The 144,179-nt window shown below is 40.3% G+C and overlaps 1 protein-coding gene and 1 long non-coding RNA gene across 4 annotated transcripts; one reads left to right on the top strand and one right to left on the bottom strand.

Annotated features, from left to right (window-relative positions):
• Positions 1 to 1,379: 1,379 nt before the first annotated feature.
• On the bottom strand, positions 1,380 to 65,372 carry RMDN2 (regulator of microtubule dynamics 2). 3 transcript variants are annotated; one of them, XM_037009360.2, is made up of 11 exons: positions 64,528 to 65,358; positions 58,986 to 59,447; positions 35,016 to 35,190; positions 33,842 to 33,944; positions 30,301 to 30,361; positions 20,750 to 20,825; positions 19,787 to 19,864; positions 12,737 to 12,835; positions 8,725 to 8,778; positions 8,557 to 8,637; positions 1,380 to 1,754 (listed from the first exon to the last, which is right to left on the bottom strand). In XM_037009360.2, exons 2-11 carry the CDS (start codon positions 59,429 to 59,431, stop codon positions 1,701 to 1,703), a joined length of 1,227 nt encoding a protein of 408 aa, XP_036865255.1. In that variant the 5' UTR covers positions 59,432 to 59,447; positions 64,528 to 65,358; the 3' UTR covers positions 1,380 to 1,700. The 3 variants fall into 3 exon arrangements, with proteins under 3 accessions (XP_036865255.1, XP_036865259.1, XP_073070343.1); XM_037009364.2 differs by lacking the exon at positions 8,725 to 8,778 and having other exon boundaries at positions 64,528 to 65,372; XM_073214242.1 differs by lacking the exons at positions 58,986 to 59,447; positions 64,528 to 65,358 and adding an exon at positions 51,911 to 52,010.
• Positions 63,563 to 66,751, top strand: LOC140843831 (uncharacterized). The gene is made up of 3 exons (XR_012121795.1): positions 63,563 to 64,586; positions 65,727 to 65,912; positions 66,376 to 66,751. It is a non-coding gene; the product is annotated as an uncharacterized lncRNA (long non-coding RNA).
• Positions 66,752 to 144,179: the final 77,428 nt, after the last annotated feature.

The following is a 144,179-nucleotide window of genomic DNA, read 5'->3' on the forward strand; positions in this document are numbered from 1 at the left end:
CTGGAAAAATTGTCAAGTGTGTCAGAAATTCCTAATAATTAAAAGATTCAAGTAACTTTAAGGAATGTTACACTTTTATTGGGTCAAGCCCTTATCCAGAAACTGATCACTCAGTCAAGGGACATCAACTTGTCCACTGAACACATATTGACTATAGGGATGAAAGGGAATTTTGTTAAAACAAAGATTGATTAGATCCAATGCTGTGTTTCAATTATGAGTTCCAAGTCCTACAAAGAGCATTTTTTGATGTTCCTCATAATTCTTAGTGGAAGTCTTTGTACTCTTCAGGAACGAGCTGATCCCACAAAGCCTATGTGGTTGATTCTTTGTCATTTGCTGCTAGAATGACCTTTTCTCAACTTGCACATTCTTTCAGTTATTTAGAGATAGAAAGAGGTGGACAAAGCCTTGTGAACACTGTGTATCTGTGAGGGTACCTGCAAGACTTGTATCCTTTTTAGTTAGTAGTTTCAACATTAGACCATTTGTCAGATTTCTGGGCAAGAATCAGTTGGATTGATTCAGGTTTCTTGATGGGCCATTTTATAAAAGATGAGAGGAAGAAACTAGCTCAGTTTGATTAACTGGTATCACTAGGTCAGGGCTTGAAATTTTGAATGTATAAGTGTGTGTGTGCATGTGTACCACATTTGAGGCAATGGAAATAGCAAACAGGAAATTCAAGTTTTGATCTGATTTCCAGGATGATGAGGGTTAAAGGGTAGTGGGGAATCTTTACAGATGACTGTTAGCTAGTGCAATTTTAAAAATTGTTAATTATTAAGAATTGAGAAATGTAAGAAATAAAACACAGCTCTACAGAAATATGAATTACTACCAGTTTAGTGTATTTTCAGTAAGTGCTTTTCTGTCACAATATCATATAGTTGAGATCATATGTATATACTATTTTGTCTTATACTTGCACTTAACATTCTTTGTGCATTCCCGTACATTTTTTGTAATTTTCTTAATATTGAAATAATATTCTATCATAGTTATATTCTAATATTGTTAACTGCATTCTTATTGTTGGGCATAGTGTTTTGTTACAATAAATAATGCTGTTAGGAACATTTGTATATCAATAGGGGACTTTTTCTCTTTAGGATTATTTCTGTGAAATAAATTACAAGATTGAAGAATTAATACATTTTTAAGGCTCTGGATACATTTCACCAACAGTATCTTAATTATAATTTTATTCACATCCCTCTCATTACTAGTTACAATATATATCCTCTTGTTTTTCTTCTTCTATCAACAACTTGTTCATGATCTTTGCCTGTTTTTTCCACTTTTCATCCGCATTAATGAAATTATTTTGTTTTGTAAAGTTTCCACTGAAGCAACAATAAAACATTCACTAGAGTTCATTTATTGGATTGATTTAAATATTTTATTTGAAGAAATATTCTGAGGACTATAGTTTATTGATAGGAAAAATATAAAGCATACATGTTTAAAGATCATTTTGTACTGACATTATAGGGAATAGATTTCTCCAAGTAACAAAGTTAGTTCTCTAGTGCTACAAGTGGAATGCATTCTGCAGAAACATGGTTTTACCTTCAAATCTGAGCACATTACCCTTACATCAAAAAGAAAACAAAATAAAAAGCACAGCTTTGATTAGTTTAAGTTTAAATCTTAGTAGATAGACCACATCTGATTTGTTGAAGAGTAAGTTCTTTTATTTATCTTTTCAAGGAAGTACTTATTTTTTTCGCTTCTTTCTGTGCATCTTTGTCCTACAAAGAAAATACAAATACACAATGAAATTTCACACATTCATCTTGATACTCTAGGTACTTTGAAATAGACTTTTGTTGAGTAAGATATTTTTTGAAAGACTATTACAAAGAAACTAGATTTCCTAGGGCCATGCATGATTTAGATCTCCGAGAATGTGTATAAAGTACAGAGCTATTTCCAGGTTCTTCCTCCATTAGGTCTGGAGTGGTGGGATACAGGAAGGGGTGAGCCTTCCATGGAGGCTGACACATTGGAACCCACCAGCATATTAATGATAACACTGTTTCTTTCCTCAACTGTAAGATGTGGAAGAAGTTCTAGCCCTGGCAGCAGGTTTTGAAGATATCTGAGATTCCATCCCAAGATCCAGACAAACAAAAACACGTTTTAGTATTGACTTTATCAGTTAGTTTATATTTAAGAGTAAAAATCATGTAATGTGTTTTACAGGACTCCACCTGTATTGTTATTTCTTTAAAATAAGTGGGGAAGTTAGAAAGAGTGGTAATAAATGCCCCCAAATATTCAGCATAAGGTTTCATAATTTTTAGAAGACAAATACCAATGTATTAGATTTTTCATCAACAACTTGCATTAGTCTGCTGAAGAAGGGTGATCTTATTACATCTTACATCTTACTAAATTCTGCATTCAGTGTTTCCAAGAATGCATCATAGTTTGACATCTTTATATTTTATTATTTTCAGTAATATGTCATATGGCAAAAGCCTAAATTATGTTGAATTGTAATTTTGTTCTAAAGGGTTCTTGATAAGGTTCCCCCTCACTCCCCAGTATAAGTTTTCTTATATAAATTCCTGGTAGAGGTATTTCTACATTGACTTGAGGATGGAGGAACTACCCAGGATGAGAACGTGAAGGTTGACTAAGGTATGTGTCTTTCTTTCATTTATTCATGATACCTGGAGTTTTTTATACAGTGAGAATTCTCACATGTCCTGGAATGTTGCTCTATGAATAAAGGGTTTCCCATGTTTATTTCACTGAATTGCTTCTCCAATGTGAATTATCTGGTATTTTCCAAATGGCTTCCTCTTAGTAAAGACTTGCTGCTTTCCTTCCTGTTATACTCAGTGTTCTGTGCACACCAAGGCTTTGAGCGTGAACTCTCTGCTGCCCATGAAGGTTAGAGCTGAGGTTGAAGACTTGCCAATGTATATTGTCTCACAACAGCTAAGGTTAGAACACTGACTAAAGGCTTTATCACACAGATGACTTTTATATGATTTCTCTGCAGTGTGAATTCACTCATGTTTAAAGGATGAATTGTTACTGGAGCATTTACACACTGATTATAGACAAAGGGTTTTTCCTGTGTGAATTCTCTGGTATGAACAAAAGTTAGCTCTCAGGTTAAGATGCTTCCCATATTTGTTACAATTGTTGGGTTTCTCTCTAGTTAATGTTGAGCTGTGAGTGAGTATTTCCCCATTTTCATTTATAGAGCTCCTTTCCAGCATGAAATCTCTGCTCCTGAGATGAGAGGCTGTTAAAGGTTTTCTCACACCCACTCACTCATCTGTTCATTTTTCTACATACGAATTCTATGCTGATCATTCGGGGATGATGTCCAGCTAACATCATTGCCTCATTCTTTACATTCGTTGGACTGCTGTTTTCTTGCATGCACGGACGTCTCTTTCTTTGCAGCATGTCAATAGCATAGTATTTGATTAATTTTGAGATTTTCATTATGTTTTAAAGACTTGTTATACTGATCATATTTGTAAATTTCCTTGTATAAGAACTCAGATTATGGTTTTGAGCTCAGGTGAGTCCTTTTTGTCCCCAGATTCAAGACATCCAAACCTGCTGAGACAACACACTTTCTCTCGCCTCAGACTGAAGTCACGTGATTGTGCTGAACTCCGAACTTCTCCCACTCCCGGGCCAAGTCTAATGGGGAGCAGCAGGGCTCACACTCCAGAACCTTACTAAGACACTGGATGGCTCTCCCTGTAGATATTCTGCATGGAAGTTACCTCTTGGTTTTTAAGAATTTCCTGCCTGGCCTCTGGCCTTGGAGAAATCCTCTTCCTTCCTCGGACAGCTTTTCCCCTATACCAACTGGGAAGTCAGGTATGATTTTTTAGAGCTCACATTCCTTCTTCTGAGATGGATCCAGCAGGTCCACTCTTCCTGAGTGAAGTCCACAGCCCTGGCCTCAAGGCTCATCATTTCCTGGCTTGCATCACCAAGAGCTCAGCCACCAGCTGTCTTCTTCTGTCCTCTCACCCAGGGACTGTCTGAGCCCGATGCTCGGAGAGCAGAACCCCAGTAGGTGGACACCTGAGTGAGATCACATTGATCATGAGGTGTCATCCCCTCTGCAGCTCAGAGCTTCTTTCTCTCTCCATAGAAGGGCCAGGAATCTGTATTTTTAACAAGACCCCCACAACCAAGCAAGTCTTAAAAGATTTAAACCACCAGGTTTAAATTCTAATTTCCTTAGAATTTCATGTTAAATATTAAAGCCTCAGGAATGACTTGCTTAACTTCTGGTGCAGGTTGCAGACCCAGTTACATTTTCTCATGAATTTCATTTCTGTAACATTCATCACACTTGACTGCTATTAGTAAAAAATATATTAACTGTGTAAAAGTATATTAACTTTAGGCCTTATTAATTTTTTGAATTGTGCAAAGAGTGACTTATTCAGTGCCTGCCTTTTCTGCTAGAACACAGAATTCATAGCAGCAAAAATAGGATTTTTTTCTCATTGTATTCCAAGCCTCTAACAGAGGACCCCATATTTGTAATATAAATGAATAAATATTTTTCACTCACTCAGACACACGCATCCAAAAACAAAAATTTGTTTTGACCTGAAAATGTTAGAATATATATTTGGGAAAATACACTATCTGCTAAAGACTTTGTATACATAAGAGAGAGACTTGTTTATATTAAATTGTTATGCTTCTAGCATTTGAGTAATGATCATCAAACACCAACTTTATTTAAGATAGAACACTTAAAGTGGGATTAGGATTATATAACTAAGAGTGATTACTAATGGAAGAGATGATTCTCAATCTATACAGGTTGGAAATGCAGTCCAGGATTTTAAACAATAGGCAACTTCAAAGACAACTATACCCCTGTAATTATGAAGAAGTATTCCTTCCTCCCAGCACTCCCAAAGTCCTCTTCTCCCTCAGGTTGTTTCTGCTACACTGTTTTTACTATCCTCTAAGAGTTTTGGCTCAGAAGAGCAATTAATGTCACTTCAAAATATTACAACAATTTTAAAACAGTTTCTTCTTTTACCCAGATTAGCACATCCCTCATCATACGACAAAAATACCTTGTAATGCTTTTTGCATTTGAGCTTTCTCAGTACACTCTGTCAAAAATGTGAATACTTCCTCCAGGCGAACAACTTTGTGGCTGCCTGGGGAGTCATCATTTCATCAGCAATCATTCTCATGTTGCCTTAGACACAGGAATCCTTTTTATTAAAAAAAAAGGAATGTTTTCCAGGACCTGAGATTACCCTCTTAAGATCAAGAAACGTCCACATGAATAATAAAGTCTGTAGTTTCAAATTCTGGGAATGTAAAGCTGCTTCTATGCAAGAATCTAGACTCCAGAGCCCAAGGACTAACGTTCCTAATATCAAGTGCAGTGTAGCAAGCTTACGATTCCCTGAAAGAGACAGAAGACATGTCACAAATAACACAAACATGATGCAAGGAAGCAGTTATGGGTGCTACAAGAAAGAGGCAAAGGTATCATGCGAGTTCACATGCGGGAGAGAAAAGTGATGGCTGGGTTGTGATTAGTGTGTGATTTCTTGTAATTAGTGGCACTGCCAGACATTTTGGAAATGAATAAGCTGGTCAGAAAAATCACTAACTGGGCATATTTCAATCTGGAAAAACTTGATAGAGATAGGGGGTACTAGAGATAACTTGCCTGACTCTACTTTCTAATTGAAAAAGAAATTGAGATATTTTTGATAGTATGTTCACTATTAACAAAAAAAGATAAAAGGAAACTTCCTAGAAATACAAATGGAAACATCCCTGAAAAAAGAAAAGGAATGTGGGAAATATTTTCTGATGCCATTTAGTACATTATTACATAACTATTTCCACAGTATCCAGCTTCCTTAGTTACAATTATTTCCGGTCCTGTTTATTAGTACTATTAGAACTATTATTTTTATTTGTATGGTATTAGTTTTCTGATTCTTCCTACCAATACTGACTGAGTGCTTATTGTAAGGCAGGCACTCTACCTGGCACTGGGCAGGGCAAAGAGTGCCGAATGAGACACACCTCGTTGCCCCGTTTTCATTGTGTGGTGGACCAGTTACACAAATGAGACAATCACAGCTGTGCTAAGTGACCTGAAGGAACAGTATGAGGTATTTTCTTGCTTGAGGGTGTCGAGGAAGTCTTTCCCAAAGAAATGACACTTACAGTGAGGCTTGAAGGGTGAGAAGAAATAAAACTGGTGGAGGGAGCGGCAGGTTTGGTGGGAGTGTTTCAAAAAGAGGGAACAAATGAAGCTTGAGAGATTGGTCGGAGCTAGATCAGACTCATGAAGGATATGCTAAAAATGTTGAACTTTATCCTAAAAGCAAGGGGTTTTAAAACAGGGAGTGACATGTTAGGGTTTATGTTTAACTGTTGCTTTGGCTGCTACTGAGAGCCATGAATGACAGGGAGGGAGGCAAGAAGCTGTGAGGAGACCATTTGGGACGCCGGCACAGTCCTGGTTCAGGTGGAACCGTGGTGCCCTGCTCAGAGAGGTGGCAACAGGGAGAGAGAGAGCAGTTGGGCTCAAGGCATGTTTCAGAAGAGGAATTCCAAAAAGTTGGTGACTGGGTGGTTGTCCAGGTTGGAAGGCTGAGGAGAAGCAAGTGTCAGAGATGATTCCAAGATTTCCTAATTAGGTGGATGGAAAAGTCATTTACTAAGAGGGGAAGATGGCAAAGAGCAAATCCAAAGGCCTGATGACGCGTTAAGTTTGAGGTGTCTGCATGGAATCTCAATGGAGAGGTCAAGCCGGAAGCTGGATAATCAAGTCTAGAGCTCAGAAGAACGGTCTAGAGAGGTAACTTTGAGGACCCCTGGCAGGCAGATAGCACTTGAAGCCATGGACAATAGGTTTGTACAGGCAGGGAGGAGGAAAGGGGAAAGGAGACAAGAGATTAGGGACCAAGGACCAAACCTTGAGGATCTCCCATGTTTAGCCCTCCCGTGAGAGCTCTAAATTCACACATAAACATTTGCATTCACCCCAGGTAGCACACCTCATCATCATACTGTATTGGAGTCTCACATTCTAGTAAGAACGCACAGATGTTCAGTTTAAAATGACTGCACATAACCCAAACTGACATTATTCAGGAGAGTCATAAAAGACAGGAGAGTCCCAATGACCAACACAGAGCTAGCAACCAGGGATGACAAAATCAGTTTCCTGCTGAAAAAAGTTACAAGTTTCTGAAGAAGGAATGCCGCTACTGAGACTCTGTTGTTTTGCACCATTAACCATTAGAACCAATTGAGGGATTGACTAACAAGGACAATAAACCGTGTGGAAAATCCCAGCCTTCCAGAAGACGCAGATGAGCAGGCTGGGAAGTGCGCAGGAAGAGGCCTGGTGGAGCCTGGAGGGCCTGTTCAAAGACCCAGCACCCTTGCTCCCTGACTGTCCCGTAGGTTTTATCTCCCTTTCTCCTTTCAGCCTTACTTCCCATGACTGCCCTCAATATTTCTTCCCCTTCAGGTAAACAAATCTTTGCTTTTCCACCCCCGTGCCTCTGTTCCTGACCTGTGATGTGCTTTGCCTACATCTCTAGATTAGATGCATCTTTCAAAGTCCACCTCTGATGCTACATGATCTCCTCCAGATGAAAATAATCTCTCCCTTTACAATATTTCCACAACCAATTATTTGTATCTCTCTTAGTGCTTCAGGCTTTCTACCTGAACTATAGTTATCTGGCTTTAAACCTTATGCCCCCTTCCAGGCTATAAGCTCCTGGAAAGAGCATGTTTATATTCCAGATCACAACAAACGTCTGAGCCTGTCCTGGTCCAACAGGAAAGAGAGTTTATTTGTGAGGCATTTCTTTTCAGTTGTGATTCAGAGGATGGTATGCTTGGTGGAATGAGAGGGCAGCAGGAAATCATTCACCTATTTCCTTTTGTTCCCACAATACCAGTAAATGGCTCACAGGAACACAGACTGAGCTGTCAACTGTGAAATTCCTAAAACTTAGAGCTCATCCAGAATCCTGAATTAGTGAATAAATTAGATTCTTTTCCATTAATGGCATGTGTTCAAAGACCAAGAAAATGTTGATAAAAATTTTAAATCTTCTTCCTGGCCTCAAACGGCCACAGCCTGCTGTAGCTGGGGACTGCTGGTAGTCAGTCATCCCATGGACACTCGTTTTGCTCCGAGGTGGGCAGCCTGTCCAGCTTGTTTGCAAGCCTATCATAGTTTCATCACCAGTTCCCCAAAATTATGCTGTCCTCCGTCCTTCCTAGGGGGGCTTATCCCTGTCCCTGCTGTCTGATACCTAAGAAGCATCAGAATGTTTTAATTGCAAGCCCATGATTTCCTTGCCCCTTAAAGATACAGGGGTCTTCTGGTGAAGGGTTACCTACAGCAGTGTTAAACATTCATAGCACATATGAAATCCAAAATGTTTTAGCATAAAAGGAAACTCCCGTGTATCTAAGCCAGTTGTTCACACCTGAAGCTGGAACAGTGCTGACAAAATGACAGCACTCATGGTCACTGTTTGGACTTACCTCTTTGGTTACACATGGAAGCAACACTGCCAGATTACAGAACTTCTCAGCATCATTGATTTGCTCAAGATTGACATAACACTAGAAATAAAAAATAATCAATATCAAAGGGAAGCACATTTTTATGTAATGGATTCAAAGTGGTCATAAAACAGTGGTCCTTGTTACCTTGGCCAAAAACATGTAATTGGATATAGAAAAACCAGGGTGTAGTTCTTCAACCTGATTATAAGAGAAAACAGAACAGAGAATAACAGGGCAATAGTAAAACAACAGTAACAATCAGTGAAGAGGATATATTGCAATAAATCAAATATTAACCAAAATGGCTTAATAATTTACATTGGTTGGGTCACTTCTGAATCATTTTATCAGTTCAAGTATCCTTTGGGTGGAAATATAGCTTTCGAGTTTATTCGTTAAAATGAAACAATTATTATGGCCATAAAACTTACAAAGCAATGAGATATGATTTTGAGATTCCTTTGTGTAACCATTTTCTTCACTCCCCCTTTTTCTCCTTTCAAGAACAAAAATAACTGGTGACCCACTCACCCCAGGACAAGTCCTAAACATTTCACAATCTATTCAGGGAACAAGAGTTGAGCATGACTGGTTTCCCATGGCAAACCTCTTCCACTATATTAATATTTGATTTCTTAAGATTTCAACACATTCCATATGAGTTAAATAGTACCTGAAGCATTTTTAAAGAAAAGACAGCTTCTTGAAATAATTACTCTAAAGTATTGACCTACTTACAGACTTTAGTAAGCTTTGTTATGATAGTACTTTATTCCTCATCTGCTAATCGCCTATGCACCAGTTCCTTTTCTCTATCTTTGGCCAGTAAGAATTCTTTCAGGCATATGGTATTGCTCCTGGGGAGCTCGTCTTAGAACTAGTCTTAGAGCCTCCATCAAAGCCAGCTTTTACTGCTGTAAAGGCCTAGCAAGCAAGCTCCCAATCTGACCCTGGACCCCAACCCGGATGGGTGAAGGACCCAGGAGAAAAAGGATATTTTAAAAATTTTGTAATAATATGCTTGTATTAAAAGCTATAAAAAAAATAGAGGCATTTTGAAAATTAAAAAGTGAAAGTTTCTCTAATTTTGTTCTCAATTTCAAGTCATTCCTTGGGGGGATCACCACTATCAAGTTTGACATGCATCCTACCAGACTTTTTACCAAGCATGGGCAAAACAAGCAAAATTGGTTTAAAAAAAATTTTTTTTTAAATGGGGCCATTTTCTACATGTTGGTCCAAAAGCTTTTCCCCACAACATATCACAGACACATTTTCACAGTAGCATACACAGGTCTATATCATTGTTCCTAAGAGTGTATTTCTAATACACATACACTGTAATTAAATTAGCATTCCTCACTAGACATTGAGACTTATTTTTCACTACTTCTACTAACCATCAGTGAGCATACCTGCTCCTATATGCTCTTACACGTGTGACTGTGTCTGCAGGAGGAATTCCTAGAGCTGAATTGCTGACTCAAAGGATACAGACATCTTAAGGATGGATACTAATAGACGGGAATCCAAGACTTAGGGTGCTGAGGAGTGCCCCAACACCTAAAGAGAGCATGTCCTTTGCAAAGGACATTCACTTTCTACAGAATCCAAAAGGGAAGGGTTCTGGGAGGAGGAGGAGAAGTCTCTTGGGTTGGGGAGCCAGACCGGGTGTAACTCTTTAAGACCGAGTGGTTGAGCAGTGTATGGATCTGGCCTAGAACCTGCTAGTGAGGCAGCACGGCTGCTGACAGATTGAAATGTTACTAAGTTCAGTCCTAGCCAGAGCCCGGAACATCCTGCAGAGCCAGCCGTGGTGCTGAGGGACTCTGGCTCTCCTGCTTCTTCTCTCTTGTCCAGTTATTTCCTTTTCAACTCTTTGAGTTTACTAAGTGCATTTCCTCAGCCATTCTAATAAGATGGACCTAGACTGAACTTGGTTCAATTGTACCTTTTTCTATGTCCAAGTAGTTGTTTCAACTCTGTCCAAATCTTATTTGGATCATTTGCCCCAACATATGTACATATGAGCAGCTTTTATTTCTTTAATGTTGGCATTTTAATTTTACATATACACCTTGACACTGTTTAACCAGAGTGATTATAAATAAGGACATATCTTTTTCTCTTATGGTTCAAAAAAAAGAAAACAAAAAGCAGCAGCCCAAAGGACCAAAAGAACACAGCCTACTAACAACATTGAATTCCTAAAATGGAGCAGATTCTGAGCCTGGCCTTGGCTGAATAACAAGGAAGGTAGTGTTACTCAGTAGAATGTTCTAATGAAGGGGAATTTTCTAGCTAAGCTCTCAGAACGCTCTTTGTCATAACATCTGGCAAAGAGTAGTGTACTTGTTTACTTGGTCTTGGCTGTCCCTGGATGCAGGAGCTATGTTGGTCATTTCTGTATTCCCTATATTTGATTTACTAGGCAGGTACATAATAAATATTGCTGAATAAATAAACTTTGTTTTAAAATATTTTGTGCTTTCAAGCAGCAGCCCTCCATCACATAAGGACACAGAAGAAAGCTGTATAGCTGGTGAAACCACTAAGGGAGATCCAGGAATCACATGATTGTAAACAGTGGGTTAGCTCAGGGTAGCCTGTCCCCCAACATGGCCCCTACCTGTCATCTACCACCCAGTCCATCCACTGGCCCCATGGTTCTCAACCATGCCATAGATAGAAAGGAACTAGTGAAGTCAGTAAACTGAATGAATCTCAAAACATTATATTGAGCAAAAGAAGCCATATAGGCACAAAAGCACAAGCACCAAGACTCCATTTTTATAAAATTTTAAAATTGGAGAAACTAACCTATAGTGATAGAAAGCAGATCAGTGGTTGCCTGGGGCAGAGGGTATGGGAAATTGACAGTAAAGGGGCAAAGATACTCTCTAGGGTGATGGAAATGTTTTATATCTTGAAATGTGGTGGTTACATGAGTACATAAATTTGTCAAACTTGATTGAATTGTACACTTAAAATGGGTGCATTATATTGCATATAAACTACACTATAATATATTCAGAGATTCTGGCATAATTTGTCTGGGTCATGGGCTGCGATGGCCTTTTTGAAAGCTTGCCAAGTGATTTCAATGGGTAGCCAACGTTGAGAACCACTGCCCGAGGAAATCATGCCAGAATTTTGGAGGAGGTGGGAAGCATGCTATATTTTGAAAGAATTCCCACAGGGAATTCACAGATAATTACTGGTCTAAAACCACCTCTCTAGATGCTTTGAGACTGTGGAGGAGAGGACCAGATTTCACCTGCTATAAGAGCAAAATAATACTAGCTAACATTTATTTTTAGTTAAAGTCTTTAATGTATTAGACTACAGGCCAAGAAAATTACACGTATTTTATGCAATCTTCACAAAATTCATAGGAAATAGGTATTATTATGCTTACTTTACAGATAAGGAATTTACAATGAGGAGAAATAAAGAAATGCACCCAGGTCATCAGACAGGACAAGGCTCAGGTCTTATACTATCTGATTCTAAAGCCAGCGCTCTTGATCTTTACAGGATCATACTGGATAGCTCTGGAGACACAGTCCTAGCCCCCTCTTTGGAGGGACGGAGTAAGGTACACGAGTCCTACAGGCTGGGTCCAACGACATGACCTCCTGTTGGGAGCAGAGGGCTGCAGACTCTCCTAGGGGTGGGATCCAAGGTATGTGCTGCTTCCTTCTCCTCCTCCCCTCCACCTGCCAGACTTCTTATTTGTTCCACAGCCACAGCCCTCCGCACTCTAGGCTCCTCGGTGCCCGTGGCTATTGCACTGATATGGAGAAAAGCTCTCCTGACTCCTTGTCTTCTTTAAGATGAAACTGGTTCTATATTGGGCTGATCAGGAGTATCTGAGCCCAAGTCTAATAATCAGGGCATAAACACTTTTGCACATTCTCATAGACCTCAAGAGCTGTGCTGGGATTTGGTAGTAAGGGCTGCCGCACCTAGGGCCTAGGGTCTAACTAGCAGCTCTAAGAAGTAGTTTGGTTATGTCGAAGCTAGAATTTGAACTGGAGTTTCAGTTAGAGATCTGTACATGGAGGAAAGAAAAATTCTCTTGACAACAGGGTGGGAGGGAGTGGTGCAGGTAATAGCCAGTTTGACTCTAAAATAATGGATAAACAAAATATACCTTAAGGAAATTTTGTAAAGCTTCTTGTATAGTTGAGGATGGTATTTTTCCAAACAGAGTAGCAGCCATTTTTTTTTCAATCCAGCTCAGTTTTGAGACCTACAAATATAGAGCAACATCACTCTTGGAAACCTGTTTACCTTTTGAAGGAACAATCTCTCCCCGGCTAGATGTGTATGTGTGTGGGCATATATATATATGTGTGTGTGTGTGTGTGTGTGTGTGTGTGTGTGTATACATATATATACTCATAAATAATATATATATATGAGAGATACCACCTTTGTGGTATTATATCCAGCCTTCCTTTTTCATAATTCTTCATACTGATAGATGCTTAATGTTCTGCATTCCATGTTCCCAAAATCTGAAGTACTTTTAGATCTATTTCTGTTCCTTTTTTGTTTCTGTTGACTGTCATTTCTGATAGCTTATTCTTTGTGTATTCTATTATTTTTGACTGTGGGCTCATCATTTTTGGGCTACTCTCCAAGAGTTTTATAAGGCCTGTGTGAAAGTACATGCTTCCAGGGAGGATTAACGTTAGTTTCTGCCATTTGACTATGGCACTAAGATTAGTTCTTTCTGAAGTTAAAATTTCCTTCTTGGGTTTTTTACTCCTAAACAAATAATGTACACTCAAGTCCCAGACTCATGTACAGTTGGGTCAATGGTTTTCCAATGTGAGGGGTGTCTCCTTACCTTCATGAACACTCAGATTCTTAGTATTTAAAACTGGCATAATAAAAACTGCTTATAGCATTGTTATGAGGATTCAATGAGATAAGAACTATACAGTATAAAATGCACATCTGATATAAAGCAGGTGTTCAATAAAAGCAAGCTTGCTCTGGGCAAGTCACAAAGGGGCACTCTTCTCGCAGGAGAGCACACCCAGTGTGCCTGCCTCTCCCTGCAGGGCTCTGGGCTACCCCGAGGGCTGCCCGACCCACAGCAGCTCAGGGGATTAACCTAGATGTGCCTCCCGATGTGCAGGTAACCAACACAGGCAGCGGAGAAGGGTAAGGCAACCAGCAAGCAGGAAGGGACTTTGTTCTCCCAGCTGATACACCCACCACCTGCCTGCAACTACCTCTATCACCATGAAAAGGCAGAAGAATTTGGTCAAGTCCGGAATTGCCAAGACAACCCCCGAGAGAGGGCCTGGGGAAATAGATGTAGAAAATATTCCTGAAAAAGAATTCAAAATATAGGTCATAACCATGCTGATGGATCTGCAGAGAAATATGCAAGAGCTAAGGGATCAAGTCAAGAGGGAGAATACATAAATAAAACAATCTCTGGAAGGACATAAGAGCAGATTGGATGAGGTGCAATAGATTGTTAATGGAATAGAAATCAGAGAACAGGAATACAGAGAAGCCGAGGCAGAGAGAGAAAAGGATGTCTGGGAATGAAAGAATATTAAGAGAACTGTGTGACCAATCCAAACAGAACAATATTCACATTATAGGGGTACCAGAAGAAGAAGAGACAGACAAATGGATAGAAAGTGTCTTTGAAGAAATAATTGTTGAAAACTTCCCCAAACTGGGGGAGGAAATAGTCTCTCAGACCATGGAGGGCCACAGATTTCCCAACACAAGGGACCCAAAGAGGACAACACCAAGACATATAATAATTAAAATGGCAAAGATCAAATAAAAGGATAGAGTATTAAAGGCAGCCAGAGAGAGAAAAAAGGTCACCTATAAAGGAAAACCCATCAGGCTATCATCAGACTTCTCAACAGAAACCTAACAGGCCAGAAGAGAATGGCATGATATATTTAATGCAATAAAACAGAAAGGCCTTAAACCAAGAATACTGTATCCAGCACGATTATCCTTTAAATATGAAGGAGGGATTAAACAATTCCCAGACAAGCAAAAGTTGAGGGAATTTGCCTCCCACAAACCACCTCTATAGGATATTTCAAAGGGACTTCACTAGATGGAAGCACTCCTAAGGCTAAATAGATGTCACCAGAGAAAATAAAATCAAAGCAAAGAAAGCAGATCAACTAAATGCTAACTAAAGGCAAAAAATAAAATCAACTATTCACAAAATCCATAAAAGGAAACACAAAAGAATACAGAATAAAACACCTAATCTATAAAGAATGGAGGAGGAGGAAAAAGAAGGAAGAGAAATAAAGAATCATCAGATTGTGTTTATAATAGCTTAATAAGACAGTTAAGTTAGATGGTTAGATAGTAAAGAAGCTACCCTTGAACCTTTGGTAACCACAAATCTAAAGCCTGAAATGGAAATAAGTACATATCTATCAATAATCACCCTAAATGTAAATGGACTGAATGTACCATTCAAAAGACACAGAGTAAAATAAAATGGATAAAAAAGCAAGACCCATCTATATGCTGCTTACAAGAGACTCACCTCAAACCCAAAGACATACACAGACTAAAAGTCAAGGGATGAAAAAAGATATTTCATGCAAACAATAGGAAGAAAAAAGCAGGTGTTGCAGTACTTGTACCAGACAAAACAGACTTAAAAACAAAGAAAGTAACAAGAGATAAAGAAGGACATTACAAATTGATAAAGGGGTCAGTCCAACAAGAGGATATAACCATTATAAATATATATGCACCCAATACAGGAGCACCAACATATGTGAAACAAATACTAACAGAATTAAAGGTGGAAATAGAACGCAATGCATTCATTCTAGGAGACTTCAACACAGCACTCACTCCAAAGGACAGATCCACCAGACAGAAAATAAGTAAAGACACAGAGGCACTGAACAACACACTAGAACAGATGACCTAACAGACATCTACAGAACTCTATACCCAAAACCAGCACGATGCACATTCTTTGCAAATTTTCCAGAGTAGACCACATACTAAGCCACAAAAAGGGGCTCAGTAAATTCAAAAATATTGAAATTCTATGAACCAAATTCTCAGACAACAAAGGTATAAAACTAGAAATAAATTATACAAAGAAAGCAAAAAGGCTCACAAACACATGGAGGCTTAACAACACACTCCTAAATAACCAATGGATCAATGAGCAAATTAAAATAGAGATCAAGCAATATATGGACACAAATGACAACAACAGCACAAAACCCCAACATCTGTGGGATGCAGCAAAGGCAGTTCTAAGAGGAAAGTATATAGCAATCCAGGCTTATTTAAAGAAGGAAGAACAATCCCAAATGAATAGTCTAAAGTCACAAGTATTGAAACTGGAACAAAAAGAACAAACGAGGCCCAAAGTCGGCAGAAGGAGGGACATAATAAAGATCAGAGAAAAAATAAATAAAATTGAGAAGAATAAAACAATAGCAAAAATCAATGAAACCAAGAGCTGGTTCTTTGAGAAAATAAACAAAATAGATAAACCCCTAGCCAGACTTATGAAGAAAAAAAGAGAATCTACACACATAAACAGAATCAGAAATGAGAAAGGAAAAATCACGATGGACACCACAGAAATACAAAGAATTATTAGAGAATACTATGAAAATCTATATGCTAACAAACTGGATAACCCAAAAGAAATGGACAAGTTTCTACAAAAATACAACAACCCAAGAAGAAACAGAAAATCTAAACAGACCAATTACCAGCAATGAAATTGAATCAGTAATCAAAAAGCTACCCAAGAACAAAACCTCTGGACCAGATGGATTCACCGCTGAATTTATCAGACATATAGAGAAGACATAATACCCATTCTCCTTAAAGTTTTCCAAAAAATAGGAGGGAATACTTCCAAACTCATTCTTTGTCAGTATCACTCCAACACTCAAACCAGGCAAAGACCCCACAAAAAAAGAAAACTACAGACCAATATCCCTGATGAACATAGATGCAAAAATACTCAACAAAATATTAGCAAACCAAATTCAAAAATACATCAATAGGATCATACATCATGATCAAGTGGAATTCATCCCAGGGATGCAAGGATGGTACAACATTCAAAAATCCATCAACATCATCTACCACATCAACAAAAAGGACAAAAACCACACGATCATCTCCACAGATGCTGAAAAAGCATTCAACAAAATTCAACATCCATTCATGATAAAAACTCTCACCAAGATGAGTATAGAGGGCAAGTACCTCAACATAATAAAGGCCATATATGACAAACCAACAAGCCAACATCATACTTAACAGTGAGAAGCTGAAAGCTTTTCCTCTCAGATCAGGAACAAGACAAGGATGCCCACTCTCCCGTTTTTATTCAACATAGTACTGGAGGTCCTAGCCACAGCAATCAGACAACACAAAGAAACAGAAGGCATCCAGATTGGTAAGGAAGAAGTTAAACTGTCACTGCTTGCAGATGACATGATACTGTACATAATAAAAAAACCCTAAAGAATCCACTCCAAAACTACTAGAACTAATATCTGAATTCAGCAAAGTTGCAGGATACAAAAATAATAAACAGAACTCTTGCATTCCTATACACTAACAATGAACTAGCAGAAAGAGAAACCAGAAAAACAATTCCATTCACAATTGTATCAAAAAGAATAAAATACCTAGGAATAGACCTAACCAAGGAAGTAAAAGACATACACCCTGAAAACTACAAGACACTCTTAAGAGAAATTAAAGAGGACACTAACAAATAGAAACTCATCCCATGCTCTTGGGTAGGAAGAATTAATGTTGTCAAAATGGCTATCCTGCCTAAAGCAATCTACAGATTCCATGCAATCCCTATCAAAATACCAACAGCATTCTTCAACGAACTGGAACAAATAGTTCAAAAATTCATATGGAACCACAAACGACTCCGAATAGCCAAAGCAATCCTGAGAAGGAAGAATAAAATAGGGGGGATCTTGCTTCCCAACTCGAGCTCTACTACAAAGCCACAGTAATCAAGACAGTTTGGTACTGGCACAAGAACAGACCCACAGACCAGTGGAACAGAATAGAGTCCAGATATTAACCCAAACATATATGGTCAACTAATATATGATAAAGGAGCCATGGACATACAATGGGGAAATGACAGCCTCTTCAACAGCTGGTGTTGGCAAAACTGGACAGCTACATGTACGAGAATGAAACTGGATTATTGTCTAACCCCATACACAAAAGTAAACTCTAAATGGATCAAACACCTGAATGTAAGTCATGAAAACATAAAACTCTTAGAAAAAGACATAGGAAAAAAATCCCTTGGACAAAAACATGAGCAACTTCTTCATGAACATACCTTCCTGGGCAAGGGAAACAAAAGCAAAAATGAACAAGTGGGACTATATCAAGCTGAAAAGCTTCTGTACAGCAAAGGATACCATCAATAGAACAAAAAGGCACCCTACAGTATGGGAGAATATATTCATAAACGACAGATCTGATAAAGGGTTGACATCCAAAATATATAAAGAGCTCACACACCTCAACAAACAAAAAGCAAACAATCCTATTAAAAAATGCTCAGAGGAGCTCAATAGACAGTTCTCCAAAGAAGAAATTCAGATAGCCAACAGACACATGAAAAGATGCTCCACATCGCTAGTCATTGGAGAAATGCAAATTAAAACCACAATGAGATATCACCTCATACCAGTAAGGATCGCCACCATCCAAAAGACAAACAACAACAAATGTTGGCGAGGTTGTGGAGAAAGGGGAACCCTCCCACACTGCTGGCAGGGATGTAAACTAGTTCAACCATTGTGGAAAGCAGTATGGAGGTTCCTCAAAAAACTCAAACTGGAAATACCATTTTACCCAGGAATTGCACTCCTAGGAATTTACCCTAAGAATGCAGCAGCCCAGTTTGAAAAGGGCATATGCATCCCTATGTTTATCACAGCACTGTTTACAATAGCCAAGAAATGGAAGCAACCTAAGTGTCCATCAGTAGATGAATGGATAAAGAAGATGTGGTACATATACACAATGGAATATTATTCAGCCATAAGAAGAAAACAAATCCTACCATTTGCAACAACATGGATGGAGCTAGAGGGTACTATGCTCAGTATAATAAGCGAGGCAGAGAAAGACAAGTATCAAATGATTTCACTCTTCTGTAGAGTATAAGAACAAAGCAAAAACTGAAGGAACGAAACAGTAGCAGGCTCACAGAACCCAAGAATGGACTAACAGTTACCAAAGGGAAAGGGACTGGGGAGGATGGGTGTGAAGGGAGGGATAAGGGGGCATTACGAATAGCAGACATAATGTAGTGGGGGGCATGGGGAGGGCTGTACAACACAGAGAAGACAAGTAGTGATTCTACAGCATCTTACTATGTTGATGGACAGTGACTGTAATGGGGTATGTGAGGGGAACTTGGTGATGGGGGGAGTCTAGTAAACATAATGTGCCTCATGTAATTGTAGATTAATGATACCAAAAAAAAAAAAAAGCAAGCTTCCTTCTTCATCCATATTCCTCTTCAAGCCTCAACTGAAAAGCTTCTTCTATTGCCTATCCTAATTTTCTCATTCATAAATAACATTTCTCTTCATGACAATTTTTCATGCATCTTTAAAAAATATATTTTCAAATTCTGTTAATTTTCCATAAACTAATGTCATTTAAGACCCTGGGTCTTAGATTAGCCAGCTATCTTTATTTCTATATGCCTCATATTCCCTTCTAAATTAAGTTTCTTGAAGACAAGGACAGTGCTTTACTTATTTTTTGGCCAGTGAGCACATAACTTATGCTCATTATACTCCGATAAATGAAAAAGTCCTCCAACGAAACAGAGGGTTATGCACTGATAGAGGGCACCTGTCTGTAGGCAGCTGGGCATAAAGGGAGACAGTGTGACTGCTGGGAGGGGAAATGGAAAGGCAGAGAAGGGAAAAAATATACATACATCTGTAAAATCATACACTGCATATAATGTAAATATATATACATATTACTTATAAAATGTGTAAGTCATGAACTCATAAGTGTATAATGATTTTGTCATTTTCCCTACAGTAGGTATGGGGTAAAACAAAATAATAAGTCACTGCAAATATATCATATAATCACAGTATATTTAAATAAGACTTATAGATAAAAGCATTCAACTTACAGTATAACAGTATCTTCCCCTCAGGTAATACAAAAAGGGTTCTTCAGGTAAAAATTCAATTGCTTTATCTAGATGTTCCTGAAAGAAAATCCAAAAGAAGTATCATCTCCCAAGTTTCAGGTAGTGTTGAATGGAACTGTGCTTAGTAAATTCAAAGGGCTTTATAATTTTGTGTCATCCCCCTCCTCAATCCCTATCATTACTACAGTTAAGCCTTATCAGTAATCCAATTATTAAAAATTATTATTCTTATCTGGAATGAGAACTGTAACTATGATTAAATAAGGCTACAGATAATGTACAGCCCAATGTCTCTATAAAAATAGCAAATATCCGGGTCACATTTTGGTCTATCCATGACTTGCTTAGCTAACATTTATCAGTTTAGAGGCAAGATTACAAATATGAAATGATTAGGGTATAATGGGGGAAAGGAAGAAGTGGTAGAGGAAAAATTACTCCCTGATATTGTCAGAATGGTTACAGGGAGCTGAAAGCAAAGAACTCTTCACCCGTCCCTATTGACCCTGAGGGCTTATTTATTGAGTTATTATAACTAGAGGCACACTGCAAATGATGTATATGTGCATTAGTTATTTTATTCATCTATCATGGTAAATTTAAGTCCTAGATTGGATTCTGCTCCTCCCACCAAATCTACATGCAGAAAATGTTAACTAATCAGCCCTGGCCATGTTTATGGTATTGGCAAACTCATGACTGAAAGCCTAATTCTCTGTCTTTGAAAGAATGATACTCATTTACAATGAATTCTTACACGACCTAGAATAACATTAATCTTTAATCACCCAAATAGTTTATTATTTTCAGCACAGTACTATTTAAAAACTGTAATTTAAGTAAAAAAGATAAGTTCCTAGAGAATAACATGCTGAGTAATCTGATTTACACCTGTTAGTGAACATATAACTACATGAAGGTATTTTTAATGTCAAAAAATACCTTGAAGCGATGTCCATAGTTGATTTTGTTTTGTAAGCCTTCAAACTCAGACATATAGCCACACAAAACAGCATACCTACAAAGGATAAAAATAGTGGATATGGTGTGAACTTTTAATCAAATACCACAAATATAACACTCAAAAAATATCTCTAAAGCATTCATTAATATTTAACAGAAGTATTCATATAGCTGCCAGTAAATACTTGATATTAACATCAGGCCAGTTTCCTTATCTACAACTGGGGATGCTAATTTCATGTACTTCATATGTATGCTGGGAGGGGAAAATACCTAAAACATGTAATAGCTCAGAATAGTGCTTGGTGCATAGTGAGTTTCAAGAAATGTTATCTGGTGTTATTACTGTCATCAACCTCAAAGTCACAAAGAGGTTCTCAGAAAAAGTCTAGTGACATATGTATTAAAATTGAAAAACATATAGGTCAACAGATCCCTGCTCTTCCTTAATAAAAATATAAATAATAAAAATTTTGTGGCTTCCCTTGACATTTGAAAATAAAAATAAGTATCATGACTAAAAAGAAAGTCAAAGATAACTTGAGAATATGCTTTTCTCAAAAAATTCCCCATATCCTTTAATCTTTCCTTGGAAACACTGCATTACTAGGCTTGGGTTTGCCATGGATTATTTGCCTTTTTTCCCATTGGTAATACAAAATTTATATGTGATTATTTAACTATACATTGTTTGGCAATTTGCTTACTCTAAAAATTGGGAATATATTACTTTTCACATTCAGAGTGTTCCTGTTTGTACAATCTTCAGAGTATTTCAGAGTGTTTCTGCCTGAGGCAAAATATCCATATACTGAAAATATTCATTTCAAGAATAGGTGTTAGTTTTTACTTGAATTGACATAAGTGAAATGAAAAATGTAATTTTTGGTGTTATTTATCTTGGGCATTACTGTGGACAAGCATAACTTTCAAGTACAAAAACGAAGTGAACAATTTTCTTAGTTTGGAACAGTAAGCCCATTCCTGGAAACAAAAGATCACATAATTCATATGACTTATCAGTAAAATGTCCACTGCTCAGTTATGACCTCTTTGACCTCTTAATTTTCAGGTTCTATATGATCAAGGAAATCTGCTACAACAGGAGGAGGAGAGAGGACTAAGTCAACCCATTAAAAGTGATTGATCACAAAGGTATAAAACTAGAAATAAATTGTACAAAGAAAACAAAAAGGCTCACAAACACATGGAGGCTTAACAACACACTCCTAAATAACCAGTGGATCAATGAGCAAATTAAAATAGAGATCAAGCAATATATGGACACAAATGACAACAACAGCACAAAACCTCAACTTCTGTGGGATGCAGCAAAGGCAGTTCTAAGAGGAAAGTATATAGCAATCCAGGCCTATTTAAAGAAGGAATAACAATCCCAAATGAATAGTCTAAAGTCACAAGTATTGAAACTGGAACAAGAAGAACAAACGAGGCCCAAAGTCGGCAGAAGGAGGGACATAATAAAGATCAGAGAAAAAATAAATAAAATTGAGAAGAATAAAACAATAGCAAAAATCAATGAAACCAAGAGCTGGTTCTTTGAGAAAATAAACAAAATAGATAAGCCTCTAGCCCAACTTATTAAGAGAAAAAGAGAGTCAACACAAATCAACATAATCAGAAATGAGAATGGAAAAATCACGACAGACTCCACAGAAATACAAAGAATTATTAGAGAATACTATGAAAATCTATATGCTAACAAACTGGATAACCCAAAAGAAATGGACAAGTTTCTACAAAAATACAACCTCCCAACACTGACCCAAGAAGAAACAGAAAATCTAAACAGACCAATTACCAGCAATGAAATTGAATCAGTAATCAAAAAACTACCCAAGAACAAAACCTCTGGACCAGATGGATTCACCGCTGAATTTTATCAGACATATAGAGAAGACATAATACCCATTCTCCTTAAAGTTTTCTTCCAAACTCATTCTATGAAGTCAGCATCACTCTAATACCCAAACCAGGCAAAGACCCCACAAAAAAAGAAAACTACAGACCAATATCCCTGATGAACAAAGATGCAAAAATACTCAACAAAATATTAGCAAACCAAATTCAAAAATACATCAAGAGGATCATACATCATGATCAAGTGGAATTCATCCCAGGGATGCAAGGATGGTACAACATTCAAAAATCCATCAACATCATCCACCACATCAACAAAGAGGACAAAAACCACACGATCATCTCCACAGATGCTGAAAGAGTATTCAACAAAATTCAATATCCATCCATGATAAAAACTCTCACCAAGATGAGTATAGAGGGCAAGTACCTCAACATAATAAAGGCCATATATGACAAACCAACAAGCCAACATCATACTTAACAGTGAGAAGCTGAAAGCTTTTCCTCTCAGATCAGGAACAAGACAAGGATGCCCACTCTTCCGTTTTTATTCAACATAGTACTGGAGGTCCTAGCCACAGCAATCAGACAACACAAAGAAACAGAAGGCATCCAGATTGGTAAGGAAGAAGTTAAACTGTCACTGCTTGCAGATGACATGATACTGTACATAATAAAAAACCCTAAAGAATCCACTCCAAAACTACTAGAACTAATATCTGAATTCAGCAAAGTTGCAGGATACAAAAATAATAAACAGAACTCTTGCATTCCTATACACTAACAATGAACTAGCAGAAAGAGAAACCAGAAAAACAATTCCATTCACAATTGTATCAAAAAGAATAAAATACCTAGGAATAGACCTAACCAAGGAAGTAAAAGACATACACCCTGAAAACTACAAGACACTCTTAAGAGAAATTAAAGAGGACACTAACAAATAGAAACTCATCCCATGCTCTTGGGTAGGAAGAATTAATGTTGTCAAAATGGCTATCCTGCCTAAAGCAATCTACAGATTCCATGCAATCCCTATCAAAATACCAACAGCATTCTTCAACGAACTGGAACAAATAGTTCAAAAATTCATATGGAACCACAAACGACTCCGAATAGCCAAAGCAATCCTGAGAAGGAAGAATAAAATAGGGGGGATCTTGCTTCCCAACTCGAGCTCTACTACAAAGCCACAGTAATCAAGACAGTTTGGTACTGGCACAAGAACAGACCCACAGACCAGTGGAACAGAATAGAGTACAGATATTAACCCAAACATATATGGTCAACTAATATATGATAAAGGAGCCATGGACATACAATGGGGAAATGACAGCCTCTTCAACAGCTGGTGTTGGCAAAACTAGACAGCTACATGTAAGAGAATGAAACTGGATTACTGTCTAACCCCATACACAAAAGTAAACTCTAAATGGATCAAAGACCTGAATGTAAGTCATGAAACCATAAAACTCTTAGAAGAAAACATAGGCAAAACTCTCTTGAATATAAACATGAACAACTTCTTCATGAACATATCTCCCTGGGCAAGGGAAAAAAAAGCAAAAATGAACAAGTGGGACTATATCAAACTAAAAAGCTTCTGTACAGCAAAGGACACCATCAGTAGAACAAAAAGACATTCTACAGTATGGGAGAATATATTCATAGATGACATATCCAATAAGGGGCTGACATCCAAAATATACAAAGAGCTCACACACCTCAACAAACAAAAATCAAATAATTCAATTAAAAAATGGGCAGAGGATCTGAACAGACACTTCTCCAAAGAAGAAATTCAGATGGCTAACAGGCACATAAAAAAATGCTCCACATTGCTAATCATCAGAGAAATGCAAATTAAAACCACAATGAGGTATCACCTCACACCAGTAAGGATGGCTGCCATCCAAAAGACAAACAACAACAAATGTTGGTGAGGATGTGGAGAAAGGGAGACCCCCCACACACTGCTGGTGGGAATGTAAACTAGTTCAACCATTGTGGAAAGCAGTATGGAGGTTCCTCAAAAAACTCAAAATAGAAATACCATTTGACCCATAAATTCCCTCCCAGGAATCTACCCTATGAATGCAGCAGCCCAGTTTGAAAAAAGACATATGCATCCCTATGTTTATCACAGCACCATTTACAATAGCCAAGAAATAGAAGCAACCTAAATGTCCATCAGTAGATGAATGGACAAAGAAGAGGTGGTACATATACACAATGGAATATTATTCAGCCATAAGAAGAAAACAAATCCTACCATTTGCAACAACATGGATGGAGCTAGAGGGTACTATGCTCAGTGTAATAAGCCAGGTGGAGAAAGACAAGTATCAAATGATTTCACTCATCTGTAGAGTGTAAGAACAAAGCAAAAACTGAAGGAACGAAGAAACAGCAGCAGGCTCACAGAACCCAAGAATGGACTAACAGTTACCAAAGGGAAAGGGACTGGGGTGGGTGAGTGGGAATGGAGGGATAAGGTGGAAAAAGGGGCATTACGAATAGCAGACATAATGTAGTGGGGGGCATGGGGAAGGCAGTATAGCACAGAGAAGACAAGTAGTGATTCTATAGCATCTTACTATGCTGATGGACAGTGACTGTAATGGGGTATGTGGTGGGGACTTGATAATGGGGGGAATCTAGTAACCACAATATTGCTCATGTAATTGTATATTAATGATACCAAAAAAAAAGTGATGTGAGAATGTAACTGGACGAGGAGATACTACTACTCACAAATTGTAAAATCAGACTGTGTTACCCATCTTTTTCTGCCCATAAAGGAGTTTGCCATATAAGAAAAGATCAGTAGAAAAAGACTGTCCATTACTACACTGATGGACAGTCACTTCAGTGGGGTATGGGAAGGACTTGATAATATGGGTGAATGTAGTAACCACAGTGTTTTTCATGTGAAACGTTCATAAGAGTATACATCAATCAAAGCTTAATAAAAAGAAAAAAAGAAAAAGTAAAAGACCGTCCAGCTCTCTTGTGAAAACTGTACTTGCTTCCAGCCGTACCATATTCTTTTGAAAGGCTCTCTGTCATTCTGTTCTATCATGCCTTCCAAAAAAGTCCAGATTGCGGAGCGGAACTCCACGCTACTACATTCCCTACCTCCCCAGTTCGCTATGGACTTAAAATTTTAGCACTTAAAAAAACAAACAAACTACTATTTTAAAATAGCCTGACTTTTACAGGAAAGTTGCAAGGACAGTACACAGTTCCCACATACACATATACAGTTTTCTCTGTTATTTACAACTCATGTTGCTATAGTACATTTATCACAACTGTTCCAGTATTGACATACAGTGTTCATACTTCTCACAATGAGCCAATACTAATAAATTATTACCTAAACTGCATACTTCATTCAATTTCCATCTGTTTTTCCCTAATGTCCTTACATTTTGATTTTTTTCTCCATTCCTCCTCCCATGTTTTTTCCTGTTCGCACTTCATTCAGTATTTATTCAATATGTGAAAATCTTTTGAATTACTATTATCATCCATCATATATCCTTTTCCTCTTTCTGTTATTTTGCAACTTTTATAAGCATGTCTTCTATATCTTCACCCACTGACAAAATTGTGGAATACACTGATCTCTAAGATACAGACCTGGAACCCTAGAATCATCTCCAGATTGACAATGATATTTCAATAGTTACTCTGTTGAATAACCGAGGCTCAAATCCTTCTGTCAGCATGGGTAACCCAGAAGCTTGCCCACATTTCTACATCTTGTCCACAAGAACCTTATGCCTGAATGCCTTGCTTAAATCCACATATATACCAGCTTGATTTCCCTACTCTATCTACTAGCAGAAAAATATAAAACAGATCATGTCGCATTTTTAGAAAAATCTACATTGGGTCTACTTGAATTTCCTCATCTAGAGACTCACAGAACCACCCAACTATCTGCGAGAAGCAAAGGAACAGATTTTATTTTCACTGATCTACAGGAGTGGAACCAATCTTCTATTTTCTGAAAATCAGAACTACTTATGTGCATCTCTAGGTGTTTATAGTGCTCTCTCAGTACATTCTTTCCAAGATACTCTGAGTGAAGAAAAGAGCCCATGACTTCTGGATACCATTAGATAAAATGTTTAAATTTTCCTTTAAAATAACTTGTCACTACAGTCTTATGTTTTTCATAATCTTTTTTGAAGTCTTCCTTCTTTGAAGTCTAGAACATTATTTATCTTCCTATGTTATCATAAATTTGAAGTTCACCTGACTGCTTTTTCCCAAAGGATTATCACTTCTTTTCTGGTAATCAGTTCAACCTATGTCTGTGACTGTGTTGTTGTTTATATTGCTATTCTTTAAAAAAATAATTTAAAATTGTATTCCTTAAGCTCTCAGGTTGATGGGAACTCTGAAGAAAGTTAACTCACAATATGGTCTATTACCTCCCTCTAGAGGTTGCTTTGACAAAAACCCTGTATTCTCTTTGCACTGATAAAGACTGTATCTTTAGTAACTGACAACATTTCTGTATTTTAACAACTACTAAAACAACTCCATCAGTTTCCCTGCAATGCTTTTGATTCAGCAAAGTGGAGGAAGAATAATGTATGAAGAAATATGACTATGGGAACAGAAGATGTGGTTTTTGTTTTTCCACTTATTGTGTGACCCTTGGTTACTAATCATCACAATGTACCACACACACACCACATGCACTGCCTTGCTTATCATATCTGTAAAAAGAAAGCAGGTTGTTTTGAGAATCACACAGTATATGGCATGTGGTTATAATTTGTGAATGGTAGAACACAATGCACATGTAAAACATTAATTAAAATTAAGGTCAAGCTTATTTGGCTGACAGACTGCAAAGCCATTGGTGTTTTTCTCTCTGCTTCTATAAGTATTTTAGGCTGGCACAAGAAAAATGACAGAATTTTACAGAAATTGTAAAATGTAGCTTTAAAGTTAAAGAAATTTCTTTTTCAAAAATATTAAGATGAAAAATGGTCTTTAAAATGTATTTGTTTTTTAATTATTCCCTCAGAGTTCATTTTTTATGATAATTATTTCCTGAAGATTGCCCCTTTTATTTCAAACTGAAGGCTTATGAACCACTACATACCCCTGTAAGTCATGGGTCTGCAAACTTCTGCTGCAGGGTCAGGTAACAATCAACTTAGACTCTGGGGTCAGAGTCTCTACTGCCGTTACTCAACATCATCACTGCGCTCGAATGCATGGGTATGGCCGTGCTCCAACAAAGCTCTACTGACAAAAGTAGGCAGTTGGATTTGGCCTGTAGGCTACACGCTATACGGGGTGAATGAGAAAAATGTCTTAACATGCTGAAAAAGATTTCAGAAGAGTAAGAACATTTTGCGACGTTTTATTACAATTATGTAATCAGTTAACTGAAATTTCACTTGTTGCTTGTCAAGTCATAGTTTGAATTCTCGTTTTCATCATCCTAAGTCTCTATTAAATGAGAACTCTTGTATTCAGTAGGTACATTACAATACATTCTCGGAATTTAGATAAGATGGACACTGGAATTTATTAACTTTTATAAACTGATTAGATTTTAATATTTTTTAAAATTAAAAACTGATACTAAGAAATTACATGAAACACAATTGGATCATTACTCTGTGTGTATGTGTGTTAGTAAGATTTAACTTTGGGGTTAAATCCCATGGTTATAAATGAGAATTCATGACAAAAAGTGAAAAAACTTGAACAAAGAGGAAGTAGCCAGATAAGTGAAGGACAGACTGGGTAATGCACTAAGGAAGAGTTAAGCATTGTCTGTCCTCACAAGACGGATCGCAAGGTGCTGATAAAGCCCTCAACGATTCAAGACTATTTCTCTAAGAAAATTTGAAGGTCACACTGATAAATGTCCTCAAATCGAGGAATAATAACAAATGCACGTTTAATGTGATTCTTCATGGATGCAGACACATGTATGAGAAAAAGAAGAGGAAGAGGAGGAGGGACAGAGCAGCTCAGAGTGGATGGAGTAGGACGTGGGCGCTCCTGCATCCAAGTCTGCCGGCCGCTCCCAAACACCTTTAGTATCAAAGCAGATGAACAGAGGCTGGATCAGGGTAAGCTTACGACCTACTACTGAAACTGGGCCAACAGAAGCACTTAATGCACACATACGTGATTTTATTAATATTAGTACTCTGCAAGTCAGACAGGCAAGGTAAAGCTGGCTATAGAAGTAATAGCCAAGGATACTGGGGAAGTGATCTTAAGGATATGTATCAGGATATTAACTGTAAAGTTGCCCTTCTCCTAGGGTTTTGGCAGGGGCATCAAGGGCGCAAAACAATACTTTATTAGGTACTCTCTTAGGTACTCCAATTCCTAAAGCAAGACCCTCTAGCACCCATTAAATGGCACGCTCAGGAAATGATTCACAGGCTCTGTCAGGCTTAACCCTTCACCCACCTCCAGGCCATGTAAAAGAAGGCAAAGGACTCGCGTGGCAGGAAGAGACCTGGAGTGAGGTTCTTCTGTGGATGGAATTGTTGGTACTGGGTTCTGCTTCCCACCTTCTCAGGTAAAAGGGCAGGGGGCAGGCTTGCATTTCATCTTAAGCTAAGGGACTTCAAAAGATATATTCTTATTTGGCACGTGTCCCTTGTAATTTGGGGGACATAAAAAAATGTTACCAGACTCCCACCCAGGGAAGTTTTAAGATGAGAGTGTGAGTGGTGCGCCCTCTGCTGGTGGCAGAGCAAAGAAACAGGTCTGTTTCGGGAAAGTGGTTTGCACTTGAGTTGGTGGGGCAAAAAACAATTTGCTGTGGAACAAATGTGAACCTGCAGAAAGGGAGACATTTTGAGAGAGGTTTTGCCTAACAGTGCCCCAGAAGAATGAAATAATCCTGAATAGGGGCAGATTTCTGGAAATGTAGGTCTGCGACAGGGTCATAAATTATCATATCTTCCTAGCACTTAAGTACCTATATTGCTGTAGAGAAAAGAAAAAAAATGTTGTAAAAATGCAACTACAAGTAAAAGAAGGGTTAGATAAAAAAGCATATTTCTCCTTTTACGTTTTTTATAATTTGAAACATACAAAAGACTCCAAACAAAACATATTCAAGAATAAATTTTTTTTTGTCCCAAGGACATTCACCTGTACCCATCCAGCTAATTAAACTCCCTTTGCTTGAGCTTTCTTGTATTATAAATGTCTCTCCTTTGATCTGTGGAATTTGTATACCTTGACTCATCAAGGTATAAAAAATGGCTGATGTGTTTTTATTCTTTAAAGCTTTCTTTCTATATTTTGTTTAGAAACATGTCACCATTTTAGTGTTTGTTTTCAAACAAAATCTTATATTAAATTAGACTTAATTAAAATTTATCATATTCAAAGCCACTGGACTTGGTAGATTTACTTATGAAATCTTCAATGAAAGTTGACCTTAAATATATTTAAAATACACATATTGAAAAAACATGAGAGTAAACACAACAGAAACAGTTACTGTGCTAGCTACTAAATATATTTTTCAGTGAATGTGAAAGGCAGGTTAAATGAGTCAATAATATTTTTGAAATCCATCATAATTTATTAATGGCATATTAGGATTTAAAAAGATTGCTTAAGTTCTATATACTTACCACAGATGACAATATCCGTTCATGGGTGCTCTAGTAATAGCTTTTTCACCTAATGTCTTTCCTGAAAGATAAATGTACTTACACTTAGTACCTTCATGTGAACTGGTGGGAGGTGGATCAATGAATTAACTCAGTGGTTCCCAAAGTACGGTCCCAAGACCAGAGCATCACCTGGAAACTTGTTAGAAGAGCAAATTTTAGCCACATGGGTGACTTACTTGATCACAAACTCTGGGATTCAGCAATCTGTTTTAATAAGCCTCTAGTGATTCTGAAGTTTGAGACTCATTGTCTCAATGAGACAATTCCTCAAGTTTGAGACTCACTGGACTAAGGGATTCAACCAAGAAAAATCATTCAATCATTCTTTAAAAGTGTTAATAAAAATTGTTTTGTAATTAACCAACATTTACTGGTGCCTTCTAAATATCATTATTTGAGCCTCCGAGAATAGAAAGTTAAATAAGATCGACTTTTAGGCTTCCAAGGGGTTCACAGTTCAACAGGAAGCAGGTGTATAAACAAACAAATTACATGCAAAAACTAACAGCAAGATAAAAAAGAGAGCATAGCAGAGGAAACAGTTACTCTACCTAAAGGGGTAAGGGAAGGCTTCCCAGAGAAGTTCTTGCCTCATCATTCTCAATGATGAACAGGCTCAGTTCATAAATAATTCTCCCATATCATTTTACTTAGATTTAGAATGACTTTTAATAATGTAATAATTTGGATATAGCTTTTTCTGTTGGCTTGAAAAATCAAAATGCAACAAAACTGGGCCACATTCTGAAATCTCTCTCAAAAGGGTGCTGCTTTGTTTTATACCCTCATTTTTCCCCAGTCCATTTTTTTTTTACCTTGAAGAGAATATCCAATCATCTGCAAAATGCTGTTCTAAATAAGTAGATGAGATAATCTTTATAAATAAGGATCTTTTATTTCAAAACCATTCTCCTATATGTTAATTTCTTAAGGTGGTACTTTGTAGCTTGCTCTATCTATCTATCTATCTATCTATCTATCTATCTATCTATCTATGAGAACTACCCTGGATAGAAATCTACAAAAACTGGAAAAAATTAAAAAGTTAACTATTTTAATAATAACTGATACTACATTGTAGACATACATTAAAAGAGTAATTTTTTAATCAAAGATTGAAAATCATTAATACTTTTTAATGTACAAACATTAAAAGCTAAGTCAACATTTTAGCTACATTGCCAAATGAACAAAACTAGCTTTTAGTACACTACCATAGCCTAAAAGAGAGAAGATTACATCACTGAGAATATAAAAGGAAGGTGGTTAGTTAGAGACTGGTATTGCAGCCTCATTTATGTAGCCAAAGTTTAAAAGGAAAGCTACTGCCTTTACAAAATTGTATTTATTCTATTTGAGACATTTGTATCAATCATCATCTAATTCTGGAAAATATAATAATGTTCCTTTAGATATAAGACTCATATTTTACTTGGAATACAAATTATGATCAATCATAGTACTTCAAAAGATGTACTGCATGATGGTATGAAAGAATTTTCAGTTTTATGAAAGAATTCGGCCCTCTCCAGTGACCAAATCTTCCCTCAGCAACAATTTCAGAATGCTCTTATGAGGAGTAACACCCAGCATTTCTCCCTCCCTCCCTGACTTCCAATGTCCCTCAGCAGCTGCTCTCGGCGCCAGCGCAGTCTGTCGGCTCCTTTACCAAGCACTCACCGCCTGCACACTGGATCAGAAGTGGCTCCACGTAAGCACTGAGTTCCTTATGTCTTAGTCATATTTATGTCCCTCCTCTGCTTCCTTCCACCCCTCATTTTAACATTGATCTCAGGCACAGTAATTTTGAACACATGTCTTAAATGCACAAAAAAAAGGAGTTCTTTTTATTTCAGTATCTGAATGAACACACCTGGGGCTTCACTCCTTTTCCTTTGACACTATGAACTTTTCTCCTTTTCTGGATATATCCTATTTCCTCTGGGCCCCATTCTTGTGCCCAAATTTCTTCCAGTCCATTTTTTTTCCTCTTTCACCATCTCCTACATTAATTCAGTTAAACTCCCACTCCATTTTAAAGTAGACGTCCTGAGTAATTTTACCTTTGTGCAACTCTTACAGCCACAGGAAAGCCTCCTTAAGCCAGCCCCAGCCCCTGCCGTCATACCCTCCTATGAGACACAATCTTAACAGCCTGCATTTTTCTTTACTCACAACTTATTTTCATTTGTTTCTTGAAATGTATGCTCATTTGAATAACACTGCCTCCTCCACAAAGCTTAAGCTCCTCTACAGTCTGAGAACATGTCTATTTATCTGGTTATTGTTTCTACCTCCTAAAATAGGAGATGTTCTAATGTAGGGCAGGTACTTAAGGAAAAAAAAAGCATGTATGATATTAATGAATGTTGGAATGGTTTATAAGGATAAGCTGCAATTTTCCCAGTAGATATGAAAATAAATTAGTTTGTTCTCTTTGGTTAAATTTTTATTTACCTAAAGAGTAATATAAGTCTGTTCTCTAGAATTCCATTTTGTATATGAAGTGCTACAGAAAAACAGCCCCACCAAGTTAATGGTGAATATGTAAAGAACAAGAGGGGGAATTCCTCATTCTCCTTCCACTGAGGGAGAATTAAAGTGCAGAGGTCATTTGGCAAGGAAATCTGCTGAGGAAGAAATGTAGGTGCAAGGAGTTTGGAGATATTTCCTTCTTGGAAATAAGCATGATGGAACTAGACTGGAAGGACAGTATCTTCTTGCTGCTCTTCCTCGCGCTCTCTTGAGAAGGTAAGCTTGGAAAAGAGAAAGCTTTGACATACAAGAAGTATTAAAGATGTTCTGATGTCAGATTGCTACCAGGAAGCTCAGAGAGATGGCAGTTAAGGGATTTTTTTTTGCAAGAACAAGTTCTGATACTCAGTGAGAGTCAAGGTGAGAAATACATGTATAAATGACTGGATATTCTGGATGGTTTTTACTGTGGAAAATTCTAAAACTATGCAAAAAGAAGTAATAGAGGGCAGTATAATGAACCACCATGTAGTCATCACTCAGCTTAAACAATTACCAACCTAAGGCTAACCCTATTTTATCAAGATAAATTTGGAAAAAACATTAAAGTCTGAGTAGTCTTTTCTTTGTAGTACCTGGTGTTCTATGTTGCAGGAAGTAAGGAAGGTTATTTTAATTGGGGTCAAGTACTATAGCTGAAGACAGATGTCCTCTGCCTACTATTACTTCTCAAACATTATCACTTTAATGTCTCATCTTTCTGTGACTTTATAAATGGTAATAGCTGAAATTTGAGTTTTCACTTACCTATTCTAATATGTTTAAATGCTTTAAAGGACCTATACTTTCCAAAAATCCTTTCTGTCCTTAAGCTAGGTGCATTTCTCAGAATCACAACATATTGAAATAGATATATTGAAACATATTGGTTTTAGCCAATTTAGCTTGTATTAAAATTCATTACTGGTTTATTTATAGATAAAAATTATCACTTGCAGATACTCAATTTTTACAAAATACTTACCAATATTAGCATAATATTTCTTTTCTTGAGTATTTGTAGATAGCTCATACATGTCTCCATAAGCACGAGCAAACCGCCAAATAAACTCTATTTCATCTCTAAACTGAAAAGAAAAGATAGAACTACATCTTAGGTTAAGTAACCTGACCAGACTATCAATGTTTTCCACTGGAAATTTTTAAAAATTAGGCAGGTAAACTGGTATTTATAGATGACTGCATCTATTCATATATGTATAACATTTTGAATTTATTCATGGCTACAAAATGTGATTTAATATAGTATTACATTTGGATCTTAAAACCAATGACTATTACCCAGACCTGAGCTCCACATGCACCCAGAAGCGAAGACTAACAGGCGTTCCCCCTGGGTGCTGGTAGCCTCTTCTTACTTTCCTTCCTAAGTTACCTACTATCAATATGATGCCTCAATGAGCATTTCAGATTATATCTGTTATTCAAGATCACAAGTACTCAAAAAAGCAGCCATATTACCTAAATATAATCCTGTATTACCTAAATATAATCCTGTAGATTAAAAAATTTTAGACAAGTGTGCTTAGGATTGCTGTATCCTCAAAGATATGACTTATATTGTTCATGGGAAAGAAAGATTTATTGCTGCTTGGGATGCTGCAAACTGCCCCCCACCTTTTTTTGGGAGGGGTTGTGGAGAGAGAGGAAGGGATGGGCTTTCCCTGTTCAGCCTGACATTAACACTGAAGAATGACCACTGGTATTAGTAGAAATAGATTGAAACAATGATGGCTGTTATATTAATAACTTAGTAGAAATAGATTGAAACAATGATGGCTGTTATATTAATAACTATAAAATAGAAAACTTAAAATGTAGCTTTTCCTCCTCTAAGATAAACAGTATGTCATGTTATTTATCTGTTGTAAAATATTTATTAAGTACAATGATTTAATAAAAATAAAAAAAATCTGTATAATCCTCTCTCTGGTTCTCATTTTTATTATCTTAGGGCCTAATAATAACCTCTTACATTTACTTCAAAAACATTTTAATCATATTACAGAATAATTTTGCACCAGTCATTAAGCGTGTACAAACTGTGACACAATTGCTATGGTCATCACATGAGTGGGACAATAGATTAAACAAAAAATCAAAACTATACGAGCATCTTATTTTAACATATCTCCTACCTTTTCTTTGTGGTCACAAAGTAGTTCAAAACTCTCCATCTTGCTAGACTCATTCATACGTAAATTGTCTGCTTTCTGAAGAAGGACATCTAAATTTAATTCTTGCACACGTGTGTTAAATGCTTTAGAGACTGGAAAACTCTGTTCTTCTGTGTCAGTATTAGCTGTAATATACCTAAAATCACAGACATAATCATCAACTCTCCTGAAAATTCTATTATAATAGCCAGAGTGACTCTTTTAAAATGCAAGTCAGATCATTCCACTCTTAGGCTGAACCCTTGCAGTAATGGTGCCCATTTTCACTCAGAGAAAAAGCTCAAGTCCTAACAACAGCGTACAAGGCCCTATGAGATTTGTCTTCTAAGCCTTTCATCTCCCTGACCTTGTCTTCACAACTCATTCATCTTAATACTGGCCACCTAGCTGGTCCTTAAACATGCCAGGCATACTCCTGCCTTAGGACCTTTGCTTGCTGTTCCCTCTGATGGGATGTTGTTCCTTCAGAATGGCACATAACTCACGCCCTCACTCTTTCAAGCCTCTGCTCCAATGTCATCTTCTCAGTGTGGGCCATCCAGACCACTTCATTTAATGCTGTAACTTCCATGCCCTGGCCCACCCACCACGTTCTCTTTACCTCCAGTCTCCTTTACTATGCTTTATTTTTTTCCTCCTGTAGTCAGTACTATCTTCTAATATACTATACAACTTACTAATCTACTACATGTGCTATTTTTTGTTAGTATCTCCGCCACTAAAATATATGTTCCCTGACAACAGGATTCTTTATTAACTGTTGTATCAAGTGCCTACAATAGCACCTGACACATGGATACTCACTGAACATTGTTGAATGGACAGTACAAAGTTGTAGGAACTCAGCAGGTACTCAAATACACACACACATACACATACATGTGTATGTGTATGTGTGTGTGTATTAGGAATGTTAAATATATATATATATATGTTTATTTTTATTTCAAGATGTTGTTACTCTTAGCTTAATTAAAAAAAAATTTATGCTACTTCCCACATTTTCGTTTTGGTGGCATTTAAGGCAAACAATTTCCTTTTATTATTCAAACTCTGTCCTGTTCTAAAAAAGATTTTGAAGAGGTATATTAGGATATATAATATATAAGAGAAATTAGAAGTGGTGAGAAAAGATAAAAACAAAGCCAAATGTGAAACCAATAAAAAAATACATCTACTAATGATATCCATTCCCTTGCTACAAGGGACACAAATGTGGCTCTACATCTTCTGACAGTTACTGTAATCAAAACCTCCAGCAGATAGTAACAGAGATTCAAACAAAGCAAGTTCTTGAGAGAAGCACAACTATTTCCAATACAAAGACTTAAGATAAATTTCAAAGTCCTTATAAAGAAGACACTATATGAAATGATACTCAAGTTCTTCAATAGCATTATTAATGGAAACTTCATTCTTCCAGTTGCTCAAACCAAAAAACTTAGAATCATCCTTGATTTACTTTTCTTGCCTAAGCAACATCCAGCCTGTTAGAAGTTCCTGTTTGTTCTAGCTTCAAAATATATCTGGAATCTAGCCAGTTCTCACAACCTCTACTGTGTCCTGGTTTAAACCACCATCACCTCGTCTTGAGTACTGCAATGGCCTCCTATCACATCTCCCTGCTTTAATGCTTGACCCTTATAGTTTATTTTCAACATGGTTAGTCAGAACGGTCCTTTAAAAACCTGTATCAGATCATGTGGCCCTTTGCTTAAAATCTCCCAATGGATGCCCAAATTACAGTGAAAACCAAAGTCCTTACAGGAGTCTATGAGGTCCTATATAATCCAGTCCAACACCTCGTCTCCAACCACCCTCTTGCTTACTCAGAGCACTCCAGGCCCTCTGGCTTCCTTGCTATTCTTTGAACACATCGGTCATGTTTCTGCTTTAATATCTTTGAATTTGCTGTTCCTTCTGTCTGGTACGTTCTTCCCTGGATATGTACATAGTTTACTTCCTGGCCTGTTTCACACCCTTGTTCAAATGTAACATTATTGCAGATAAGTGGAGGAAGTAACAGCAGATGTGATGGAAACAGGAGAGAACTACAATGACTGGTGGAGTTCGAAGATGTGACTGAATTGCTACAATCTCGTAATAAAACTTTAATGGATGAGCTGCTTCTTAATGGATGAGCAAAGAAAATGGTTTCTGGAGAAGGAATCTATTCCTGGTGAAGATGCTATGATGACTACTGAAAGAACAACAAAGGATTTAGAACATTACATAAATTTAGTAGATAGAGTAGCAGCCAGGTTTGAGAGGACTGACTCCAGTTTTGAAAGCAGTCCATTAAGGGTAAAATGCTCTCAAACAGCGTAACAGGCTACAAGGAAATTATCTGTGAAAGGAAGAGTGAACTGATGTGGCAAACTTCACTGTTGTCTTAGTTTAAGAAATTGCCGCAGCCACCCCAGCCTCCAGCAACCACCACCCTGATCAGTCAGCAGTCGTCAGCATCAAGGCGGGACCCTCCGCCAGCTGAAAGATTATGGCTCACGGAAAGCTTAAAGGTCAGCATTTTTTACCAATAAAGTATTTTTAAATTAAAGTATACTCATTGTTTTTTAGACCTAATGCTATTGTAAAGTTAATAGATTACAGTATAATGTTCACATAACAGAGAAACAAAAGAAGTTCTTTGACTCTCTTTATTGTGGTATTTGCTTGATTGTGGTGGTCTGAAACCAAATCCACAATATCTCTGAGGTATGACTGTAGTTTATTTAATCCAATGCTATGCAGGGGAAATATAGAACAATGATAACCAAAAGAAAGTAATTAGGTTGATATCAGACACACTATTCTTTAGAGCAAAAAGCATCAAATTTAAAGAAGAACATAAAACACCACCAAATGGTTCAATTCATGAGGAAGAAAGAGCAGTTTCAGACTTCTCTACATGTAAAAACACAAGCCTGAAAATATATAAAAAACATGAATTAACAGATATACAAAGAAAATTAAATCTATCAGAATGGAAGATTTTTAACATAATATTCTAAATAATTGGTAAGTAAAGTACATGAAAAGTAGTAAGGATAGAATTTAAACAACAATATTAAGAAGTTCAGATCCAACCACCATATATAGAACTAGACATTCAAACATTTAGAGAACACTTTCTTCTCCAGCACATGTGTACATTTATGAAACTGCCATGTGCACAAGGCCACAAGCAATCCATAGCCATAAAAGATGGCAATCTATTATGTAGACCATATTCTCTGTTCAAAATGCAACTGACTTAGAAATCACCATTAAAAACTAGGTGAAATAACCCAATATTTTTAAATACTTTGAAATAATTTGAAAATAAATGCATGCCTGATTATATGCTTACCAGAAGGACTAAAAAGAAAAAGACAAAAATACCAAGGGTTGGTTGAGGGTATGGAGAAAATGGAGCTCTAACACATGACTGATGGGTATGTAAATTGATACCACCACTTTGGAAATATGTTTGGCAATATATCCTAAAGTTGGCACATGTATACTCTATGGATCCAGCAATTTCACTTCTAGGTATATACCCAAAAGAAATGTGTATGTACATTTATCCCATCATAATAGCCCATGACTGGAAACTACCAAATGCCTATTAGGAATAGAAAACTTAAATATTATAGTTTATTTATATAATGGATAACTAGTTAGTGAGAATGAGTGATCCATAACTGCATACAAAATAAGTATCACCAGATAATGTCAACTGAGATAAGCTAGACTCAAGAGTGCATTATATCATTTACATAAAGTAGACAAATAATTTTAACTAATTTCCATATTTACAAATCAAGATGGGTTATCCTGTGGGGTGAGGGCAGGGAGTCACTGGAAGAGGGCATACTGGGAATATCTGAGGTGCTGATAATTTTCTGTCTCTAAATCTGGGTGCTGACTTCATAACTGTATTCAGTTTGTGAAAATCCATTCACCTCTATAGTTGTTATCTGCATGCTTTTTTAGATGTGTATTGTATTTCAAAAAGTTTAAAAATAATTTTAAAAATGCACATCTCATATAGAAGAAAATGTAAGAAAAGAATGCAGAAGTTATAAATAGCATTAGGAATGAACCAAAGAGCCTTTATTACTATAGACAGAGCACAGATTTTAAATAACAGACTACGATAAACAATTTTATACTAATAAATTTCAACTTTGAAGTGAAATAGACAATCACCTAGAAAATATACTTGGCTAGAACTCTTGACAAGAAACCAAACAATTAGCCAAGAAAATGAAAACTCAAACTAAAAAAAAGAAGTTATCTCTGTTGACAAATGACATTATCTTGTTTATAGAAAATCCTAAGGACCCACAAAAAAACTATTAGAACTTATAAATGAATTCAACAGGGTTGTAAGATTTAAGGTCAACATGCAGAAATCAATTGTATTTCTATATGCTAGTAATGAGCAATCCAAAAGTGAAATGATGAAAATATTTTCACTTACAATAGCATTAAAAAGAATAAAATTCTTAGGAATATATGTAACTGAATATATGCAAGGTTTGTACACTGAAATCTACAAACACTGAGATTAAAGATCTAAATACATGAAAATAAATCTCATGCTTATGGGTCAGAAAACTTAGTATTGCTATGATGGTAATATTCCCCGAATTTATCTATAAATTCAAAACAATTCCTATTAAAATCTCAGCTGGCAATTTTTTTCCACATAATCACAAGTTGATCCTAAATGTCATATGGAAACACAAGGGACCAAGAATAGTCAAACTAATCTTCTAAAAGAACAACAAAGTTACAGGATTATCCTTCCATACTTCAAAATTTACTATAAATCTACAGAAATCAAGACAGTGTGGTACTGGCATAAGGATAAATGTATGGAATAGAGATTAAGGGTCTATTAAGAATTAAGGGTCCAGAAATAAACCCTTATATTTATGGTCAATTTCTTTGACAACAGTATCAAGACAATTTGGTGGACAAAACTATTATCTTCAACAAATGGACACCCACATGTGGAAGATGAAACTGAACCCATATCTCACACCAGATTTAAAGATTAACTCAAAATGAACAAATACCTAAATGTAAGATCTAAAACTATAAAACTCTAAGAATAAAACATAGGAGTAAATACTTGTGACTGTGGATTAGCCAATGGTTTCACAGATTTAACACTACAAGCATAAGTGACCAAAGAAATCAGACAAAACAGAATTTATCAAAATTTAAAACTTTCATGTTTCAAAGGACATCATCAAGAATATGAAAATATAATTCACAGATTGGAATATACTGAATGTAAAGAAAATACTTACAAACCATACATTTGATAAGGGACTTGTATATAGAATATATACAGTACTCTTATAACTTAATAATTTAAAAAAACCCTCAGTAACAAATGGCCAATGAACACATGAAAAGACGTTCAATATTATCAGTCATTAGGGAATGATCAATCAAATGCAAATCAAAACCACAGTGAAATATTACTTCACACCTTCTAGGATAGCTAAAATAAATGAGACAATAACAAGTGTTGATAAAGATGTGGATAAAATTGGAACCCTCTTACATTGTTGATGGGATTGTAAAATGGTGCATTAAGTTTGGAAAACAATTTGGTAGTTTCTCAAAATGCTTAACATAATTACCATATGACTCAGCAATTACACTCCTAAATACATATCACGTACAACTAAAAACATATGTCCGCACAAAAATCTACACAGGAATGCTCAGAAAAACATTATTCATAACAGCCCCAAAATGAAAACAACTAAAATGTCCATCAGTGGAGGAATGGGTGAACAAAATGAGTAAACAATGGAATATTATTCAGTAATATAGGGGAATGGAGTACTGTTGCATAATTAAACATGAATGAACCCTGAAATCATTATTCTAAGTGAAAGATTACATGTTATATGATTCCATTTTATGAAATGTACAGATTATGCAAAACCAGGGAAACAGATTGACAGGGATGAGGGGAGAGAAAATGAATGGGTAAGGGTTTCTTTCAGGGTGATGAGATTGCTTGGAAATTGGTTAGTGGTGATGGCTGTATATTAAGTGATGGCTGTGAATAAAGTAAACCCCATCAAAATGTACACTTTAAAAACATGAATTATATGGTATATGAATAATATCTCAATAAAGATGTTACTTTTTTAAGAAAAAAGAACAAAAACTGAATATTCCTATTGTCATTAATTATATCAGATTTTATGTATCTATTCCAATACACACACACATAAGAGGAAACACAGGTAGTCTTATAGTGAATTCTACCAAATATTCAATTTGATTTACCCAAATTCTTCTAAGGAATTACAAAAGAGGGAATACCATTTGCTCATTTTCTGAAGCCAGTAAACTGGTATCAAAACCAAACAAGGAGAATAAAAGTAATGAAAATTACATGCCAATTTCACACATATACATAGATGTGAATCAACCAAAAAAACCTGGCAACAAACATAAAGGAATGAATGCATCATAACCAAACTGAGTTTCTCCAAGGAATGACAACCACATTTGATATTCGACAATTTCTCCAGCACAACAGATAAACCATATGATCATTTTAGTGGTTACCAAAAAAATTTCTTCAATGAATTCAACACAATTTCAGGATAAAAGAAATAACAAACTCATAAACAATAACAGAAGTGGACTTCTGAGCCTGATAAAGATTATGTACAAAAACTATAATACATTTCACATTTGATGATGAAATATTAGAAGCATTCTCCTTAAAATCAGGAATAGAGAAGTATGTCTAATATTACTGTTTCATTCAACATTGTACTGTAGGTGCTGTTAGCACAATATTAAAAGAAAAACAGTTAAAACTTTAAGAATTGGGAAAGAAGAAACAGAACTTATTTTTTTAAGATTATTCAATAGAACAAAAAAACTAACAGAATTTACAGCTAAGTAAATAAAACTAATACTTAATTTTTGACAATCAATTGTGTTCTTACATCATAAAACAAGTTAGACAATGTTATTTTATAAATACATTTGTAATAGCAGGAAAAGTATACAATACCTAGGAAAAAATTCCACAAAAGTGTTTTATGGCTTCTCTATAGAAAATTATAAATACCTCTGAGGACATCAAAGAGTACCTCAATAAATTGAAAAAGATGTCATATCCATGAACAGGAAAATTTAACATTAAACCAATTTCATATGGCTACAAATTTATCTACACTTTTAATATAATTCTAATAAAAAAAACACAATAATGTTTTCCTATGGAACTTACCTGAAAAGTGAAGGCAATTTTAAAGAACAGATATCAGAACTAACTATAGCATAAAGGATAAAGTTATAGTAAGTCAATGTGGTATTGGCATAAAAATAGAAAACTGGCCAAGAAAACAAAAGAGAATATCTAGGCTAGTATCTTCCCCATATTAAAAAACACCTAAGTGCAGGAAAATTGTTTTCCAACTTTGGACAGGAACCTTCTATTTATAACAAGGCATTTATCAAAAAGTATGAGAAAGTTTTGAAAACAAATTTTAAAAATAGAGCAGATCTAAATATAACTGAGAAAATTCAAACATATGTATTAACTTTGAGTTAGAACTTAGATTTGCGTTGGGACAAAAAAAACAAAAATGGTATCTCATTGCCAAATGGTATCTAATGCCAAACAATTTTTCAACACTTTTTTAGCAGGTCTGGGGAAGTTCAACCTAAAATGTCAAATTTACTTAAGAACATTTGTCTCCTCATGAACTTTTCTGGCTGTATTTTCTGCCCCCAATTTGAATAAAAACTATGCCATTTTCTTTATCTTCTCATTTCTGCACAATTACCTGCTTCAACAGCAATAATTGCATTATGTAAAGAGAAAATGAAAGTATAGTTGCATTATTTAAAGAGAAAATGACATTATGTACTTTGAGAATAAAGTAGTGTATTTACAGAAGTATATCAGTAATGAGTTGAAGCAGATTTGGCAAAAACATACCTGGCCATAGTAATATGGCATCTCCCTACATCAGGCCCCTGATTCTATTCTTTTTGTTCAGCCTTACCTAACACCTCACTCCCACCCCTCAACCATTCCTTTTTTTTTCCCAAAAGGTACATGCTAACAGAGACTGACATCAACAAGATGGTGGAGTAGGAAACTCTAGGTCCTTGCTCCTCCATGGATATACTAAATGAACAATAATAGATTGAAACAGCTTTGTGAGAAATCTAGAAACTAGCCAAGGATTTGTAACAACCAAGTGAATGCCCAATCAAGAAAAAGCCATACTCAAAATGGTAGGACACTTCGTGGTGCTTTTGCTCATCCTTGCCTCACCCCTCCCTAGAATGACAACGGATGGGTGGGAAGAAGTTGTCCAATTCCTGACTCCACCCTTGGGACGGACATAAAAGAATGGATCTTGTTTGCAATGTTCTGGCATGTCTAGGGGCTTCCTGAGGCTGGTTTCTTTTCACTTGCCTCAGAGCTCAGAGGGAAATGAAAGCATAGTTTGGATATCATATTAGAGGCTTCTGAAAGCAGTGGCAGGCACTGTGGCATGAGTGAGCTACAGCTGGACTTCAGACTCATGGGTACCTGGGTGCAAGTGGTTATGGGAATAGGAGTACTACAGGACATCTAAGTATTGGTGCTATAAGACACTAAGAAGAATAGGGGTGAGACTCTTACTGAAACTAAGATACTTATAAATATCTTATATGGGGGATATTTTTGTATATAGGGGAATTGGGGGAGGGAGGGAAAGCACATAAACAGGCCCAGGGAAAACTAATGCCTAGAAGACCTGACAAAACCTTAAGCCCTCATAATGGGATAATTAGCGAGGTCTTCCCACTGCATGAGCCAGTCTACAAAAGCTAGGCTAGGTGGCTGTTTTTACAAATTTATAATTTTCAATAAAATATCACAAAGCATACAAAAAAATAGGGAAATGTGGCCCATTTAAATGAAACAAAATAAGTTTTCAGAACCTGACTCTAAAGAAATACAGGCTTTGGACTTATAAGACAACAATTTTAAAACAATGGTCTTATGCATGCTAAAAGAGTTACAGGAAAACATGGAGAAAGAACAAAAGGAAATCAGGGAAACAATATACAAACAAAATAGAATGTCAACAAAGAACTAAAAATTATTAAGATGACCAAACAGAAATTCTGGAGTTGAAAAAATATAACAACTATGTTGAAAAATTTACTAGGGTATCAACAACACATTAGAACAAGCAGAAGAAAGAATCTGCAAACCTGAACACAGCCCATTTAAAACTGTTGAGTCTGAAGAGTCAAAAGAAAAAAGAATTAAGAAAAGTGAAGAGAGCCTAAGAGATTTTATGGAACATCATAAATCAGATCAATATACATATTGTGAGAGTCCCAGAAGGAGAAGAGAGAAAGGAGAAGAGAGTTTATTTTGAGGAAAAATGGCCAAAAACTACCAGTTGAGGAAAGACATGAATATATTAAATATAAGAAGCTCAATGAATTCTAAGTAGGATTAAACTCAAAGAGATCCATACCAAGACACATACTCAAAACAGTGGAAAGTTAAAAACAAATCTTAAAAATCTTGAAAGCAGCAAGAGAAAAACAACTCATCACATATAAGGGATCCTCAATAAGCTTATCAGCAGGTTTCTCAAGGGGAAACCTTTTAGGCCTGAATGCAGTGGAAAAAAAAGAAAAAACTAGTGAGATTATCCTTCAAAAAAAAATAAGACATACTCAGGTGAACAAAATCTTAAGGAGTTTATTACCTCTAGATTTGCTCTACAAGAAATGCTAAAGGAAGTCCTTCAGGTTGAAATGAAATGACATTAGGTAGTAACTTGAAGCCATATGAAATATAAAGTTTTCTGGTAAGGTAAATACATAAATATAAAAACCAGTATTATTGTAATTTTGATTCATACCTTCACTTTTTATTCTTTTACAGTATTTAAAAGAGAAAAGAATAAAAATAACAATAAATCTATGTCAATGATATATAAAGCTGTAACTTGTGATACCAATAACATAAATGGGTGTAGAGCTGTAAAGAAGAGTTTTTGTATGGAATGGAAGTTAAGTTGGTATCAGTTCAAAATAAATTGTTATAACATCAGGATGTTAAGTGCAATGCCCATTGTAAATATAAAAAAAATCTATCTATAGAATATACACAAAAGGAACTGAGAAGGGAATCAAAATGTATCACTATAAAAAATAAACAAAAAGGAAGACAGTAAGAGAGGAAACAAAAGACAAAAAAAGCTGTAAGACAAGAAAAAACAGATAACAAAATAACAATAGTTGAGTCCTTCCTATTAGTAATTGCTTTAAATGTAAGTGGACTAAATTCCCCAATCAAAAGACAGAGGTTGGTAGAATAGATAAAAAATCAGGAACAGCTATATGCTGCTTACAACTGACTCACTTTAGAACTAAGGATACATATGGGTTGAAAGTAAAAGAATAAAAGAGATATTCCAAGTAAAGGATAACCAAAAGAGAACAGGGATGGCTATTACTAGTATCAGACAAAATGGGCTTTTAAGTCAAAAATTTACAAGAGATAAAAAAAGGCATTAAATAATTATAAGTTAATTTGCCAAGAATAATTAATGATAATAAACATATTATCATTATGCTAAACATTAGTGCTCCTAAGTATATGAAGCAAACACTGAGAGAATTGAAGGGAGAAAGAGACAGCAACATAATAATAGTAGGAGATGTTCAATACCTCACTTTCAATAATAGAACAACTAGGCAGAAGATCAGTAAGGAAAAAGAGGACTTGAATGACACTATAGACCAATTTGACCTAAAAGACATACAGAATACTCCATTCAACAATAACAGAATACACATTCTTCTTAAGTACACATGTAACATTCTCCAGGATAGCTCATATGTCAGACCATGAAACTATTTTAATAAAATTTTAAAAGACCAAAATTGTACAAAGGATGTTTTCTGACTGCAATGAAATGAAACTAGAAATCAACTGCATAAGGACAACTGGAAAACCCACAAATATGTGGAAATTAAACAAGATACTCCTAAACAACCAATGGGTCAAAGGAGAAATTACAAAGAAAAGTATAAAAAAGTATCTTGAGTTAAAAGAAAATGAGAACAATATACCAAAATGTATGGCATACAGAGAAAGCAGTGTTAAGAGGGAAACTTACAACAGTAGATGTTTTCATTGAAAAGGAAGGTCTCAAATCAACAACCTAAATTTATACCTTAAGGAACTAGAAAAAAAAAAACCACAAACTCAACCCACAGCTAATGAAGGTAATAATAAAGACTGGAGCAGAAATAGATACAGAGAATAAAAGAAAAATAATGGGGAAAATCAATGAAACAAGAGCTTGTTCTTCAAAAAGATTTACAAAGTTGAAAAACTTTTAGCTTAGATTACTAAGAAAAAAGGAGAGAAGAATCAAATAGCTAAAATTGAAATGAAAGAGGAGCTATCTACCAATTTTGCAAAAAAAAAAGAAGGATTATAAGAGAGTACTATGAAGAATAGTATGCTAACAAATTGGATAACTTAAATGGTATGGGCAAATTCCTAGAAATACAACCTACCAAGAATGAATCAGGAAGAAATAGAAAATTTGAACAGATCCACACTAGTATGGAGACTGAATCAGTAATCAAAAAAACCCCAACAAGGGAAATCCCAGGACTATATGGCTTTACTGGTAAATTACACCAAATATTTCAAGAATTAACACCAGTATTCCTTAAACTCCTTCAAAAAAAGTGAAGAGAAAGGCACACTTTCCATCTCAGTCTATGAGGCCATCATTACCCTGACATCAAAGCCATTTAAATACACTACAAGAATATTAGACCAATATCCTTGATGAATATTAAAGCAAAAATCCTTGACAAAATACTAGCAAACAATGTAAAAGCACATTAAAATGATTATACCATAATCAAGTGAGATTTATTCTGGGAATGCAAGGATGGTTCAACATTTTAAAATCAATCAATGTAATACACCACATTAACAGAATGAAGGGGGGAAAAAACCACATGATCATCTCAACTGGTGCAGAAAGAAAGCATTTGACAAAAATCAATACCCTTTCATGATAAAAATGTGTGACAGACTAGCAATAGTAGCAAACTACCTCAACATAAGAAAAGTCATATATGAAGAGCCCACAGTTAACATCATACTCAGTGGTGAAAGACTGAAAGTTTTCCTCGAAGAACAGGAATAAGACAAGGGTTCCTGCCCTTGCCACTTTTATCCAACACAGTGCTGGAAGTCTAGCCAGAGCAATTGGGCAAGAAAAGAAATAAAATGCACCTAAACTGGAAAGGCAGAAGTGAAATCTCTCTTAGCAGATGATACTACCTTATATGTAGAAAACGCTAAAGGTTTTCACACACCCACAAACACACCCACAAGCACACACACAAACTGTAAGAATAAATAATTCAACAAAGTTGCAGGATTCAAACTCAATTTGCAAAAATAACTTATTTCCATACATTAAATATGAGCAATCTGAAATGCAAATAAAGAAAACAACTCTACTGATAACAGCATCATAAAGAATAAAATATTTAAGAATAAACTTAACCAAGGAAGCTGAAGATCTCTACACTGAAAACTACAAAACACATTGCCAAAGATATTAAAGAAGACACAAATGGAATGTTATGCCATGGATTAGAAGACCTAATAGTGTCAAGATGTGAATACTACCCAAAGTGATTATGGATTCAGTACAATCCCTCTCAAATACCAACAATTTTTTTTCATAAAGAGAAAAATCCATCCTAAAATTCATATGGAGTATCAAGGGACTCTGAATAGCCAAAACAATCTTGAAAAGTACAAAGTTGGAGGTCTCACACTTCCTGATTTTAAAAGTTATTATAAAGCTACAATGTATATCCACATGAAATAGGACAGATACATCAATGGAATAGAAAGAAAGCCCAAAAGTAAATCCTCATATGATCTAACGATGTTTGACAAGGGTGCCAACACCATTCAATGAAGAAAAACAGTCTTTTCAATAAATGGTGCTAGGAAAACTGGATACTCACATGGAAAAATAGATCCATAACTTATACTACATACAGAAATTAACCCAAAATAGATCAAAGACCTAAATGTAAAATCTAAAAGTATAAAACTCTTAGAAAACACAGGGGAAAAGCTTTAAGACATTGTATTTAGCAATGATTTCTTAGCCGTAACACTGATAGCACAGATAACAAAAAAAATTAACTAGATATCAGAATGAAAAACTCTGCACATCAAAGGACACAATCAACAGAGTAAAAGGCAACCCTACAATAGGAGAAAATATTTGTAACTCATATATTTGATAAAGGGTTAATGATCCAGAATATATAGAGAACTCCTACAACTCAACAAAAAAACAAACAATCCGATTAAAAAATGGGTAAAGGACTTGAATAGACATTTCTCCAAGTAAGATACACAAACAGCTATTGGGCACATGAAAAAATTACAGTGTCACTTAATCATTGAAGAAATGCAAATAAAAACCACGATGAGATAATACCTCATATTCATTAGGATGGTTACTACTAAAAAAAAGAAAAACAGAAAAAAGTAGGAATGCAAAATGGTGTAGTCACTATGGAAAAAAAGGATGGCAGTTCCTCAAAAAATAGGATTACTGTATGATCCAGCAATTCCTGGATATATAATCAAAATAATTTAAAAATAGAGTCTTGAAGAAATATTTGTTCACCCATGTTTAGAGCAACATTATTTACAATATTCAAAGGTAAAAGCAACCCAAGTGTCCATCAAAAGATGAATCGATAAGTAAAATGTGGATATATTACATATAATGGAAAAATGCTGACACATACTACAACATGGATTAAACCTTGAGGAACATCATGCTAAATGAAATAAGCCAGTCACAAAAAGACAAATACTATATAATTCCACTCATATAAGGTACCTAGAGGAATCAAATTCACAGAGACAGAAAGTAGAATAGTGGTTGCCAGAGACTGAGGGGGAGAGAGGAATGGGGAGTCATTATTTAATGGGTGCAGAATTTTGCAAGATGAAGAGTTCTGGAAATGGATGGTGATGGTGCTTGCAAGACATATGAATGCATTTAATGCCACTGAACTTAAAAATGATTAAGATGGTAAATTTTATGTCATATGTATTCCACCACACCTAAAAAAACTGAAATAGAAAAAAATTTTCCTACTGATACATGCTAAGAGGAAGAGAAAAACACAAAAGTAAAACTAACATCATATCCCAATGATAAAGATTTAGGGAGCATTTTATTATGATAAATAATAAAAAAGAATGCAAATTCCCTGCCTCTATTAACGACTAATTATATTCTAACTTCAGTAATTTAATTGACTATATGCAATTTCCATTCATTAGTTATTCTGATAAATGTCTTTACAAACTTTAACGGGAAAAAAATAGAAAAATATTCACTCTTAAAAATAAAATTTTGGAGACACTTTTTAAAATGAAAATTTTCTTTAAAATTTTTTAAATAAAAATTCTGGGAGAAATATGAAAAATACTTTTAAAAAACAAAAAGACTAATATATACATTTTTATCTCTAATTTCAGAGTTCTCTAAATTCTGACATATGCATACACAAATGTGTATTAAAATTATTTTAAATACCCAGCTTCAATATATTCTATATTTTCCCTAGATTACAATATGTTTTTACTTATGATTTGATCCTTGTATTAATAAAAACATTCTCAGTGAGATATCTGGCATGAGAAACACAGCAAGGCTGATACAAAAGAAAATTTCTGACTCATTAATATAGCTTTATAGATTAAATGACAACACTCTCTCTAATAATTAGAGTAGGATAAAATCTGATGTTAAATTCCCAAAGAACATAATACATTTAGAAGACCTAAATATCAAAGCTTGATATTATTTCAGACCACAGGAGTATTACAATAGTCACTCAGAAATTTGGGACTAGTCAATCTATAAGCAGTAAATCTGTCAAAAGCCTGAAACCAGGTGAATAATCTTTGACTTCCATATTCCAATAAAGTTAATAAACTAACTTTCAAAAAGTACAGCAATTAAAAAATCTAGATTGCAAGGTGATCTCTCTCAGCAAATGCAGTGAGGCTTAGTATGGGAGATTTCCACGAGATCTGAGCAATGATTTCTACAGACTATTTAGTATTCCTAGTGGGAGAACTGATTTGAGCCGCCTTTCTAAGAGAGGGTAAAGTCTGAGGTGACCTTATTTTAGGAATTGCAATAGGTGAAGACTGGTCTTCATTTTGAGATGACATAGCAGTGTTTTCATCTTCAAAGGGATCCGAAGTAACTTCATTTTGACATAAGGCAAAGCTACCATCTTTACAAAATGAAGAAAATCCAAAATTACGGAGAACAGGGGAGGTTAGACTTTGAGAGGCATGCTGATGAGTTGCAGCTGGTGAATCATTTGCACTGCATTGAGAACCAGGATGAAGGGAATCTTTCCTTGATTGGCCACTTTCCTCAATATCGGTGGCAATTCCGTTTCGTTGACAGGAACGAGAAATAACAGCTGGAAAAGGAAGGAAGGTGGCTGTGCTGTCTTGACAGGCGCTTCTATCAACAGTGTTTCGACGGGATGAGGAATTAGCTTTTGTTTGAAAATTCATAAAATGTTTGTTATATTCAAGAGAACAAGAGTTCATATATTTTTCGGCATTGGCAACACTTAGCTTTTTAGAAATGATTTCAATTTCATTTGGATTAAATATGCTATCGCTACTTGATGGAAGATCAAAGAAATTAGCACTCTCGTAACAGGAAACTACACTTAGCTTAGGGGCTGAGAAGAGTCTGTAGGATCTAAAGCCAAAATGGTCTAAGGAAGATTTTAAATTACTGAAGATTCTTTTTTCTTGAGAATTAAAGTTAGCTCGACTTTGTTGATGAAAAGAAGCACTGCTTTTCTGAAATTTAACAAATACAAAATGTCTTCTTCCAGAAGATGAGCGACGAGATGTATTTGATGAAAAAGATAAAATTTTACTTCCTCCAGATGAACTGATTCGACGTATTGCAGAAGGACGAGTTGTTTTAAGATAAAAATATCCGGCTGACTGTGTAACAGCACAGGCTCCAGGGTGCAGGAGTCCTGGAGTAAGAGGGTCCGCAGGACGCTTGGGTTGGCAGGCCTGGTCCTCTTTGCAGCAGCTAGAGGGAGAAAAGCGTCAAAAGAGGGGGAAAAAAATAGGGGGCAGAAGCGGAAACCTGCCAAGCCTTCTGAAGAATAACATCTACCTTATCATAGAAACAACAGGGAATAAGAAAATTATGGCAGCTGAAGTTGAGGTCACACAGAGGCACCCAAAAGAATATTTAAGTCTAAAAGATTATCCCTTAAGTCTCTAAGATTATCTCCACCTCCATGGCACCTGCCCAATCTATTCAACCTCGGGAAGATACGTTGAAAGACTCAAGGAAGCAGGCAGAAGGGAAGGTCAGGGGAAACCTGACGGGGCACCTGAACTGAAGGATCCCCTGAATGAAAAGGGAGAACTTCCCGTTTTAAAAACAATAGGTCATAATATCTGTTTGAGAGTATTAAACTACTATATTTAAAGGGGCTTAGTAGAATAAATCTATACCCTGCCAACTAATGCTTTTTTAAAATATTAACTGTAGATGAAGCAGAACCTTCTCTGGAGAAAATATTTCAGATAATTATTCAGATATTCCAGATAATTCAGTTGTTGTGGGATGCTACAGGAAGTATTAAAGCTTGGTTTCTGAATAGTTCAATGTTCTTTAGCACATGAAACATATGGAGAAGTGTTTTTCTTTTTAAAGGCTTACCTTAAGCATTTTCCCATATTGATTTAATCAAAGTAAATCTTTCCCTTCCTTTTTAAGCCATAAATGTCCCGTGTAGGTGGAACAGGTCAGAAGACTGAATGCTTAAGCTGCATGTGGAATTAACATGGCAATAATACAGATTGTGATGACAGCAGGCTCTAGAATCTAACGACAGCAGTTTTGCAACAAAATTGTTTTGTGGCTAACTTTTCTGAAATGCTGCAATGAACGCGACTGTGGAACGTGTATTCCTACTTCATTGTGTTCAGTGAGTCAGTCAACAAATCAAGGGATGAGAAAACAGCAAGATGAAGGCAATATCATATAAGATATCCACACAATCCTTTATTTGGGACTGTCTCTTTTACTGGTTACCTTCCACACCCCTGATCCACTAACTCTTTCTTCTCTCACTTGAATGCTTTTTACCCCAGGTTTTTATGACCTCCAGTGATATGTTACAGACTTTGGCTTGAAGATATATTGAGAAAGAAAAAAATGCCTAAGTAGCCAAAGTCAATGCCCTCCCAAATCAAACAAGCTTCATCTACCTCGGTAGTAAAGCATACCATCTGACTGCGCGGGCCACATGCAGATTATGATCTGCTGTATTCCTGCTTATAACCAACATATTCATTTAAAGGAGGTTAACAGTTATTACAAAAGACATATTGTCCTCTTTTCCAAACCCACTTGGAGCACTGTCCATATAACAGATGTAGGTGTATAGCCACTTATGACATAAAATACTCCCTCAAATATATATTACTCCTTAATATTCTCCTACTGGTCATGCAACCTTATACCTTTCATAAACATTAACTCAAATGGATCCCAGACCTAAATAGAAAATCCAAAACTATAAAATTTCTAGACGATAACATAAGAGAAAACTCAGATAAAGTTGACTTTTAGATACAAGACCAAAAGCACAATTTATGAAAGAAGTAAGTGGTTAGCTTTTGTTCTGCAGGAGACAATGCCAAGAGAATGAGAAGCCACAGAATGGGAGAAAAATAAATCCTCTCTGAACCTAATATCCCCTTTTTGCATTATGCACTCTCTTTCTGCTCAAAGTTAAGTTCCTTGAAATAAGGGCCTACCATTCTGGTATCCACAACTACCTCTCATGCCCTTGCCCAGGTCTAGATCAAATTTCTGTACTTATCACTACCCAACAACTGCTTCTGAGAAGCTCATCGGTAAATGATCTCCAAAGACCCAAATCCAAGAAACACAGTTCAGTCTTCATTTTACTTGATCAGAAACATTACAACTGAAAGGCTACTATTAAATATATTTTTCTACCTCAGGGGTGGGCAAACTATACTATACCCTGGGGGTATAATCTGTCTGACACCAATTTTATAAATAAAATTGTATTGGAAGACAGCCATACCCACACTGTCTATGGCTGCTTTCAAGCTACAAGGCAGAGTTGAATAGTTGAGGCAGAGACTGGATGATCCTCAAAACTTAAAACTCTTAAAGAATAAGTTGGCCAACCCATATTCTAGTACACGATACATTTGATCATTTCACATTATTGCTAAAGTAACTAAATTTTTATTTTTAGAACTTAGTATGGCTTAGACACAGTGTAAAGTCTCTTCTTATATCATTTTATTATGACTTAACACAATATGAGGCATGTATTACTAACCATATTTTAAGATGAATAAATTCAGGTTTAGGGAAGTGAAGTGACACAGCTAGTTAGAAGCTCAGACAGGATTCATACTCGGGTCAGTGTGATTCCAAAATCTGTGGCCTTCACCTCTGTTTTTGAAACCTCGTCCTCTTTCAGTTTCTTTGACATCCTCCTCCTGGGGTTCATTTCCCACTTTGATTATGTTCAGTCTTTCTTCTGCAGGCTCATCCACTTCTGCCCACTTCCTCAGTACTGGCTCCAAGAGGCTCTGTTCCCTACCCTCTTCTCTCTTCCCATGCCGCGTGTTCTGCCTGAGCAGCAGCATCTAGACCGACAGCGTTCAGCATCATACATCTACGGGTGGGATGTTCAGCACAGGAACATTGCCCATGGAGGCGTGGCTCAGCCCTTCAGCCACTTGCTTTCATGGGCCACAGGCAGATGGCCACTCATGCTGGCAGTGGCTTCCACCTCCTACCAAGTCCCGCCCAGGAGGGTCGACCGCCTCCTGCGAGGAGGGACGCGAGGGGACTTGGCACTTGCTGCTTTGTTCTTGGTCTTCAGGGCTCTGGTTAAAATTGAGTCTGGGCATCCCTCTTTAACATGCTGTTACATGTTTTTTAAAAACCTGTTTGACTTGTGAGGTGTTGTTTTGTTCCCTGCTGTATCTTGAGAGCCTACACAGCACCTAGCACAGAGCAGACACTCTTGTTGAATGGATAAAGGGGACTGCAACTGTTAGTGCCACCCTTCCTTTTTGTACTCATTTTCAAAGAAATCACAGATAAGAAGACCTGAATGGCAAATAAGCTATGAAAAGATGACCACTCATGTAAGTGTTCAGGGAACTGCAAGTCCAAATAATGATTAGTTACTACTTAATCTCCACCAAATTGGTTAAAATTGAAAAATCGAACAGTATAATAATTTGTATGGAAAAATGAGATTTCTCATACACAGCTTATAGGACTGTGGATGGCTACACTCCACAGAATAACTGAGCAATACACAATAATATTTAGCCTGTAACTCGGCATCCACATCTAAGTATATACTTTCAAATTATTACAAATGTACATAGGGAATTATAAAGAAAGGTATTCAACACAGCATTGTTAATAAGAAAATGGTGACCTAAATATCCATTAATAGGGAAATAAAGTAAGGATACTCATATGATGGAATGCAGCACAGCACCTGAAAAGAATGAAATAAGTTGACACATATCAATATGGAAAAAATCTCAATAAAGCATTTGATGCAGAAGCATGTTACAAAATGGTAGGTACCATATCATGCCATTTATGTGAATTATAAGAACCAAAGACCATTTATTCATTGTTTATGTAAACATGAACATGTAGGAGAAACATTAAAACATTCAAAGGAAGAATCTACACCAACTTCAGGATGATGGTTACCTCTGAGAGAGGGGAGTATAAAGAAGATTTCAATTTTATGTGTCATATTTTATTTTAAAAAATCCAAAAGACAATTTTTTGCCAACTTGTACTTCTACTGATAAGGAAAATATTCAACACAACCATCAAGGTCAGCAAACCACTTTTTTCCTCCAGTTGGCAAAGCCCTCCCAGCTCCCCTCTCCCCTCCTCCAGGCTCCTCTTTTGCCCTGCGTGAGCCGAAATGCCACATATCAAAATAATATAAATTGCTCCCCTCGCCTGTGCTCAGGGCTCAGACCTTGGGAGATCACTCCCCTCTGAGCCCGCTGGTGTAAAATAAACCTCAGCACTCCAAGACCTCCGAGTGCCGCCTGGTTCTTCCTTCAGTGATCCAGTCCAGGTTTTCCAGTATTTTCCATAACACTACAACACGCAAGAATACAGAATCACCACATAATGAATAATCTGAATTTGTCTTTTTCTCAAGGTCTTGAAAAAGTGAAATTCAACACTAAAGTGGATTTGGCTTAAGTAAATAACAACAAGAATAAAAATGTAAATGAACAAAAAGCAAAGTCTGTATTTGGCCTCATGAAAATGAAAGCTTAAGGAGTTTTAAACAAAGCCTCCAAAGCCTATGTCTGTCTGTGACCTTGTTTCGTCATCATCCTGTATTATTCATAAAGCAGTACCTTCTCAGGTATTAGGTATTATGGCTTATTTTATGCTGGTGTTCTTTTTAGGGTAGATTTGTGAGTTTTCTTTCTCTTTTCAGAACATCAATATTGAGTCTCTTGATACTATTTGAAGGTATCATATGGACTTAACACTAAAATGAAAATATTTACATCAAAAAAAGAAAGAAAGAGGGCTCATAGGATCACTATGCAACCCTGCTTTACCTAACCGAATCGTGTATGTGAAACATATGCATTCTTCTTAAAGCTCACATGAAATAGAAGCACAAGGAATTTATTATGGGATATTACTTTAAGCTGGAATAGATGTAACTTCTGAAAGAGAGGTTTCTAAAGCTTTACATAACACTGTGATTTAAATAACCTTTTAAACCCATAGTTTCATAGAGCAATACAGGTAAAGGCTGATAGAGAAAAGAGCAGCGAGCAGCTTCAAAAAGAAAGTGAACTAAAAAGTTTTCAGCAATAAGGAAGTCCTTAAATTTAAATTGCAAACATCAGTGTGCACTAGAGACCTTAAAAATATTTAAAACAATTTTTCCTTATCCAGTCCCTCAGGGGCCAAAACGACTTCTGGTATGATCCTAACTGAAAACAGTACTCCATACACCCTGATTTTGGGGGGTGTCTGGTGCTGTTCCCACTGAAAGGGACCAACGCTGCCAAGGCAGTAGCAGATTCCAAGTCTTGGAGCAGGCACAAAAACAGAATCAATTGAAATATGATTATCACCAAGAAGCAAAGACACTTTCTAAGATGTTCACCCAAGTGCTAAGAAGGAAAAGAAAGGACCTTGAAAGACCCTCTGATGCCACATTATGAGAATTTGAGCCTCAGTCACTGTTACCTCCACAACTATGAAATTAGCCAAGTCCAAAAAAGGCATAAATCCACATGTCCATGATGATACTGTACACTAAAAGAGGCATGCAGAAGATTCTAATAATGTTTACAGAAAATGCATTCTATTCATCTACCCACTCAAGTGTATGACAACTTAGAATTTTTTCTTTCTTGTATAAAACTAATAGTATCAGTAAATTGTGACTGACATCTGTTTTAGTAAAAAGTCAAAATTTTTAGGTGTCTCTTGCAAAAGAGAAATCTGACATATGGAACATGTAATTGTTGTTTGATGTTTTAATTTTGCTATCAAGGACACTGTCTACCGCATCTTAAATGTGATAATGGGGTTGTGGTTGTGGCTGTATCTTACTAAGACTAGTCATTTATGTCTCATGGGAGGTTATAAAAGGACAGGCAATCTAAGATTTACACAAATACACTTTATAAAGACCTTGTTTTAAGAAATTATTTATTTATTTAAAGGTTTGTTTCTAGGTATTTATTTAGAAAGATGTGTTAAACCTTTCTGTATCTTACTCCTCTTTCTCTAAAAAAAAAAATCCACATTAAGTTTGTTTGTTTGCTTGTTTTATTTCTCTGAAGTATGACTAAACAGATAAAGTTTCTTTCCTTCTACTTTATTAAGTGTCACTCACTGTAATCTACTCCAAGTCACTACAGTTGTTTTTGGCAGGGGAGTATAGCAATGTTTTTTTTTTTTTAACTATTATATTTTATTGAAGTATAGTTGATACACAATATTATATTGGTTTCAAGTATACAACATAGTGATTTGGCAGTTAGTTACATTATTAAGTGCTCACCCCAATGTGTAGTTACTACCTGTCAACACAGAATTATACTAAAAAATTATTATGTTCTCTCTGCTGTACATTCATCCTGTGGCTAATTTATATCATGATTGAGATCTTGCTCTTCTTTATGCTCTTCATCTATTTCACCCCCCACCCCCATTGTAACCACCAGTCCCTTCTCTGTGTCTACAAGTCTATTTCTGTTTTATTCATTTATTATATTTTGTTTTTGTTTTGTTTTTAGATTTCGCATGTAAGTGAAGTCATATAATTTTTGTCTTTCTCTGTCTGGCTTATTTTGCTTAGTCCACCTGTGCTGTTGCAAATGGCAAGATTTCTTTCCTTTTTATGGCTGAATAATATTCCATTGTGTATATGTGCCATATCACCTTTACCTATTCACCTATTGGTGAGCACTTTGGTTGCTTCCGTATCTTGGATATTGTAAATAATGTGGAAATGCATAATGAAAGCACTTAAAAAACAGCAACAAGCATAGGGGTGCAGATATCTTTTCAAATCAGACATTTTGTTTTCTTCAGGTATATACCTAGAAGTGGAATTACTGGGTCATATGGTAATTCTATTTCTAGTAATTTTAAGGAACCTCCATTCTGCTTTCCACAGTGGCTGCACCAATTGACATTCCCACCAACACTGCAGGAGGGTTTTCTTTTCTCACATCATTACCAATACTTGTTATTTCTTATCATTTGGAGAGTAGTGATTCTGACTAGTCATTAGGGTCTATTCTAGTATTCTATTGCTAACAAAGATACCCAGGATCAAGCAAGAGGAGGGAATGTCTTGACATCAAAGTTTTGATATGTCTAATTTTTCCTGTTAGTCCTCTGTGACTGTTACTCATAAATTCCACAAACCCTTCTTGAACCCACATAAAAAATTTATGCCAATAACATTACTTGAAGTTAATTAAGTCCTACAATTTATCTTCTTTTTACTTGTCTTCAATTTATCAAAGGTTGCTTCTTTTTCTAGAATTTCTTGAACAAGTCTATTTTGCTCCTCAAAAACACTAGCTAGGCATAATTTCTTCATTAATAAATCATTTGTTTTTCTTCTACAAGAATATTATTTATGTATTTGGTTTTAGAATTCAATGAATTACCCCAGGCAAGGATGATGCTGAATCACTTATACATTCGCAAATCTTTCTATGTCTGCACTGTCCAATCAAGTAGCCACTAGTCTCATGTGGCTATTTAAACTTAAATTAATTACAATTAAATAAAATTAAAATTCAGTTTCTCAGTTGCACTAGTTACATTTCAAGTGCTTAATGTGGTGGCTAATGGCTACCATATTGAGCAACATAGACCACACTTCCATCATTGTGGAAAGGTCTGTTGGACAGCACTTATTGGACAATTCTTATATAATATGTGACATGGGCCACACATAAAAAAATAGGTTACACATTTTGGCAAACAATTACTGGCTTGCTTAATACTCGCATCATGTCACCTAGTACTAATTCTTACATACCACTACTGACTTATAATGTAAGCTAAAATAATCACTCCTTTTATGTCTTGTTAGTAGCAGAATATATGACTAGAAATGCATAATGAAAGCACTTAAAAGACAGCAACAAGGCAATAAATAATCAATTTGACATGGCAAAACCTTAAAGAAACTTACCCTCCTTCACTTTCTGCTTCCTCTGAACTATTACTTGTTGCTGAATTTTGAGCCATGGCAAGTCTTCTTTTTCTAGCTCTGTGCTGAGGACTTATCTTATGGACAGTTACCTTTCCTCCAAGTTCGCCTTGGATATATTCCTCCAGCTTTGGGATGGCCTCTTTAAGAACTCTGATCTCCTTTTTGAGTTCTTCCATATTTGTCAGTAATTCATTTAACTTCTCCAATATCTGAAGTTGCCTTTCTTGAAAGATGGCTGCTGTTCCTTGGCCATGTTCATCTTGCAAAGTCATCGAATCAAATGTATTACCCAGAGAAAGAAACTTAGGTAAATTCATTGCTGTCCTTGGTTTGCGAACCTTGTGGTACCACAGAAGCAGCAAGCTGATTCCAGTAGTTCCCACCATGATGCCAAGGATCAGCTCTTTGTTGGTGGAATGAGGCATTTCTTGTTTTTTGTTACTAAAATTAAAAGCATAGATATCAATGAAAGTTGTTCTTGTCTTTGCCTAAGACAAAAATTTCAGAGCTTTCTCAATCAACAAAACTATGTTTACATTACCAAAACAAACAAAAAAATCCTGATGAATCATAAACTAAAATACGCCCAGAGTAATAACTACCTCTATAACGTATGTGGCCCAATGGAAATTTCTGCTTTAAGGATATCACTGAAGTCCAGTGTAAAGTATCAGCTTTAATTTAAAACTTGTATTCTATACTGATCTGAAATTTATGCTTTACCATATATTTTAAAGGATGTAATAGAGGTAAAAGAATCATCATTAATTTCTGAAAAAAATACTTTTTGCAAATTCAAATTATGCTTGGCTGTGTCTGGAACTTTTATCTGTATAAAACTAAGTAGTGTGCTGATTTATGAATCTTACCTAATCTTTAAGAAAGGCCAAGAAGCTGTTTCTTAGCACCTTGTACTTAAATTTAAAGTGACAACATTTTAAAAGCTCGGGGATTTGGGATATAAAATACATTAGAGAGCTTTGGCAGATTTGTAACCCACCCTATCTCTGTTTTAGTCAACACAGAAAGCAGAGATGCTAACATATGTGCTGGCTTTATCTCCTTTCATCTTCAGACCCAGAACTTCTCTGCTCCTTACATTTCTATTTCTCTCAGAGATCTGAATGTCTTTATTTTCTGTCAAATTTTGCCTTTTCAAAAAATAACGAAAATGTCATTTCTTTGTTTCCTTTAGCTTTCTAAACTTTCACCATTTCGTATCCAAGGCCCAAGCTTTGGCCCACTTAATTCCACATAAACTCAGCAACTTTGATGCAAGATATCATGATCTTTCTTTAGTATATCCTATTTTCACTAACTAGTTTTATTGCTTATTCTGATCTTAAAATCAGAAGACCATTGAAGGAAACCAATAATATAAAGCCCCTTTCCTTCGAGAGTAATATGATAAACTTTTGTAATTAGAGTAAAATATTGTAAGGCTTTTTATAGACTTTGAAGTCCCCAAATTATTTTCCCATTAATTTTCTCCTATTTTGTAAAAAGGAAAACATATGTATTAAATTTGGTTTGAAACTTGGGAGAAATGTTACAAATAATGGTAAACTTTCAGTTACAGGAAATTAAATTTGCTAATTTTTTGGTATTTTTTTCCTTACACTTTCTCAGAAAGCAGATTATTACAGCACTGCCACCTATTATCCCCAAGATAAAGGAAACAAATGAAGTAAGTCTGTGATCTTTCCAGTTGGAGGCAATTTCTGGACTGTGGCACAGGGAGGGGAAGATCAAATAGAGCTGGGAGTCTCACTGAGCGGGACAGAGGTCAGTGTTGAGGGAAACTGAAGCACCTCGGCTGTGCAGCGTAGCACTGAAGATGAGGAAGGTGTGCAGAGAAAGCACTCCACAAATATGCATAGGGATCTCCTTGAATCTTTAATTGAATACCAGTCTTCACATACACGGTATGAAACTCCATCAGGCCAGAAAGAGAATAGTTTCAGGAAAAGAGTAATTACCAGGGAGCTATAAACTGAGCTATGTCTAAAGCTGCACAGAGCTGGGGAATATTCAAGTTCCCACCAGCCATAATGGAGAGCATTTACGAAATACTTGGGGCTTACAGTAGAGATCTCAGAAGGACAACGCCTTGGTAATGGGGCTAAATTAGTCCTAGAGTTAAAGCTATTTAGACTTGCCCTAAAATGAGTCTCCAAAGAATCAGATCGATTCACAATTAATTTAACTGTCTTCAAGAGAAGGTCCAATGCTCTTCAAAGGAGTATAAAAAAAAAATCCAGAACTCAACAACATAAAATAAAAAATTACTAGATATGAAATGAAACAGGAAAATGACAGATTACATAATTAACAGACAAGGATGTTAAAGTACTATCACAAATATGTTCACTATTTAAAAAATTAAAGGAAAATATGACCATGATAAGAGAAATAGAAGGATTAAGCAGATCCAAATGGAACTCCGAGAAATGAAAAATATTTGAAATAAAATTTCACTGAATGAGATCAACAGCAGAAAATAGTGTGTGTGTGTGTGTGTGTGTGTTGGGCGGAAGTCAGCAAACGTGAAGACACAGCAGTAAAAACCATCTGCTACAGACTAAATGCTTGTGGTCCCTCCCTTCAAATTCATATGTTGAAATCCGAATCCCAAGGTGATGGTATTAGGAGGTGGAGCCCTCATAAACGGGATGAGTACCCTTATAAAAGTGACCCCAGAAGGCCTTTCCACCATGTAAGGTTACAGGGAGAAGGTGCTATGACCCAGAAGCAGACCCTCACAAGACACTGATGACTCTGCTGGCACCTTGACCTGAGATTTCTCATCCTCCAGAACTGTGGGAAATAAATTTCTGCTTTTATAAGCTACCCAGTCTATGGCATTTTGTTATAGCAGCACAAATGGACTAAGACACCATACAAAATGAAGCACACAGATGAGGCAAAAAAAAAAAAAAACCCTAAAAAACCCAACCAAAACAAAAAACCAGCAGAGCCTGTGCGGCAAGATCAAACTATCTAAAACATACATAAAGTTATAGGGAAGTGAGGGGTGGGGGAGGGGTGGGGCAAAAAGTACTTGAGGGAAAAATGGCCAAAAAATTTTCCAAATTGGACAAAAACCTATAAACCCAGAGATCCAAGAAGGTAAACATAATCCCAGCCAAATAAGTAAAGAAAAGTAAACCAAGGTACATTATCAAAATGCTAAAAAAAAAAAAAAAGTGATAAAGAAATCTTAAAAGTAGCCATCAGAAAAAAAGACATATTAAGTATAGAGAATAGATCAGATTTCAGCAGATATTAACTATTCAAACAAGATAACAATGGAATGACATCTTTCAAGTGTTGAAAAGAACTGTCAACTTCAATTTTTACAACCAGTGAAATATTTCTCAAAAATGAGCATAAAATAAAGACTTTTTCAGACAAGGAAAAGTTGAGAGAATTCATTGCCAGCAGACATGCACTGCAAGAAGTGCTAACAGAGGTTCATCACGCAGAAGGACAATGATGACAGAGAAACCTGGAATCTACACACAGGAAGAGCACCAAATATGTGGGTAAATATAAAGGTCATTTTTCTCATTTCAAGATTTTTTAAATAAAAGACTTGCTTATTACAGCAAAAATGATAATAACATATCATGGGATTTATAATATACAGAAGTAAAAAATTAGGGCAACAACAGCTGAAAGGATAGGAAGGGACAAATAAAGTGTTGTAGGACTCTTAGATTATAATGCAGCGCTCTTAGATTATAATTTAATAAAATTAAAAATGTATTGTTATAAACCCAAGGGTGACCACTAAAAAAACAAATAACAACAACAATGAAACCTCCACAAAGGCATAAAAATAAGCCAATAGTGGAGATAACAATGGAATATTAAAGATATTCAGTTAGTCCAAAAGAAGTAAGGGAAGAGGAAAAAGAATATATGGGCAAATAGAAAACAGGTAAGGAAGAAAGAAATATCATGGCTATATAGGAAAACGGTGTGAAAAATATCAAAGAAATAACAGTATTTCTGTTTATCAATGGAAAAGATCCAAGTTTTCATAAAAGGAAGATAAATTAATGAAGTTAAAAAACAAAGTTTAGAGAATTGCTGTAGCAATGAGCTTGAGAAGGATTCCTAATTCTTTTGTATGTAATATTCAGCAACCCCTGAGGCAATTTCTGGAAGATTATTATTTTAAAACCATTAATCCTACCCTTTTACACTTAGACCTGTAATGAAACAGGGCATCCAAACAGGATGTTCAATGCATATAGTCTAGTGTATTAATCAGGAATTAAAGACAGACATTCTCTTAGACTTCTTGGAAATAGATTCTTGCTCCTTATTCTTTCTCTTCCATAGAGTATCATTTGAGACATCATATTTAGTTGGGCATTTAGCGTGTGCTCTGCATGTGGGATCACAGGATATAAACCAGGGGAAGGTATAACTGAATTCTCAATTTGTATCTCTCCAATCCTCCCTCCCCCATTCTCACTTCAGCTGTTTTGTTTCTTGTTTCACATAAAACAATGAGGCAATCAAAGAGAACTTTCATAAACTCCCACCATGGCATCTACCCACCTTCCCGAATCTGCTCACATCATCTGCCTTTTCTTTCATTACTGTGAGTGAATGGTTGAGTTGCCATCAAAGGTCAACTGCCATACTTGTGCGCTAAAAATCATCCATCCCCTTTGCCTTCTCAAGTTCATTGCTGCCCCGATTCTCTAGGAATCTCTAGATTCCTAGGGAAAAACATAAAATATTAATTTTGAAAAACTCGAGGAATGTGTGCAAAACTTTGCAAGAAGGGTAAAGAACACATCAGGGCTTACAGACAAGCCTGAGGTTTGCCTGCCTAAGCAATCACTTTGAGACCCTGAATTTGTGATCAGATTGCCTACAGAGACCTGGCTGACACTTTCTAAGTGAATTTTTCTACTCTTATTTAATCAGGTTTTCACTGTTTTTCCTATTTTATAAGTTTTATAATTTAGGTCTCCCTGATGTTTTGCTTATTTGCAAATGTTTGTCGCACTGAAAATCTGTCCTTCGTTTTGGGTAAAATAGGTGGCAATACGAGTTCGTGCAAAACAAAAGAAAAGTGTTTGCTGGAGGCTGAACGGTAGAAAGACCCAGGGAGCCGAGGAAGAGGCGATCGTGTGTGTCCGACAGAAATTCCTCTGCATCTGCAGGGACCGGCCGGGCGGAGGCGGCCCACTGTCAGGTCCCCACGCACACCACGACGGGCTGCCGGCGCGCAAATGCTGGCGACCGCCGGTGGGAGCTTCTGAGGCGCCGGCTCGGAGACGGTGGCACCGGGAGAAGCCGCTGCCTGTCTCTCTGGGCTGGTGTAACGCACAGCAACGCCGGGCGGCGGGAAGGCGCCTGCAGCTATGTGGCCTCCCCGCGGAAGCCCGGGAGACCCGGAAGTGCGGTGGCCGCGGCCGGAAGCACCGCCTCAGCCCCCTCCAGCCCGGCCGCGTTCCACCCTGCGGGCCTCCCGCCCACCGCCCTCCCGGGCCCGCACCTGTGCTCGCAGTGGTTTCCCTGTAGTTCGTGGCTGGGGACCGGGGACCTGCGGGCGAGGCAAGCGCAAGGGAAGCGGCGGGCGGCAGTGGTCCCCGAGCCGGCGGGTCCTGAGGTCCGGCACCGCGGCCGCCTCGTCCTGACCCAGATGGCAGAGCCGCTGGGGGCGGAGCCCGCGGCCGCCCGCTCCGCGGCTCCCTCCGCGGGGCGTTCTGCTCACCCGGGGCGGGCGCCGGCGCACCTTTTACAGGGGAGACCTGCGCTCCGCCGCGCGCCTCGGCCCGCACCGGGCGTGTTTGTCCGCACGTCGCCTCCGCTCGGCCCGGCGCCCCCGCGCCCTGGCTCGGGGCCTTCCTCGCCGACCTTGCCCCGCTCCGCCGCCTTACACCCTTTCGCTCCCTTAGGCGCAGCCTTAAGCCTTGCTTCGTGTAACAGTCTTACTCTAATTAGTAATCACATCCACAGCCACGTTTTCCAAACTTCTCTGTAAATCACTTAATCTTTTAACGAACAAAATCCCCAACCTCTTCGTCCCCGCACCATTATGAGTTTCCTTTTGGTGAAAAGCTGTCTTCTTGGATGCGTAATACTTGAGATTTTACCCATTTTGCTTTCTATGGTTTGTATGGTGAAAAAAAAGATTCCGTCAGATACGCTCTTTAAAACTGTACACTCACTTCTGTTTTGCCCTTACGTTGAACTTAAGGCTTGCAGAGAATTTAGTCTCGATTCCTAAATTCTCTACTACCAATGTACTGAGTGGAATTAAAAACGGGTCACTCCTATTTATCAAAAAACTCCAGCTTTAAAGAGATCAGAAGGCTCATTTACAACCATTACAATACTATTTAGTAATGAGAATTCAACAGGATCCTTAAAACTAGGATGTCTTGAGTTTTAAGCAAAATACATTCAAGAATAAGCCTAGATACGGTCATTTTATTAAAACTCTATTTTGGGAGACAGACTAATATTTAACCTCTAAGATCTGAACCTAATATAGTACTCCTAAGAACCACTTTCATCCCCATTTTCTTATGGTTTGCAAAGATACTTTAATATAATGCTAATATTTGCTTTATTTAACCAGAACACAATATAATGTAAACCTGTCATGCAGGGTGAAAGTAGGTTTCTTTTTTAACAGGATTCTAACAAAGTTGTGTTTATCTTTACTGTCTCGCCAATAATACTTAAAAGAGGCTTAAAGCACCTTTAGATGTAAGCTTTTCCAGAAGGACCACATGAGTCGTCCACTGCTGCTTCCCCAGCACACAGCACAGAAGAGGACCTCAATAAAAAGACGGAATGTGGCCTAAGAACAAGCCTTACCCACCCTGCTCCAAGAGGAAGGTGGCAGCTGGTATTGATTGGTCTTCAATTCAGGTATGATAAAGTAGCTGTACTTTTCCTGTCTGCCTGCTCCTCTGCCTGCCCTCCAGTGCCTTTTACTCTGTTCCTAGATCAGTAAAAGTTACCTGAGAGGTAAAAATTCAGATAATGGTAGCCATTGATCTTTGTTAAAGTTAAAACTAAGCAGTACAGGGAGGAGCTATCTTTGCCAGGCACCGTTGTAGGGATGACATAGAAAAGAAGAAATTACTCCCCTGACCCTTACTAGGAATGTAGTCTGAAAGGAACTTACAAAGGAAAAGAAAAAACCACCACCCACTTGAAATCTCAGAGTTTGTCATGGACTGCCCCTAAAATTCATGTGTTTAAGCCCTAGTCCCCAGTGTGATGCTATTGGAGGTGAAGCATTTGCGAATTAGGTCATGAGATTAGAGACATCAAGAATGGGATTAATGCCCTTATAAGAAGAGTAAGAGACCAGCTCTCTCTTTTTCAGTCATGTGAGGATGCAATGAGAAGCCAGCTGTCTGCAACCAGAAAGAGGATTCTCACCAGAGGCCAACCGTATTTACACCATGATCTTGGATTCCAGCCTCTACAACTGTGGGAAACAAGTATTATTTAGGCTACCCAGTCTATGATAATTTGTTTGAAGTGACTGAGACAGTTTTATTCATCACAACTAGCACGGCATTAAATCATCTGGCCCCAGTGGCGTACAGGCCCTTCAGCTTTTTCTTACTATTTCTACCAGGCATCATCCTCTACTCCCACCTTATCATCTTCCCATAAGCCATACATTTTCCAGCCTTTCTCCTTTCTGGGCTGCTCAATGTGCCTGGAATACCCTGTTTTTTGCCACTTGTTAAAAACCAATTCATCCAGTTCAATCTGCTTCCTTGCATGTTCTCCTCCCACCAAGATGTATTCATCCCTGCTTCAACGGAACTTTTGTGGAAGGTTATGGAGTTTAAATGAATACAAAACCCTCCCTGCTCTTTCTCAGCACCTCTCTCATCTACACTGTATTATTACTGCTGGTCAGTGACTGCTCTGTCCTTGAAACTGTGGACATCTTCAAGGCAAAGATGTGTTTATCTTTGTATACCCAGTGCCTGGCATAGTGCACATGCCAATATTAGATAAGTACCGGAAAAAATTGCTTTGGAAGTAATATGTACACTTAAAAGAAAGACATCAAGAAACTTACCATTTAGTAGTAATATGAGAAGTATATGTTATGGGTTTGTTAGTTTTTTGCTTTATTTTTATTTATTGGGTTTTATATAAGTGGTTATATTTCCAGGTAGCAACTGAATGACAAAGTTGGTTTTAGCCCTGTAACAGTTGCCAGTATACTCTATAGCTAGCTATTCTTATATTTCCTCATTGTATAATTATCTCCAAATCTTTTTATGACCTGTCAGCTTACTCAGTGGATAGACTGTTTAGTTAGAAGGAAATCAGAGGGTTTGCCTCCGTTTCCTTGAGAAGACCTACTCTTTTTGATCTAGAAATTTGATCTTGATTTTACTTTAAGGCTCAGGCATTGATGATGGTCAGATATTATAATTAAAATTCCAAACATTATTGCTTTTCAAATTTTTAAATTTACAACCTGAGTTTCTTCATTTATAAACTGCAGGCTGAACTGTAAGGGGAATTAGTAACACCATGTCATCCCCAAATCCCACCTAAAACAGCAAAATCTACCCTCTTTTCCAGTTTGGGGTTAAAAAAGTATTTTATTGCTAAGTAAAGAAGAACTTATTTAAAAATTAAGAACACACTAACCCTTAGAGAATGAGAGAGGGCAAGCAGAGACTCAAGGCTGGTTGTACAGACAAGAGCAGGGGTGAAGGAAGGAGCCGGCCAGGCATAACTGAAGCCCCAGGTTGCTCAGATCGGATCTGTAACCTGGAAGGAGAGCAGACAAGGACAGACGCAGCAAAAACACTGATTTGAGTCTCATACTCAGTTCTTCCTTTGTTCTTCACATGAATTATTCCATTTTCTCTAATCCAGTAAGGTAAATAAATTACCTGAAACTGAGGCTTAGAGAGGTGAAGAAACTCGTCCCAGTCCACATGGACAGTTTTAGAGGTAATAATCAAACATAGCTTTGTCTGAGAGCCTGTCCTCTTAACCACTCCTCGTGAGCCCAGCCTACACAGCCAGGCTTTGCTGCCTCCACTAGAACATTCGAAGCCCCTTTCATAGGTACATCATAGCTCTTCTCACATGATATTGTTCTGTCTGCATCAGTTATTTGGGGCTCTGCCTTCACTGTTCCTCTCATAGAAGGGTCTGAACCCCAAGTTCAGAGCCATTACCCCATGAAGGGCTTCCTTCTAGGGGTTTACCATTACCTCCAAACCACAGGGAATAACACTATGGTGGGTCTATCACATGCAGGTAAGGCTAGGAATAGTTTGGGGAATAGAGGAAAAATAATACTGTGTCTAATGTTAACAGGTTTTTTTTGTATTATTATTATTATTTTTCATTTTGGGGGATCTCTAGAATGTAAGAAAATTACCCAAAAAAATTTCAGGAAAGATTACTTTGACTAAATTTGATCTTTCAAGGGGAAAATACTTTCTTTGAAAAGGGCATGAGGATAAGTTTATTTACTATTTACACAAGACTAAGTGATTAGTGTAGTAAATAGTTAATTAGTGCACTGAATATTCCTGCACTGAACGAATCTTAAATGGTATTCAGAAAAATATATTTGAAAGAAAAACTAGCAACAATATTTATTCAACTTAATGTTGAAACAGTTTACTAAAAATATGACTACCTCATTGAAATATAGAATTCTTATTAGAAACTTTGGTTAGAAAAATTAAGTTTTTGTTCAATGAAGAAACATTTTCAGAAAGGCATATGCTTTGCGCAATTGATACTAACCTTGCTCAGTGATTATCAGCAGTTTATCTGTGACCCTTCAAGATAGGAATGAAATTTTCAAAAATTGCAGGAGACTTTCTAAGTCACATTCTTATACTACTCTTCTGTATTTAACCTTTTCAAAGCACAGTATTGGATACACTCTAAAATGGAATTCAATAGATCCAGATTAAAGAGTATTTTGCTCCTCTGCATTCTTTCTTCATCGTGAAAGAAAATTTTCAGGGACATCCTTGACAGTAACTATATCAATTTCACAAGCCAAGGTCAGTTTCATTGTGGCAGATTTAAAAGTCAAATGTTCATCAGACATTCCAATATCAAAAAAAGTGTTACGTGAATGCACAAATTAGTTAAAATAACTGGATAATTTTAATTATATGTAAGTAGAATAAAGGATTTCATTTTGGATTTAGGTTGTATGTCAGTTTTGTACCAGGTTCTACTGGGAAAAGTTTAGGTTAGCAGTTTTCCAGATCCACTGTCCTCAGACTATATGAAGAGAAGTCATTTTTTCCCTTAGTAGCAGATCTCTTTCAAAAAGTCATTTAGTAGATAGAGACAGTCTCCTGGTATACAAATAAGTCGATTAAGAGGATCCACCCTTGTGCTGTAACAGAGACACATGGATTAATCAACCATTGCTAAAATGTTTTCCATTTTATAAGAAGTGTAGTGCTGTCATTATAATTAAGACACATCTTTAGACTCTCATTCAGTGTAGTGAATTTAGAAAAAGGTGAAAATTGAAATTCACCACTGTAATGATTTTAGAAGAAAGCTTGCCTCTTTTAAAAGCAAGTGACAGACCCATATGTATTATGATCCAAAATAATTGATTGTTTTGAACTTGGCAAATATCTTATGAGAATCATGCTATAAACTGTGGTTTGTTTCCTAAGTAACTCCATAAAATCCTTCATAATCTATGTGATCACATACTATATAGGATTTCTGCTGAATTCTCACTCAGAACTATTGATCTTAGGAAATCATTAGTCTGTTGCTAGGGCCTTGACTGTTTCCACTTTAAAAAAACAAAAACAAAAAATGGGCTTGTCTGTCAGCACTGCACCTAATCACTGTCCAATAGAAAGAGAGACCCACTGTCCAGCTATGGTGTTTGCTTACCAGCTAATTAAAAACAAAAAATTCTTCCTTCTCCCAGCTACAGCCTGTGCCAGGTTTCTAGCAATAAAAGAGCTACCCATTCGGCCACAGAGCTCTTTGGCTTTCTCTCTTGAGGCAAAACAGCCCTGCCAACTCTCCTTAAAAAAAAAAAAAAAGACAAGTCTGCCAGCAATGACATTTACTCCTTCTCTTAGTAATGGAAAACTCCCATTTCTCAAACAGAAGGGCACCAAGAGAAACTTTTCTTCTGGGCTTAATGACTGGCTACTCACACATGCTACAGGAAGCATAATTTAAGGGATGTGTGTATATATTTACATAGAGAAATGCAATAAGACTTTACAGAGTGACAATAGCTTGAAAGATTTTCATAAAATATTTTATTGTAAGAATCCAACTTTAGATATAAAGGCACCTTTATTATTTTCCTTTGGTAATTATTTGCAATGGTGGAGATATGATCATAAACAAGTACTGTTATTTTTTCTCCCTTTAAAGATGTAGAAACTGTAAAGATCTTTCATCAACAAAATAGATTGCTACCGTAGCTCAGGTTATGGCTTCAAAGGCGTGGAACATCTAAATGCAAAAGGAAAATTTCAGTTGATCTAAATACTTTAAAATACTTTGGTATTACAAATTGTCTTCTCTAAAAAAAAAACTTCCATTAATGCTGTGTCTCCTGTTGTGTCACTACTTTATCTCACACACTTCACACCCCAAAACCCGAAAAGAAACATTTCCACTTGTAGGCTTCACTTCCTGACTTCCTAACCATTTATCTGCCACTGCAGAAAACACTAAAACTGCACTGAAATTGCTCTCACAGAGGAGGGTAAAGGCCTCCTGATTTCCCACATTAGTGGCTTTTTGATCTCTTTAGAAGAGGGTTTATTCAACCTCAGTCCTATTGACCTTTTAGGTGAGATAATTATTTGTTGTAGGGAGAATTCTCCCTTGTAAGATATTCAGCAGCACCCCTGGCCTCTACCCACTAGCTGATGGTAGATCTACAAGTTTACATGTAACTTCATAGAATGTCAGCCCTAAATTAACAGGGAATAGCACAAGGCACCAATGTATTTTCCTAGAGAATTAAAAAATGCTAGGGCAGGCTTGTGAAGCACTTTTCTAATCACAATTATACTTTCCAGTGTTTGGAATCCTTTCTAAATATATGTATACTTTAAAATGTTTTAGTGTCACTGGTTTCTGCTTTGCAAGGCCCACTAAACCTTTTAGGTAGCATTTGTAACTAAGATAGCAAACTGACAGATTTGGGATGTTTGTGTGTCTATAAATTAACTGGTTTGCTTGCTGACTTCGTAGATTTTCTGACCACCAAAACTTCAGATTCTTAGTTCTGAGATGGAGCCCAGAAATTTGCATTTCAAAATATTATCCTGAGTTGATGTTGCATGGACCACCCTCTGAGAAATATTGTAGCTGAATGGATGATGAACTGCTGAATTTCTAAAATTAAAATGAGATTAGGCAGAGGAACCACTGTTGAATCTGTTCTTAATTCACTTTTGGTCTTTCATGCAAAAAGAGGTTCCAAGACCATGTTGAAAGAAACCAAATGAAATCCCGGTTTTGGAAACTGAAGACTTCATTAACAGTTCACCTTAAAATTTATCGTGAAATTGCAGAGAGAGACAGAGACAGAGAAGAAAATAGTCCCTTTCTCTCAGCATGAGAGGAAACTGTCCTGCTTCTCCATCCTCTCCCAATAGGTGCACTCTCAGTGCACGTCCTGTTTGCGAGCTTGCATTGCTCATGTTTTCTAGAAGCCTCCATGGCCTGAAATGAGGCAATGATCATATGAGCAGCACCTGCTCTTTCATACTTGACCAACAGGTTTATTGTTATCACCTAGATTAAACATTTGTGTCACAGTGGTTTTCTGCTTGCCAAATTATTTTACTCCCACAAGTTAATTCTCAGGTTGTATATATCCAGTGGATGTAGTCAAAGACTCAATGCAAGAGGATGAGAACATTTCCTGCCTCCTTTATCAGACACATAACACTTTGCATTCATGGGCTCTTTGGAGTATTAAAGTACTATTAGGTGTTTGTGTTTGATTGTCACCCTAATCTCTGAAATGGGCAGAGCATGGATTTTCATTTCTGTAATATAGATGAGGAAACAGCCTCTCAGAGATTCTGTGACTTACCCAGCTCACTAAGTAAATAGAAGCTCAGAGCTCTTCACTTACAATTCGGGGCTCTTTCATGTCTCCTGCTCAAATCTCATTGCTGGTATATTTTGCTGCTTTATGTTGGCTGAGCAGTGATAGCAAGCTTAGGCTCAGAAAATAAGTGCACAGAACAGTAAGATAGTGCTAACTAATTTTCATTGCACAAAATAAGTTGCTTTAAAATTTTCCTTTTGTGCATTATTTATTTTACTTAGTAGGAAAAGAAAATTTTTAAATATTAAAGAATAAAAATGCTACCCATTATTATTAAGTGCCTAGCAAAATACCAGTTGCCTCCAGAGATGCCAAGTTTTTTATGGTATGTCTTCCAAGTTTTGACCTTAAAGATGATAAAGCATGCTCATTATCTTCACCTGGCATTGATTTCCAGTTACCTTCAGATTATTTCCAGTCTATGGCTATTCTGGAGAGCACAGTTTATTCCTATCTTTACTATAAGGTTCTGTAGTGTGTTTGTAAATTCATATACTTAGAAAGGACTTAGGGAGGTCATGTAGATTTTCAAATATCTTCAGATGATATCTAAAAGAGCCTTTCTAGGGTTTTACAAATAAAGTCAGAGGCCTTGTGGTGGGTGGCTATGCTTATGACCTTTAGTAGCACAGCTTGAAGGAAAGTCTGTTATACTTGTACCAGATAGAGCAAGCATTTAATTTACTTTCAAATGAAAGCTTAGAATCACTGATAAGGAAAATTTTAAGTATGCAGGTTCAAAACACTTAAGCAATCAGAAATTTACTTTTCATAATATTGCCTCAATTTCTAACAACGATTCTCACAAAAAGTAAGAGCCTCTTGAAGTATATTTTAGGAATAAAAGAATGATAAAATTTGGCAGCCCTTGAACTTTTCCCACAACTAACAAAGATAAGGAAGGCCCACATTTATTATATGAATTGCTGAGGAGCCATTTTCAAGATTCCACCTCAAAGGGAATACGCCTCTTAGTACTTTTTGCTTATCCTGTGCACTATGGTTTTAGGCCCTTATTAGACTAACCTACTGAATAATCAGTTAGATCACTGAAGGAAATCGCATAGGGAATAATTGATTAAGAGTTGTGGTAGGAAGAGGAAAAATGTAAAGAATGAAAATCTAGGTGGAGATAGGGTCACAAAAAATAGCACAGAGGTTACTCTGCACATGTATGGTTTCAATATCTAAATATACAGGTTAATAAGTAAGTCTTTTATTTGATCTGCCATGGTACTATGCAAAGCCATCTAAAAGCACTGTAAAAACAGGGTTCCAGAGAAATTCTTATCAGGGAAAACTGAAAGTGGAGGCAGGGCACTGAGAGGTTGATACTGAGAGGACAGAGAAGGAAGGAGGGCTTGTGAACCACCAGAAAGAGAAAAGATGCCAATGGGATCATTCTTGTTTTTCTTGGGATTGCTGATGGGATCCTAAGCTGAAAACAAGAAGTGCTGAGTAACTCACACTGTAAGTGGAAAGAACAATAGCCACCTGCCCACTGAGCTTGTGAAGAGGGGCCATCTCTCCAACTGTGGCAGCCTCTCCTGCCCCGCAGCAGACTCCAGCTTGGTTCTTGAGTCTGTGCAGGGAGAACTAACCTCACGGGAGAAGCAGTGTTCGTAAAGAGAGGCTGGGTGCTCCATGCCCGTTGTATAGCTGTGGAGTTTGTGAAGGGGTGGGGATGTGCCAAGAAAATTGCTTGTGATGCAAGAAAAGGAGTCTGTCCTCTTCATCTCCAGCGGGATATCTTTGAGTCAGGGCTTGCTATCCTGCCCCCAGTGCTAGCAGAGTCTGGGAAGAACCCTGAGCAGGATGGCAAGGCAATGTGGCCAGGTGGAGAGCAGGAAATGTAAAATGTACCCAAGAAACACCGAAGAGAGACCCTATCACAGCCCATTTAGATTGTTTCCATTATTTGCTATTAAACAATGGCTCATTGCATGTATATAACCAGAAAGAAAAATAAAACCAGACCCTGTGGTCTAGGATCAGATCTGACACGGCAGGCCTCAATATCATAAACTGATCTGACACACACAGGTAAATCATATTGTTCTCCTGTTGGACACGAATATCTCACAGATCATCCAATTCAGACAAAGATACTGTGTAACACAAAATGCCAAACACATGTCTCTCTTGCTAAATGAGTGACTGTGAATTCTTTACTAGTTACAATTTGCCCCTATCTCTAGTCTGCCCTCCATATCAGTAATGTTTACTAAGATACCCCTTCACAGAATTGCTCCCTTTTTATGAAAACGCAGTCTAGAGTATTTTTTAGACCTTCCTTAAAATCACAAAGCCAAAACCCAATCCTGTAATAAGTTCATTCTAATATGTGCATACTGAGACACCTCACAACCAACTATAGATGTCTTCCTGGAGGTCTTTGTCTGGACAGTATGGACAGTTAAATTATTAAATTTTTTAAGTATGAAGGTAGCATTCTTTTTAACTGGAATTCTTGGGTCAAAGGGACAAGTGTTTAAAATTGTGATTATACTGCCTAATTGTCCTCCAAATGCTGTACCATTTTAAATGCTCTCCAGCGGTTTTGCTATTGGGTGTGTAAAATTTCCATTTTTATAATAACATTGGTTACAATGAACCAATCACTCTTTTTTTTCCATGTTATAAACAACCTCTTGTTAATCCTCATACAAAACCCATGATGTAAATTATATTATTCCTATTTTAGAGACGAGAAAACTGCAGTGATTAGAGGTTATGCAATTATGTGATTAGAGGTTACATGGCCTGGAACTGTTGGAGCTGGGATTTGAACCAACATCTGGCTCGAGAGCCCCTGCTTATAACCACTGTCCCATGGTGCCACATTACAGTAATGGGAAATGCTCACGGTCTACATTAAGAAAAAGCCCTACTGAATGAGCTAAAAGTGGGCTGGAATAAATGAAAAGCCATACAGTGTTCTTGAATACAAAGATTTACTATTTTAAGGATATTTCTTCATTTTAACCCACAAATTTTCAACCAAAAACTGGCCATTTGAGGACACTTCACAAAATTATTAATGTTCAACTGGAAGAACAAACATATAAGAACAATCAGAAAAAATCTGAATAATAATGAAGTTACACCAGCTGTCCCAATTATGAAAAATTACTCTAAAATGGATAAAACAGCACAGCATCAGGAATGGTGTAATTAATGGACAAGACTAGAGACCAATAATTGGCCCAGATATGGATGGCATGAGAAATTGGTAAGAAACTGAGGGATTACTTAGGAAATGTAGAAGCAGAGAGTCCAGCTGGGAGGCTTTTGGTTCATCCAGTGGTGAGGCAAGGTGGAGTAGACTGGGAGGCAGCAGGGGACATGGAAAGAAAGTGTGCTGGGACTTGGGCATGACTGGTCTTACATTGTGAACTAAAAGGGCAAACCCTGAGAGCTTACTGTATAATAAAATTCTGCTCATACAAAGTAGGAAGGAGAAGGTTAGGGACCTAGAGAAAGATAACAAGATGAAGAGGCTGGCCTGATGTTCCAGTGTGATCTCTCTAGTACTCCTTGGTCTGGGTGGCAAGTGAGGTACAGGGTAATGGGCATGAAGATTCTTTGTCACCAGGAAGACTAATGTGTGCAATGCGAGGTCTGGGGGACCAGGGCCTAGCCCTAGAGGAAACCATGGTGTCCGCTGGGAGACAGCTGATGTTCAGTGCATACGGTCAGACTCAGAGGAGGCCCAGAGTGTTTTCTAAAAGCAGAAGTGTTGTGTTTGTTTGGAAGACATGTAAGACACCTCCTGAGCGCTTCAAGAAATGTTCGGGGATACTAATTTTGAGATATTGAGGTATTATATCAGTAACTGGAACAAGGAACCATCACATGAGTATTAATATTAATGTGAAATTACTTAGACCCCCAGTTTGGGGAGTCTTGGTGAAATCTGGGTTATATATATAGGCTAACATGTTGAGTCAAAAGACCTACTTTATTGTCTGTATGGACTTACTAGTTCTGCCAGTGTCTTGAAATTCAGACACTGTCGTGTTTTCCCTGGCCTGCGGGGCTTACTGTTCTCTATGTCCAGTCATCAGAGTGCTTCTTCTTTCACCGTTGGTGAAACCCGAGAAGCTCCAGTCATTCAGACAATATGTCCTCTTGCTTTATTCCTCAATACAACCTCAAGAGACTAGGCTCTTGGCTCATCTATGACAAGCTTGCTTGATGTCACAACGTAAATCAGTTTCAGAGGCCAGAACAGCAACCCAGGTCTGCCTCCCAGGTTTAGTCCATCAAGACAGCCCAGGATTAGAACAACTCCTCACCACCACCCCCAGAAAAATTCTTGAAAGATTTACATCCACGCAAAACTTCTTAACCTAACTTTAACCTTCAAAACGGCACGTATTTCAAACGTTGATTGTCATAATTCAAACCTCTTCCTTTAATGTGCATGAAACATGAAACCCACATGAAAGAACATTAGGAGAGAGTGGTGAAACTATATTGATCAGCTTTTTCTTTCCATGCTTTTTTTAAAGCAAGAAAGCTCAATTTCAGTGCACAGTGCCCACGCTACCCAGGGTTTGGTGCCACAGAATCCATGTAGGGTTACTTAGCAGTTGGCAGCTCTTCATTTCAGAAGCTGGAGGCTTTATATGTAAAGATTATGGTTCAGCTCTGAGTCTTGAACCCCCAAAGACCAGTCAGCCTCCCAGGAGGAAAACCACTGAAAACAAAGACTTTTTCCCAAGGCAGCATTATCTTATCTCTGACTTTGTTCCCTTATCTAAGAAGAGAGGATCAAGTTCTTCCTGCTTTCCCAGAGCAGTCCCAGAGCAATCCTGGTACTGTTGGAAGCAATGCTGATTTCTTACTTTCCTCTATTGCAACTTTTGAACAACTTCATAAAAGGCAATTAGGGATTTTGCAAAATCTCATGGTCAGGAAGTCTCTTGTTAGATAATTATGCTGAATTGTGTCACCTTTAGTTCGATGAACAGGCCAGTTTGTCGCAGGAAGTTCTGCTACCTAACCTGGGTAGGAAAGCGGGCAAGAGTTTCTAAAACCCCTAGGGATGGAATGGAGTGGGGAAAAGCAGAGGGCTGACAGGGCCAGAGACCAGAGAAGGTTCATCGTTGGTCCACAAAAGAAACAAAATGCTGGACCTTGAAACTGGAAGGCCATGGCAATGACCACAGACACCAGCCACTGGAGCCAAAACATGAACCCCCAAATGGTGTTTTGTGGAGGGGTGGGAGGAGCGGGGTGGGGGTTGGGGCAGGAACACACTCCCGGGGTGCCAGGGTGATCCGTGAGCCTTAGCTCACCCTCAGGGAAAAGGAGAGGAGGTGAACCAGAGGGGCATCTGCTAGGGGCCCTGTACTTAAAATCTGGAAGCACCTGAGTCACTGGATGGCTGATTTTGCTTCCTTCCACTGCATTGCGAGCTGGGCCATGAGTTCCACCACTCAGGTCAGTGACAGGTGAAGAAAGACAGGGACAGCTCTGCATGTTTGGATCTTTCAACTGAAAGGCTTACCTGCTATACTAGCCATATTTTGTTTACTGAAGGATATTATAGTGGAGCCCCACCCATAAGGATCTGCTAACTCCCCAACTCCCACATCGCTTTGTGATGATAAAAGCTGAAATCTTAAGTGCCACTAGGCATGAGCATCCCACAAATTTTTCATGTCCAATTGGAAATTTGTTTCTATGTGTACAGAGAAAAAAACATTAAGTTGTTTTGTGTGAATACAGAATGTAATTTACACACAGGAAACAAAACCTTTCTTGACCTCCTGTAGTTTTTAGGCTTCTGTTAATAATGTTTCTGGCAACAAAATAGGGTGCTGGAACACATTCTCCTTTTTAATACAGACATTACTCCTTAAAGTACAAAAACACATTAGGAGGAGAACTAGCTCAGGCTTGTGATCCACATTCTATTCCCTAAAGTCAGTTAATTGGCTAGAATTACTCTCAGGAGATAGAAAATATCTGAGCCTGAACTATTTTGATAGGAAGCCAGGTTTAGAAATCTAACCAACTTGGATTGAAACACCTAAAGAAAATACCAGATCTGTTCTTTAAGTGATTTTGTTTGATCCCCAGGAAGGTCCCCAGCACAACAGCCGTTCCCCATCCCCCAACCCTCATTCTTGCTGTTTAACAGGGGCTGTCTCTCACAATCAATGTGCAAATGATGGTTACTTGTTTTTCTAGAATAAGCTCCCCTTCATACCTGTCCTTCTGGCATAGGTATGATCACTTACAGCCATTGAGACATAAGGAATGGCTGGGGAAATCTTCCTCACTCCTAAAAAGCAAGAGATGCATAAAGAGAGCCTCCTTCTTCTCCCATGCCTTTGAAACAGTTGTTAGAGGGCATTATTCTTGGAGTTGTGGCAGCATACAAATAAAAATAGTTTGTGTTACGGTTTAATGCAAGGCAAGTATTCTCACAGTTTTCTAGTAATGCTCCAGGCTGTGTGCTCGAGAACAGAGGGAAGCTTTAAGGAAACATCCCGCCTGAGTCGGACAGAGGTTGCCTTGGGTATGAATTCTGACCAATGCTCTCATCCCCAGGAAGGGCCATCTTGGCACGCCTGGGACTGCCGCCTCCAAGGAGGAGGTGACCCACAAGTGCTCCATGGTCCTCACCATGGAGACTTGACTTGGGAGGGCAGGAGAAAGAGGGCCCTGAGTAAGCAAGGGAGGGCCAAGGGTGGGGAGCAGAGGCTGCTAGGAGTGTTGACCATGAGCATGGAGGGCTTCACAACAGAGAAACCAGGCACGGAACCTGTTTGTTGCTTTTTGCTTGCTTGCTTTGTGTTGTTTTCTTGAGAGACTTGGAAGAGTTGCTTTGAGGGATTTACCCATTGCATTTGAAACATGTAGCTATGTGACACCTGACTAGGAAACACAGTGGTCTCTGAACCAGGAAGCCTCAGTCCCCAGACTGAGGGACAGTACATGGATGTGGATAGAACACTCCTGGAAGTGTAGGTGAGAGAATGTGACAGGGAGGAGGGGAGGCGAGCCGCAGGAGGGTAAACAAGAACTGGGGCTCGCTCTCCTGACAGAGCATGGCCCTTGGGCTGACTTGACTGCCTGGAAGGGTGGGGAGATCCCTAGCGGAGGGCGAGATTCTGGCTGCTGGGTCAGTCGTGGCAGAATTTGGAGGGGACAGTAAGAATGGGATCCCACTGGGGTGTTCTCTAGCGAGTCCCCGAGGAGCTGACAGTTCTGAAAGGAGATTGGGCAATGGATGCTGCCCAGGCCTCCAAAGGACTCTGCCCCTAAGATTCAGCTCTTGAGCATTAAAGGTCTAGACTGCATAATAAATAAAAATTATATTTATTATTTCCATGAGTATGATACATGATAAGCATTTCTTCATGCTCTGTCTTATTTAATAACAACAAACATTGAGTTAAATATTATTATCCTCATTTTACAGAGGAGGAAATTGAGGGTTAGAGATGTTACAATAATGTTCCAAGACTACCCAGTATATAAGCAAGCAGAGATATCAAGCCAATTCTTATACTAAATACACATTTTTAATCATTACTCTACACCACCTTCCGTGGGGCAGGTTATGACCTCCTGGGGAGGAAGCAGGGACTCATTCACTCAAGAGAGGTCAGCGGCCATATACAATAACAGGGTCTAAGTCCAGGATTCTCTTGTGGGTCTGAGCTGGGGACAGAGATGGGGCAAAGTGACGGGGGACTCTGTACACTTGGCATCTGCCCCTGGTCTTGTCCTGGCCCCTACTTTGAGTTACGCCAATTCCAGGATTTTTCTGAGTGAACCTGCCCTTTCCAGGCTCAACGTCAGGGATCAGAAACTCTGACTATGAAGGAGGGGGAAGGAGGATGAGGTGGGGAAGCAGCAGCCCCAGAGCATTCATCTGCCTCAGGGATGCCTTTCTCTGCAGCTTTTAACAGCCCTGCTCTGGCAGAAGTCAAAGGGCATGATGAAAAGCGGAATGGCTCCTGCCCCTTGGAGCCCTGTGTGTCCCTCTGGTCTCGTCCCCCTCACTCCTCAGAGGCAACCTTAATCCTAAGGTTGGTAAGGCTCTGTCCCTTCCTTCTCTTTAAAGCTTACCACTTCTGTTTTTATTCCTAAATAACATATTACCTAACTTGGACTGATTTTGAATTTTTAATAAAAGGATTATTTTTTTTCGGTTAACAGTATGTTTGTGACACAAATCCATGTGGATGGATGCATGTGTTTGTAGTTCATTTCTCTGTATGGACATATCTATATGAATTTATCTCCTTTCTTGAAGGACATGTAGGAAAACTTCTAGTTTGGGTTTGTTTTGTTTTGTTTTCTGTTAGAATGATGTTTCTATGAATATTCTTGCACCTGGAGAATTTTGCATTAATTTTCCTAAGGTATATTTCTAGAAGTAGAATTCCTGGGTTTTACTGCATGCATATAAGCACAAATCACACCTCCAAAAAAAGACTGATGAATTTCATCACATCAACATTAGGAACTTTTTAAAGATAGTGAAAAGGCAAGCCATACACTGAAATAAGATATTTGCTATACATAGCATATAAAGAAGCATAAATCAGTAAGAAAAAAGGCAGACAGCCCAGCAGAAGAATGGGCAAAAGTCACATGCACTTCAGAAACAAGGAAATCCAGAAGGCCACTAAAAATATTAAAAGATGCCCACCCTTGTTAGTTATTAGGGAAATGGATATGAAAGCATAAGGAGATGGGGCAGAAGGAGATAGCTTACAGCTGGGGCAAAATTTAAGACTCAGCCAATAGTAGTGTTGTTGAGGTTATGGGTCAATAGAAACTTCCACTCTCAGCAAAGTAAATGGCATAATCACTTTGAAAAACTCCAACATTATCTAACTAATCTCCAGGCTCTGGTATTGGAGTACAGGATGGTGAATGCAATGCAATCTGAGAGGCCAAGTGTCCAGCGCTGAAGTGGAGCTATGAAGGGGAACCCATGGAGGGGGCCTGTGGGAAAGAAAGCTCTTGCCTCAGTGTAGCTATCACCTCTGTGGGTTTACAGCCAGGCTGATGAAGCCTGTGGCTGCTATGGGTCAATAGCACTTGCAGTCTGGAAGAAGAACTAGACAGGGAGCAGAGGAGAGTGAGGCCCACCCAGACCCTACAGGGTACCTATCACAAAGACCCTCAGAAAGGAATGCCTCCTGCCTCATTCACCCCCATTCCCAAATCTTGTCCAAGTTTGAACTTTGGCCAGCCAATTCGAAGCAGTACATATAGGAAAGGGGATTCTAGGAAATATAGTTTCCATTTGTATGAGGTTCCCATTACCAGTGTAACAAATCATCAGAAACACAGTGGCTTAAAACAATGCAAATTTATCAGCTTGCAATTCTGGAGGTCAGACGTCCAAATAGGTTTCACTTAACTAAAACCAAAGTGATGGCAAGGCCTGGCTCCCTCTGGAGACTCAGGCAGACTCCGTTTCCTTACCTTCCGCAGCTTCAAGAGGCCATCCACATTCTTGGCCTGTGGCCCTTTCCTCCACGTCAGCCATACCAGCCTCTGCTTCTGTTTGATTCCGATCCTCCTGCCTCCCTCCTCTGAGAACCCCTTGTGATTATACTGGACCCAGCTGGGTAATCCAGAATAATCTCTCTGTTTTAAGATCCTTAATTACAACTCTGTAAATCCCTTTTGCCAGGCAATGAAATATGTTCACAGGTTCCAGGTGAGACAGGGACAGTGGATATAGTCAGAGTAGGGTGAGGGCCTCCGGAGGGGGCAGGGCGGGATATTTGCAGTCAGAGCAATGTAACTACATGCAAGGAAACCCCCCTGCTAAAACTCTATGTTAACAATTGAGCTCTAGAATCATTCTTCAGTGAAATCAGTTAATGTTCCCCAGATAAAGAAGAGCAGCACATGTTTTATTATGCTAACCATTTATAATCACGTGTAAGGTTCACTTTAGCATGCTAAAAGGCCCAGGCCTACCTGCTGTCTTTCCTCCTTCAGATCTGATGAAGTGATTTTGCAAACTGGGCAACTAATTTAGCAAGTAAGCCCAGGCATAAACAACACAGTAAAAGGCAGGAAGGATTCCACCTTAAAGATAAGACTGCATTTTAATACCCAAGATGTTAAGACGTTAGAAATTCTTAACTCTTTAGCAAACAATACCTCGGCCCACCTTGGGAGCTGAGCAGGTGGCCTTGTTTCATATGCCCCCAGACCAAGATGCTGGTATTTCAGGGAGAAATCATCAGAGGAAGTTGCTTGTGTTAAGTTAATTCTAAATATTCAGAGACCACTTAACAAGTCCACATCCCTAAGTTTTTTTCATGTTCTCGGAAAATCCTCAGCTGCCTATAAAACCCCCTACACAACGCACCACTACGGACTCTCTTGTCCCCTCCTGGCGTGATCCAGGAGCTCTATTCTCTCACTTTATTTCTAAATAAAAGCCTGTACCTTGCTCTCCTACCTTGACTGTTTGTGAAGCTCATTCTGTGGCTCCACAAACAAGAACCCCAGCATCAAGGGCAAATGTGTGGAACAGGAATAGATTGTGTTCACAGAATGGCAGGTAGCCTGGTATGGGTAAGACTGGAGGGACTTTGAATGTCATTCACAGGAGCTTGGATTTAATTGGTGTGGGAACTCTTCATGTTTCTGAACACGATATGAAATGATCAGATCAGAGCTCCATACCTGATCCTCAGCTGCCAGCTCCTCCTAAATCCTCCTTTAGCAAGTCTAGCAAACATGTGTGACCTGAATTTTATGCCTCTCTTTCCCAATGCTACACTCAGAGAAGGTTGTTCTTTCTTTTTTATTCATTTCCAATCCTAGGAAACCCTTCCCCTTTAACTAAACCTGTTATCCTATTCTTTTTGCTTATTTATAGGTACACATCCAAAAAGTCAACTTCCTACTGCTAGTTTTTGTATTTATTTCACTTGCTGTTGAAAAGGCAATGTTGCAAATGACTGTACTCATCTAATATTCCCTATGTAGAGAAATCGTAAATTTTTATGACAAAAATAAGATGGATTCTTACATTTTTCTTTAAGAGTTTCATGAGTATATGTATTGTTTTACTGACAAGGCAGCAAACTCAGGGACCCTGCCTTATATTTCCTTTCAATCTTCACCTAATTTAGCATGCTGCTACCTACTTGCTTTAGAAATGAACATAATCACTAAGCTTCACTGGGCTGCTTTCTACTAAGTCAGACAAAAGAGGGCACTGTCTTTATTCAAAGGACTTTAAGAAGCAACATGATGTAATAGGAAATGTTAGGCTTAAAGTCTGAGGGCCTGACTTCAAAAGGGGTACGGGCAGGTTACTGAACCCCTCAGTTTCTTTGGTGTCCTTATTTGTAAAATGAGTAATAATAATGCCTGCCCAGCACAGGGTTGCTTTGAGAAGTAAATACAGTTTTGCATGTTAAAGTTCTGGGAAACCTGCAAAGCATTTTACCATACTGAGACATCAAGCGAGGGGTTACTAGTCAGTACAAGCACCAAATAGGATGTGAAAGGAAGGAAAAGTGGAACAGTCAACTCTCTCTCTTCAGTACATTTCTGTGGACTTGAGCTTCAAATCCCTTCATCCAAACCAGTTTTTCATACAAACTCTTCCTTTATCTCCAGCTGTAGCCTTGGGTCTGTGATGCACTGGCCCTGGCCTGGGTCAGCTAAATAAATCCTAGCAGTCAGTTTAAACTCATCCCTCATGTGAGCAGGAAGTTCCTACCAAGCCATGAATTGTCCAGGAGTGACCTATTTGCTTCTCCAGGGCTCTGGGCTCCAAGCCTGTCCCTGTGGGTCTTTCTGGGCCTTGCTGAGCAGTGCTCCAGTGCAGAGGTGCAGATGCAGTCTGGAAAGCCAGGCCGGCAATTCATGTCTAAGCACATCTTCATCTCCCAGGTCCAACCAAGCCCTCCAAGGACAGTCTCCCCAGTATGCCTTTTGTGGACTCAAGGCTGCTGGATTGCCAGATTAGGTAGAGGCCTAATGAGGGCGGGCATCGTGGGATGGATCCAGGTGACAGAGCTGGCTTAGGTCTGGAGGTGCCCTGCTGAGTCAGGCATTGGCCCTTTCTCTAGTTGCCAGATTATGGGGAAATGCAGAGGGGATGGGGAGGGGCGGACACAGCCTGGGCAGTTCAGGTAGGGAGGAGAGGAGGTTGGAGGTTATGTGGGAGGTTGAAGTGTGCCAGCAGCTATTTACCAACCAGCAGGAAAGTGTTTTAATATATTAACACCTGGAATGCTTTTAGAGGGACATACAAGCTGAATAACAGCCCAGGGATTGAGACATCATCTGTCTGTTTCCCTGGCGTCACAAATGAGGAAATTGAGTAATTGGGCCAATGTCACTCTTTACCAGCAATGGTCTCTGCTGCATTCTCTCTAGCCAATTGTCCTCAATTATCTGGCCTTCAGAGCATGAGGCCTTCAGAGTGGGCCCGGCGTCTAGGGCACCCATAAAGCAGATGCTATGCGGGGATAACCCTTCATTTAATCAGTCAAAGTCTTTTTACTGGTGCCTTTGATTTGATTTCCTAAGACTTTTCTGTTCTTTTATCAGTAATTCACACCAACACAATTTTATTAAGCAGTGACTGTGTAGAAGGGGCTAGATTCTACAGGAGGCCTGGAGGACCAGAGAGCCTCTGCTTTAAGGAGGCCACAGGCAGAAGTAGGCAAAGGTTTTGCCTGAGAGGCTGCAGGAATTCCTAATGAGCTGAGCTGAGCTGAGAGGGGGAGGGTAGTGCTTGGCCAGGAGCGCGCACAGCAGGGAGCCTGGGGCTGATGTCAGACAAATGCAGCCTGGTGAAGAAATGTTCTTCTGAGAAAAGACATGTTTGTATGTTCACAGGTAAAATAGGTGAAATCAGAAAACTCAGCATTGAGAGCAGGTACAAATGGTGGCAATTGGGTAAGGCAGTAGTTTTCCAACTTGTCTTAGAAGCAAATCTTATGCCAAAGCTGAAAATACAAAATAGATTAAAGCAGAACTGTGAAGGTGGGGTGGGGTAGGGTGGAGACCGCCACAGAAAGGCAGGCTCCAGAAACACAATTAGGAAGCCACAGGTTCAAAAGAAGGCCCTTGGTGGCTGGCAGATCTTCGTTGGGTCACTCCTGCGCCAGTCACCTCACTTCAGGATCCCTACAGGGAAAGCCTCAGACCCCTCAGACCCGGAGAGATTAACTTTGGTTAGACACTAACTTCAGGAGACTGAAAGTAGCACTAAAATGCCAACTACTCGGTTCTCAGGGAGAAAAATGGGCTTGAGATTTATACATTGTCCCTGTAATTAATCTACATGGCAAACTCAATCATAATCAGAAACCACTTTACTGCATTAGCTTAATAAATCACGGTCGCAGGTCTAGAAATATTCAAAGTCTAAGTCATCAACATTCCCTTTCCATGTGGACATACAAATGGGGCAGGACACAACCAGAAGAAATCAGTACAAGAGGGAGTGAGAGAAATCAAATCTGTAATTGCAGCAGGCTGATCTATCCTGATATTTCTGTTTTCTAATCCAGTGGACTCCAAACGTCATTGACGGTGTAACCCAACCAGCAAGAATTATTGGAGCCCATGTCCCCGGCATATGCATATTTATTTATGATTACGTACACACTTCTATTCAATAGTTTGAATATTAAGCATAAATAAACTACTTAAAAATGAAAACAGAAGTTCTAGTATTTTCCTCCCTCATTACAGTAGACTATTTAAATGATCTTTTAATTAAAGAAATGGATTCTATGTATCTGGATTTCCTTTGTGTGAATCTTCTTTTGGTATAAAAATTCAAAACATTCTACCAAATACATAAGGTATTTGGTGATAACTTTTCTCTTGTGCGCTGTATTATCATCTATTTCACTTACACTTATTGTCATCAAAATATGTAGAAACTGTGATCCAAGCTCCTAACTTTTGTGTTTGCCCTTCCATCTTGTCTACACTGAAGAACATTGCTGCCTTTCTTCCTTGCATGGGGAGTATTATGATCATGAAGAATACTGAGAACACAAAATAAATAACTTCAGGAGACTGATTGTCCAGGTCCCATCCAAAAAAGCTGGGACACAGCTGGTTTCTCACCTTGCAGAAACGCTAAGTTCATTTCGTAGTTCAAACATTCTTGCCTTGGTAAACTTTTCCCCTCTAGAGCCATCTGAGCTCATCAGGAAATAATTGTTCCTATGGATTATCATTCATATTAGCAATAATAAAGAGAATGGTTTGAGCTGAACATATTAATTAGCCTTGATGTCATTGACTAGCTGAACACATCACTAAACACACTATGTAATTCAATTCACTCTTAGAATTTTTAATAAGATTTTCTTGATAAAGCAGAGAATTTATTCACATTCATGGGTGAGAACTGCTTAATAACAAGAGAGAATGAAGAAACCTCAGCTTCTTTCTCCTTTCCTTTCCCGGCTCTCAAGACAAAAGACTTTCCTTGCACCTTTTTTTAATTTCCTATATGGACATTTATGATCCTGTATGGATTTTCATATGTCAAAGGAGGCAATAAAAAGACTGAGGAAAAATGTTCTCCCTGTCTGAATTAAGCCTGGTTTTTAAGTTTAGTGTTTTGCTACAAAATCTCATTTTGAATAATGAAAGCTATTGTTCAAAGTGTCAATTTTTTTTTTTTTACTTTGAGTTCCTGCCCATAACAATCTTGATCCTAGAGCAGATGATGCCTCAGGCTCCTAGGGAGAAGGGCATGTACCTCCAAAATATAAAGAGAAAACCACATTACCAGTTTTGAACTCTTTGTACAGAGCTTGATCAGTTGACTGCTACAGGAGGCTTTGCAGTGCACCCTGCACGTAGCGGTTTGCGGGCCTTACATTTTAACAGCACCAGCCCTGCATCCCTGCAGCTTGAGGCTCTCTGAGGATTCTATATCTCAGTTCCCTGTCATCATTAGTGTTTCCCCCAGAACGCTCCAGCCACAGTAGTTCTGGGCTTCGCTCTTTAATCTCTTCCTGTCCATTGCCACCAGGGACGCACTTACACACCACAGGAAGTCTCCCGTTCATGGTCTGTGTTTGGAATGTCTGTAAGCATAGCATTTTGAAAGCCAGAACTCATTTTTCTGGGGAGAGAATAAGTGTTTGATGTAAGGTCAACCCACAAAGACCTTAGTAGTAGGTAATGAATTTTCCCTTTGCTCCTTTTATATATCATAGAACTACAGAATGTCAGAGCTGAAATGGAATCCAGAACATCGGGCTAACAGAGTTGTTTTCGACTGTATTCTATTTCAAGTGCCCCACATTCCACTTGCTTTAGATGTTAGGTAGGGTCCTGTGGTCTCGCCTGGAAACCCAGTCAGCCTTCACATGGCAAATCACACTGCCATAAAGCAGGAATGGCCTTACTACAGAGAGCTTCGCCTTGCCTGCTTCTCTTTGTGTCCTTTGAGGTGCCCTGCAAGGACCAGGTGTCTGTCAGTGATGTCCCTACATCTATATACACAGATGTGGCTAATATGTATAAAAATTATATTTTATATATTACATATATGTAATGTAAGCACCTTAAATCAATATGATCACGGGAACCACAATCAGGAAAACCAAAGGGCTCAGGTGTGGGAGCAGAGGTGGGAAGGAACACCTCTTGCATTTGAGCCAGGCATTCTTTCGTGATAGGGGGCCTCCCCTTCCCTGTTCTCTCTGCCTGAAATGCTTCTCCCCAGATGTCCTCGCGGCACATTCTCTCACTTCATCCTCTCTTTGCTCAAGTATCACTGCTCAGCGAAGTCCTCAACAACTCTTCTATCTAAACCAGCACTTCCTGGCACTCTGGTCTCCTCCCCCTGCTTTGCTTTTCTTCATTGCACTTCTCAGTTGCTTATTTATCAGATTCCCTGTCTGCCATTCCTGTGTCCCAACTCCCATGTAAGCTTCAGGAAGGTAGGATTTTATCTCTTTTTGCTGTTGTACCATCAGTGCCTAAAGCACTGTCTATCTAGTACATAGTAGGTGCTCAGGAAATACAATTTTAAGTGAAAGAATGAAGTGAATAAGTACTCTGCTAGATGCTCTATAGATTTTCACTTTACTAAAAAATGCTTCTGTGGGGTAGGTTTCTTCTATTTTAACAGGTAGTAACAAAATACCCTTAGTTCTAAAAGCAACTTTAGCAATACAATTTTGATACTTATATATGTATTTTATCAGTTTCTTATTGTTGATATTTTTGAATCTTAGTAAAACCCTATCATATTCCCTACAGAAGAAATCTGAATTGAATTCTCTTCAGATAGTTATTAAAAAAGGGATAGGATAGTACTTCGTCTGTAAGGACAATTCAGTTCAAGTTAACAAATCTCAAATGAATAATTACTATTTCTGGAATGGGGAGAATTTAAGGTCTCTGTTCTCAAAAATCTTACAAAGGCATCATCTCTTCATCCTGGAAGAAATAATATGTAATCATTTTTCATTCATTCATTTAACAAGCACGAATGCTGCCTCTGAGGAATTCTAATCCACAAAGACAGCTTTGGAAAAATCTCTGATAGCACTGTGAGATAATAGTAGTGGAGAAGTCTGTATAAAATAATATGAGGACACACGGAACTGTAGGTTTATCATCCTTCATTCTTGGTCATGACCAAGGTTACACATCAAACTCTTTAAGACTCTGAAATTGCTCTCTTAAACATGTATGTGTAGCATGGTTAGGTGATCTTAGCACCTCTACGCAATGAGATACATGCATCAGACCACAGAGGATGAGACCCATGCCAAGATATGAACAACAGATTCTCACTGATGACATGAAGTGAACATCCACAGAGGTGTATCAGAAGGGGATTCAGGGCCATATTCAGTGAGCTAACAGGAACAACGATGGCTTTGGAACCAGACAGAACTTGGGTTTAAACCCGGCCCCCACTCAGCCGCGTAATCTTGGGCATGGCGCCTGCTGTCTCGGAATCTCTATCTGGTAGGATTGCTATGAGGCAAGTTCCTGGCAGTCCCACACTCGGCATGTGCTCAGTAAATGCCATATAATAATAGTCACCTTGTTCTGCTAGGTAAATCATGGGGTACATTTTACATATATCATTTAATTAAAATAACTTGTAAGCATAATTATTCATCTTTTACAGATAAAGGACAGGAGATAAGAGAAGTTGCATGCATACTAAATGGTTTACCTGAGATTCACCCCATTTTTATCCCTTACCAAAGTTAGTTTTCTTAAGATTTACATAAATAATTATGTTTTTATTTCATCTGGTTCTTTCTGTAAGTGGCTTAAGGATGCCATAATCTAAAATAAAATGTGTGTACATGAATTTATATCAGTTAAGTCCCAGGGATATAAAATTGTCTTTCCCTCACTACAGGTATCCACCGATTTCTGAACGTTTAAGTTATGCCACTTTGCTTTGGCTCTTTAGTAAGAAAACATTCATAGGCTTTTTTTTGTAAAAGGAAAAATCCTTTTCAGATTTCTTTGGTTAGCGAAAGCAGGTACTAATGTAGGTCTTTTGTAAGCAAAGAGGCATTGTACAGACTTTCAGAAAGTGGGGTTACTTACCACTGTATGTCATTTCAGCTTACCAAAGTTTTAGTAGGAATGCCCTACTTTAGGGAACGGGGACCTGAAAGTCCTAATTCTCATCTATGAGGTGTTGTACTTCTTCATGATTTTATTTCTTGACAGTAGATGGCGCTGCTGATTGTCAAAAGAGATGAAATGCCACCCCACTGCACAACCCCTCCTTTCTTCAGCCACTAAAACCCAACAAAAACCTGGTGAAAAGTAAAGTTTTTCATTCCAATGAACGGTTGAAATTAAGAATTTAGAACTTCCATGTAATTGAGCTGGACGTGTATATGATCCATCTGTGTTTGATTTGGGACTCCAGGGGAAATCTCCTGGGCCATTTGCAAAATTTCATTAACAGGATTAAAACAAAGTAAGAGTAAAACTCAACTATTTAAAAAAACAATACATTTAGAATTCTTTATGAGACATATTTTATTTTCAGCACCATAATTTTAGGAAGAAATGAATATTAAGACAATTATGAATTTGTTTTGTATACATAACTTCCAGAGTCCTAAAGATAGTACAGAGGAATATGGTGGTCAGGATGAGAAACAAAGGAAGACAAATTAACATAAGGCCATTGGGTAAGTTACTTAATGTCTCAGGACATAAATTTTCTCATCTGAAAAACTGAAATGTAGTGTAAACGCCTTGACAATTATTATGTCGTATACCCAAAGGGGCCTTTATCTTTTCCTTACATTCAACCCAACCTTCTATAGGCATGATCCTAACACAATGAAAACTGAAATTCAGAATAAAAGATGTGAGTGTTCAATTTCTTCGTTTGTCCACAAACAATTAAAAAACCTTTGGTGTATTAGATTCATGTAAGAAAAGGGACTAAGGCATTCTTAACCGTAAAAGGAATGTTTAGGTTAAGAGTCAGGGAAATTAAGTAAAAGACCACTTGAATCTAAAGCATATACATTAACTGAGGTAGCCTGTGCTTTCCACTCCAGTTTTCACCATCTCCTCTGTAGGAGTATGTGTGCCTGAGTGCAGAGGCAGCTGGGGTGTGTGTCCATGGGGCACAGACGAAACTGGCCAGCTGAGGATACTTGAGCTGCAGAGATGGTCCTAGCCCCAAAGGAGCCTCTGTGAAATCTCTCGCTTAACTTTCACAAAATGCATACACATTCCCTCTGCTCTTCTTCTTTTTAATAGCTTATTGGATTATCTTTGACATATAAAAAAATGGATATTTCTCAAAAAAAGAAATTTAGATGGCTAACCGGCACTCAGCATCTCTAATCATCGGGGAAATGCAAATAACAAGCACAAGGGGATATCACCTTTCAGGGTGTCTATTGGCAAAGAGATAAAAGATAACCGCTGTTGGCAAGGAGGTGGAGAAAGGGGACCCTTGTGTACTATTGGTGAGAATGTAAATCAGGGCAATCATTGTGGAAACAGGATGGACGTCTCTCAAAAAATTAAACATAGAACTACCATATGATCCCTTATGATCCTCTACTCTTCTTTTAACAAAAGATCCACAAATATTTGCTGCTGATGGTAGGTGTTGTCATTTCTGCTTCAGGAATGCTGGGCTTCTCGAGGCACAGGTTGCTGGGCCCCAAGCTGCTGTGCCAAGAGAACATCCCCACATCAGCCACCCTGGGCAGTGGCCAGATGCAGCTTCTCAGTCCCCACCAGGAACAAGGGACCTGTTTCTGTGCTGCCTATTTGACCTGGGCTTTGGGGACTTACAGTATCCCAACATGGCATAACGGTGACAGACAGACTTCTAAAGCCCATGGGGAAAATTCCTGAACCCTGCCTCCTTCCCTCCTGCTTTTACAGATTCTTTCACTTTCTCAGGCAGGAATCCCTGCCTGGCATCCACCAGGGCTGCCATCATATGCCTGCAGGAATATTTCCTTACAGCCTCATCACATTTGTGATTATAATGTTGTTTATGTGGTTGTTTAATGTCTCCTACCGGCCTCTACATTCAGGGGTGATGTGAAACAAGTCTGTCTTTTTCCTGCTGGGTTTCCAGGCCCGGCACAGGGCCTATCACAAATTACGAGCTCAGCAAAGAGTGGTTGGATTGGCTTTACCTTCCCTGTAAAGGGCTTGCAGGCATCGAAGCGTTAAACTAACCCACCCATGACTGTCTTTATGCCACTTCTTAGGCCCTTCAAGAGGACAGCTTTCTGGAGGATAGAGGAGAGTTTCCAGTTGAGAGGGGTCAGGTCTGCAGGCCTGCGGCTCCCCAAGTCTGAGCTCTCCAGAGCCTTTCCTGCTAAACCGGCTCTTGCAGGCCCGTGTCTGTGTGCCCCTCCCTTCTCTTCCCTTCATTGCTCCCTGTGGGCATGGACCTGGGCACAGAACCTGATCCTAAGTAAGAGTCTGTTCTAACAGGAAGCAAATAATGTTCCTCTTCTGATGAAGCTGTTTCCTTCTTGAAGAAGTTACAAAGGGCTCTTTTCAGAGAGGAAGGGGTGGGCATGGTGTGCGGCCACCAGCCTGCTGTGGGCCCTGTGTGGAGGGAAGCATGTTCTGGAGCCGAGGGCATGGGTGGGGGGTTGGGGGGTGGCTTTTCTCCTGGAGCAGGTACCAGGCCAAACCCTGAGGCAGGGTGGCCCTGCCTGTCTGAGCCTCAGTCCCTTTACCTGCCGGATACAAGCAGCCTCTGGAAGCCCCCAGGGTGGTTGAGAATCATTTTCTTTTCTGGCTTCTAGGACACAGCAGTACGGATTTTCTTGTTCAAGGTCCCCTTGCTGGAATCCCTTCCTCTCTGTAATCTCTTCATCCTGGATCCCCCAAACCTCTGTCCTGAGGCCCCTCTTCTCTAGCCACACTCCTCACCCCTGGACGAGCACACCGAGTTTCATGCCTATCAATGCCTGCTGTGTGCTGAGGAATCCCGTATGTGTAGGTCCAGGTCTGGCTTTGCCCCTGAACTCCAGATGTTTATAGCCAACTGCCGACTCTATATCCCCGCTGGGATGTCTAATAGGTGTTTCTCACTCTCACTGGTTCTAAAGCCAAATATTTTTTAGAAGTCTATTTCTTTAATAAGTGACAGAACATTAATGTAGACCCCATAGTTGACACCATGTGCAATAGTGAAAAAACAAAGGGGCCTTCATGTCGGCAGTCAGGAGGACTATAAGGAGTAGGCCATCTGGATGCTATTTTAACAATGATGAGGAGGATCTAACCAATTAAATAAAATGAGGGGAGAGGGTAGAAGAAAGGAGGATGAAAATTATTTACAAATGATACGACTGTCTTATACCACAGACCAATGTGAAACTATTGAAAAAGAGAATAGTTTAAAAGATCAGATAACAGTCAGAAAGTAGACAAACAAACAAATATATACCTTGTCCTAGCAGTAACAAATTCAAAACAAAATGGAAAAGGTGCCATTTAAAGTAGATATTTTTTAAAAATATAAAATGCTTCAGAAACAACTTCTCAAAAAGGCATAACATTCTATTTTTAAAAATTATACATGAACTACATTTAAAAGCAAATTACAATTCAGGAGAAGATTTGCAAGTGTATGACACATCAAATTTGTATATCTCTAATGTAAAAACAGTTTTTACACGTAAATAAGAAAAAGGTGGAATTCTAATTAAAAATTGGCAAAGGGCAAATAATTCACAAAAGAAGAAATAGTCAACAAGTCTATTAAAAATGGTTGGCCTCATTGCAATTGACAAGGTGCAAATTAAAACAGTGAAATGTTGTTTATGGCTAGTCAAACTATAAACTTTTTCTAAAATACTGTCAGCATTGATAAAATGTGAAGGAACTGGTATACTTATTCATTGCTGTTAGAATGTAACTAGTTGTGATTTTCCTGAAGACCATTTGACAGTATGTATCAAAAGCCTTAAGCCATCCTTTGATGCAAAAATTTCACTTCTAGAAATATGTTCTAAGGATATAATCATAATCATGGATGTATAAAAAAGCTTTGCTATAACAAAATCTTGATAAGAGGAAAATTCTGGAAACAACCTACATGAGGAACAACAGGGGACTGATGAAATAAACTGTGGTCCATCCAAAATTAAAGAAACCATGCAACATTACACAGATTACATTCCCAGAGATAAAGCTGAACTCTCGACCCCATCCTTCTTATGCACCAACTGGCCTTACTTTTAATCTTCTTTACCTCAGTAAGTGGCCATTCCCAAAACTTTGCTGTCATCCCTGATTCGTCTCTTTCCTTCATACCCCACAGCTAATGCACAGCAAGGCCAGTGGGCTCCACCTTCAGAATGTATCCTTCTTTGACGGCTTCCTGCCCTAGGCCTTGACTGGGACTAACCACCCCACCTTTCTCCTGGACCATCACAGTGGTCTCTGATCTTTCTGCTTCCACTCTGTTCTGCTAAAGATGATTCTCGGTACAGCTCCCAGACTGATCTTTGTAGTTACCAGAACATGTCGCCTGACCACTACTCAAAACGATCAGGGGCTTCCCTAACACACATATTGAAATTCAAACTTCACGCCATTGTCCGGCCAAGTCACCAGCTCCGGCCCCTGCTTACCCTTCAGACTTCCACTTATGTCTCTGATGTAGCCACATCGGCCTTCTTGGCATTCTTCAGACTCACAAGCTTGTCACCGCCTCATATTTGCATCTGCGTCGTCTCTCTGGGGCTCTTTCCCCAGGGGGCTTTGCTCTCTTGCTTTCTGGATAGGCCTGAAAGTCCAGCGAGCAGTTTATTTGATCACGTGTGTAAACTCGCCTCCCAGCACTCTCCATCCCCTGCCTACCTCTGTTTTTGTCACCACTTGTAACTAGCTATTAGGTACTACCTGTCCTTAGGTAGAAGCATGAGAAATGAGGCTAGTTTCAGTAAAAGAGGGATTTATTAACAGACTTCAGGAGCTCAAGGACAGATTAGGAAATCTCAGGGGTTCATAGACAAAAATAATGCATAAACCATGGTGGCTGGTGAGAGCTCTGCTGTCCATGTTACTGCAGGTTATGCCACCAATGCCACCATCCCGGACACTAGCTCTGCTGAGTTCTACCACCTCCAGGACCTGGAATCTCCATCTAACGGCAGATGCCACCGCCACCTGCGAGGCCTTTCTGCAGGCCCTATGTCCCTGAAGCACCAGCAGCTTATGCCCGCTCTGTCTGATTGGTCACACCTTGACCACAGGTCTCCGCTAATTCTACGACGGAGGCTGATCAAACTGCTAACTGGCACTTTCTGTTTCTGTGTAGTGGATATCCCTACAAAACTCCATAAGATGCAGGATGGAGATCCAATTCTGGGCAGCCAGAAGAGAAATATAAACGTTGGCCACACCAGCCAGCCTCCTGCCATATGTTTGTCTATTGCCTGTCTCCCACTAGAATGGAAACTTCTTCTCAAGGTCAGGGACTTTGCCTTTTCCCTCCGTATCCCCACAGTCCCCAGTAGTGACTGCACAGTGGGGCCCTCCATAAATACGTGTTGAATGAGTATCAGATGCTGTAATGAAGAGTCGGTAATCATAAAGGTTAAACAGTCTAGTTGTCCTTCCAGCAGCTCCTAGAGGAGAAGAGGTAGAACCCCAGGAATTAGAGCTCCTCTGAGCTACCCTGTGGCATCATACCCAGGAGCCTGATGGAAGGTGGGCGTGGAAGCTGGGGCTGCAGCAGTTGCAGGGTCAGGAGCGGAAAGCAGAAAGCACATTGGAAGAAGTCCCCATCCACCTCCTTAGGTTGCAGAAACCTCCCACCTTTTCAAGCCCACAATCACCTTTGACACATAGCCTGTGGGAAATGAAGGTGTCTGAGTGTGTCTGAATGTGTGCACGTGGGGCTGGTGGGGAAGGGCAAGTGAAGGTACCAGGTGTGTCAGGCCCGGAGGAGAGGAGGACACAAGAGTCTTGCGCTGCCCAGGGGGGCGCTGCGCAGTCTTGTTACCCATCCTTGAGCTGTACTTCAAATGTTCGGTACTTTCATCCTCTCTCTTCTCTCTCACGTTTGACCTTTAAACATCTAAAACCTGCATGTAACTGGGAATGGGGACAGCAGGCTTGGTTGTCTTGTGGCAGCTCTGGGTGAGCTATGGGTGAAACAGGTGTGTTATAAGAAAGCAGGGTCACTTACTTCAGCCACAGCCTTCCTGGCTGGGAGCAGGGGGTGGAGCTCAGGGTTAGGTGTTCTGATGGGACAAGGCCTCCTGGCCAGCTGGTTCCCTCTACCCATCCTCTATACCCTCGCCCAGCCTCTTCCTTCCCACCTCACCCTTCCCCCACCACAGTATAGGCTTCATGGTCAAGAAGCACCTGGTGAGTTCTACCCCCCACCCACGACCCCAGCTAGCCCTTTGCCACCTGGGCTCCTGAGACCACCTGGTCCCTGCAGGGCTGAGGAGCAGGGACTGCTAGCATGCCCTTTCAGGAGTCTTTAAGAAAGAGAACTGAGATAATAGGAAATACATATATTGGTCTCAGTCTCCAGTGCCTTGCACAGCGCTCCAAAACCCTCATAATTTCCTAGTGATAATAACACTAGGAGCATCTCTTGTTCTGATGTTTGTCTTTGACCTCGTGCCTGACACAGGCTCCTGAAGCCCCTATAAGTTCCTAAGTGATAAGAGAACCAGGAGCATCCTTTGTTGTAATGAGGCACCTTTAGGTAGGCTCCAGGGTGACTCAGGATGGGGGCTGGTCACTGGTAAGACCAAGCCATGATTACAACCTTGGATTTTTCAGCTCCACCCCCAATACTCTACGGTGGGGAGAGGGGTTGCAAGTGGAGTTAATAATTAGTCATGCTTACACAAGGAAACCTCCAGAAAAATCCAAAGAGTACACAACTCAGCGAGCTTCCAGGTGGACAAACACATCCACACTGGGAGGGTGACACACCCTAGCTCCACGGGGAAGAAGGTCTTGAGCCTGGGACCATCCCACACTGCCTATGTATCTGTTCATCTGTATCCTTTATCATATCCTTTAATGAACTGGTAAATGTAAGTAGGTACTCCCTGGAGTTCTGCAAGCTGCTCTAACAAATTAATCAAACCCAGGGAGGGGTTCGTTGGAACCTCCCATCTATAGCTGGTTGTTTGGAAGTACAGGTGCACCTGGACTTTCAACTAGCCTCGGAAGCTGGGGGAGGGGTCAGTCTTACAGGAGTGAACCTTTTCCTCTGGAATCTGATGCTTTCTCCAGACAGATAGTGTCAGAACTGAGTTTAATGGCAGGACACCCAGCTGGCGTCACAGAGAATTACTTGGTGTGGGTAAAAACCTCCACACATTTGGTGACCAGAAGTGAAGTGTTCTTTGTGTTAAAGTAAAGGAGACCCACGGGAAGGAACACATAATTTTCTATATGCTTCAAAACAGGATTTCTCCCTACATAGAAGAGGAAAACAGTGTTTTCCCTTATAAGGACATGGATGTAAAACTCTACCAGTTGGTGAGGGGGGAGGGTCAGTGCAAAATGTTTCCCTTTTAATGAGAAAGAGAGAAAAAAATGGTAGGGAAAAGCAGTGTCTGAGCTTGATGACCTGCAGGAGAGGGATGGGTGGAGAAAGGAGAGAGAAGTGGAGTGGGAAGCAGAGAGAGAAACAAGGGGAGACCTAGGCTGAGCCTACTGTCAGGGAGTGCTACCATCTACCCTTTATAGATCCTAGATAACTTCTAAGAAGAGACACTGTGAGCTGGTTTAACTGGGTGAAAAGATAAATAATTACAGTCATTTATAGGATTGCTGCTTAGAATTGCTAGCTAATCACTGTGCAGTATTTAAATATCCATATTGTGAGTATCTGTCAGAGTATCCTTATCATAAATTTTATTTGATTGCAACACCTGCTCATGGAGATTCCTCTATTTTCATGCAGCATAGCTGCTTGCTCAAGACTAGAAAAAGATAACCCAGAAGGAATGTTCTGTAAGAATAAAGAAAAAATACCAAGCAAATGCCTATAAATATACCACATGATTACTTTTTGTTTTTTGGTTAAACATGTTAGAAGGTCAACAATGCACCAAGAATTAAAAATAAAAATTTTTTTGCAGCTTTCTATGTCCCCATTCCCTATTCTTACCACTACCACCATCACACACACACACACACACACACACACACACACACACACACACACACACACACACCACTTTTGGAACATGGGATCCTTGACAGTGTCAGAAACTGCAACATGTAATCTGAAAACCTATCCATTATGGTGCTTGCAGATGAACAGAAGTTACTTTTCCTATTTAAAAAAAAGAAGCAAAACCTGAAGTGTCTGTTGCTGGGTCATTCAGGAAATCTGTGTCATATCAAGCAATGTGGGGTTTGGATTAGAAATGAAAGAAGGTTAGGTTCCATCCAAGCAAAAGCAGCTTGACTTTTAGCTTAGATACATGTGTAGTGCCCTGCAATAGATTCAGTTTTGCAAAGTAACTTTCCAAAATGCACTTCATGGGTGTGTGTAAATGTGTAAACCTTTGAGAAGTTTGGAAAGAAGCAGTTCAACATGGCCCCACTCTCAGGCTGAGGCCTCCCACTACCGTCTCTGTGTGGGGATGATAAACTGGGGCAGTTGACCAGGGCTTCTCTACCAAGGTTGGAATGCACACAGGGAATTGCATACGTAGAAAAGAAAAACAGATTGGAATCCCTTAATTCCTATATAAATTCATCAACTTCTATTCAACATTTGGCATTGGCACTAGGGGATCAACCTTTCTAGGCCTGTGGTTCAGATGAAGACATTACAGAACACAAAAGGCATGTCAAGCCCTCCAACAGGGCCACAGTCCCGAGATAAAAACCAGACTTTGGAGTCAGAGTTGGAACAAGCTATACTGATTTCAAATGTTGCTTACTTATTGTTAAAAAAAAAAAAAGTAAGGACTCAAGAATCAGAAAATTGAATATAAGGGCAAGATTTTTAAAAAATCAAGCATTTTCCCCTTGAAAAACTATGTCCATGTAAAATTGTGATTGGGCCCAGAGCACCCCCAATAACTGGGTTATCGGGTAAGAACAAAATGAAATCTTAGAAGCCACCTGGTACAATCCTCATCTGATATTTGAATTCCCTCTTTGTGTGCCAACATCTTGTCATCCTGCTTCCATCTCAAAACTTTAAGTGACAGCAAACCTGTTATCTGCTGGGGCAACGCACCCATCTCTGGGGCAGGATGACCGAGAGGCAGAATACTGCCACTGTATCACCCTGCAGTCCTGGTGTTAGTTTTTGGAAACACACAAGTCTGTCTGTCTTTGGGGTGCAAGCACTTCTTTTACCAGTAGGAAACCTTAGCCATGTGCCTTTTAAGACTGGCCTCATGTCCCCAAGTCTACAAATACTCCTGAGTCATGGTGTCAGTCTCCCTTACCACCCCTGCTGTCCTAGTTCCAGTTTGCAAATGCTCCTCTTCAGTGTGGTCCTGGCGACTACACTCATGCCACGGCCTGAGGTTTGACTAGGTTTGGTAGATATCAGTTGTATTTTCAACCATCCGGCAACTTTGAACACCCCCTTTTTAGGAGCCTGCTTGTCCCCAAGAAAGAAGCCAGAACTTGCCTCCCAATCCTCCCCGGCCGCTAAGGTGTGGGCATATGTTCCAGCCCCCCCGATCACATACAACCATGTGAGATGGTGATTTGGAAGCTCTGCACGTGAAGCAGGCCTGCACTGTAGCCATTCCAGAGGATGTGGTGACATCCACCATGTCACAGCCAGGCAGACAGTGGTGGTGGATGCTGAGGAGAGGGTAGAGGCCTGAGTCCAGAACCTGAGGGATAAACTTGTGGTAGGCAGAATCATGGTCTTCCAAAGATGGCCCGGTCTGAATCTCCAGAACCTGAATATGAATATGTGGCCCCACAGGGCAGATGTGATCAAGCTCAGAATCTTGGGATGTGTCCTGGATTATCTGGGTGGGTTTAATGTAATCCGTAGAGTCCTATGAGAGACATGCAGCAGGGTCAGAATCAGAGAAGATGTGAGTGTGTTTAGTTGAGGGATAGAAGGCAATGTGATGATGAGAGCAGAAGTCAGAGAGGCAAAGAGATTCGAAGATGTCGCTCTGCTAGCTTTGAAGATGAGAAGGGGCCTGGAGCCAAGGAATGCAGGAAGCCTCTAGAAGCTGGAAAAAGGCAAAGAAGATGACATTCCCCTAGAGCCTCCAGATGGGAACGCAGCCCTGGGAACACCTTGGTTTTAGCCCAGGGAGGCCCATTCTGGACTTCTGACTTCAGACCTATAAGAGAATACATTTGTGTTGTCTTAGACTACTAAATTTGCGGAAATTTGTTACAGCAGCAATAGGAAACAAATACTTAGGTGCCTAACTCCTGATGCCCAGTGACGGCAGTTGCCGGGTCTCCACTAGAGCAGTTTGATGCAACTTCAGCCCTTCTCTCAGCTGTGCCTCCTACAGACCTGATCCTCTGGCCCTGATCCTGTAAGCCCACTCATACCATTTCACAGAGTCACTTTCCTCTTCAGCCAGATTGAATACATAGGTTTCATTGCTTGCCACAAAGAAACTGGTGACCCTGCCATCCCCCACTCTGCATATGTCCTTTCTAGTTTATTTCTGAGTTCTTTCTCAACTAGGTCTTTGCTGCTCCATCACTCCCGCCTTAGCTCAGGGTCTCACTATTCCTGATCTAGACTATTTCCTGCCTTCCAAACTGGTTTCCCTGTCTCTGGTCTCTTCCAACTCCAACACTTTCTCCACATACCTGCTGTATCATTATCTTTTTGAATATAACCATTGTACTTTATTGTCTCATTGAAAACACATTGATGGTGCCCTCTTGCCAACAGGATAAAGGCCAAAGCCTTTCCTTGGTGTGAGCGGGCCCTTATCACCTTGCAAGAACCTGCTCACACAGTCACAGAGCAAAAGCTTTGGCATTAGTGATAATGGTGAACTCTAGGACCTTGGGTAAGTCCGTTCACCAAGTAGAGCCTCATAGAACTTCCCTCATTTGCAAAATGGTGATTTAAAAGTCCTACCTCATTGTGTGGGCATGAATTAAATGAGATAATGAATAAAAATGCATTTGGCCCACTGCTTGGCATGTGGTCGACATTTAATTACAAATGTGTGTTTCATGAATTGCCATTCCCCATCTCACACCACCAAATACTTCCAATTTCACCCCTGAATTTTCATGCTGATTTTTTAAATCTCAAAGTTCTTTGCTCCTTCTCTTTTGCCTGGCAAACTACTGCCAGATTGAGCTCGTGTCATCTCCTGGTAGAACCTTCTTGGATTCCTTCAAGCAAAGTGGTCAGTCTCTCCTCTGTGTGCCTCTCTGGAGGCAATTATCTGACTCTGTTGTAATGAGTTGCTTACAAAGTCACATTCTCCATTAAGGGTCTTTTTCATTTGGAGATCAGCAAAGTCCATTGTGGTGCCCAGTAAAGAGGATCACTTTAATAAATGTCAGATGAATGGGTGAATGAGGTAATGGTGAAAAGGAGAAGGGTGGAACTGCCTCTTGCCCTTTCTGGAGAGGAAGGTTTGGTCCAAAGCATGAAAGCTCAAACCTGAGACTTTATATGACTGTGTAGCAAACTTACATAGGTGTCCCACACAGGCTTTCAGGAAAACTGCTCTAAGAAAATTGAAGATTATAGAATGTGTAAGAATAATTATTTTACAAAGGATTTCTAGGCTACAAAGGAATTGGTTTACAAAAATAAAATGTTTTTTTTAAAGAGGTTGTCCAATTGTTATAAGCAATTATTTACTTAATAATTCTGAGTATGAGCAGAGCAAAACCTCAGTGCTAGAGGCCACTTCCAAATGAAGTTTTATCTGAAATTAAGACAAAGCACCTCAGAAATGAGTGCCAGTGGGTAAAAGAACATTGGTTCTGTATGTACGTATTTACATTTTTGAATACTATGAAGTGCATCTGGATGACATCTGATTTATTTTTTTACAAAAGTCAAAAGTTTTAAACCATCTAATGTGTCTATGTTTTCAATGTCCAATCATAAATTGTCAGATCTCTGAGAAATGGGTTATTTTGTGCATTACCTGGACTTTCAAACAAAATATTCAAAATGGAGATAACCTATTGCTCCATTAGGATCTTATGAAAGGGCTATACTAATGTAGTTTGGCGTGTGACCCACGAGAGGCCACATCTGTCTGCATGGAACATTGTCCATAGGTGGAGACTGAGATGAGGTCTGCCAGTCAGCAACCACCCACGCCATGCTGACGTTAGCCACAGAGCCACATTCAGAAGTTCAAAGACAATGTGAAATTTGGTTAGGATCACTCATGCCACGGAACCTTTTTAAGAACAAAAAACAAACGGTTATGACCTTGGTTGCATCTAAAGTGAAGACTTTCCTGTTTTAGATTATAAACTGGTTTGGATGTACACCAGCTGATGTGCGGACGATCTGATGGGTTCGATATGGTTTCAACCTTTGTAATTATCTCTTTGCTAAAGTAAATGTTAGCATAACCATTGACATTTGATAAGTTATTCTGTGCAATCCAAGATAGATGACCTTTTTTCATTTTTTTTGTGTTAATATACATTTCTTGTCATAAAAAATACTATTCTCTTTTGTCTATAAGGTGTATAGAAATGTATTCAGACACATGTACAGTTAAGTTCAAATAATTGCATATGTATGCAAGTTTTACTGTTTTTCAGTATGTGTACAGTTTTTAAAACATGATATTCCTTAGAGAACAAATGGTGACTTTCCTTTGCAAGTTTTAAGATCAGGCAGTGGTAATGGAGAGGCCGGGATGAGGATCTACTGGAGAAACAAACAATTTCAAGATGAAATGGTTCTGAAGAGACCACAGGCCTCTTGGGGTGTATTTTTGCTAAGACTGATTATATGTTGCCCTATTCCAGCATCATGCACAGTACCACTTCACCAATTAATGTGCACAATATTCCTCAAAAGATAAGAAACATGCCATTTCTGAATGAGACAATCTGTCAAAATTATGCATAAATAAAACCATAACTAGAGGGCCTCAGTTATTTACAGCCACTAATTTCTTCCATCCTCTTTGAAAAAGCCCAGGGGAAGAGTCAAGTGACAAGCAGTTCACACACAGAGACATGGGTGTCCGAGGGACGGGTGCCAACTCTACAGGATCTAAGATAGTCCTTTGGCAACTGTGTAAGGAATGGATTCCAGGCCCCAAGGCAACTGTGCACACCAGAGGAGTGGGTTCCCTCCCTCCAGTTGGGGCCCCAGTCATCCTGCAGTCTTCCTGAGGAGGCAGCTCTGCTTTCAGGGCCACCAACTGATGCTTGACAAAAGCCAACTGGGGGAGCAGCCCAGCCCCACATGTTGCTACTGCAATTGTTTTAAAGATCCCCCCGACATCTTACTCTCCTTAGCAAGAGAAACTGTCCTTGCTCTTCTCTCTCCTTTCAGGATAGGCAACGTTGACCTCCCTTTGGGGGTTTTTCAAAGACTAGTCAATAGGCGATCCCACCCTGGCATCTGAGTTGACCCAGACTGGTTTATTTCACCCTCAACAAACATTTCTTGAACACTCACTGTGTGCAGGACTCTGCGCAATGGCTCAGAGAAGAGTTCAGAGAGGAAGAATAATAATCATATAAAAACAGCTCAGAGAGGAGTAATAAAGAACAGTAAGCTAAGCACCAATGTGTTGCGCTCCTACTATGTGTTAGGCCCCAAGTTTATGCGCTTTACATAATTGTCTATTTGATCATCAAAACAATCCTGCAAGGTGAATATTTTCATTCCTATTTTACAGATGAAGAAATTGAAGCCCAGATAAATTAAGGGACTTGATGAAGGCCAAAACATTAAGGTTATGAAAGGAACTGATTCAATGGTGAATGGAGAGTCTCTGAAGGCTGCTGAGCAGTGACATGACCAGAGACTAAAGGAGAATATGGAATATCAACAGAACAAATCAGGAGGTAGGAAATCAGCTAGGAGATCAGGTAACATTTGGTGAAAATGTGATAAAGGTCAACATGCCAATTTAAACCATATGCATATGTGCATATGTGTTTTAAGGATATAGTTATTTGCAATAAAAACTATAAAGAAAAGCCAAGGAATTGCAAATGCAAAACTTCAGGCCAATAGTTGTTCCTGGGAAGGGTAAACAGAAATGGGAAGGGCAAACAGAAATGGGAAGGGTGGAGAATATAATTAGGGATAAAGTCTCAGTGGGCTTAAAATGTATTTAGTTTTATTCTATTCTATTTATTTTTCAACTTTATTGAGGCATAAATGACAAAATTGTAACATATTTAAAATATACAATCTAATGATCTGATATATGCCTAAATTGTGAAAGGATTCCCATCATCAAGTTAATTAACACATTGTCACTTCATATTTCCTTTTTGGTGAGAACACTCAAGTTCTACTCCTTATCAATTTATTGTTATACAATACAGTTGTTCCTTGAGTGGCAGCAACAAAAGCTGGGGCACCAGGCGTGTGTACAAGCTCCTTCAGAGAGATGCTGGCAACGAGGTTTCTGTAGTTGGAATGGGCCAGAGGAAGAGGGTGGTGGAAGTGCCAGAGGAAGAGGGTGTGCAGGTTAGAGGATGGGCCCTTAGGTAGCCCACAGTCAGTCCCTTTCCAGGGAAAGATTGGAGGCACACATTTGTGCCTGCGCCTTCTGCACAGAGTTCTAGGCAAAGGGCCCCAGCAAGTGCTTGCTGCTCAGTAAGAAATGCCTCTTTGTTTTCTGCAGTCCTGTGAATTTCACAGATGCAAGCCCCTTCGGCTTTCAGAGCAGGATGTTTTGGGGACCTGTCTCTTGGGTGGGAGTCTTAGAAGTTGTGGTGCTAGATGTGGGACTCAAGCCCCTCACTCCTCAGGAAGAGGGTGGGAGTTGAGCATCCCCCCTGATTATAGGGTGGTGTGCCAGGGTTGGGGTTTAGGGCAAGTATGTGTCTCAGCCTTCCCTGTACATTCCAGCGTGGGCACTTTCTGTCGCCTGACGTGAAGGAGTCATTCAACTCATTTCTGGATATTTCTCAGATGGAATTGTTCTGTATGGAGCTATATGTTTGGTGCATCTGTGTGAAGAGGGAAGTTCAGGAGCCTCTATTTCACCATCTTGGGCCTCCCCCCTGCCTCATTCAAACAGTATTTAAATGCTCTGTTTCCTGTGCTATATGACAGGTATGTGGGTGGTCATTGCATTCTTCTTTGACCCCTATGTATCAGAGGTTCACAAACTCTGTTCAAAGTGCTCTAGTGTCTCAGTGAATTTTCAATTTTGTTATTATATAATATATATTAAAAATATATTATAAAAATTATATAAAAATAAATAAAACACACATACCTAACAGTGTTGTTTATTAACTAGTTAGGTCCAAATAACTTCAAAGTCATAGACTATGTGATATCCCTTGAAGATTCAAAATATCCTGTGGTGTCCCTGTGATTTCTGGATACCTCAGCACACAAGCTGGGAACCATGACAGTACGTAGTATATGTTTGTGTATATAAAATGTTTCATGATACACTGTATGTATTTTTAGATATAATAAGGGCTTGTTCAAGGATGAGACTGATGAAGACATAAAAGTGGCATAGGATTTCCTTGGTTGGTGACTGACTGTCACCAACAGGGAGAAATCAAAGACCTCTTAGGGCGTTAGGGCAGAAAGTTAGGAAAAGTGTACATTCAGTGGTAGTGCTGGTTGAGGGATTATAAGAAGAAATAAGTGTAGTCCGGGACATAGTGAGGTTATGGCAGCAGGAGATACTCAGATTTCCAGGGAGACTGAATATTTGGGACAAGCTTATTGTACCAGAGATGTGGACCAGAAAGACTGATTTGGAGACCAGCTACCCAGAGCAAGGGGCCTGGCGGAGAGAGCCGACCAGAGGTCAGGGGGCGCGTGATGAGGGCAGAAGGGTGACTAGGGAGACACCTACACGTTTGCACACGTGGAGCAAGAGATACCAAAAAGGATCCATGTGGGAGCTGTCGGAGTGAGAGGAAGGGCGCAAAGTGCGGGCGGCTTCCCAGAACTCAGGGCCCAAGAGAGCCCAGAGAGAGGTGGGGCGGCCATGGAGGAGAGGGAGGGGAACAGCCACTGCAAAGGGATCATGAGAAACAGACCGTGGGTTAATTTTGCTCTCTTAATAAATGTGAAGAGAAAGAGAAAGATAGAAAACTTGCTTGGAGGGATAAAAAGGATCAGAGGACTTTTCAAGGAGGGGAGCGCCTGTGCTCACAGGCAGAGAGAATGAAGCCAAGGGAGAGGGAAGCTTTAAAATGGAAAAAACAAAGGGACAATGACAGAGGAGAGGAGGGAATAGCTCAAGAGCACGGGACGAGAACAACAAGTGCTGCTTCCTCAGAGGCAGGGGAAGAATGCCGAGACACTGAGGAAGGTCCTGCTCAGCGGCCTCAGGGCCTCAGGACAGTGCAAGGAGAGCCCGAGGGAGGAGCGCCGGTCGGCGGCTGCAGGGAGGGTCTGGCGGGCCAAGAGGAGAGATGCTCAAAGTAAACCAAACGTGTTCCAAGGGTCATCCTGCAGCGACCAGAGGCGCGGAAGGCCAGCCGTCTCCGCCGGCGGCTCCAGGGACTCCGTTGTGCCTCGGTCTCCCACCCTGCCCAGCAGCCCGGGAGGGAGGGGGAGAGAACCAGGGCATCACAGGGGCCACCGAAGGTCATCTGGGAGGCCGTGAGGGCCCCGAGGCCGGGACGGACTGAGGTGTGCCAGGCGTGGGGAGGGCTGGAGGGACGCGCGGTAGGCGTGCCAGCCGGGGCCAGACGCTCTCAGACTCAAGCAGTCCGCACCAGCAGAGGCCCTGGTAGAATAGAAGGGATGAAAGAGAGGGGGACTGGAGGTCGTGTCTCACCTTTTCCTTCCTTCCTGTGGCACCAGTGGCCGTGGCTGCGCCTCCTTCTGACTCTGGATCCTGCAGAGCAGCTCCTCCCACGTGGTCCCAGTTCCGCCAGTGCAGCCCCTGCGGATGGCCCTGGTCTCTGGCTACGCCCCCTTCTTCCACTGTTTTCCCGGTCCTCGCAGTGGCTGTGGGTTACTACAGCTGCAAGTATCTCTCTAACCTGTGAACTGGTTCCCTGGCTGAAATATCTAGGGTGGTTTCTGCCTTCTTAAGTAGACTTTCACTGATCCACTAGAACATAATTAAATAAAAGCAATACCTCCTTTTTGATCTGCTCCCATTTCCTTCTTATTCCTTTGCCTCAAAACAAGAAAAGGACACTATATAGTCTTAAAATTATCCAATGGAGCATCATAAAGGAACACAAACTTCTCCTGAATGGGGTAGGGGAGGACATGTTGGCCTTGGGGTAAATGCAAGAGCCAGCACAAGCTTCCTTGCCACCTCCCTGAGACAGAAGCGGCGAGGACAGAGAGGGATGACTATGTGTCCATCTGCATTTGGGGCCCTCTGACCCCAAAGCAGTCCTCTACCATAGGTCTTGGTACCTGAAATTTCTCTAATTTTTTTTCTCTTTTGTTTCAAGTTACTCTGTATGTCTAGGAAGCTTCCACTGACATAGAATAAGTGATTCGAGAAGGCCACTCAATTAGACCAGGATGGGCTGAAGAGATTGGGGAAAACCTTAGGGGATTGGGCCCTCAGGGAAAGTTTAGCTTTGAACAGGGAGAGAGGAAGGGGGAAGGCCTTCTAGGGATGACCTGGGTGAAGGATTGTCATGTAGACCAAAGAACAGAGAGGGTCAGGCTTGCTGGGAGGAGACAGTGAGCACCTCCACCTGGCTGGTGCTTTAAGCAACGAGGGGAGAGAAGTTTGAACATGTCGGCTGCAACCTGTAGGACCTTGAGCACCAGACTGCTGATCTAGACTTCACTCAGAAGGCAATAGGAAACGCTGAGAGCCAGCACATGTCGGAAGTGGTATGTTAGGAAAAGTCAAGCCTTGTGCCTGGTGGCAGTGTGGAGAATGAATCAGAGGCTGGAAGAAAGTAGAGACAAGAAGACAGATGAGGAGCCTGTTGCAGTAATCCAGGCATGACGTGATGAGGATCTGAGCTAGAATAGTGTCAGGGGACCGAGAAAACCAAGGACGTGAGCGATGTCAGGAAGTACTCTTCCACAGGATTAGGCTAATTGGGGACGAGGCTGTAGGAGGTGGATGAAATTCAAGCAAGGTTGATTTGTTGGAAGTATGTCCAAAATACACATTTTTTTTTACTAATCTACAAATATTTATGACTTTTCTCTAGAGTCATTACCTAACTCGTTTACAATCTGGAAACTCATACCCACTCAGTCCATCATGGGGGATTCACTCTAACTCTGTATGTCTTCACAGATAGATTAGCCTAACCCTTTAAAGAAGTCTTTGTATCACGATAACACTTAATTAATTTGTTTTAAACCGAGACTTACAGAATCCCATAACTCCCAAATCCAGACTTGGTCAAGGATGACTAGAAATGCTGAGAACTGGGAGCTAAGCATTAACGCAGTTTGTCCGAGTACATGACTGACTGCATGCACTCTTCCACTGACTGATACAGACCAATCCAGGAACTGCTCCATTGCTATCCAAGTGGTCCTTGCATTACAGAGGAGGGTCATGTCTGCCAGAAAAAAAGGCCATCCTATCACTGAAGAAATGGTTATTCTGCTCATAATTTGGTAGTAAATAGAGCCCTTCCTAGAATTTTCCAAAGCTTCAACCAAGGCATTAAGAATTCAAATGTAAATTAAATAGACCATAGTGTGTGTGTACATGTAGAATGTATTGGGAAATAGACAGGATAAAGGATATGAAAGAGAACCAAGTTTGATCCAATCTGTGCAAAGAAACAGAAAATCTATTGCCTTAGGTGAAAGATTTTCTTCTGTGTGATATATAAGGAATACTGACTGCTATAGTAACATGGTCCCTGCTACTTTTATCTACTGAATAATTTCCCCACTAGGAACATGACTGCACCTTCAAAAGCAGAACTTCTACTTTAAGAAAATAAGGCAGCTTAAGACCTATGAGCAGTAGTTACTAATTAGCCTAGTGAGTCTCCTGCAAGCTTCCACACTTGTCCCCGACAGTAGATGCTGGGTAGCATCTGGAAGCTGTTGGCAGATCCTGTAAATTCACAGACCCAGATCCCAACCACCTGCATCAACCCATTATTGCCCCCTCTCCCTGTCCTGCTCTTGAGTGTTGAGGTCATCAGCTTCATTCTCCCATTTCTGTCCTACCTCCCATAGGACTCACTCTTCATCACTCCCTTCCAGCTTTGACCTTGGTGCCTCTGTGTGACATTCGATGCTCTACCCTGACATCTTTCTGTTTTCATGAGAATTTTGAATTTACTCAAGAATAAGATGACAATAAGTTACCCTGATCTTGATTTAAATGTACGTTTCTGACAGTCTCCTGGGACTGGGGTGAAGGGGTTGTTCATTTAACATGTTTAGTGGGTACCTACTAAGTATCAGGCACTGGGCTAAATGCTGAGATAGCAAACTGAAAGTCATGTCTCCATCCTCAAGATGCTCTTACGTGGGAAGGGGCAGAAAATCATAACACACAAGCACGCACCAGCCACAAATCAACCAGCCCTTGTTGATTTGGATTGGAATCTGCTGCCCTCGATACAGTCCCAAAATAAAGCCAATCAGAAAAAGTAGGCAAGAGTAAAATCAGTTGTGTTTTGGGGCTGAGGGATGATATATATTCTTATTTAAAACTCCCATTAAAGATAAAACAATATTTGTAAATAAAGGCAAAATAAATTTTGGATATTGTTTTCTGTAACCAGAAACCCTGCTGCCCATCTTCCATGTCTGGTGGAGATGTCTGACTGATAAGGATTTGACCCCAAGGAGCTGGAGACATTGTCCACCACTTCTTTGTGGCCACTTGCCTGCCTAGACTCAACTACAAAAGCCCCCAGAAAGGGGAAAAATGAACAAATGAGTTACAAAAGTCCTTTCTTCCACTCTCCTCCATCTCCCTTTGTCTCACATTTGCTCACATTCTCTGTTTTTGCCTAGTCACTTCTGCCTACCTGTTATGAGCCCTGTAATAATGTTGGGTGGCAGGACAGATTTAAAAGAAATCAAGTCCCTGCCTTCCAGGGCTGCCCTGAAGTGAGATTCCAGATTCAGCTGCTGCAGTGAGAGGTGGGAAAGATAGAAAGAGTGGGCAGAGGGCAGGACTAGAATGCAATGTCTATGCAGCATAAAGCTTGTGCATAGATGTCACAGCTTCAGTGCAAGGCAGAGAGCCTGGCCCAGGGCCTCATCTCCCACTCAGCTTAGGAGCCTAGGGAGGCATTTGGAGGGGTTAACCGAGGTGCCTGTTATGTAACCAGGGCTGCTGCCTCTCTGGGAGTTCACAGCAGGACACCCATGTACTGTCAGGGTTTGCTCTGTGGCAACTTCCAAATTAGGAAGCTCAGCTAGCCTGGTAACTCAGGAATGCAGGGGGAGAAAAAGGCATGTCCCAAAGAGGGGGCTGAGCTAATCGTGCCCCATAGCCTGGAAAGGAAGCCAGCACTCCAAGCACCCACTCCTCACAGGCAGAGGAGGTCTGTTATTCCCTAAAACTCATTTTGTTTAACTTCTCATGAAATGAGACCCCTGCCCCATAAAATTCAGCTGCTCAGACCAGGACTCAGGCAGAAGGTGGGCCAGTTAGCAGCCCAGTTCTCCCCAGACCAGGATAAAAGGCACTCAAACCATCCAACATTGAATCTACAGTGAACAATCCTGTATTGCATGCTTAAACATTCGTTAAGAGGGTAGATCTCATGTTGTGTTCTTACCACAATAAAATAGTTTTTAAAAAATGGAGTCAATCAAGCTGCCTTTGAGTCTTTTATTTCTGGGGTTGCAGGAAGAGAAGAATGGATAGAGAACCATTCTATCCAGAAGAATGGATAGAGAAGGCCAGAGGGGCAGTGGCCTGCCTGAAGTTGCATATCAGGGTGTGACAGAGAAGGACGTGAATCCTGGTACCAAGTCTCAGAGCATCGGCCTTGCCCCCAACTAATGGAGCTGTGACATGAACAGAAAGCTGGCAGAGCTGGTCTGGGGCATTTGTTCAAATTGTTTTCTGGACCTTTTGTTAATTAATTAATTCACAGCTTCATTTCTCCAACAACAATTTGTTGAGCATTTGTTCAGTTGCCTAGCCAATGGTGAAGAAGCCGACACAGTGCCTTGTGGGGCTTACTGTCCAGCCGCGGACAGATACAAGCATCAGGTGACTGGGCTATGAGGGCTCTGTGAGGGAGACTCCTAGAGCTGTCAGCCAGACACTGGGCCTCACCTGGCTTGGTGGGCGGGATGCAGGGGACAGACGTAGAAGAATGAGTAGAAGTTGGTCAGACGGCCTGCAGCCTGTGGAGGTGAGGGGAGTGTGCTGATGAGGCTGTTCCGAGCAGAGGGGACAGCAAGCTCAAAGCAATGTCCTGCAGGCATAAGAAGTATGACAAATTCTGAGAACTGGGGAGCCTGGGGAATGAGGCATGAGGTGGTAAGGGTGGGGAGAAACACCTGAGGGAGAACCGGGGGATTGATCATGAGGACTGCAAAGTCAGAAAGGGGGTTCAGGCAGAGTCCGAGCACCTTGGGGAACCACTGTAGGTTTCATATGCTCAGCTTGTATTTGCACCTGGAAATGCTCCCTCTGGCAGCAGAGTTGGAGACGGGGCTGGAGGAGGGTGGGAGTGGAGGCCAGCAGCCCAGACAGGAGGGGCATACAGCAATCCAGAATAGAGCCTGGCTGGAAGAAACAGGACCTCGGGCAGCTTCCTGTAGTGCTCACCCGACTCCCCCCTGCTTGTGTCCAGTGGCCTCCCAGATGCTCCATGGCCAGGCCATCTCTCCCACTGCCAGGATCATGGTCAAATGTTCTGTGACCTTGTGTGGGCCGGGAGGGTACTGAGGGCTTGGAGCAGAGGAGAGGAAGACAGAACCTGGCTCAGAGGAGAGAGAGGCAGAGCATTTTTCCCACGGGCTGTGCTCTTGGCCTACCCTCACCAGGTCACCGTGGGCCAGGGCAGAGAGGGAGATGCAGAGGAGGATCTTGACACTTCTTTCAATTTTCAGACTGCTTTACTAAACATCACTCTTATCTCAGGAAATAGGCTTGGAGTTCACAGACGTACTGTGCCCAGGATAGCCAAGCATCCTTTGCTGTGTCCGAGAGGGCTGCCCTCTGATCCTGACGGCTGAGGTGGCTGCTGGGGTCTCCTGGCACACCCGGCACTCCTTCCCCACGGCACCTTGGCCAAGCCATTGAACGTGTGGACCCCTCCCTGCTCCGGGGGTAGTGGAGACTTGTCTATAAATTACCCCCACAGCATCCATGCAGAGCAGAGGTCGAGGGCTGGGGACATTATTGTTGGCCAGTGGGGGGATGGAGAGAGAGGAACGCGGTAAGTGAGGCCGCGCTGCCACTGCCGGCTCAGGGGATGGAAGGCTTCACTGAGGGGCCTGACCTTTAAGCTGCAGCACCAGAGCCCCCATTGCTCTGCTGGCTTAAGACACCTGTAAACAGAGTGAATAAAACACAGAGGTTTTTGTCCAACAGGTTTATTTTCCTGTTTCAGAGTCTGAAAGACTCTGCCATCTATGCCCCCTGGACCTCTGTGGCTCCTGCTCTCAATGGCTGCCCACCTTCCTCATCTGACAGGTGTCCTGGCTGTGTCCCCGGGTGGTGTGTGCTGGCTGCCACAGGCTGGAGCACTGGCCTTGAGCCAACATTTCTTCCCCTTCCTTTCACAGCCTGTTTGCCCACCAGAGTTGACCAGAAGATAATCCCTATGCATAATGGAGGTTCAAGTGGAAATGATGGAAGTGAAAAAGCAGCCCTGTGGTCTAAGTGATGGGTTGACTCCAGGAGCCCCTTTTGTGTGGCCTTGAACGTGCAGTAGGCACTGCTTCTGCCAAGGAAAGCCAGCTGAGATCCTGGAGGCAGCGCCCGGCCGCTCCCACCTCCCCAGCAGGAGGCACAGGGCAGACAAGAGTTCTGCGATTCACAGCAAGCCACCTGAACGCTGGGCACATGTCTTGCACACTGACTTACGCAGGATAAGACACTCTTTAATCCAGTCCTGAGCCATGTGGCACAGGCTTTACTGGTGAGAAAAGCACTGAGAAGGAGTGGGGGATGACCTGGGCTAGAATGTCACGGGCCTTGTGGGGTCAGGGGGGTGAGCTTCTTGGTGTCTGTGCATGGAGAATTTTAAGTCTATAGCAAATGCAATTTTTTTTGCCTCTTTTCAGTCACCATCTAGTAGGCTCTAAGGCAGTTAGTATTCACCACTGATCTACTGCCTAGCCATATGGTCCCTTAGCAGACATTTATTTGGCACTAACTCCATGCTGTGCCCTGGCTAAATGGTGGAAAATACAAGGGTGAAGGGCATGTCACCTTCCCTCAAGGAGCACGCCCTGAGGCTTGAGACTTAGAAGCGCAGGGTCATGGATGCCTGCTACACTTTGCTCCCAGCACATTGTCCCCAGGCAACCAATTTCCTGACCAAGGTTAACCCCACCGAATTGTTCCAGTGACCCCTTGCACACAGAACAGGGGCCAGTGATAGAATTGGATGACAGAAGAGTGGATCTTTTTATAGTCTGTTGACAATGAGATTTTTTTACATCTTTTCCACACGGAAGGCTAAGGAAGTAATGAATGGTAACATTCATCCCAGTTACCAACTTCTACCCGCTACACTGTGTTGCTCAACACAGGATAATTACAAGACCTACATTTTAGTTGTAGTACACAGTTCTGAGTCCAATGACAAATGCCTTAGAATATTAGTTTTTTATGTTCCCTCACCCAGCAGCTGCTCAATAAATTCATTCAAACCCACCCTGGGTACTTAGATGGTGACTGGCTTTCCTAGAATGGGTATCATGGCTTGCATGCCCAGTGACACAGACTCTGATTCAGAGTTTAACAGCTGGATGTTCGTTTGGGAGTTTGTTTTTGGAGCAAACAGCTGTTGGAAGGAGTGGCCAGCAGGGGACACTGTGTTGCAGTGAGGGGCCCATCACGGCCTCAGCTGACCGCAGAGGCTCTGGAGTGAGAGCAGTTCTTTGGATTATCCCACATTGCACCAATACGGCCAGCCCTCACTAGGCCTGCATGGACCTACTGTTTCAATTTTTTTTTGTTGTGTTTTACCTCCAGTTGGAGAAACTGAGATAAAGGGTAGTGGTGACCTGTCCAATATGTGGAGAGGTAGGGCCAGGATTCCAACTAGACCTAATATCCTATGTTAGGTAGTGTGTTTACCACAAAGAGCCTTAATTCCTCATTTTATTCCTATGCTTACTTTTCTGCAGGTACTGGTGGCTATGAAAATGAATAAGGCACCAGCCCTGTCTTGCGTGATCCCTCCTTGCTCAGCTCTGTTACAGGCACAGACTTATTTTTCTACAAAGTATATTGAGACAATCTATAAATCAATGCATGGTTCTTATCTTTTACTATGCCTGGGACTCTCCCAGGGTCTTGTCAACATGCAGATCTGAGTCAGGGGTCAGGAGCGGGCCTGAGGTTCTGCATCAGGAATATGATGCTTTGAGGAGCAAAGGTCTGCTCTTCCGAAGCAGTTTTATCTTGGTCCCCTTAAGGCAATGCTACCACATACTATCCTGGCTCAAACTGGCTGTAGCTCCTCAGAGGGCTTCTGGCCACTGTGGCCCCGTGGCATCATAGCTAAGAGCATTGCTTTGGATATGAAGCCAACTTAGCCTTGAGTCCTGGCACAGCCTCATACGTAGAATTTGGCAACTTACGTAGCTTACTTACTAAGCTTCAGGTTTTTCATCTGAATTGGGAATGATAACATTAGTATCTACCTTATGGATTGTTGTGGACATTAAACATACAAATGCACGTGTAGTATGTACCACAGTCCCCTGCATATAGTAAGTACACTGCAGGTTCTTAAAAATAATAAAACACTAGTTCTTTGTGGACTGCCTCCCAGGTACGGATCCTAAGGCTGTGGGTCTATCCACAGCTAAAGAATGATTCGGACTCCCTGGAGGAGCTGACAAATCATCCTCAGGGCCATCGCATATTGTAACAGAGAAAGGGTCCTCAATAATCCTGGCCCTGGCTATTGCAGAGGGCCGGAAAAGCTGCCTGGCATCCTGGGTGTGTCTGCGGATGCTCCTGAAAGAGGGCCAGTGCCACAGGAACTGACACTATTTAATGAAAGACATGCTGTCAGTACTTCTGAGAAACTTTCTGGGACGAGATGGGGCCTCTTGGGAGCCTAATCTAGGGCAAGTAAGAGGCTTCCTGAGCCCTCTCTGCAGTTCCTACAAGGGCACTGGATGTCACCGCCTCCACTCAGATGATCTGGAGATGTGGCTATGACTTTCTATCTGTGAAAAGTATTCAGTTCTGGAAAACCATACTTGTTTATGTGGATTCTGACTACACACAGGAACTGGACCATGAACTAGCCACTGAGTTTCCCTGAGGATGGCAGGATTGGGACCAGAGAGCATCCCAGTGGAATCCCTTCACTTTGCTGGGCCAATAGGAAAACAAGGAAAATTTCCCAAATTAACCCACAGTTCTCTCCAATGTTTAGGATGTGACTACCCTCCGCTATGTTTAAATGCAGTTTTTTTCAGAGTGTAGTCACTACTGCTGCTTAGTTATGGTTTGTAGGTGTTCACACTTTTTCCCACACATGTAGGTGTCAAACGTGTCATTAACCGAACATCTGGTGTGTCTCCAAGCCCACTGAGGCTAATCTCAGGGAGGATCCCTGATGCAGGGGGATGGTTGATTTTAATTCATAGGTTGTTTCCACTTTTAACTTAGTAAGGAAACAGGCTGCTGCCATAGTAACACATTTTGGGGTTTTTATTTCCTGGGGAAAGTAGAAAATTGCCTTGTGAAGATAGCTCCACCCAGTAATTATTCACGGAGCTTCAGGTACCAAAACTCACCATTTCAGTGCTTTATATTAATGGACTCTGTAAGCTAAAAAAATTAAATTGTAATTTTCTTTTTTTTTCTTTGCCAAAGCAAGCAAACTGTAGCAGGAAGGACCAAAGAAGTTATTGTATTTTAGAATCTTTAAATAGGGGAAAAGAGCTTTCAAATTCATTACCCAGAACCTGAAAAACTAAGATATAAGAAATTTAAGAAGGACAAATTTAAGGACACAAGACACACAAAAGAGGAAGCACAGAGAGGGGCTCTGACCCCAGGGAGCATCTTGGGGGCTGAACAATTGGACAAATAAGCAAATTAAACAACTTCACACCCTGATTGGGACTGTAAAGGAAGTAACAGGAAATGTGAGGAAGAATAACGTGAGGTATCACCTATTTGGGGTGTCAGGTGGCTCAGACAGACCTTCCTAGGAAAGGGACATTTAAACTGACACCTGTAGGGGGAGAGAGAACCGGGGCATGTTCTCTTTCTCTGGCAATTTAGTTAATGTTAACAAAAATGGTTCAGTAGATAACATACCACTTTCCTGGCCAAGCCAATTTCCCGCTTCCTCTCAGTGCCAGGGAGCTGACATTTAAAGGCTGGGCAGGAGCAATCTTAGCCCCGAGCCCTGTGAGATGAGGTGGGTCCCCATCTTGAGAAGCAGAAACCTGTTCCAGAGGTTAAGACACTTGGCCAGGGTTTTACAGTCTTGGTTGAAGTTTCCAAATAATTCGTATCAACTTTTCTTTGCCCAGCATCAACCTTGTACACACTAGGTGGGGGAAACAAGGTAAACGGTGTGCAACACATCTCAGTGCATCCAGATACATTTAGCTTGATTCTACAATCTGCAGTCTGATCCGGTTATGTGTGATGTTGTCTCCCCACATCTCTCTATCCCTTTCACCTTCAGCACTGATGGTGATGCCCCAAGGCAGAGGCTGGGGGCAGGATTTACCTGCTGTTCGTCAGCAGCGGCCAGTTTGACTCAGTCCCCTCCTCTGGTGGTTGACCAATGGCAGCTGTGCTGCGGTGGCAGTTTCTCTAGGCTCTTTGGCTGGCTGGGGGGAGGCGGACCACACTGCAGCACCCTGTCCGCTCTCCTTGCACAGTGCAAAGTCCACCTCCAGCCCATAACCTTGATGGGTGGCTTTTGGAGTCCCCGTACCAAGATGGCCTAAGTTCTAGTTACTTTCTACACTATCTCCTGCCTGGCCCAGGCTGGGGAGGTTACTATCTTTGCTCCCACACTGAGTGGTAGGAAGTCAGGCTGTCTCTCTCTGTCCCCCACCTCACCCTCTTCAATGTGGCTCTCTTTCTGTCCTACCTTTTCCCATACCCCTGTGCTCTCAGGCACACCTGTCAGTGCTAAGCCTGACTAAGACAGGAGGAGAGGGAAGGTGAAGGATGTGGGGTGTGCATGTCAGGAGCCCTTGAGTGCATGGGAAGGAGGAAGAAGCCCCAGAGTTTTCTATTCTTTTTTCTTGTCTTCTAAATAAAGATGAATGGGAAGCTATCATAAAGTTTCTGTGAGCTCACTCTTTCTTAGAAACCCTGTGAGAGGGTGCAGACCCTTCTGTTCTCAGCTATAAATTACCCGTCTAGTTTTTCACTGGGTTGGGATTAGGGAGTACCCAATCTATACCTCTCATTCTCATGTTCTAGAAAGTAGATGGCAAGGACAGAATTCAAATCCAGGCTGACTTGGCTCCAATGCCCACATTGTTTTCTCTACTGGTTGCTACCTCCACTGTGTGCCAGATATTAGAGTTGTAATATGCTTGGGGAAAAAAATTCCCAAGCTAAGGAAAAAATACAAGTATGTTTGTTTTGGGGGTGAGTTCACAGTTTTTAATCTAGGTAGAAGAAACCAAATGAGTGGATTTGACAGAGCAGAAGTTAAAATATTTGACTTGCTGATACTAACACTGTGTGTTCTGCCTGGGGCCTTGTGCGGGCTGCTTCCTCAGGGAGTAAAATACTCTGACCCCATCCTACGTTTGCTTATGGTAGATGGCTCCAGTGTGTATTTTCTTCATGAACAAGCATGCCTATGAAGTGTGGGCTTGCAGCGAGAAAGTAGACGTCAGCACAAGAGTGCCGAAGGAATGAAGCTGCCGGGACTGGATGCTATGTTGAACTGATGCTGTCCAAGCACAGAACTCAAACCACTACACTGGTTCTGTGAGAGTCGACAATTGGGTTTTGATTCTGCAAGCAGGTATGGGGAGGAGCAGGGTTAGTGGTGGGGGAAGGAGGCAGTGACAAGGTAGAGGAGTCGCCATTGACAGAAGCGACGGCACCACCCTCTTCCTGCTCAGGGATCTGTTAGATTATCCTTCTCATCCTTGTCATTAACTGTTGCCCCGCCCAGGACAGCCAGTTCTATAGTGTCCATCTGGCTGATGGACTCAGATTCTTTAAGAGTCTTCTTGGAAGCTGCGTGATATCCTCTGCCTGAACCAGTCACCTGGTGGGAGTAAGTTGTGTTATCTGAGTAAAGGTATCTGGGTCAGGGTGCAATCTGAGAGGCTGGAGTCATTCGGGTAGGTAGTACTTTATGACATTCTGGCTGTACATTCGAGGAAGTACAGGGACCCCCTCCATCCTTTAATCAGTTTGGGTCTTTAAATCTATGGCCATTTAACTCAATTAGTTAAGAGTCCTTTCCAAACATTTTATATGTTTTGTTTTGTTTCAGTTCATTTTCCAGTTATTCCCTAGGACCAGTCAGAGATTGTGTGTAGTTAGGTCATTTTTTTGTTGCCAAGGAAGTACAATTTTATGTGACATTATATCTGCCTTCACAGAGCCAATAAATAAGATTGTATACCTGTAACACAAGTAAGAGCATGTAGACTTGAAAGAAAATTAAGAGTTGTGAGAATTTAGTTATTGTTTCTAGGGTAATGATGGTGTTGATGATGAAGATTATTGACACTGTTTAGTGCTTGTTAGGTTGAGGGCACTGTGCTAAGTGTTTTTCATGCTAAGTAGGATTTAACATGTAAGGTGGGGCAATGCATTCCAGGCAGAAGGACCAGCACAAGCGCAGGCTTGGAAGAGGGAAGGCTCAGTGCATATGTGCAAACAGCAGCAGGGCTAGAAGGCAGTGTATGGAAGGGGAGTAAGGTAACAAGGCAGAAAGGGTGTCTAGAGGCAGGCTGTGGAAGATGTTCATTCTGTAGGTGATGAGGAGCCATTGATAGATTTTGAGTGATTTCCATGATTGTTTTTACTAGCTGGTAGAATTTGTATTTCTCCCTTTGTGCCCATTGTACTCTACACAGTTTTACAGAGGTATCTATGACCTTTATATGTTTCCAGGTATGCCCCATGTGCTTGATTAGAAGCCTCCTTGAGAGCAATGCCTGTTATAGAACAGGCTCTTCTATGCTGGTTGAAGGAGTCAGCATGCTGGTAACACAAGTCTGGCTGCAATGAATAGAAGGAACAGAAGAGGAAGCAGCCCAGAGGCAAAGAGACCAACAAAAAGGCGGAACCTGGAGAAAGAAGGGTAGCATGAATTGAGAGAGGGAAGCTTGTGGCTTGTGAGAAAGACAATTTGGAAGTCAATTTTGGTAAAACAGCAACTGTGATTTCATCTGTGTTGGGGGTGAGATGGAGTGGGGATGGAGCCAAGGGATTATCAAAGGCTCTCAGACAGTATTTTGTCAAAGTAGACAGACAGAAAGAATCCTACTCAGGCAGAAAGGGACACTAAGCAGGTTCACATCTCCCTCCACCTAGAATTCCCACTCACTCCACCGTAGGTACTCAGATCATTGCTATCCTTCTGGAGCATCTCAAAAGCCTCTGCCTTCTAGACACGCAGGATTCTCTATCTCTAGATATGGCTACACCCTCCTTTCAACCCTCGTCGCATTCTGCATCGCTCATTTGGCATGTTTGGTTTTGTACTACACTTATCAATTCTCTTCCCTCTCTCTAACGGAATATACACACTCCCTTTTCCCTTGCTCACACAACTTTATTCTTCTGAGTGGAAAGAAATGCCCTGATTCTAGAACTTTGCCTTTGGACACAAAGAGGAGAGGAAGAAGTCAAATGTGACTCAAAGGATTTTGTCTGAACAATCACAAGGATGGAGCTGTCATTAACTGAGATGGGGAAGACCAGTGAGGAGAATGATGTGTGGGAAGGATCAAGGGGTCAGTTTCTGACAAAGTATGTTTGACATGTTTTTCAGGCAAGCTATTGGAGATGTGCAGTGGGCAGTCTGACATATGAATCTGGAATTTAGGAGAGAGATATTCCTTTGGGAGTTATCAGCCTGTAAGTGGCATTAAAGTCTTAAGACTGGACGAGATCATCAATGGGCTGAATGTAGCTAGAAAAGAGAATATCTAAAAACTGAATTCTGGGATATTCCAGAATCTGAGGAGAAAAAGAAGAATCACCAAAAGAGACTGAGAAATGACTGATGAGAAAGAAGGAAAGCAAAGAAAATGTGGAGTAATGAATGTCAAGAGATAAAGGCATTTCCCAGAGAATGGAATTATCTGCTGCACCAAATTCTGCCCCTAGGTCAAATAAGATGCTGACTGAGAATGGAACTAACAAAGTGGAGGTCATTGGTGACCCTGAAAAGAATGGTTTTGGAAGAATGGTGAAGACAAAGTCTGAATTGGAATGTGCACAATAAAGAAATGAGAAGAACTGAAAGCAGAAACTCTGAGCAGTTTGCTGAGAGAGAACAGTAGAAGGATGGGAAGGGGAATTGGGGTTTCTTTCTTTTTTTTTAGATATAGCAGTGTATTTATGTTGCTAGGAGCAGTTCCAGGAAAAAGAGGAAAATTCATTTAGGAGAAAAAGAAGAGAATTACTGGCTGTACTTTGACAGGTAGGAGGGGATGGGAGCTGGTGCTCAGGTGGGAGCATTGGCTTTACAGGGATGCATGGTTCATCCACAGTAATAGGAGGAAAGGTAGAGGGTAGTTCCTAGTAGGTGAGTAGATGTGGAATGGAAGTTTGTGGATGTTCTCTTACATCCACTTCAATTTTCAAGTAAGAATGGAAATTACCTGGGCGCCAAAAATAAAGAGAAAAACGAAATGTAGGAAAACAAGCTTATGTGTTGTGCTGCAGCTAGTATGGAGAGGGGATGGGAGTTGCTCAGGAACTGCCTTGAGTTGGAATGTTGCAGCCATATAGGAACAGAGGCAAGATTATGGGCTAGCCAAGGAGCTGAGATGTTGGCATAAAGCCTGGGCTCCCCAAGGACACCAGTGGCTTGGACCAGAAAGCACTCTGCCCGGTGGCCCATGCAAACTGTCTAGTTCTGTCGTGGCACTGAGTGCATACATGCACTCTGGGAAATGGAAACGCTGGTCCAAGCTCCTGGCAAATTAGTGGTTCAAATATGAAACCACTGGTCCAGACATGCCAAAGCCAGAGCAGTGATGCCTGGGACACCTGCAGAAGCAAATTACCCTCCTCTCCTTCAAGTCCCTCTGGAAGGATGCTCCCTCAGTCAAGGCAGCGGGGCATTCTCACAGAATAACAATTCCCACTAATGATGAATTCACAGTAATAAGTTCAAAAACACAGGAGATTTAAAAAAATCCACATGAGTTAGAATAAGATCTAACTAGCAGGAGGATTGCAGGCTCAAATACTTTTGATAATAGAACAATTGCCTGGGGACTTAAACATAAATGAATTTAAATGATTAAGTACAGAAAAGGAGGAATCAGAAACCTAAGGAAAGAACAAAAAAATGAAAACAGAATTTTTAGAAGTAAAAAAATGAATACTAAAAACTCAGTGAATAAATAAAACAGCAGATTAGATACAGATGAAGTGAAATTCAGTAAATGAACAAACTTATTTGAGAAGAATTAACATATAGAAACAAAGAAACTAAAACATGAAAAGCATGAGGGGAAAATAATAATGTCTAACCTATGTCTAATAGGAGTTTCACAAGAAGAGAAGGAAAGGGAACAGGGGGAATTTAATATTTAAAAAAATCTAATGTCTGGGTATTTTCATAATTGATTATCTGAGTCCTCAGAAGTAAGACGTATGAGTCCCAAATACTCATAAAATAAAGTCAAGTTCACACCTTAGATGCATGAGGCTGGAAATAGGGAACACTAATAGGAAAGGGAGGGTCTTAACAGAAACCCAGAAGAAAAGATAATTTATCTAAAAAAGCATAGTAGATGTATAACAGATTTCTCAACAGCCATAATAGAGGCCAGATGACAATAGAGTAATATGTCAATGTGCTGAGCAAAAACAAAAATCATAATAGAATTCCACAGCTAGCTCAAGAGTAAGGGTAAAATTTCAACATTTTCAGACAAAAACTGAGAGTTTAGTGTTCATAGAATGCTGTTGAAAGAACTACTAAAGGATATACTCCAAAGGTAAAGTATAGGGTAAAAGAAGTAGTGGTTTTTGTTTTCTCTTTTTTTTTTTGTGGTATATTTCCTTTTTTCTGATATAGTTCAAAAGTAAAAATAAAACTTCTTTTTGTATTTATTTATCTATATCTATCAAAAGCAGTATAGTTTCTGGCTAATGTCCTTACAGATCTTCTCCAATGAATTAAGTCCTAGACTTGGGTGAATTTTGAACATAGTTTTCTTACTTCATAAAATAATTGATCTCAAACAACACAGCCTGAGGTATGTTCTTAAGGAAAAGGAGAACCTGGGAATAGATCTCTTGAGAATTACTCTGGTCAAAGTTTATGAGTCTGAAAACTTTAGAAAGACGTGCTTCCAGAGGCAACCTCTGGCGGAAAACCAACAGCCGTTACCAAAAAATTATTGAAATTCTCCACAAGCAGGTGAATCATCCATTTAGAAGGGCAGCCGAAGGCTCAGGAGGCCTGGCTAATGGAGATGAATGAATTGAAAAGAATGCTAAGGCTGTAGTTCACATATTTTACTTTTCTGACTAGATGCTTCTCTGGGGGTAGAGGAAAGTGCCTTTATGGGATAGTAAAAGTTTGTAAACATATGAAATTAATGAGACATTCCTCAGAGAAATGTAAGAGAACATTTTTGTGTGGAAAATGGGAAGAGGGGCTATAAAAATGATGGATATTGGGAAACTGATGTTTAGAAACCTGTCAAGAATACAAAGGTACCAATAAAGAGAACAGTACCATACTGGGAGATGAAATGTGGCAATAAAAGTCTCTATTTGGGAAAGCAGCTTTCCAGGGAGAGCGTCTGTAATTCCGTCATTTGGCAAAGGTTGGAGGCCTCTTTTGGATTGCCAGGAAAGATGCTTAAATCACAATTTTTATAGTTTCCTTCAATGGAACTTCAGGAAAATGGCCAAATATGTGTGATTGAATGTGACTCCAAATCTGATGGGCTGAGTCATGCTGTATACTGGGACTCGATCCTCAGTGTGTCTCCTTCTTTAGGTTCTCGGGTTCTCCTTCACCCAGAGATTTATTGAGCCTGACTGTGTGCCAGGCAGGGTGCAAGACGTCCAGTGTACTACTTCATTTCTCTAGGCCGTCATTCTCCTTGGCAATTATTTCACAACATTTCTCTCTCTCCAGCCCTCCAATACGTTATCTATCCTCTTCTCTTGCAGCTAATGACCTTTCTCCTCATCCCATTGAGAAAACAGGAGTTAGCAGAATTGAACTTTCACAGTTTCTATCAAATTTATTTACATAACCATACTCAGGCTGCTCTTTAGTTACACTGAATGAACTATCTGGGCTCCTACTCACGGCCAAATCCTCCACAGGGTCAGTGGATAGTCCTTCCTCTTATCAACTCAAGGATATGGCTCTTTCCTACACTCTCTGTCCTGGAATCATTTCCATCACCCAAGCACCTCCCTTGATTCTGTATGCATCACCAGTCCCAAACCAATTTCTTGGCTCTTCTTTCAATAATAATCCTCATCATTATCATCTCTTCTACAAAGAATTGTCTGTATTTATAGTTGCCACCTTCTCTCCCTCATTCTTCCTTGAAATCTTCCAAACAGGCCCTCATGCCCACAACTCTACTAAAACAGCTGTTGCCAGATTCACTGATAACTTTCATGCTGCGGAGCCCAAGGTCCTATCTCAGTCCACATTATTTGACACAGTTGGTCATGCCTTCCTTTTGGAAGCAGTTTCTCCTCTTAGCCCCCAGTTCAGCACTTCTCCTGCTTCTCCTTCCTGTGAGTATGCATGCACCTTCTCAACATCCTTTGCTTTATAAGGTTCTTCTTCATATTCCTGATCTCTAGGTATGGGAACGCCCCAGGACTCAGTCCTAGGCACCCTCTTGACAGTACAGTCCTTCCCAAGGTTATCTGATTTGGTCCCATGACTTTAGATACCATCTCTCCATTGATATTCTCAAATACATAAACCCAGCCTGATCTTTCTCTTGAAATCCAGACTACACCAACTTGACATCTCCATTTGAATATCCAATATGAACTCAAACTTTACATTTCCAAATGCCAACTCTCCCTTCCCAGCCCCACTCCCAACCTGCTTGTCCTCCAAGCCTCCCCCGATTCGTTTGGTTTGGTAGTGGCTCCTTTCCACTTGTTGCTTAGGCAAAAAATCTTGAGGTCATTTTTGGTTCCCTCCCATCTCTCAACCCACTTTCAATTCATGACAAATTCTATTAGTTTCACTTTCTAATATGTCCTAAATCTGGTAACTTCTTCCCACCTCCAGCACTACAAACTTAGAAGTACTATCATCCGCTGCCTGGACTTCTAGCTGGTCCCTTTGCTCAGTTTCTCCCCTGCAGTGTACACTCTGCAGAGCCATCAGCAAGCCTTGTAAAATGTAAAACCAGCTCACTTCCTTCTTTTGCTCCAAACCTTACCTAATTCTTTCAGCTAATCTTAGTAAATATTAAATCCTTACTAAGGTCCCGCACAGAGTGTAGGCATGTCATGGGGACACTATGCCTCTGACCTCATTTCCTCCCACTCTTCCCTTCCCCCCTCCACTGCAGCCAGGGTGGCCTGAGCATGCGCCCACCTTTGCCTCTGCCTCTGGAGTTCTCTTTGCCTGAATACTCTTCCCAGACACCTGCATTGCTTACCTCCTCTCTTCCTCCAGGCCTCCACTTAAATGTCACCCTATCCAAGAGGATTCAACAGACGATCCTATATAAATGGCACCCACTCCTTGTCACTGTTTACCACTTACCTTCCTATATTGGAATGTTGCCAGGATACAGTTTTCTTTGAATTTCAAGATGGTGTTTGCTCTCAATTAATTGAAAATTTACAACAGTGTAGGCTTCATTGATTTGGGACTCTGATCATTTAAGGTGGATTTAAAATGATATGTATACATATTTTTATGTGTTTACTTTTTCCCCCTAAACAAGTGCAAACAAGGTGTGAAGGGCTGTTGAATGTCCTTAAAAGGGAACTGACTGAGATTTACCTCAGTCCACCACCCAAGACTATGTGCTCATAGGCGAAGGCTGACCCCCTCCTTCCCGATTCTTCCCTTTGTGAAATGAGGATGTTCCGGAGGAGTGCTGCTCTTGCTGGGAAATGGACCTGACGCTCTGAGTTAACGCCACTTACAGTGAACTCTGTCCCATTCCATCCAATCAATGTATGTTGAACATCTGCTACACCCGAGGTCCTTTGCTAATGACAATGAGAAACAAAAGGTATTCCTTACCTGTGTATCATACCTTATAAAGAACAGAGACCTTGCATGTTAGAATTAAATAAACATATTTTTTAAACAATGTACTGTAGTTCTGTGCCCTACCTCATATTTAGATCAGAAAACGGAGCTCATTTTCAGAGAAGTGAAGTCACTTATTCAAGAGTAAGTAACAGAGTTGGGGCTTCCCAAAGAGGCCAAGTGTGATTTCTCCAGAGATAGAATTCATTTCATTCCTCAGTGTTGGCCACTTAAAAAATCAGAATATAGATTCCAAAGGTGAATACTTCTATTTTGATGAACTTTCAGAAGCAGTATGAGAGGTCTCTTTGGGGGATAATACTTATGTTTTTGCAGCTTGATAGTCTATCTATACCAATATGCAAAAGCAGCCAGGATTTAAATGCCTTAAGTTGAATAGCTTGTCCACCTGTGTACACAGTGAGGTGTTTGGATAGGGTAAGCTATGATTAATTTAAATCAATAACTGCAGAACAAAGCCTGCCACCACTCCACCCATCCCATAAGAAAGGGTCATGAAATTCCCAAAGGGCACATATAACAGCCCATAAAGAACAATCATAGTTAATGCCTGGGTCAACACAACCCACCTTTGGTTTAATGTACAAAAATTAGGAGAGGGAAAACCGCAGGGGTCTGGACATACCCATCCTAACTGTGAACTAATTTCTCCCAGCCGATCAGGGAATCCTTTCCTAAGGAATTCAGTTCCTTGAACATGGTCCTGCTTAGTGACTTTAGAGTGAAGAAGAAAATGACCACCGGATTAAAAGAGAAATCTTCTATTTTTGGCCAGACTCTGATCCACAGAGAAATAAAATAAAGATGCCTGTTGAGTGAGCACCCCAAGGAGCCTTCCCTAACCGATCCCCAGGAAAGGAGTAGCCACTGGAGCCCACGGCTGCTGGAGGCTTTGCAAGCGTGCCCTCCTGTAAATAAAGTCACCACATCAGAATATGTCTTAGCTAAAGGGACCTGTGTCATCACTTCATAAATAGGTCCTCAAGCTTATGAGGCATTATCACATTGATCTGTAAGGTAGGACAGGTGTCAGTATTTCCATTTGAGATGAGAAAATGAGCTTAGATGATGTTTGATGACCCACCCAAGGTCACACAGAGCTTGTCTGTCAGGGAGAAGGAACCTGAACCACAGTCGTGTCCTCTGAGTTTGGTGACTGGCCATTGCTAATGTTACAAAGCAGGACCTGAAGCTCATTGAGGGGATACCTTCCCATGGCTACCTGGGAATGGGTACCAGGGCAGAGACTTGAATGCAGGCCTCTGATCACTTAGCAGTGCCAAGGGGCCCTCACTGCCGTCACTCGGACACATGTCTCCTGGGAGCGTCTGCTCCTTGCTTCCTGTCCCCTAAATGCCTCAGGGATTTACCCACCTGCCCTTTTCTTTTGCTACCACCTGTTCTCCCACTTGAATTCCACTGACGGAAACATCTCAAAATCTTGACACGCACACAATCCCTTCCTCTAACTCCCAACTCTGAGAATCAGGAAACCTTTTCTTTTGGGGAGTTTTTGTTTTCTTTTCAAATTTAACCATGGGGAAAAATAAGTTAATGAGGTACCAAATCTTCTAGTTGCTAGGAAATTTAAAAATAACTAATCATCTCCCTAGGATAATAACTCTGAGTGCTTAGCACAGGGCTGAACTACTAGATGCCCAGTTGACGGTAGCTATCCTCATTATTGTTATAATCACTCAGCCATTCAGCTGATCAGAAGCAGAACCAGTTGTCAGACTTCGTGCACAGTGCTTAGTCTGTTTGAATTGCTTCCCTACACTCTGATGCTTAAATTAACAGCAAGGGTAAGAGAGAGGTTGTGAACTTGGGGAAGGGGTTTGGTGGAGCTACAAAGACCGGGCAGATTACAGCTTCAGTTACTAGGACGGGTCGTGTAGGAAGAGTTCCTGCATAGGTGTCGGGAAACGCAGGGCTCAAACGGAATGTGTGTATTGCTTGACTCCTTTTCAGGTATAAACTAAAGGATTTATTTTGCTGGAGGGGAAAGGATTGATGAGAGAGAGGAGCAGGAACTATTCCCTGTGCCGCCTGCTCTGCCTGTAGGGTAAAATTTTAATCCTTTGGGTCCAAAGCAAAAGGAGGAGATGGTGAGAGAGGAAGGTTTGGGGAATCCAGAAGGGATTGGTCCCCTGGGGAAGAGAAAGGTGCCGTCCTTGGCTTTGGACTGCTTCTAGGCTATTCTAGTCACATACTGGCCAAGCAATCACCCAACTCCTCACAACCATGCTCTCTCCACTGCTCCCCTGAGCACTGCCCCCACACCATGCAGTTATGCCCAATGTCTGTACCAGACGCGGCAGAGCCAGTTTCTCTGCCTTCCCCTTGGCTTCTCCCCAGCAAGCCTGTTCCAGGACTCCCCTCCCCAGGATGGTGCCCCGCCCTCCCATAGCCTGGCCATGTGGAGTCTGTCTTTTTCCTCCCATCTCTTTACACTTGTGTATTTGGTCTTGACGCAGGCGCTGACCCCACATGTTATATTACCATGTGCAGTGCACATTCTGGAGGCAAATGACGTACAGCACATGCTTTGTCTTCTGTTCTTTCTATTAGGGGCGTGATTTAGAAGACGAATGTTTATACCATGACCCAAAGAATTTCATCCTCCTCTGGAAACTGTATAGGAGAGCATCCTAATGGACAAAGAGGAATGTCTGCTGGGCTCCAGCCAAATGTTTGGACTTGTTTTTAAAAGCCTCTGTACTCACGTTTTACCATTTATTGTAAACTCACTGCTTCACCATAGTTGCTAGCTCTTTCTGAAGAGTGGTGACAAATAAGTAAGCATCTCATTTGTTTTCAATTCAACTTGCAATTGCAGTGATGATGTGTTAATTCTGTATTAAGCTACTTCATGCCTGAGCACCTTAAAAGGCTGGGCAAGTGTTCTGTCCTGCATGTTCCTGAGGGTGTGAATCTGCAAGACAAATCAGCTTGAAGTGCTGGGGACACCCAGTGGAAGAGCAACTCCTTGTCAATGAAAAACAGCTCAATGGTGTCTGCCTCTAATATGTCCTTGGGGGATTGGTTGGCATAATGGAATGGCACAGAGTGTCCTAGGTCTGGTTCAACTACTTGGGGAAATGACATAATCACTCTGAACCTCAGTTTCCTCATCTGCAAATGGGGATAACACATGCCCCTCAGGCCTATTGCAAGGGTTAAATAAAATAATGTGTGAAAGGATAATAAAAAAAAATACTTCTGGCTGTGTTTTCTATTGATGGATTTCTTGCATCATTAGGACCCTGGAGAAGGAAGAGAATGGATGCTGCCTCAAGCAGGAGAAGGGTTATGTAGGAGAATCCCTGTGAGATAGAAAGGGGAACTGAAATTGCAGAAAGGATTCTAAGAAGTAAAAGAACTTTAAGAGAATGCTACAGAAAAGAGGGTTTTCTGGAAGATGAGAAAGTGTTGTCCCTTTAAAGAATTCCTGCATTAAACACCACATCTCTTTAGGTGGTGCACTGGAAAAGGCAAAGTGCTGGGGCTAAGGCATAATGTTTAATGCTTGGGGCTAAGGCATATATTTTCTCCAAAAATGAGGTTAATATGTAAATTCCTAGGTTTCCTGGTGCCTAGAGAAGACTGTACAAGCCCTCAGTGAGTCTGTGCCTGGGGGAAAAGAACCCCACACGATGGCTATGTAGCAGATCCTATCCGGGTCTGAGAGAGCAGCACATGTTTGTAGTGCCAGGAAGCCATGCCGTGAACTAGCTAGTTGCTCAAAGATCAGTGAACACACTGCACTGCACGTAGAGTCAGCAGTTAGATGCCACCAACACTCAAAGTCAAACCATTTGAGGGGACCAGAACTGGAGCCAGCAGTGAACAGACCATGGCTTTCATCAGCCATGACTTTAGCCACAGCTATCAGACAAGTGCCTAGGGTACAGGCCTAGCTGACCACATTGGGTCTGAGACCCAGCTGGTGGACCCTATTCTCCATCACCATGAGGACACCAAGCTTCCCTCCTCAGCCAGATGCCACCACAGCTGAAGGAGACAGGAAACCTAAGTGATAAAACAGTTTTCCAAAGATAGGTTACCATAAAGAATCAATTTAAACTTTAAAGACTGAATCCAAAGACTCTTATTATTGGAAAAATTTCTGTCCTCTCTCTAGACGCCCACCGTCTGGCCTAGTAGGATGGGGACTTATGAGGATTAGTAGAAGAGAAATAAAGAGGCCCACCTGATTTGTACGCTAGCATACTTTAACCCTATTCCAAATTTAGTAGCACCATAGATAGGAAACATTCGGTGCATATGAGTTCCCTTAAGAGTAATTGAAAATATCAGAGAGAGGGGAATCCCTCAAAATGAAAAGGTTATTTCTTAGCTAAAGTCACTTTCAAAGATGCTCCTTATTCCTGGTATATTAAGGGTAACTAGTACACATACATGTATGAGAAAGTTTGTACATTTTTATTGGTCAATAGCTGATTTTATTTATTTGAAAGCAGGAAGAAATGAAAAAGATGAAAATATTTCGGTATATTTTGGTTAGTTTATTTTTATAATGGACATAAGTCATATTTCTTCTGCTGCTGTGCAAATGTGAAGGAGGTGAAGACATAGCAATGTCCCTGTTTCTAGTCTGATGACATGTTCACTGCATGGTATTCCTCACCTCTCTCCCTCTTAGTGCTCCAGACTTTAGGTCACCCATCTTAGCCAAATACCAATAACTTTTTGCTATTGTCTCTTTCCAACTTTCCTCCAGATTTCTCCTAATTATTTAGTCACCCATCCTCACTTAATCAGTCCAAATACCTTCTGTAAAACATATCATTTCCATCTTGCAGATAAAGAAGCAATGCACCAGAAGAGTTAAGATATTTCTGAATATTTATAGCACAAAAATGATGCGAAGTTTGGTAGGAGCCCCACATCCTTGTTAAAATATGATTCTCAGAGAATGCCTGATAGTCACAAACTATAATCTGGGAGTTGAAGGCGGATGTCAGCTTGCCCTGCCCTGGCTTCTCCCATCAGGGGCCTCCAGCAGTCTGGCTGAGGGGTGGGGCCTGCCCTTTCTCCTTCAGAAATTTCCCCAGAAATCACCAGCTAGGGCCAGTAAGTGACCCACTTGTAGCAGAATAGCTACCCTTTTTCCCGCCATCAAAACAGAAGGCCAGGATTGGAATTGCTCCCCCAAAACCTGAAGCAAATCCTAAACCTGCAACACTGCTTAGGAGGCGCCTGTCAAATCCCCAGGGTTCCTCCTGCCCTGAGGCTCCAGCCCCTGCTGTGTCTGAGGTGGCAGGGTGGAGGTGCGACAGGGTTGGGATGGTGATGGCACCGTTGCTTCACCTTTTGACCAAGGCAGTTAAGAGTTTCAAACACAACAGTGCCAAATTTAGCAATTAAAAACCTAATATTGCTGCATCTTCAATCTATTTCACCTAGAAATCTGTTATACAAGAGGAAGCTTGGGGTGATCATGCCCTCTACCACTCTGAAGTGACCAGGGAGTGGCTTAAATTATGGTTTCTAAACTTGTTTTTTCCCAGAGGTATATTACAAGGGAGTCCAATCCATACAGCAGCTAAGGCCAACAGCTCTGAGCTGAGAGGAATCCCACCTGCCTCACTCTTTCGGTCCCTCCCACACATCCCAGGGACATCCCTTCAGAGCCCCATGGGTTCCACAGAACATAGTTTGGAAGTCACTGCATATGTGTAAAATCTGAGCTGGAAAACCACACGTGAAGAATTACCACTAAAGGCTCCCATAAGCGTCATGCTTGTGGGGAATTACAATTCATTAGCTGAATAGAAGTTACTACCATTTTTCAAGGGTATTTTATCCCAGGAATGCTCTGCTCACAAAATAGATTTATTGCATTGCTCTGTGGCTGTTTTAAATGTTAGCAAATACTGTCCTTTTGCCTTGGTTCTGCTCAAAGACGCAAATTAGACACAGTTTTAATGACCCAGACACTGTGCTAGGCTTAACAGGAATCATTAAAATGTTCAAAACACAGGTGTACGTCAGAGGACTCCATAGAGACAGTATGAAAATGCACAAGTAAATATAAAGTGAAGTAACAATAAAAAGTAACAATTCAAGACAAGTGAAGAGAGATACTGTAGGACCTCATGTGATTAAAGGCCATGGTCATTGCCCAGAAAATCACTGCTCTGACTCAGTGCTAAGATTGCCTGGTCTCCCAGGGGCATCCTAATTATGGCATCTAGGAAAACAAAGGAGATCAAGTTCACTCTATTTGGTCCTGGTCATGTCTCACCTGGAGTGTTGCCTTAGTTCTGGGAATCTCATTTTCAGAGGGCCATGGTCTGAGGGTAGTGAATGGGCTTTCATGTGAAATCCTGTTCTATGAGGAAGTGTTGATAAAGTTGTAGCTACTTTGACTGGAGAAGGCGGGGCATTAGCATGGTCCTTACTTCGCTAGGGATTTTCGTGAAAAGAACATGGCTAGTCTCTCCACCATCTTTCTTCCCCTCCATCCTTCCTATTCTTTCTCCTGCACAGCAGACACCAGGGGGTGCCCTTTACACAGATTACAACATAAATGGTGTCTCCTAGGGGTGTGCCGTGCAGAGGCCCAGTCCCTGCCATTATGAAAAGGGTTTGATTGTGAACATGTGGCTCCAAATGGTACAGAAAAGTAAAAAGAAGAAAAAACAAGGGGAATGAATTGGTTTAGGATGAAGACATTGTAATAACAGGAAATGACAGAATGGGTAGCTCTAGATGGAAGTGTCTGGAAAGGGGTCTTGTAGAGGGGTGTCCATATTTCTAAGGTTGATACTAATGGTGGTTAATTTGATGATGTGATTGGCCTTGCGGCATTTGAATTTGTTTTCTCCTAATCATTATTACAGTACTCCCAGGTAGGAATTATAATGATCTTTATTTTATAGATAAGAAACTGAAGCTTGGATAAGTTATTTTACTTTCCTAAGGTCACACAGAGAACCAATAAAAGAACTAGCAGTTGAGCTCTCTGATTCCAGAATACAGACTCTTAACCACTATGCCACATTGACTCTCAACAAGAGTTACAGAATTCCATCTTTCTTGGTGTGCTCTTCTGTTACGTTGTAGCTAAACTTGATCTACAAATAAAATTGGATCTTGATCTTGCATGTCTAAGAGTAAAGTCATTTCTGTGGAACAAAAGTAGGTGAGCAGGATTTGCCTTTCTCTCCCTGCTCGCTGACATCTCTATCTGGGACTTGGGGCTGTAACCACACACCTGGGCTCCAGATGGGGAAAGCTGTCTTACACACAGCAGATGCTGCCATGTCCAATTCCGTCACTTCAGGCACCCAATGCGTGAAAGATGTGGAAAGGCTCATGCAGGATATTTTTATTTTATCATTTCTCAAATGGCCTCTCCAAAAATAACACCTTAGGGAGGCAAGATGTGGTCTTACTGCATATTTCAGAGCTGCTGGTGAGCTGAAGGGAGCAGAGCCCACTAGAGCATGCATGCCCACTGTCACTTTGGAAACACCGAGATGAAAGGGGGAGACAAACCCTTAACTATGTGTGCATCTGACAGCTGCAGCCCTCTCCTGGCTGGTGCTGTGTCTGCCGTGAAGACCAGGGGGAGGCCTCACAGAGGCTCTGTTAGTGCTAAAACAGATGTTCCTTCAGTACGCACATCTTAGGTGGCCACTTTCACGGGGTGGAAAAGGATAATCTAAACCTTCCTGCTTTTGCCAAAATAACCATGTGTAGATCTTTGTTCTGCAAGTTTCTGGAACACACAGATAGACTTCCAAGCAGTGGGAGCCTCCTGTCCTGTTCGATCTTTGGACAAAGTCTTGTTCTGCCCATTTCACCCCAGTTTCCTGAAACCCTGGCTGAAGGGCTCCTAGGGCTGGAGCATGTGAGAGCGTCCTTTGTAAGGAGCATTTTCCCAGCCAAAGCAATCAGGGCAGCAGCGAGGGACACTGGGCTTTACTCCAGTTACAGCAGGGACAGATATTGGCTTGGCTTCCCAGGCTGAGGAAGGTCACCCCCCACACCATGGCTCTGCACGTCTTGTCTGGCTCCTTCCCAGGGAGGGGGCAGAGGAGCCGGTGCCCATGGGCTACAGCTCACATTGCCTGGCTGGGGAAAAGGATGGCAGAGATCTGACCTGTTGCTGATTGAAATGTTTGAGGATTCTTTTGCTCCATAAACTGACAGTGAAGAAGCTATGGATCAGAAAAAATGAATTCTCCAAATGGAAACCAGAAATTTATATTTAAACCTTCTCTCCTCTTCTCTTCTCCATGAATTGGGGACATTTGCAACAGAGGGAGAAAGTGGAATGAGATGAATTTAGAAAAGAGAGAAGATAGAGAGTCGTATAGAGAGACAATGTGATAAAGTCAAAAGGAAAATGGACTCGGAGGAAAACAATGGGACTTGGGCCTCATCTCCATGCCTGTGTGGCACTGGGCAAGTTACCTTTCAGCCCTAAGACCTGGGTCTCTAAGGCCCCTTTCAGCCATAAGGTGAAGACCTAGGAGTTCTTGGTTATATGAACGGAAATTTTCCAAGACCACAATTATCCCCATAATCAAGAACTATTTATTAAGCAATGAATGTGTGATCAATGTGAAGATAAGAACAAGAAGATATGGTTCCTAACAGGCTAGATGGCGGTGACATGAACCAACACCTGAACATACAAGAGTCTAAGAATTCAACTAACTCATAACATGAATTCATAATATGAATACAGTAATTTCCCCTGGATCTGTGGCTTCACTTCTCGTGGTTTCAGTTACCTGTGGGCAACTGGGGTCCGGAAGCAGAAGATCCTCCTTCTGACTTATCCTAGGCAGGTCAGTAGTAGCCCAGCACTACTCATAATGCCTGCCTCGCTCACCCCACCTTCTCTTGCCACATAGGCATTTGATCATCTCACATCATCACAAGAAGGGAAAGGGTAAGTCCAGCATAATAAGATACTGTGAGAGAGAGAGAAAGTCCACATTCATATAACTTTTATTACATTGCATCATTATAATTGTTCTATTTTATTATTAGCTATTGTTGGTAATATCTTACTGTGCTTATTTTATGTTAAGCTTTATCATAGGTATGCATGTACAGGAAAGAAATAGTATGTACAGGGTTTGGTACTATCTGTTGTTTCAGACATTTACTGAGGGTCTTGGAACGTATCCCCTACAGATAAAGGGGAACTACTGGATTAAGAATTTAATAAGCTCTCCCCACCCCCCACCAAAAAAAAGGTTCATACCACGGGACAGTGAGTGAAAGGCATCCATGGAGTTGCAGTTTCTGACAGGGGAAACCCAGCTACTGACTTTAGGATGATATCTTTTATTTTGATTGCCCAAGAGCCTAAGCTGCAAGGGAACTTTGGCATGGCGCACATCTCGAGTGTCTGCATGGCAGAGCTGTGTTTCACTGCCACTTGCCACAGATACCAAGGGGTGATGGATCAAACAGAAGGATCCCTTCTGGGGTTAACGATCATAAATGCTGAAGACCACGGCTGCATAGCTGTATTCGCTGGAGCAGGTTTCCTTGTATGCATGGCCTTGGTGACCCCGGGGAGACTAGGAATATTTAAGTAACTTAACCAACACTCAGAAGGAAGAGAATTAGGTTTCAAGCCCAGGCCACCTAACTTCAGGGCAAACAGTTTTAACCACCAGTCTATATTGCCTGCCTCAGAATTCTGCCAACCTGAATAGCAGTGACTGTCAATCCTGGCAAAAGGAAATCATCAATAGTAATGGTCTTCAAGCCAGGCTGTGTGTTTGAATCACAGAGAAAGCTTTGTAAAATAGTACATGCCAGGAGCATCCCCAGAGTTTCCAGTATTCTTGGTTTGAGAAAAGGCCTGGACATCAGTAATTTTATAAAGTTCTCCCTAGGTGATTCTGAGGTAGTCGGGGTGTGAATCTCCTATGTCCATACTGAAAGTTGTCACACTCCAGATAAATAAAACTCAGGTTTAGGGCTACCTTCACGGCTGTTTTCATGGCAGATTTGAGCCCATTGTTTGGGTAGTGGCTTGTGGAAGCAGTTACGAATCTTTGAATCCCCTGAGCGTAGACAAAGCTCAGGACCCATGAGGTTCTGGCCTTGCTGAAAATTCTCGGCATGCCATCGGCCTTCACTGGAGAAATCACCCGAAGAGCACAATTAGGGATTCATTCTGGCTGCAAATACTTGCATGTTGTTTCAAGAAGATAAATTTAACCACTTAAGTTCCTCTTAGCAGGTGAACACCTTCTCCCTCTTCTCTGTTTTCCAGGAACAGAGATCTTCCCTAAATGCCCCTTATCTATTGCCTCACCACTAATGCCCCTTGGAGTGGGAGTGCATTACCCCGACGGTGACTAAGGGAAGGGAAACTCACATGCAGCCCAGGCCCTTCCTGCCGCCCTCCCCGTTAGGAGCTAGCTTCCGCTGGAAAGCTCACATCTGCTCTGCTCTGTCATGATCTTTGGGGATCCTTCGGTGGGATGCCTTATGGTTTCAGCACAGCCCACAAGTGTATGGCAATACTTGCTAATTCCAGGGCACAGAGCTAGCCCTGCCATGCATCTTAGCTGTTTTCATTAGCCAAGGTAGTATTTTGACCACCATTTGCCTTATTTCTTGTCATCTCTTAGTTCAGAACTTGGATGGAAGATAGAGAGGCGCTGCTGTATATTGATTCCTTAAATACATTCAGTCAGTTCCCACTGAAATGTCATTTTTCCCTAGTTGGTTTTGCATAACGCAAAAGAAGCAAGAAAATATTACAAATACGCTCCCTACCCATGCTAGCCTTCATTATACTACGCCCCTCACCATAATGCCTTAGCTTTCTCTTCAAAGAACGATAATCGAAGCATTTGTGATCCATATGTTTCTATCCACAACTGGCAACCAGAACTTCAGGATGAACTGCAAGAGCTATAAAGAGATTTTTGGACATTTTCCCCAAGAGCCTCCATGAATAGCACGAAGATGAGTGGTAACCCCGGGCTTCAGTGCTCCCACTGCCATGTCAGGTTACGATGCTTTCTTTGCTAAGAGAAAAGGCTTTTCTCTCATGTAAGACATGAAAAGCTCATTCTAGTAAAGGGAACCAGACCCCTGTCATCTGACACTAATGAGGTACCCTTCCGTTGGCTCAAAGGGATCTGGAGCAGGACAAGCAGATAACCTTCAGCCTAAATAAGTAATATCATCAGTGCTGTGGAATCTCGGAAGCATGCCCTATTACAGTGTGGGATTCCACAGGGCACGCGTCCCCCTTGGACTCCATCCAGAGGAGTAAGTTGTCAGAAGGACTTCCTTATAACACGGGCCCCGGGGCCTCGGCAAGCTTTAGGGTAGCTGGGAAAACTCTGCTGCCAGTCAGTTAATCACTACATGCTTGTTAATACGCTCAAGCCTCAGTTTGTCAGGTGCCTTTTCCTCATTCCTTCACGGCCCAGTTAGCTTCTTCAAGTTAGTGTGTTCATAGGGCGACTGAGTGCCTGACAAAATGAGCTTGTTGTTTGAAATGCCTAAGCCAGAGGATTTTCTCATGATCTATTGTTTTCGATTACCAGCACCTCTGCCCATGCCATGCTCTTGGCAAACTGAAGTTGCTGAAGGCATGAGGATCCTGCTCACAGACCCAGCTCTTCCACTGGGGTCAGTTGCCAAGGCAATGTCACAACAGTGAAAGGGAGAGCCCAGACGGCCTGGCTCAGGTGGCAAAAGTGCTCCAGAATCTGCCTTAAGGCTCTCATTGGCTTTAGATGGAAAACCACCTTGGCCTCTTCCACACCAGTGTAAGCGATTTAATGACAGCTTGGAAAGCACCGAGTTTAAACAGAAAGATGAGCGCAGGGCAGGAATTTGGACTCCAGAACTGCCTAAGCACAGATTATTTTTCTATGGTATTTGACGAGAACCAACGAAGTAAGAATTTTCCTTTTGTTCATCTGGCCTTTGGCATTGCTTACTTTCTATTATGCTGAACAGCACTTAGAGCTCTGGCAGTGTTTCTGTCCTAACATCTCAGTGTCAGACGTTTATTCTTCAGCTGTTTCAAATCATAGCTGATAGAGGGAGTGTTTTGCCTGGGCTCATCGCTTTGCCTCAGAAGAAATAAAGTTCACCCTTTAAATGACAATACTGATTGTCTACAGCCTTAAGTTTTCTACACTTAAGCTGCAGTATTCCTGTGAAAATCTGTTTTCCCTCATCAAAAAGGAACTATGGTAGAACTCTCCACTCTTCTGGCTTCTGGGTAATAACCTCACACTGTATTTTGGACTATCGCTGAGTCATATCAGATTGTCACAGCAGGTGGAGTCATTCTTTGTTAATGGTGGTTTTATCAACTGTGGTTTTAAAGCAACAAGGTTTTATACTCATGCTTGAAATTTGTTAAATATACACGCTTTTAACATTTGCAAAGTTCAATTTAGCCCTCTTTAAAAAGTAACCCAATTTGCTGTTACTCCTCCCCATCAGTCAGGGCATGTGCAGAGTTTATGTGCTGCCCTTCTGGAACATGGACTGAGTATCAACACAGAAAAATGAGCTCTTCAGCTCTGTGATGTTTTGTGAAAAGCTCAATTTAGCAGGCACTTTCTTGAGACCTGTGCAAAGTCCACATGTGAGTGCATGTAGCATAATGGCTATGAGGCCACATGCCAGAGCTGGACTGCCTGATTGAATGCCAGCTGCTCAGCTGTAGTGGGCTGAAGGGTGGTCCCACTTAAAGACATGTGCACTTCCTATTCCCCACACCTTACCTACCAATGTGACTTATTCAGATAGATGGAAAAAAATGCATCAAGGATCTCTGAGGTGAGATTATCCTTGATGACAAGAGTGAGTCCTATAACCAATGACAAGTGTCCTTCTAAGGGACAGAAGAGAAGACATGGACACAAAGGGGAAGGCCAGAGGAAGACGGAAAGCAGAGCTCAAAATGATGTGCTTTCAAAATGACAAGCAAGCCAAGAAATGCCTGGAGCCACCAGAAGCTGGCAGAGGCAAGGGAGGAACGTCCCCTAGAGCCTGTGGAGGGCGTGCGGGCCTGCTGACACCTTAACTTTGCACTTCCGGACCCCAGAACAGTGAGAGAATACATTTCTGTTGTCTTAAGCTACCCAGTTTGTGATCATTTGTTTCAGCAGCCCTGGAAAACTAATACATCACTTACCAGCTGAGTGGCCTTGGACAAGTTATTTAACCTCCTTAAATCCAAGCCTGTGTGCTAGCATCTTATGCCCCAACTAAGGTACTTCTTAGTGCCCTCCCGACCCCCAAATAATACTACGTGTCTTGAGGACAATATTTGGGTCTTATTTGTCCCAAATTTCCATCATCTGACCCAGTGCTAGAGTCTGACTTTGTTCTTAAATGAATATGTGAATGACATAGAAGGCATGCAAAGAGCAGCTGACTGACAGGTCAGATTACCTATGATCTTGTCCAAACTGGAGATTCAAGATGTGATCCTAGGTTATTTGTAAAGGGATATTCTGAAGGGGCTCAGTGGATGGCTTCAGAGCTCCAGAAATAGTCTCCGTTTCATATTATCCAAATTTACTTCCTCATCTCTGTCTTTCCTCTTCCTTGACACAGGTTTGTCTGCAGCATGACTCTTATGGACAGAGTCTTGAATGACTAGCATTACTGCTGGGTTCACAAAGGGAGGCAGAAGAGCTAAAGAAGGGAGAGACCCTGGAAATGAGAGATGAGTTTTTTAAGAGATGAATGGAAACTCATAGGCACCTGTTCAGAGGGAGAAGTGAACTGAACTGTAAGCCGTGAAAGTCAGGAGAGGAGTCGGTGCCTGCAGGAACCTCGTCTGATCGGTCAACTCAGCAAAATGACTAAATTTACTGAATTTATAAGATGTTAGAATTCTCTGTTCCTGGCAACCTAAACGATTACTTTCACTTCCCAAAGCGCTGGGCTCCATCCCAGGGAACAGACTGGCAGGGGTGCACCTGGTCACAAAGGGGCACGGATGACAAAGTCGGCTTCCTTCAGGGAGAGAGACGTGGGGCTTCAGGCAGTTTCTCTGAAGTCCCTCTAGAGGCTTCTAAAGATTGTTTCATGGCATCTGGTCTCTAATCCTGGACATCAAACTTGTTGATTTTTGCCCTGGACCATCTGTTTCTCAGCTTTCCATGGAACCCTTCCTTTGTGACAAGTAGGGAATGAAATATTGTACTTTGATTTCTTTTGCTTTGCTTCCCCATGCTGCATGGTGTTAGACAGGGAGCATTTACTTGTCTGACAATGCTCTGAAAGATGAGACACAAAGTGTGACCGCAGTGTCTGTAGCGCCGCTCCTACAGGAAGGACGTATTTGCCTTCACTCTCTGACGAGAAATGAGGGGCACTGAGTATAATCTTGTGACCACTGAATGTTCTCAGACTGACATTACCTGCCATCATCATGGCCTTGAGGAGTGTAGATTCTGGGACCTGAGTTACTTCTGGCTGAGCCTATTTGGATTATAGCTGAGGCTGTTTCTAGGCAAGAGGCTAGACAAGTCATCTAACCTTTCAGACCCAGTCTTCTAGCCTATAAAGGGGGATAATGACAGCACCTACCCCACTGCGACAGTGTGAGGATTAAATAATATGCGTAAAGCATGTCACTCAGTGTCTGGTATTTAGTAAACTCTTATGAACACCTGTTACTATTTTTTAAAGTATAACAGTAGTCTTTCTAATAATAAAGTGGAAGAAAGCTTTGCACTGGCCAGAGATCTTGCAGTTAGAAGGATGCCAGGTGGTCACACAGGACTTTTCTTAAGTTCATCCCACTCCAAAGAATTGGTGGTGCTATATACAGGACATGAAGATCAGAAATGGCTGTTTCCAAACTGGTAAATTCCTTGAGGACTTTTCCTTCATGTGGTTCATCTGGTTGTCACTCAGTTTTCAGTTGTCACAGTCATTCCAAACCAGCCCTGGGACGGGAGAATAATACTCTATAGCAGGCCCAGTGTCCCCTTGACCCAAGCTTCTCCTGTTCTACAAACCCTAGTTGGTAAGTGGGACATGATGCAGGCTTCCTGGCAAATGCTTGCTGGGCACTGTAGAAACCCTCACTCCTAGGGGTCTGCTGACATCATTCTGGCCATTGGAATGAACACTGTCAGAACTGAGCTACCCTCTGCTCAAATGGTGGCTTTCTCTGTGAAGAAGGTTTGGAGACTAATTTTTGTTTTTCCTCTACAACCACTATTTATTGCATGAGAAGATGATAAAGAGGAGGTTTACAGAGACACCATGAGATTGTAGAAATAAAATGAAGTCACATCTGGAAAGATATGCCAAAGAAAACGGAACCCAACATGTCTAACTTTGTAGTTCCTATGCAGCCAAAATTCCCATTGAATTAAAGTACAGACTGCATAAGTATGTACACAAAATGCCTTTCAAGTCCTTCCATAAATGTAGAGAAAAAGAAATAGTCTGTTCAGAGCCACTAAGGCAAAATTCCTTTCTGTGGATTTATAGGCACTGGTACAAGTGGTCCCCAAGCACCCTTTTTAATTTTTGTAATTATAAATAAGAAAGAACAGATTCTACCCTCACAACTTTCACTCCAGACCTTGCAGCCTCCAGGCACAAAGGGAAGAGTTTTTAGAAAAATGGGAGGTGGAATTCCAGGCTTTCCACGGTGAAGTTATAGTCTGATTAGTAACATTTTAAGTCCACCATATTTTTCTTTGATATCTATATATTATTTAACATCTTGGATGCTTTACATTGAATTTGTTGAAAAATTCTCCCAGCATTTTCAAGCCTTTATCATAATGGTTTCTATTTCTTAAATCTCCTTTTCAAATAAGTCAGAGAATCAAGTTGAATAAGCAATAATACATATCATCCATTTAATAAAGAAATTCTAGGAATTCTAGCTTTCTCTTGGGGCTTGCCATCAGTATGTCTGCTGAAATCTAGCAGTCTGTACATCTATGCAGACCAGTTCCTGGGCCATATTGAAAAGGGACAATGTCCAAGCTGTAGGAGAGCTGACTGCTACTGTGACCCACATCTGAGCAGTGATGTGGGGATGTGGTCGGCAAAGGAGGAGGAAGTGGCTGTGGAGAGCTGCTGTTGAATAGCTGGAGTTCCAAAGAAACATACCCGACCTAGTCATCCACCCCTAATACCTACCATTACCCAGAGTGATAATGTGGGGATAGCCATGCAGGCCACAAGGGTCCACTTACCACTTATGAATATTCTTCCATTACAGCTCTTAATGCTACTGAACTCTGATTATATGATGTGCAATTTTATAGGATGAAAAAGGGCTGTGGGGATTTGCTCATGAGCCCACAGCCTCCTGGTAGATTGACTGGTCTTCATATAAAATAGCTATCAAATAAACTGAGTTATATACATGTATAACTTATATAAAGACTTATATAAAGGTACCATATCATTATATCTGTAAAACGTATTCACAGTCATCATTTCAAAAAATTTCCCAAAAACTTTATAATATGGGTAGAGTTGATTGTTTTCATGTTACCAATTAAGAGAGTCATGCTCAATGTAGGAAAACTGCTTGATCTTCCCAGGAATATAAGAAGTAAACATTAAAACAAGAAAGTGGATTTTGACTATCATACTAACAAAGATGTATACCACCAAATTAGCAAAATTTTAAAAAAGAGATAACATCTTATGCTGGCAAGGTTGCATTGAGTTGGAAATTCTTTTTCTATTGGTAGAAGTATATATTGATAAAGCCTTTCTGAAGAGTAATCTGCAACATGTATCAGGACCTTTAAAAGTGTTTATACCTTTGGATGCAGTAATTTCATTTCTGAGATTTTCTTCTAAGGAAGTCCTAGGAAATGCAGACAAATTTTGTATACAAAGATGTCTGTTATGATATTCCTTATGAAGGTGAAAGCTTGGAAATAACCTAAATATTTAACTGTAGAAAAATGGTGGTGATACACCTAAATAATGGAATACTCTGGAGCCCCCGTAGTGATGTTTCTGAAGAACTTCTAATGCCATGAGAAAATATTTAGAATATAATCTTAAGCGAAAAAGTAGGATAAAATATGTAATAACATTATCATGGTTAAATAAAAACAGCCATGTGAATCCATTCAAACTAGACTAGAGGAAATAGAACTGTAGCTATCTGAGGTTTCTGGGTTATGTATAATTTTAGGTTAAAAAAATACTTTTCTGTATGTTCCATATTTTTAGAGGAAGGATGCATTATTTTTATACTCAGAAAAAAGCTGCAGCAAAGTTCTTAAAAATAAATTAACATGTAAAAGAAATATGCTCAGAGAGATTAACTTGCCCAAGTCACACAGCTGCCAGGCAGAGGAGCCAGTATCTAAGCCTAGTTCTTCTGGCTCAATCTTAACGACTCCTTACCTACCAAAATGTCTCTGAAAACAGCTTGTGCAGCATTAGAACATGAGTCATTCATGGAATTGTGCTAGAGACCATTACAGCTTTACATACAAGCAAGCTTTGTGGTCTTGCCCAACTTTCTGAGTCCTGCAAGTTGAGTTGATGACATCCACATTTAGAACTCTACAGTATGTTAAACTCAGGACTGGGGTTCTGTTTCCAAAAATGCATCACCTGCACTAGATGGGAAACTCCCTTAACACAGAGAGTCATAGAAACCCAACACAGAAGATGGCATAAAAGGTTATTTATTCCAGTGATTTTCAAATTGAACAAGACAGCAAAATTACTAGGACGATATTCTAAAAATACAGAACCAGGTCCCACCCTAGAGATTCTATTTTAGTTAAGTCTGAGGTGGAACCCTGGACTCTGTATTTTTAAAAGCACTCCAGACAGGGCCATCTTTAAACCATTCCAGCCAGTGGTAGAAACATGTCTGAAGAGGTCCTTGTATGCAGAGTGAGTCACCTGTGGTGATTCCACTATTTAGGTTAGAAAAACTGCCCTCAAAATCAGGATTCATTTAGAACTTGAGCGTACTGGCCACTGCGTGCTGTAAGCCCTGGCTCATGCACTCAGTGGTTAATGGGGGAACCACATGACTACCTGTATTGATTATCCATTGCTGTTTAACAAAGGACCCCCAGAGCTTAGTGTCTTCAAACAACAGAGATTTACTGTCTCATAGTTTCTATTGATCAGGAATCTGGGCACAGTTTAGCTGAGTGAGTCTGGGTCAAGGTCTCTCTGAGGTTGTCGGCAAGCTGTTGCCCAGGGCTTTGGTCTCATCTGAATCACGGATGAGGAGGGAGTCCCCCTGTCATGTCAGCTGCTGGGATATTTCCTGCTAACGAACTGTGAACGGGAAGTCGCTAATGATATGAAATCCCTTTTTATGGCCAGCACTGGGCCAAGGCCACCAGATGGGCCGTATTTTTCCCATGCTGCTAGACCTCTAAGACAATTTCTTAACAACCAAGGCAGGTCCGTCCGTTTATGGGAGGTGGGAGAAGGAAAGGCTGGGGACATCAGTGTGACTCCATACGCCACTATCCCCATCCTCTTCAACACCACAACATTTTAGATGGGAGCTTAAATTAGCTAGGAAAATAGAAGGGGAAATACTTCTTGGCAGATCACCTAGGAAAACAAAAAGCAATTCCCAAGGTACCTGCTTGAGTTATGGGAAGTCCCATAAGTATTGCTATCCCACTGGAGTCCATCTCCATCCCTAATTCAAACCAGCTGATGGCCTGAAGACTTGCACAAAGGAATTGCCAAGGGAAACCCTTGTAGAAAGACCCCAGCTTTGGAGTCAGAGAAACTGCTTCCATGTTTCACTTCCGTTATTTCCTGGCTGTGTGACCTCGTGTAAAACACCATAACTTTCTGAATGTCATATCCTTGTCTATATATTATTAACTTCACACAGTTGATATGAAATTCATTGA

The sequence above is a fragment of the Manis javanica genome, chromosome 1 (genome assembly GCF_040802235.1).
Source record: "Manis javanica isolate MJ-LG chromosome 1, MJ_LKY, whole genome shotgun sequence".
In the NCBI taxonomy this organism is placed as follows: Eukaryota; Metazoa; Chordata; class Mammalia; order Pholidota; family Manidae; genus Manis; species Manis javanica.

Coding starts and splice junctions, on each gene's coding strand:
- RMDN2 (XM_037009360.2), bottom strand. CDS start 59,431: ATGCCTCATTCCACCAACAAAGAGCTGATCCTTGGCATCATGGTGGGA. Junction 30,362..33,841: donor GAAATATTATGCTAATATTG/GTAAGTATTTTG, acceptor TTTATCTTTCAG/GAAAGACATTAGGTGAAAAA. Junction 8,779..12,736: donor CTTTACAAAATTTCCTTAAG/GTATATTTTGTT, acceptor TCTTATAATCAG/GTTGAAGAACTACACCCTGG.